At 42.8% G+C, this 144,179-nt stretch overlaps 1 protein-coding gene across 1 annotated transcript; it reads right to left on the reverse strand.

Moving 5' to 3' along the window:
- Positions 1 to 1,965: 1,965 nt before the first annotated feature.
- LOC129836275 (collagen alpha-1(XIII) chain-like) lies at positions 1,966 to 109,666 on the reverse strand. The gene is made up of 42 exons (XM_055902213.1): positions 108,867 to 109,666; positions 104,328 to 104,397; positions 60,877 to 60,921; positions 58,537 to 58,544; positions 52,805 to 52,831; positions 49,070 to 49,105; positions 46,188 to 46,214; positions 41,791 to 41,841; positions 37,382 to 37,417; positions 36,555 to 36,581; positions 36,240 to 36,266; positions 34,450 to 34,476; positions 34,285 to 34,311; positions 34,095 to 34,121; positions 31,930 to 31,995; positions 30,074 to 30,166; positions 29,879 to 29,920; positions 29,783 to 29,800; positions 29,102 to 29,128; positions 28,572 to 28,607; positions 27,149 to 27,175; positions 20,678 to 20,713; positions 20,534 to 20,587; positions 19,624 to 19,710; positions 19,495 to 19,521; positions 19,277 to 19,312; positions 19,123 to 19,179; positions 19,001 to 19,024; positions 18,673 to 18,771; positions 18,386 to 18,520; positions 17,422 to 17,493; positions 17,190 to 17,234; positions 16,981 to 17,031; positions 16,819 to 16,845; positions 16,574 to 16,660; positions 15,606 to 15,641; positions 14,472 to 14,525; positions 14,285 to 14,338; positions 13,780 to 13,815; positions 11,182 to 11,268; positions 3,747 to 3,785; positions 1,966 to 3,512 (listed from the first exon to the last, which is right to left on the reverse strand). The coding sequence occupies exons 1-42, from the start codon at positions 109,161 to 109,163 to the stop codon at positions 3,510 to 3,512; spliced, it is 2,187 nt and encodes a 728-aa protein (XP_055758188.1). The 5' UTR covers positions 109,164 to 109,666; the 3' UTR covers positions 1,966 to 3,509.
- Between the last annotated feature and the right edge of the window lie 34,513 nt (positions 109,667 to 144,179).

The following is a 144,179-nucleotide window of genomic DNA, read 5'->3' on the forward strand; positions in this document are numbered from 1 at the left end:
CAATCCTAAATAAAAGACCTTCAAAAACGGGGTTTTCTTTCATCAGTATGAAAGCAGAATTTTTCATGACACAACATGTTTAGACGAGCTGTTTAATGTCAGAATTTGACATAAATATTTGCCCACAATAAAAAATCTGCCTTCTTTATGGTTAATATCATACTTCAAGGGTGACAAAGCCCACCGATTCATACAGACAGGATAAAAGTGTTGAAATGATTCCTGCTGAAATTAGCTGCCCAATTTGATTCATGATGACTTGCATTTAGTGTGGCATTCCTCATGAATCTTATTTTAGGGTAAAGAGGTTATGGTACTCTGGCTCTTACAAACTGATATGAATCAGGTTATTCCAGATTATAAACTGGGTGGTTTGAAAGCTGATTGGCTGAAAGCTGTGGTATATCAGACCGTTTACCATGGGTATGACGAAACATGTATTTTTACTGCTCTAATTACATTGGTAACCATTTTATAATAGCAATAAGGCACCTTGGGGGTTTGTGGTATATGGCCAATATACCATGGCTAAGGGCTGTGTCCAGGCACTCCGTGTTGCGTCGTGCATGAGATCAGTCATAAGCCATAGTATATTGGTTATATACCACACCTCATCGGGCCTTATTGCTTAAATACACATTAAAAGCTGTCAGTATGACTGCAGACATGTATTATCTAAGACAGTCTAAAACGATAGAGTATCTATGTTGAGTAAAAACATTTTGGGATAAAATGAGAGGCTCCCATGTCACATCAATATAATATATATACAAGAACATGGAGTGAGCGCTTTTAAAAAGTGTGTGAACCCTCTCCTACTGTACAATACTTACTCTTACAGCATTGATATATGGTGAGTTTTACATCTCGGTACAAGAATGTGAATAAATGTAATATACGTCTATTAGACATGTATAAATGTATACCAACAAAATGCTGGTAATAAAGTTCTTCCTTGGGCACAGGTCAGGCCACATAGCTACATAAACAGTAAGTTATGTGCCTGCAACACCCAGGATATTAGAGAAGGCAGTGAGTTTGATATCAGGAATCATCAAAAGCATTTCCCTTTGTTTTTTGGTTTGTCTTGGAAACACATGAACACGGCGAGATTACATCTGTCTGTTCTGCGAGCTGCTCTGAATTCTTGAATCACAGTTGTTGGTGTCAAATAAAACACAGGAAATTGTACACTATAAAAGTGAACGTCTCACTTTCACATAGTGAATAAAGATATATATCTCAAAGAAAAGCATATATCTCAAAGAAATGCGTCTCTATCGCTTTGTGGCTTTGATGGCTTGCCCAACCCGAGGAGCCTTCAGCAAAGAACTGCAAAGGAAACTGAAATCCTTTTGTTGAAATGTTGAAATCCTTATTGAAGTCAGTCTGCTCACTGCTGCGACTGGAGCCCCCCAATGTTACTGTCTCTGTGTTCAGCCGGCTGGAAAATCTGTGAGTAAAATGACAACCCCAGGTGGGGTCAAAACTCAACGATATCTCCAAATGCCTTCAAGTTTCCATTCTGCAGCTTTGAGCAAAACATTGTTGAGAAGATCTCTTGAACCTCTACTACTTGGCCAGTTGGAAAGGATTTTGACCCTTTCAAAGAAAAAGAGGTTTGTGTCAAGGGATAACTCTTTCCATACTAGCAATCTATAGTATATGCTTTTTACCATTCCTGTGTAATTTATTGTATATGCCAGTTCAAAGAACTCACCTCAAACAGCACAATTCATGCTTTTTGGCACACACACACATTCAGGTCACTACAAACCATAGCAGAGCAATGGAAATAACAGACTTCAATGCACACTTAACACAATTCATGTGAAATTAAACATTAGCATGATACAACACTCATAAAATGCATCCCCAGATCCCAAACTCTGCATGGTCTTCAATGCAAAGTGATGCCATAAAAAAGGTATATGTTATTTTTAAAGCACACAACTGTACTGTATGTACTATTAAAAAAAATAGGTTTATTTCTGATTGTCATTTTGAACATATAAGGTCAACAAACATTTAAATGTCAATTTGAACAGATTCTCAATGATTTCTCATGAACTTTGGGTTGAACCTATAACAAGAAGAGTAAGGCAGGGGAACATGGCACACGTTAGCATGAGGTATAAGAACCTGATGAAGACTTTATTAAAGGTGGTGATCTCTTAATCTAGCTATACATTTCCAGGCAGATCAGAACACAAACAGAGCTTTTTTTTTTTTACAATGAGCAGTGGCAATGGACCAACTCTACTCCAGTCCCCTTCATCCATCTCTTCAATACTGATTCATAAACACAGTTAGCAAGGGCGACGTAGGTCACTCCCTCTTAAAGTACAGCTGCAAATAACTAGTCTGGTATTTCTTAACAAGATCTTCATTGTCCATTAATAGCTTTCTTCAAATAAATAAATGGATGCGTTACACTGGGCGTAGAGGCAATGTGGCTGTTGCAGCAGGATGCCTTAAGGGTCAGCAGCAATATTTCAGTCATCCAAGAGAAAGCTTGTTACATGGGTTTGTATCAACTTGATAAAGTTCTAACAAAAAAGGCAAACAACTACAGTTAAATAGAGCCTGATAGTCAAAAAGCAGGATGAGGTGGCCCCTTAGAGTTGGTTAAAAAAATATATATTTACAGATGACTAGGAGAAACTGAGGCCAGGTTATACGTGAAGCTATACTGTAGCTTAGAATGGTTGGTCATTCTGGCTGTGAAACTACTCAGCCAGTGAAAGAGCAGCAAATGCTAAGTATTTGTTCTCTGTTTCAAAATTGCTGTTTTGCCTAGGGGGAAACAACTAAAGCTTCAAATGGTCAGGCCATCTCAGTTGAAACCCCTTCATGAGATAAAATGTTTCCCTTTTAGAGACAACGACAAAATGTGCTTGTGTGGCATGCTGGATATTCAGGATACGTTATGGGTTTATGATATCAGAACCCTAAACGGTTAAAAGAGGATGTGTTGAGAACCATGGGCATCTGTGCACTCGTGATTCAAATGGCTATACTGTACAGTGCAGATTAAATACAGTGCTCTCTGTCACCATGACGTGACTTGTGTACATATTTAGACAGGAACATTTGCGGGGCTGTAGGTTTTCATCATTTTGATCTCTACAAAGAGGGTTCAACTAAGATATTTTAAAAAGCCAACACTTCATCTTTCCAGCCCCACAACTCAGTGCAGCATGGTCACAACAAAACAAAACAACAGGATACAATAAGTTAATAGGCAATATCTGTTCACATTATGCACAAATATCATGCATATGTAGCCACATTATAATTTCTTCCTTATCCAAACATGTTGACATAATGCATAGCTATTAAATCCAATACATAAACATTATAACAAATAATACAAATAAACACTCTGTACAAAGAACCTGGCATATTTTTATGATTTTCTTTTTTTTCTCATCAGTATAAGAGAGCACATAAAAAGTACAAAAATAAATATTCTATGTACAATCACACATGCCACCCCGAAGTTATCGTTACTGCAAAGAGAAGGCAAAAAAAACACACACATTAGTTCATGCAATGTTCATTGAGGATACAATGAACATGAATACAACTAAGCACTTTTCTACAGTATTAATGAAGTAATGACAGATGATGTTGTTGATTATACTGGCACGGGGATAATTAAAAAGGCAGAGCTACCAAGCACTTAATCAGCCCAAGATGCAGATAGTGTACATTCACAGCAGGATATCAACTCTTTCACTTACTTTATTCCAACACCCTGATACTGGTAAGCCATCATCCCCCTAAGGAAAGAAAGAGAGGGAGTGAGTCATAATCACTCTGAGGTAACGCTTTACATGAAAGGGATAGTTCACCCAAATTACAAAATTATATTTTATAGACAAAGTATGACAGCAATCCATGCTTTGGTTTAGTTTCCCTCACAAATCTCCCTTAAGTCATGGGACCGATGTTAACATTTTTCTCACATCATATTCAAAATCTACAAGTGACTTTGTTGAGTTTCACAATCCATTTTAGATACTTTCGGAGGATTTGGATAAGATGCGTGGAAAATGATAATATTGGTCCCATGACTTGAATGAGATTTGTGCCACAAATGCTAAAACGTTAGCATGTGGGAAGTGCCAGGGAAACTAAACCAACGCATGGATTGCTGTCATACCTTCTCCATAGACAGCTTACAGGTTAAGGAAACCAATGTGTCATTTGGTCATTTGTGTGAACTATCCGTTTAAGTTGTTCTGACACAGACTAACTTAATATAAAGTGTTACTCAAACTGCTAAAACTGTAGAATGTGACTTTCTGTACAGTATAACCATGCAAACACGCAAACATGTACACAAAACACAATGCAATTTACTGTTGAATAAATGTGTGTAAAATATTTATGCAATGTACTATGCATATTGTGTTAAAAAGCATCAACAACCAGCCAAACAACTAGTGGTACAGTAGTAGATGTGTATTTGTACAAATATGACTCCATCGTCTGACTTCATTCAAACTTTTAGAAATAGGGTTTAAACACAGCCACCGGGCTGTTATTTTCTTTCATCTGGCATCTTCTATGAATGAATCAAACCTTCAACCTCTTTTTTCAATACATAAACAAAACAGGGTTAAATCATTGAGGAGGCCCTGTTTTTCTCCCCAAGAGAATCTTTCTCAATATAGTTCTGTTGTCCAAAATGGTAAAGGATAAGGTGGAGGGAAAAGGTGCCATGCGAGTGGTAGTGGAGGAGACAGGGATACTAATAAGAAAAGTAAGGCTATTAACTTTCAAGAGTCTTAGGAAAAAAAACTATTTAAAGTCACTTAATGGGTCCTGGGTTATTATGAACAAGAAAATAGATTCTGTCGCACACCACTAATTACTGTAGGTGCAAGAAAAAATACAATTCTCAGCAAATAAATTGTTAGTTAGTTTATTAGTTTAGTTTATATAAACAGTAGTACATTCATAGTGAATAGCTTGATCAACAGCTTCAAGTGTGTGCATGCCTACTCTGTAAATAAAGGCACTGCGCTTCTCAAATCAAATCAAATATTTGTCACATGCTTCTAAACAACAGGTGAGGACTAACGGTGAAATGCTTAATTACGGCGCCCTTCCCAACAATGCAGAGAGAAAGAAAATAGAGAAATAAAGGAAAGTAAAACACGTAATTATATACAGTATACCTGTACCGAGTCGATGTGCAGTGAGTGGTATGAGGTAATTGAGGTAGATATGTACATATAACTACGAATAAAGTGGCAGATAGTAAACAGTATTAGTAGCAGCAAATCATAATCAAATGACATTCAATTTTATTGGTCGTGTACACATATTTTGCAGATGTTATTGGAGGTGCAGTGAAATGCTTATGTTTCTAGCTCCAACAGTGCACTAATACCTAACAATACAAAACAATACACACAAATCCTACACGTTAAAAGAAAGGAATTAAGAAATATCAGAACGAGCAATGTCAGAGTCCGGAATATAAATATGTACAGTATATGATGCTGTGTATAGACAGTATGGACAGTATATGAATATAAAAGGTGTGTACAGCAGTAGTTATAAAGGATGAGCCTTGACTAGAATACAGTATATACATATGAAGTGGATAAAACAGTATGTAAACATTATTAAAGTTACCAGTGTTCAATCACTATGTACATAGGGCAGCAGTCTCTAAGGTGTAGGGTTGAGTACCGGGTGGTAGCCGGCTAGTAACAGTGACTAAGTTTAGGGCAGGGAACTGGGCGGAGGCCGGCTAGTGGTGACTATTTAACAGTCTGATGTCTTGAAGATAGAAACTGTTTTTCAGTCTCTTGGATCCAATTTTGATGCACGTGCACTGTTTCCGCCTTCTAGATGGTAGCGTGGTTAACAGGCCGTGGCTAGGGTGTCTGAGGTTCTTGATTATCTTCTTAGCCTTCCCGTGACACAGGGTGCTGTAGATGTCGTGGAGGGCAGGCAGTGTGCCCCCGGTGATGCGTTGGGCTGACTGCACCACCTTCTGGAGAGCCCTGCGGTTGTGGACAGTGCAATTGCTGTATCAGGCGGTGATACAGCCCAACAGGATGCTCTCACAAACATCTGTAGACGTTTGTGAGGGTCTTAGGTGCCAAGACAAATTACTTCAGCCTCCTGTTGTCGAAGAGACGCTGGTGCGCCTTCTTCCCCACACTGTCTGTGGATGGACCATTTCAGATTGTCAGTGATAGTGCCCGCCGAGGAACTTGAAGCTTTTCACACTGTCCCCGTCAATGTGGAAGGGATGTGCTCTCTCAGTTGTCTCCTGAAGTACACTATAGTGTCGTCTGCAAACTTGATGACTGAATGGGTCTAGGGTGGTGGGTAAGGTTATATGATCCTTAACTATCCTCTCAAAGCATTTCATGATGACAGAAGTGAGTGCTACGGGGCGATAGAAATTTAGTTCAGTTACCTTCGTTTTCTTTGGTACAGGAACAATGGTGAACATCTTGAAGCAAGTGGGGACAACAGACTGGGATAGGTAGAGATTTAGTATGTCCATAAACCCTCCAGCCAGCTGGTCTGAACATACTCTGAGGATACGACTTGGGATGCCGTCTGGGCAGGCAGCCTTGCGAGGGTTAACATGCTTAAATGTCTTGCTATAACGTCGGCCACGGAGAAGACAGCTCACAGTCGGTGGCGGTACTGGGTTTTCCTCGAAGCAACGAAGAAGGTGTTTAGGTTGACCGGGAGCATGGCAATAGTCTCCGCTACGTGGCTGGCTTTGTTTGAGTATGTGAAAAATCTAAAAAGTTAGTGCAAAAAGGGTCAATGCAGATAGCCCGGGTAGCTATTTGGTTAACTATTTAACTGACTATTTAGCAGTCTTATGTCTTGGGGGTAGAAGCTGTTCAGGGTTCTACCAGGGTTGGTTCCAGACTTGGTGCATCGGTACCGCTTGCCGTGCAGTAGGAGAGAAAACAGTCTATGGCGTGGCGGGAGTCTTTGACAATTTTTAGGGCCTTCCTCTAACAACGCCTGGTATAGAGGTCCTGGATGTCAGGGAGCTCAGCCCCAGTGATGTACTGGGCCGTACGCACTACCTTCTGTAGCGCCTTGCGGTCGGATGCCAAGCAGTTGCCATACCAAGCGGTGATGCAGCCAGTCAAGAAGCTCTCAATGGTGCAGCTGTATAACTTTTTGACGATCTGAGGACCCATGCCAACTCTTTTCAGAGTCCTAAGGGGGAAGAAACATTGTCGTGCCCTCTTTACGACTATGTCAGTGTTTTTGGACCATAATAGATCCTTAGTGATGTGGACAACGAGGAACTTGAAGCTCTCAACCCACTCTATTACAGCCCTGTCGATGTGAATGGGGCGTGCTCAGCTCTCCGTTTCCACCACACTCTCTGACGTCGTCCCTATAGGCCAGGGGTGGGCAACTCCAATCCTCGGGGGCCTGATTGGTGTCACACTTTTTCTCCATCCCTAGCAAACACAGCAGATGAATCGAATTGCATTCATAATTGGGTTATTATTGGAGTCAGGTGTGTTAGCTGGGGCTAGGGCAAAACTGTGACACCAATCAGGGCCCTGTGGACTTGCATTGCCCACCCCAGCTATAGGCTGTCTCATCGTCGTTGGTGATCAGGCCTACCACCGTCATCGGCAAACTTAATGATGGTGTTGGAGTAGTGCGCGCCACGCAGTCGTGAGTGAACAGAGAGTACAGGAGGGGACTAAGCACGCACCCCTGAGGGGCCCCCGTGTTAAGGGTCAGCTTGGCGGATGTGTTGTTGCCTACCCTCACCACTTGGGGGTGTCTTGTCAGGAAGTCCAGGATCCGGTTGCAGATGGAGGTGTTCAGTCCCAGGGTCCTTACCGTGGTGATGAGCTTTGAGGGCACTATGGTGTTGAACACTGAGCTGTAGTCAATGAACAGCATTCTCACGTATGTGTTTTTCATTTGTGCAAGTGGGAAAGGGCAGTGTGGAGTGCAATAGAGATTGTGTCATCTGTTGATCTGTTGGGGCAGTACGTGAATTGGAGTGGGTCCAAGGTGTCTGGGTGTTGATGTGAGCCATGACCAGCCTTTCAAATCAGTTCATGGCTATAGATAAGAGTGCTACGGGGCGATAGTCATTTAGACAGGTTAACTTGGCGTTCTTGGGCACAGGGACTATGGTGGTCTACTTGAAACATGAAGGCATTACAGACTGAGTAAGGAAGAAGGGAAAATGTCAGTGAAGACACTTGCCAGCTGGTCCGTCAAGCTCGTATTGTAGGTTGGCATCACTGGGCAGCTCACAGCTAGATTTCCCTTTGTAATCCGTGATAGTTTGCAAGCCTTGTCACATTCGAACGAGCGCCAGAGCCTATGTAGTAGGATTGATCTTAGTCCTGTATTGATGCTATGCCCGTTTGATGGTTCGTCGGAGGGCGTAGTGGGATTTCTTATAAGCGTCCGGGTTAGTGTCCCGCACCTTGAAAGCGGCAGCTCTAACCTTTAGCTCAGAACGGATGTTGCCTGTAATCCATGGCTTCTGGTTGGGATATGTACATATGGTCACTGTGGGGACGATGTTGTCGATGCACTTATTAATGAAGCCGGTGACTGATGTTGTAAACTCCTGAATGCATATGAATGAATCCCAGAACATATTCCAGTCTATGCTAGAGAAACAGTCTTGTAGCTTAGCATCCCCTTCATCTGACCACTTCCGTATTCAGCGTATCATTGGTACTTCCTGTTTGAGTTTTTGCTTGTAAGCACGAAGGAGGATAGAGTTATGATCAGATTTGCCAAATGGGGAGCGAGGGATGGCTTTGTGTGCATCTAAGTGTGTGGAGTAAAGGTGACATAGAGTTTTTTCACCCTATAGTTGCAAAGGTGACTTGCTGGTAGAAATTAGGTACGACAGATTTCAGTTTTCCTGCATTAAAATCACAGCCACTTGGAGCGCCACCTCTGGATGAGCATTTTATTGTTTGCTTAAGGCACCATACAGCTCGTTGAGTGTGGTCTTAGTGCCAGCATCGGTTTCTGGTGGTAAATAGACAGCTATGGAAAATGTAGATTAAAAATATATTGGTGAATAATAAAGTCTAAGGTTTATCATGAGGTATTCTAATTCATGCGAGCAGAATCTCGAGATTTCCTTAATATTAGAGATCGAGCTTCAGCTGTCGTCAACAAAGTAACAGCTGTTCTGTCCTGCCGATGCATAGAAAAACCAGCTAGATGTGTATTATCCATGTCCTTGTTCAGCCAAATTTCAGAAGAACATAGGATATTACAGGACATAGGACAGTGTCTCCTGACCGCTCCTGTCTCAGCCTCCAGTATTTATGCTGCAGTAGTTTGTGTCGGGGGGCTAGGGTCAGTTGGTTATACCTGGAGTACTTCTCCTGTCTTATCCAGTGTCCTGTGTGAATTTAAGTATGCTCTCTCTAATTCTCTCGTTCTCTCTTTCTTTCTCTCTCTCTGAGAACCTGAGCCCTAGGACCATACGTCAGGACTACCGGGCATGATGACTCCTTGCTGTCCCCAGTCCGCCTGGCCTTGCTGCTATTCCAGTTTCAACTGTTCTGCCTGCGGTTACGGAACCCCTACCTGTCCCAGACCTGCTGTTTTCAACTCTTAAATGATCGGCTATGAAAAGCCAACTGAGATTTATTCCTGATTATTATTTGACCATGCTTGTCATTTATGAACATTTTGAAAATCTTGGCTCTCTCTAATTTTCTCCTTCTCTCTTTCTTTCTCTCGGAGGACCTGAGCCCTGGGACCATACGTCGGGACTGCCGGGCGTGGTGGCTCCTTGCTGTCCCCAGTCCGCCTGGCCTTGCTGCTGTTCCGGTTTCAGCTGTTCTGCCTGCGGTTATGGAACCGCCACCTGTCCCAGACCTGTTGTTTTTCAACTCTTAATGATCGGCTATGAAAAGCCAACTGAAAATTATTCATGATTATTATTTGACCATGCTTGTCACTTAAAAACATTTTTGAACATCTTGGCATAGTTCTGTTATAATCTCCACCCGGCACAGCCAGAAGAGGACTGGCCACCCCTCATAGCCTGGTTCCTCTCTAGGTTTCTTCCTAGGTTTTGTCCTTTCTAGGGAGTTTTTCCTAGCCACCGTGCTTCTACACCTGCATTACTAGCTGTTTGGGGTTTTAGGCTGGGTTTCTGTACAGCACTTCGAGATATTAGCTGATGTACGAAGGGCTATATAAAATAAACTTGATTGAAACTTGATTGATTACAGTTCTTCAGGTCTTGTTGATAGGATAGTCTCGAATGGAGCATGTCCAGTTTGTCCAGGGATTGTACCTTCGCCAATAGAACAGAGGTTTATTTACTCGCCGTCGTAGTTTCATTAGGTTGCCCACACGTCGGCCTCTATATCGCCGTATTTTTACATAACAAATATTTTTACATAACAAACGGTACTATTGTGTTAGTTCAATGTAATGCTCAGGTAGTCCTATTATATTAGCTCTTACTTATGCCTAAAGTAAAGTGAATAAGAAAATGTATGGAATTGTTAAGGGGTGGTTAGAAAAGCCAAGGCATGCTGGATAGGGAAGGGAGAGAGGAAGCATACCACAGGACAAGGGGCATCCAGCCCGTCCAGGCCAGGTAGGCCCGGTTCACCCTTTTCTCCTTTAAAGCCTCGGAAACCCTGTTTGTGAAATCAACCTTGTAAACATCTGCACATTGCCCCTCCTTCAGCAGCATATACCCTGCTGGCCGATGAGAGGACCTGCTGCCGCTCCGTTCGCAGACCGAAGGCTGTAGCTACAGACACACCTAAACATGCAGGCGGCCTGGGACTGACAGGAACAGACTCACTGGAGTAAGTGGGCCATGTTTCTGTTAGTCTCACCCTTGAATAGAAAACCCCCTCAGATGGTTCATGGTCGCTGGTCCTGGGGTGATTATTCATTCTTAACCAATTATCATCCAGTCATTCAATGAAAACCAAATCATTATCACGACTGCAGTTTGTATCTCTGGACTAATACTGTAGTAGACGCTTGGACCAAAACCACTTTAGGGTCTATTAGAGTCAGTTAAGAGGCAAAAGGAAGTCAGGATCAGAACACAGAGACTCCTGATTGTCAGTGCAGTTTATGTGGTATTCTGAGGGTCGCTCCTTCTTTTTGCCACCTGGCTTGCACATTGAACGCAGGACATACCAATGGACAGGGGGCATCTAATCCGGGTGCTCCTTGGTCCCCCTTATCCCCTTTAGTTCCCCTGTTGCCTTTCTTGCCTCTCTCTCCCTGCAAACAACAGTGCATTACAAGAGACAGGCTTTAGTTCCTCCTGGCTGGCTCGCCCACACAGTAAGCAAATATGTTTGCTTTTTGTAGTTTGTATTCTTACATAAAAAATTTAGACATTTTACAGATAATTGAAGACCATAAAAGTAAGGATGATGTGCTTTTTGGGGTTTACGAAGAAGAGTACTGAAGTTTAAGAATGTAGTGGTGGGGAAAGTAAGTGGAGGAAGTTAGGGAGTAGGGATACAGGCCAATGCTATTGGTGAGCGGGTTCCTTTAGTGCCTGAGATAACCTTCACAGACTTGTTGCAGGGATAGAAACACTTCATTGATTAATAAAAATATATATATATATTTATTTTACCTTTATTTAACTAGGCAAGTTAGTTAAGAACAAAATCTTATTTTGATTCATCAACTACTACAGGATATTACAAGGGTATCACTAGCCCTACCTAACACAACATAACATTCATGAGCCATACATGCAAAAGTAGGCTGTTGTTTGTGTACACTAAAGGTGGCTGGACTGGCTACTAGCTGGCTACAAGTAAACAAGCCACTTACAGTATCTTCAAAAGCAAATATTTTTCTCTCAAGAAATGGCATTCCTTTACTGCTGAAGTTGCAGTTATATAATGGACGTGAAGGGCTACAGTATTTACACATGGAATTGTTACATTATGCACCTACAGCCTATATTAGGTTGATCTATTGGATCGTGCCTCCATGAGAGGCAATAAATTCAGAGGCTAGTACTTATTGTATCATATTTCCAACCAAAGCGAACCTCGTAAAATATTATAGATATATGTGGATATATGTATAAAACCTGACCACATTATTATTCAAACATCCGCTCACCAAGATCAAGGCCTTTTAAGGGGTTGGATTAGGGGCTAGACGAGTTTATCAAGAAGGAATTGGAATTGGAAGGATAATAAATCCTGGCTAACATATAATGCTCTCACAACATTGCCTCAACGTTGCCTGAAAACCATCAACCTTGGCTAACGTTGTGGCAACGTTGTGAGAACATTACTTGTCAGCCAAATGAAAGGAAATGACAGGCAGGCTTGCAGGGAAGGTAAGTGGTAAGAGGAGGAGGAGTAGGAAGAAGATTAACCCGGGACTACGACATTAGAATGCAGGAGGAGCAGGTTGCCAGGGTGTGTGAGAGGGAGAGAGAGGGCAACACGACCCGGCAAAAAGAGCCACGGGAAACAGAGCAGGGTGGAGGGGAGGAAAAGGGGATAGGAAGACCTGCGGAAACAAAGGAAGACAGGACAAGAGTAAAAACAGCACCACGATCCCACAACCGGCCACAGCACCCCCAACTGGTGTAGCAAAATACCTCATAATTTCAATCTCTTTCCCCTTCTTTACACCCCATTTGAGCAGCAAATACATTTGATCCACAGATAGGAAGTAGCCATAACTGTCAATGTAAGATATTTCCTGCTGACATGAACCCAGTTGGAAGTGCTGAGAGGGTCAATGACATGTTGTGACTTTTAAGGTGGGAGTCAGAATATTAAGTCAGATGTTAATAGGAAGGAAGGAAACATTCTCCAAGGGGAAGGGGGGACATGGGTATATGAACCAAATAATCTCTAATACATTGGTAGATTTTTTGTTGTTGCAGTGGCTATTTTACAAAATGGGAGTGTGGCATTATGTGATTACTTTAAGAACAACATGTTCTGATACGACAGTACAAGGTAAACTTGGGTCGGACAATGTAAAAGAGAACACCCTTTTGACTTGTCTTCAAAGTAAACAGTATGTCATTTTCTAAGGTCTTTGATGTGTTCATTCACATGTTCCAGTCCTCTCATTATCAGGTACAAACATCTTCAATCTCTTTTGATCCCCTGTCTCAATTTATACTACCTCAGTCATATTTGCATATTTTAACAAGATGAATTGAACTCTGAGGTAAAAAGGCCACTGCAAAACAAATACATTCACCTCAGAAAGGCAAAGGACATATGAATATCATTTTTTCTAACATCACTAAAAACACAATTGAAGGTCACTCATCATTGGCTATTTTGGACACATTTGTCAGAAGATGAGGTTATTGATATTTAAATAACATTTTGATTCAGATTCGCCTACTTAAGAGAGCCTTTGAATCCACCATGGTCCTGCTCATATTACCTAATACAGGCCCACCATGCTTTTAAGAATAACAAACTTGACATCCCAATGGGCTTGCAAATGATTGATTGATGATGAATTATTACCAAAAAGACAAATGAAAAATGACAATAGTCTTTTTGATTAGTACTTTTCCATGAAGAATACCTTCGCTCATTTTGGTTGGGAGTATATCTAGTGTTGAGGGAAGTAGGAGCATGGAGGATCAGAAGCCATTTTAAATCCCATAGTTTATCAGAAGTACTAAATGTACTTAATTAGCAGAGAACATGTTATTGTCCTCTGGTTAGAAGCACATTGTACTCCAAGAGAGCATTACAAGCACATAATTATCAGCTGTTATCTTACCCGGTTCCCTTTGAATCCTTGTGGTCCTACTAAACCCTGAGAAGAGGAAATTAAACACAATATGATTTCCTGTGCAAGCATTGAGAGACATTGCCTTGAGTAATAGCTTTGTAAGTGAAGTAAGTAGCCTTGCAGGAGCCTATCTCTCGTGTGAGGAAGCTTGATGTACAAGTACACCCCCCGGACAGAACGCTATCACAGGGCCTTAACCCCAATCTATCTCCTTAGTGACACATCGGATCCCATTTTTACAGTATTTGGTGTGACTCGCCCAGGGATCGGACTCCCAACCCTCCAATCTCAGGGCGGACATGCTAATCACAAAGCCACTGATTTGGTAATAGCTTTGTGCTGTCAATCAATTTGATCTATCTATTCCCTCAGACTTAATTAAGAGATGATTTAAGGTGCTAATGATGCTATTGCTCATTCAATGTTGATTGTAAATGCAATACTGTATTTATTTGATGTTCTTGATACTTAGGTAATTGGACAAACTACTTACAGGGATGCCGTGAGGCCCAATTGGTCCTGGGACTCCTGAATCTCCCTTGTAACCCTGAATTGATCAAAAAAAATAACAATATAAATCATTCATCTCAAATAGATAAACAAGCTCTGTTTTGACAGATAGCCCTTATGTGGTGTGTGTGTGTGTGTGCTACTTTAGTGTGTGTGTTGTAAGTACTCACTCTATCTCCCTTCAGTCCTGCTGGCCCTGCCACACCAACTGGTCCTATCAGGCCCTTTAAGTTTAAGGACAAGACGACAATCAGTGAATGCAGACATTACAATGGGAGGATATCCAAAGGGAAGAGATTATTGCATTTCCGTCAATAGATCAACAAGCTTTCTGGAGCCCTTACGTGCCAAAAGAGGAGTTACCCAATTCTGTTTATGTTAATCATGATTAAATAATAGCCTATTGATTGATTAGGTAGTGGTGTTCTCTAGGTTACCCCACTGTGCACGTTACACCAAGCTTGTTGAGCTAAAGAATGAACAGGAACAAAAAAGGAGAAAAATATGAATGATTAGTAAAAGAGGTCAGCTGTAGCTCTCTCTCCCTGGAGAAGTCAGGATCACGACAGGAGGACCTTGCATCTCAGGCAGATAGTACAGCATGTACAGATAGTACAGCATATTGCATGACAGAGCCATACTGTCCTGTATACATATCAACATGCAGCATGAGCATCCCAGCATGCTCTCCTGGTATGACATCACAACGCCAGTTCAAAGCTTTTCACTGCTTGCATATGATCATAGGAGAATTACAATGGTATGTTTTGAAGAGTTGCAATGGCATGGACTCGGACACTCAGTTTGTCATGACTTTATGCAAGTAGGCTGAATCTTGAGATCTGATTGCGTAACTCAAATGTCCTTATAGATCTCCCATTGACGTTACCCATGCAAATCTCAAGTTAGGATTCAGGCTGTAATGAACAAGTGGGACTAATTCTTGCCATTTACTACTTCAAAGCATATACGCACTGAGAGGAGAAACATCAAAGGGCCCATTTTAGGACCATGACACGTTCCAATGCCAGACAGACATGGGACACGGTCATGTGAACATCGTCCCTATGCCAGAGCAATCCTCAAAAAATGCCTAAAAACAGAACTGTTCTCTCTGCAGACAACCAGACAGACTACAAGACAGGGCAGACAGGACAAGCATGTAGGAAAGGCAAGCAGACAGACAGACAAGACAGCAGCGCAGACAGACATGCAAGTAAGCCATGGGGGGAGCAGAATAGAGGAGGGGAGGTGGGGTAGGGGAGGAATGTGTGTTGGGTGGGTACAGGACTTGCGCCACTCACCACTGGACCAGGCCTGCCGTCTAAACCATGAGCCCCCTGGACAGTGTGTAAACATTTAGAGAGCAGAGATGGAAGGTAGGTGGTGGGAGAAGGGGAGGAGGAGGTGTGGAGGTGGGAGAGGGTAAGGGTAAGGGGTGAGTGAGTGAAGCAGTGATTCGTGACTCAAAAACACATCCAGTTGTTGATGAAGGGTGATTGTGTTGTGATGATGTGAGAAACAGTTACTCCTTTTATAGGTGCAGTTGATTATCACTGTCAAATAATTAAGTCCTGACCTTTAAGATTTAAGTGTCTATGATGATTTGCAAATTTCATGTCTTGTACCAACATTTATTAGCATATACATAATATCCCTCATAATTTCCATATAAAAGGAGTTGCTGTGCCATTGACGATGTGACTAGAACATGTACTGAATATCAACAATGACCTTTGACTCCCAAGAAGTAAACCAGAAGTAAGGAAGAGACCCCCAGTGATTCATATCAAACCTATTCCTTAACATGCCACTAAATATAGAACTAAAAGAGACTACATTTACAGAATTTCAGAGAGATTATCAGAAAACTAAACAAAAGTTGGCATAATGAAGAAAATGATCATTAACTCTTTCCATCTAATAATGATAATTATTGAGTTAACTAAAAAAATATGACAATGGTAATGTTTATTGTAGATTACATGTTTTAGTTTTCATATTAGTGATTTTATTGCCCTTATGTATTGGATTGCAGCATCCATCCATCCATGCACTTTGAAAACATTAATGCAACCATTGAGCAATCAAACCATCATTGGTTAGGCCTAGTTATAAAGTGACATGACAACATCAGAACAGTCATGCTGCCTGGTTCTAAGACACAAAAGCCTGAACAAAGAGTACACCCACTCTACTTTGGTTTCCAGGAGTCAAAATACAACTTATAATGGCAAAATGTTCAAAGGGATGGTCAAATTGGTGTACTTACAGGAAGCCCAAGATGACCCCTGTCCCCTTTATCGCCTTTCGAACCCGATGCTCCCTTCTCTCCCCGTATGCCTATGCCTGGCTCCCCCTAAAAGAGGCACAGAAAATACATTATTCACGTTTACTACATAGGCATTACACCAACTTACTAAAACCACTGATTTGAGAGAGTACTGACAACTACAGTATCAAAGGATTCTGGAGGTACAGTAAGACATTACAGAGGCTACCACAATCAACTCTTACCTTTGGCCCTCCCAGTCCTTCAGTTCCCTGAGGGGTAAAATAAACAATTCCAGTCAGGATATGTCAATCACATCATGTAAATATGACATATTATCAGGAGGTTTAATAGATCTTTCTGAGGGCTTATATTGCCTAATAGCATGCTAACTGTAGTGTACTCACCGCAGGGCCAACTGGTCCTTGTGGCCCTGGAGGACCTGGAGGCCCATATACCTAAAGACAAACATCAGGTAAAGTCATCAATGCATACACTTCCTCATTAGTGGTTTCACTCTAGCATCACGTCCTCTGAATCTGAACCCTCTCAAGTTCACTCAAACACGCACGGGTCATTAAAAACAATGAGATACACAGTGGAGGGGAGCCCTTACCATCTCTGACATTCCTCCCTTATCTCCGGACTCACCCTTCTGACCCTGAAGCATCAAGTCACATGAATACAAGGTTAACATAGGCTACTCGCATGAATAAAACCCTGCTGTACACCCAATCAGCACTGTACAGATGGATAGTATTGCGAACAGTATTTCACTGCTACCCAACGCCAGGTCAGACAATGCATACTGTATATCCAGATGCAGTCTGATGGGCACCATTGCGTACCATTGCGCTTGGTAATCCAATGGGACCAGGAGGCCCAGAAACCCCCTTTTCACCAGTAGGGCCATCTAAACCCTACAGAACAAGGAAAGGGGTGATAGTGATTAAAATGTTGTCAGTGTGTTCAAATCAGGGATTGGTTTTGGTTCATTTCCATATCAGAGTGTCAATTAATACAAAATAGACAATTACATTTTTTAAATCAGATGTTAAAAGTTAACATTAATCTTGAATGTGCCAAAACCGCTGACCAAATATATCACATACAGTTTTTTATTTTTGTCTGGTTACCTCCAGATTCTGGCTGTAAGGGCATGAAACTGCCCGTAATGAGGGACGCAATGCTGCCCATCCTTTCTCAGTGTCTACACACACAGACGATGCTAGACAATCACACAATTTCTCGCAAGCAGTTATTTAACGGTTAATAAACCCACACATAGAGTGTGTTGATATGACTAACACAAATAATCATACAAGAATGGTGAAGGAAAAGTCTCGTAGATGCTGCAGTATTTGGGATGTGTTTTGGCTGTATGGTATGATGAGTGTAGCCCACTCCACTGTCAGAACTGGAGTAGGTATATTACTGAAGCCTAAAGAAGGTTTCTAATTAGATAACACGAGGGTGGAACAAAGAGCTAGCTCCAGTCCCTTTCCTCTGGGAATTATTATTTTTATTTAACTAGGCAAGTCAGTTAAGGACAAATTCTTATTTGGCCTACCCTGGCCACACCCGGACGAGGCAAGGTCAATTGTGCGCCGCCCGATGGGACTCCCAATCACGGCCGGATGTGATACAGCCTGGTTACGAACCAGGGACTGTAGTGACGCCTCTTTCACTGAGATGCGGTGCCTTAGACCGCTGCGCCACTCGGGAGGCCAGATGATAGTGCTACTGTAGTGTTCTGGCTTTGGTGTGGGAGTGTGTGTAGTGGGGTGGATCTGGGGTTCCCCAGTTACTCACAGGTGATCCAGATGGGCCCATGTCCCCCTTATCTCCTTTGGTTCCGGAGAAACCCATCAGGCCCCCCTCCCCTCTGGGACCTTCAGGGCCGGCTGGGCCAACAGGACCTGCCTCTCCAGGCTTCCCCCGAGGACCCTGACACACAAATTAGACATTGTTGCCGTTATTGTCTTTACTTTTATCATTATTGTCATCGCCATGTTGTTTTTGATGCTGTGTTTTATCAACCAGACAGGTTAACAATGCACAATTATACTGAAGAATAGACAATAAGAGGGAGATCTAACCTTCTCTCCGTCAAGACCTGAAGGGCCTGGAAGGCCAACTTCACCCTTTGTTCCTGGTGTTCCGGGGACCCCTTGAGGGCCAGGTAGTCCAGGTGGGCCCTGGATCGATAAAGAAACAGATCAGAATGACTTATTGAAAACATATGCTGTATATCTAGTACTGTATTCATATTAGCAAACGTTGTATTGGAATTACAGTGGCAAAATACAGTCAGCCTTTAAATGGTCTTTCGGACAACATGGCTGTCTTTCTGCTACAACGACCTGCATAAAGAAGGCCTATACATTTCTAATGCATCATTAACAGACTTTAGAGATATCCACTCACCATCAAAGGTACATTCCGAATATCCTAAGGAGAAAAAACCCAATGTTAGAAGTCCTGTAACAATTTATAATACTTCATGAATCAAACAATTTACATAAGGCAGTAAATAATTGGTGATATACATTTTCATTGTTGACGATTTCTGATTTTCCTGGCTCCCCTGCTGCACCTGGAGGACCCTAAAGTTAAGGGAAAAAAATGTATACTTTATTGGTGCAAATCTCCCAAATCTCCTTTTGACATTAATGCATGCGTTAGGACAGAGCCTGCACTTACTCTTGGTCCAGCTGGGCCATCAGATCCTTCTTCCCCCTGGAGGTGATGAAAGGTATGACAGTTAGCCTCTTTCCTTTCAATTATTAACCTCAATACAGTGTTCAACACTAAAAGGTTGGGATCGAACATTACTGTAGCAAATTAGAGGATCATGTTAATTGATCATACATTTCCTGTGCAAAAATGTCAACTGAGGTTATGGAAAGTTCCCATCTCACCTTGAGACCTTGGTCGCCTTTGTCACCCTGGTAAAGAGAACACATCATTTTAAGGGACCCCGTGATATTATTAAACCAAGGTGTCTTTTTCTAACTATTCTACAGCCTCCATTTGGGTAGCTATAGTACCTTGAATCCTGATAGGCCTGGAAGTCCTGGTGTCCCTGGTTCTCCTTTGATACCAGTCCCTGCTGCACTGGGTTCACCCTTGTCACCCTGCCACAGAACAGAACATGGACAGAGTTGTTATGAATGGATTATTTGTGTACCTGTTTGACATTTTACCGCATTGTTAGGAGCTAGCTAGTAACATAAGCGTTTCACTGCACCCGCTATAACATCTGCTAAACTGTGTACACAACCAATCAACTTTGATTTGATTTTGACAGTGTCATAAGTGACTGTGCAGGACAACACATTCTCTAGTGTGTAACACTGACACTGACCCATTGACTGTGCCATTGAGTGCAGCACTGGTTAGTCTCACAGAAGACACAACGGATCTACATGGATCTAAATCACAAAGTGAATGACATGAAAACATCCAACAGCACAGCCCCTTGTCCACAGCTTTAGATCTCAACCCTTCAACACAGGCACAAACTCAAATCTGCAAAAGATCACGGCATTCTCCAACAAGAGAATGTTTTCACACGTTTGGAAACTCTCTGGAAACAGGAATGTGTGGGTCATGTTAGTTAATGACTTCTCTGAAAAGTTCCACTGTCACATGGGACATGTTATGATGACGCCACATCACTGCACTACAAGCAGCTATAGTAAGAAAGCCATAAAAAGGCCCAGATGCTTCAGTCCATAAGTAATGCAAAGATCAAAGTACTTCTACAGAAACCAATTGGGCAGACTAACCGAGGAGAAAGCTAAAGAAGCAACTCAAGACTAATCGCAGCTCTAGTGGGTCACAAAGACAAACAATGAGAAGATAATAGACAATTGACTTGATGGAGCTCTGGTTGTTATGGGAACACTGGTGATTGACAGACACAGAGCACAAACACAATGCCCATTCCAGGCCTACCCTGTAGCCCCTCTTCCCAGGAATACCAGGTGTTCCAGGGGTACCAGCTTGACCCTTTACAGTGGAAGGAAGACAGAGTTTTAGTACCCGGATAAATATCGGCCTTTACAATCTGTGTTAGCCACACCATTTCAAGGAAATTACCTTTCTTCCAGGAGTGCCTGGAAAACCTGTCTCTCCCTACGGTGGCCAAGATGGCACAAAGGTCAAAGGTGGGGGAAATGAGAGAAGACAGAAATAGTGAAAGTTGTTATTCAGTAAAGCTCTTTTAATCAGTAGCCATGCTACATCTTCCAAGCATTTTTCATTCATGTTGTAATAGTTTGATACAGCATAGGGCCTGTTCACATCCATGTGTTTGTCAGTTTTCTTGGAAGAACAGAATTGCCTCAGTACCAAATGCACTGGGATCAATATTTGGAAATGCATGTTGGAGTTTGTGCATTCTATGCACGCATATAGCCGGTCTAGGTTTGGACATGGAACTGTCGCTGATTGTCATTCGTCAAGAGCTTCTAGCCCACCGCAAGCCAATTAACCCTAGAAATTGGTTGTTATAAATAGTAAAGGAACACATGATAGTTATTTAATTCATCTCTGTGTTTGCTCCCGTCTTCAATTGGCCAGCTTAACGAGCGGACGCACGGCGGATGATGTACGGTCACAGCTGTGACCACAGGACCCACATGGATTTATAGCAGGCGCTTATGGAAGGTTGTGGCTGCGTCCAAAATGGCACCCTATTTCCTAAAAAGTGCACTACTTTTGACCTGGGCTATATAGAGAATAGGGTGCCATTTGGGACACAGTCCGTCTCTCTCGCTTGCTTTTACTATCTCTACTTGGCTTGCTGAGACTCAAAAGCCATGTCATAGACAGAGAGTTACGAGGGTGACTTGTAACTCTCGTAATATTTATGCCCCATTTCAAATTACTAATCATCAATGTCAAGATATGGTTCTTAAATCCAGATTCAGAACAACTATTGGACCTGGGAGAATAATTCAGAGACAAAAAAAACATGCACTATTCATCATTGGTTTGACATGTATTTTAGGGAACATTTGGATTAGGAAATGCTTTGTCAGGCAACAATACAATCCAACAGAATACTGAGAAAGAAGGCGGGTAGTTCTTTAAGCATACAGTTTAGTGGCAGGTAACATACAGTTGAAGTCGGGAAGATAACATACACCTTAGCCAAATACATTTAAACTCAGTTTTTCACAATCCCTGACATTTAATCCTAGTAAAAATTCCCTGTTTTAGGTCAGTTAGGATCACCACTTTATTTTAAGAATGTGAAATGTCAGAAAAATTGTAGAGAGAATGATTTATTTCAGCTTTTATTTCTTTCATCACATTCAGAGTGGATCAGAAGTTTACATACACTCAATTAGTATTCGGTAGCATTGCCTTTAAATTGTTTAATATGGGTCAAACGTTTTGGGTTGCCTTCCACAAGCTTCCCACAATAAGTTGAGTGAATTTTGGCCCATTCCTCCTGACAGAGCTGGTGTAACTGAGTCAGGTTTGTAGGCCTCCTTGCTTGCACACGCTTTTTCAGTTCTGCCCACACATTTTCTATAGGATTGAGGTCAGGGCTTTGTGATGGCCACTCCAATACTTTGACTTTGTTGTCCTTAAGCCATTTTGCCACAACTTTGGAAGTATGCTTGGGGTCATTGTACATTTGGAAGACCCATTTGCGACCAAGCTTTAACTTCCTGACTGATGTCTTGAGATGTTGCTTCAATATATTCACATAATTTTCTTGCCTCATGATGCCATCTATTTTGTGAAGTGCACCAGTCCCTCCTGCAGCAAAGCACCCACACAACATGATGCTGCCACCCCCGTGCTTCACGGTTGGGATGGTGTTCTTCAGCTTGCAAGCCTTCCCCATTTTCCTCCAAACATAACGATGGTCATTATGGCCAAACAGCTCCATTTTTGTTTCATCAGACCAAAGGATATTTCTCCAAAAAGTACGATCTTTGTCTCCATGTGCAGTTGCAAACCGTAGTCTGGCTTTTTTATGGCGGTTTTGGAGCAGTGGCTTCTTCCTTGCTGAGCGGCTTTTCAGGTTATGTCAATATAGGACTCGTTTTACTGTGGATATAGACACTTTTGTACTTGTTTCCTCCAGCATCTTCACAAGGTCCTTTGCTATTGTTCTGGGATTGATTTGCACTTTTCGCACCAAAGTATGTTCATCTCTAGGAGACAGAATGCGTCTCCTTCCTGAGCGGTATGCCGGCTGCGTGGTCCCATGGTGTTTATATTTGCATGCTTTTTTTTGTACAGATGAACGTGGTACCTTCAGGCGTTTGGAAATGGCTCCCAAGGATGAACCAGACTTGTGGAGGTCTACAATAATTTTTCGGACGTCTTGGCTGATTTCTTTAGATTTTCCCATGATGTCAAGCAAAGAGGCACTGAATTTGAAGGTAGACCTTGAAATACATCCACAGGTACACTTCCAATTGACTCAAATGATGTCAATTAGCCTATCAGAAGCTTCTAAAGCCATGACATAATTTTCTGTAAACTTCTGACCCCCTGGAATTGTGATACAGTGAATTATAAGTGAAATAATCTGTCTGTAAACTATTTTTGGGGAAATTATTTGTGTCATGCACAAAGTAGATGTCCTAACCGACTTGCCAAAACTATAGTTTGTTAATTAACAAGACATTTGTGGAGTGGTTGAAAAACGAGTTTTAATGACTTCAAACTAAGTGTATGTAAACTTCCGACTTCAACTGTATATAAGGTATTCTCAAAAGTATTCATAGATCAACCAGTCTGGGGAGGAACAGTCTGGAGGGAGGAAGATACTGGAGTGACCCAATTATTTCATCTCAGATACACTGTCTGGTTTAGGACAAGGGTCAAAGGTCAGGGGCTACTTTCACATGGTGGACTACCTTCAACACTTGTTTCCCAGGCATTCCTGGCATACCAAAGTCCTTCTAAGAGATCACATTGATTATCAATAACTACAGTCACAGCAGTCAAACGAGATGCGGGACAACACACAAAAGCAGTACATGTGTTAGGGTTGACGAAACACACTGAAGCTCAAATGAAACATACTAATTGGAAGCACATCAACCAAACAAAACATGCTTATTTGTTTGCCATGTCATGTTTTAAAATAATGAAAACAAATTATCAATGTCCATGACCAAGATCCTTAAGAATAAACCGGATTTCATAAACAAATAAGAACAGAGACACAGGGAGGAGTGATAGAACGTCCCTGGCGGAGACAGCAAAGGCGGCAGTCTGACTCCTAAGGGTCTGACAAAGGGGCAGGTGGCATCGCCCAACTTGGCAACCCCTAAACTCCTCTCCCCCTCCTGACCGACAGACACACAGCAAGTGCATTTCTGCTGGAGCCTCTGACAGGTGCTGTGGTTAGGGCTCACCATGGAGGGAGGGTGAGGGTGGTACGTTGTAGACTGCTGACTGTACTGGAGCCAGAGCCCGGCCCTGCAGCCACAGCCTGCCCAGCTGCCCCATGAATGCTTTCACACCAACCTGTCAGGGGATCGAAACATGGGGATAGAGTGTCCGTCCGTTTCTGGGAAGATGAAAGCGCCGGGCGGGCCTCCTGTCCAGAACCCTGAGCAGGGTGGGATCAGGGCAGGTGAGCGGTGACGGCTCTAATCACATGGAGGGGCCCTCAGGGCCCCCCAGCAAACACAGCACAGAAACAGGAAGCTTTGATCTCCTGCTTCTCCAATCAGCTCACACCATTCGTCCTATCTACTTAGCTATCCCTTCCCGTCACCGTCACTCCCCACCCCCTGGTTCTATTTTCACACCGGTGTGTGTGTATGATACTCTATGGGCGTAATCTGTCGACTGACATGCCTGCTGCTTGATTTATCAATACGCTAATCTCTTCATTGAAACGACGCGGACATGGCCTTTCCAGTTCAGAGGAAATGCCCTGAGGGTAACAGGGGAATGGATTCATTCAAAACAAAATGTAATGATCCCTCTGATACACCAGTAAAGAGGGCGTAAACAGTGTGAGATACTGTAAGATCGCCTTAAAATGGCCACTGCAGCTACAAGCACTGCCAGAGTGGATCTGAGGCAAGTGAAAGGAATAATAGCACTAGGTAGGTGAATAGAGAGGCCTACTTTCTGTCTTCCTCTCAGTTCTAATGTGCTTTCCAGCTGTGTTGGTCTAGGGCTCTCTGATTTCGAGGGAGAGTGAGGGTAGAGGAAGGGAAGAGCCCCATCCAGTCAATCAGACAGACACAGACAGTCTGTGTCTGAAACGCTAGGCTTGGCAAAGCCTACATCCCCTAACACCTCTTCCCCCTCTGTGTTCTTAGCACCACTGTCACCTTATCCTGTCTCTGGGTCTCTGTCGTCTGCTTACCCTGACAGGAGCGGCTCAGAGTGCCCACACAGCTCTGACCTAAGGGAGAAATGAAAAGCCGGCTTTTCTAACAGTCTAACAGGCTCATTAAATCAACCGGCACTCCAGACCGGGGGAGAGACATCCGTCATTACAGGGCTAATGGCGAACCACTGTACAGTAATGGTGAGCTAGCCATTATGAAGGCGGAGCAGAGGAGAGCAGAGGAGGAGGTCTATGGCTGTCCTGTCTACTTCCTCTATGTCTAGCCTGGCGTCTGTAGCCTGGCGTCTGTAGCCTGGCGTCTGTAGCCTGGCGTCTGTAGCCTGGCGTCGGTAGCCTGGCGTCTGTAGCCTGGCGTCTGTAGCCTGGCGTCTGTAGCCTGGCGTCTGTAGCCTGGCGTCTGTAGCCTGGCGTCTGTAGCCTGGCGTCTGTAGCCTGCTGAGTGAGGGCCTTGAGAGATATATAGCTCGGTCAGACTTGTGGTCGGCACCATGTGGACATTAACGATGATGGCCCATGCCACAAACCTTAACCTGTTCTTTTTATTACAATCTGGTTGTACAATACAGTAAGCCTGATCCAACATTGTGAGTACAAATATAGAACAAAGTTCCCCTGGGCAGAGGCAAACCCCATATCCTAAGGTTAATCTAGTGCAGCTTTGAAATGTTTGCCTGCAAAAGCACTTTCTCTTTAGTATAAAACAAATCAAGCCATTCCTCTCACAACCCCACTGTTGCTGTGGATACCGTGTCTCTGCTAAAAGCACCCTTCCTTGAAGTGTTTTTCCCTCTCTTTCCCAATCTCTCCATCTGTGGAGTCTAATGGGGGAAACACACGCCGTCTGCTACTGCTATGTCGGGCATCTCGGGACGAGGAAGCGGGAATGTTCACCATGGAAACGGGTTGGACTTAAAGTACGGCAGGAAGCTGATAGGTAAGAAAACAAGTGGCGGTACTACATCAGTCGGTCACGTCACATAGAGGCCAGTGTCTATGAGAGACTGAGTCAAAGGACTGAGAAGGCCTGGGGGCCACATGTGTTCAAATCCCATAGGGGAATGGCTGGATGAGAGCAGCCCAGTTTTTGTTGTTGAAGCATTGAGGTCTGTAGCAATGGGCAAAACAGACGCATTTCTTCTGGAAGGCTCCTTCCACCCAACATGTGGCGCCTTCTCTGACAAGGCGTTTTTCATTCTAGGATTGTTTGGTCTGTTTCTTTGATTGCACGACATGATGTATAAGATCAATCATCCGATGCACATTTGCCCACATATTGTGATGACTGAAATAAACGTTTGCCTTCTGATTTAAGAAAGCATCAATGGTAAGATAATTTAAAGACGATTTGCAATTTCAACAGCACAAACTCTATTAGGGTAAGTATCTTAAACAAGCAATAACAAACTCAAGTCAGACATCCAGAGTGATCAAATTCTCTTTAAAGTGCTTGCATTCGATATCTTGCCATGCGAGGTGATATTGACGAAAATAACTTCTCAAGATGCCACACTCCACATATGGCTTCCATTATACTGTACCTTTCCTCCTATCTCCCCTATGAGACCTGTCTTCCCTTCATCTCCCTACAGTGTGGATGGTGACATCGTCAGAAGGAAGACATGGGCAAAGCAATCATGCTATTTCAAATAGAGGAAATCAAAAGACAACCAATGGTACCAAGGGAAATAAGTATTCCACTCATCAGCATCTAAGCCTCTGGGATCTGAGGCCTGTCATGGTGGTCCCTTGACTGAAGGGGGAGGTGAATATTCCACCCGACTAACCAGGAGGGAATTACACAGGACAAGGCCGCGCCACTTGAGCTTTTTGAACTGGGATGATATCTCGACCAGACTCAGGAACCAGCCCAGGATTTGTCTATGTCTACAGATAAAGACTCCCGGTTTACATTAGATATTAACAACTTGTCTGCTGCACACCCACACCACATGTTTTCACTGGGAGGTTCCTCTCCTATGAGGCTTTTCGTGAGATAATTCAACCCATTCATGAAAATATATTAACGGACCAAAGCCAGTGGTGTGTGGTCTCCGGGGTGCATTTGTGCTTCAGCAGGTGTCGGCTAAACAATAAGCTGCCAGAACTCCCACATTGTGTTTTTGACAGTCCGAGAAATTCACACTGAGCCTGTGAGACACCATTGCTCATACTACCTATCTAACCAACAACACACAGAGAGAGAGGGTGAGATATAATAAGGCTCTTACCTTCAGCCCTAGGTCTCCCTTCAGTCCCTACGGAAGGAGAGAGAGCGACACAGATAAACACAAAACTGTTACATATTATAAATGATTCCTTTGATTTCTCCTTCTGCCTCTGTAAATGTAGTTGCACTCCTGTAGAATACCACCAGATGGTGCAAAACACTCTGAAAGCAGTGGACTTGTGAACAAACGTTTGTTGCAGCTACAGAAAGGTATTGGACCTACGTAAGAACAGGGTGCAGTGGGGACATGGGAGAGTTTGTATTTCAATGCCTTCACATTTCAGTACCTCAAACACCTCGCAACATCTAAAGTGCAATACTAACTTTCAAAGGGGTGAAATTCTCCTCATAAGAACATGGACATGACCTTAGTCTTGGTCGTCCTCCGGGTAACCTACTGTAGGGTTGACCAACCTCCTCATACACCGGACCGAGCTTTTTGAGGCTCTGTCATGGGAAAACAGTGAGATTGAGGAAAGCTGGAGTTTACAAGGCTATAACATAACCAGGAGCTTGGAGCTGTAGGTTCTTCCAGAGTTCCTCAAAATAGGGGTCAAACACAAGTCCTTAAATGGCAATTGTCATACAGAAATATCTATTTTACAAACTCACCCAGTTTGTATCAAACTTCCAATATCTCACTTGAGGTAGTGTACTAATGACTTTGAGCATGGATCATAGAGGGGCTGTGGTTTGCTGACAGCCAAACAGTTTGACATTGCCCAGATGGCTAAGACGTTTAACCTGCTCTAGAGGCTCGTGTGGATGTGACCCCGTTTTGTTGGTGGATGTGAGAGCCATGCAGGCTGTCTCTCTCTCCCTCAATCCCTCTTTTTTTCTTTCTCCCCCCCCTCTCCCCTCTCTCTCTGTGCAGTCACACTGTGTGCTGGCTGAGCACAGCTCAGTGAAGGGCAGAGGCTGTGAGAGTGAGCCCTCCAGAGGAAGTCCATTAAGCCATGGAAAAGTGGAGAAGGACAGGCACGTGGAGAGTTTAAAAGGCACGGCTCTCTCTGACCCCCACAGTACTTCAAAGCCAAGGGTAGCTACGACAGCAGCCCAGTGGGAGAGAGTGTGCGTGTGTTTGTGTGAGAAGAATGCTCCCTTGACCAATGATGGTATGAGACTGTGTCCATCCCTGGATTTCCTATACAGTATAGTATAATACTAAAGGTAATTGTGAGAGCAGAGGAAGAAAGAGCCCATGTTTAGTGGGGAGAAAGGCTACAGTTGGGCCTGGGTATGTCAAAAGAATTAACTGTGAGTAGTGTAAGCGCTTAATACAAAACCTGGGCTATTTCAGTGATGCAGGAAGTACACTGAGGTACAGGAATGGTAGCATGCTGATTTCTGGTCCTGCTGATAGTGTGGTCAGTGGAACACGTGAAATGAGACTGATCAACAGGTAATAATGTTCATAAAAATACCTTGGGGCCTTCAGGACCAGCAGCGCCAACATCACCCTATGGAAGAAAGACACAGAAGTCAAATGGAGAGACACAGAATGAGAAAGAAGAGGGTGAAAATGAATGAATGAAAAGGTAACCAGATGCAGAACTGCAGACAACAGCAAGACAGATAGGTCACAATGATTTGTACAATTCACCTTTCAGCAACTGGATTTCCTGTGACTTCTGCTAGAGAACACAGCCCATTGGCGATTGGCACATTCATTGTATGAATGTAGCCATTATGACAAGCAGCAAACAGAGTGTTTTTTAATCAAGTCGTGGGATGATTAAAGGAAATATCTTCCTTCTGGTTGTGCCTTAATCCCTGCAGGTGCTTGATAATAAATACAAAAGAATTCCACTACTAAAGGAAAAATAGACAGTCCTTACTTTTCCTCTATCGTGAAATACCTTTAAATCATGCAAGGCACAATTTGTGAGTTTCTAGAGACCACAAATTCCAATTGAACTATGTGTTTAAGCTAAAATTGAGATCCAAAACCTACCTTTATTCCTGGCATGCCTGGCTCACCCTAAAATGACAAAAAGGTTCATATAAAGTCACTGTAACAAACAGCACATGTATAGTAGACACGCCTCCTCTTTCATTACATGGATGGGTCAACAAAAGAGTAGGCACTACTCTTTTGTTGACCCATCCATGTAATGAAAGAGGAGGCGTCAATTTGGGGAGTTCAAAGACTGGTTACAACCAGATGGCCATATCTTGCCACAGTCCAGTTGAGGGAAAGTATTCCTTGTTGTGACAGCCAATCAAAAGATACAGTGCACACTTCTTTCAACCTCTGGCTGTGATATGAACTTGGTTTAGTTTTTTTATGGAGAAATTGGTTGGGCGAGCTGCTTTAAAAAAAGCCCTTCCTGTCTGTTTCCATGCTTCACAATCTAAATTCCCCATTCTTAATAATCCATGGCAATAAACAGGAGAAATGTAGTCCTCTAGTCCAATAGCAACACAGAGAACACGAATACACACCCTGTAGGCTTCCCAACATGAACATCAGATACAGAATGACTGGAAGCTACACGTGACAATCAAGAGATATGGGCCAATCACGGACCATTTGCGTTTCATACGTGCAGCTATAAGTAGTGGTAATACGTGTCCATTTGTATGTAGTTTATGTATAAGGGTGTTGATTATGGAGAATAAAAATGACGTTTACCTTCATCCCTGGTAGGAGCTGGAGAAAATGGGAAAGGATGTCAATACCAAATTTCCATTAGGAAAATACATAGCAAGAGGCATAAACCAAACTCACCCTTGGATCTTTTCCAGGTTTTCCTGGTTCACCGGGTTTACCCTACATCAGATTAAGCAAAAATATACATCACCGATACAATCATTTTCTGGCCAAACACTCATAGCATTTCCACTTCCATGGCCATAGCCTTTGCCTCAATACAGTCACTGGTCCAGTCCTGATGGTGGTGGTCAGCTGGCTGAGGGGACTCACCGGTGGTCCACTTGCACCGTTCAGTCCGGGGGTCCCTGAGGTCCCTGGGGGGCCGGGAGGTCCTGGTGGGCCCTGAGCTCCAGGCTCACCCTGCTGAGAGACCTACAGTTACCATCTGCTACGTGATGCTAGGCCATGCCAACACAACACATCAAAGCACTCCACATACTGGGAGTTTTATGGCGGGAAATATTAGCAAGACTCTAGACTTATAGGGTGTTTCTTTTCATTAAGCGCCATGTTTGGAGAGAATACCACTTTGAAATCAAATTAGGATATATTTGTGTTTTTGTGTGCTTCAAATCGTTTATCCTGTCAAAACCAGTTTGTGTTTTCAACAGTACCAACTCATTGAAATAAAAAAGGCACAAGCTGTCTTTTCTGTAGCATCTTACGATCTCTAAGTGACGTGTTAACTTCAAGGCACCAAAAGCGCCAACTGATCTCTCTTTAGTGTCACTCTGAGGAAACTCAACTGTGAGCCAGGGGAATTAACTAACACAAAATAGAAGACTAAACAAAATCAAGATGAACATATTTACGAGGAACAGATACGAAGAGGAAAGAGGCCTACACCTCAACTAACCATGTCTTGATATTCCAATGTCTAGACATGGTTTTACGATCCCATTGATTATGTCTCAAACATCTACTTTCTTTATTTGACCAATATACTTTTTTAGAAATGTATTTATTGTCTTACACACTAAGACCATATCTCTCAATATCTCCAAGGTCATTTACGTTTTATACAAGGGACTGTCTAGATATGACATTAAAAAAATACGCAAACATATTATTTATTACTGTACATGTCGCTTAACTTTAGAAACTTCATAATACACAATATTGGCCTTGAATTTAAACACTTCCTAATCACTGTGGAGTAGTCTACACCGTGTTTACAAGGAGCACATCTTTGGCTCAAGCTGAGCTTCTGTGACCAGTCCTGACATCAAGGCTCAGATAACCCAGAACACATCCATCAACAATAAATCCATATTTGATCAATTCCATGCAGGACGGATGTGTCTAGCTATGATTTATGACCCAGGTGTACTTCCATTAAATTAACACATTCCGTTATGCTGATTCCAGGGGCTCATTTTAAAAAGCAGAGCCAATTCTGCCTGGGTCTGAGTGGTATTTCCCCTCTACGTCTTTAGTGTTGGATCTACCACAGTGTGTAGCATTGTCTCCAAACAAGGTATTCCATCCTGGCACAGAGAGACTGCACACCGGGGGAAACAAGATGGAGGAGAGATGCCAACAGAGGTCCACCTGTGCCAGGGGCCCTCTTTCTAACAGAACAGGCTGGGCTCTGGGCACAGGAAGGGACACTGAGGTCCTTTCAGAGGATTGGAGACTCACTTCCGCCCAGAAAAATGACTTTTATTTCCTGTTCTTTTCATTTCTTTGATAAGGTTAGGAAGATCATAGAAGCTAGGCTTTTTATGTTTGCCCCCCCCCCCCCAAAAAAAAACCCACAGAAAAGCAGGATTTGTTGGACCAAGTAACTAGCCAAGTTGGGATTTTTTTTACATTTCATTCACCTTAATGGAATTTAAATTGGCCTTGAAGCCTGGGGCATTTACATAATCCACTTCATATACCCTCTATGGTCACGAATATGCTCAAAGTAAATAGTATTGATTTGTTTATTTTTGTGATTCCAACTGTATCTACCAAGTGTATCTCGGACACTATCCTTGTCCTCTTATCACAGAATTCAGGTTTTAGACAACCAGGTGCCATAGAGGGTTAACAGAGGATTACAGGGGGTTTGGCGGAGGTCGACGGCGGTTGGCATCCAGAGAAAGGCAGAAAGGGGCCGGTAGGGACAGAGAGAAATGTACCTTGAGGCGCTTTAGGATTAGAGGGTTTATTTGGGGCATGTTGCGCACGGTGATGGGCAACATCTGCTGAGGTCACAAAGCACAGGTGGCCAGCGGTGTAAGAAAGTCACAGGGCAACAAGTTCCCCGGGAGGCCAGGGAAAGGAAACAGGGCAGAATGAGAAGGGGAGGGGGGTTTGGGAAGGGAAGAAGAAGGAGAGAAATAGAAACAAAACATGAGCGTGAACAGCAAGAAAATGGCAAGGCAGGGAGTGAGGAGCTGGAAGAGAAAGAGAGAAGTAACGAAGTAACAACAGTGCAAATTAGGGGCCAGGAGTTGGTGTCAAAAGGGAGTGTTGATGTGCCTCGATGGTCAGATTGGATACTGATACCACGATATACACTACCTTACTTCAGGTCAAATACTGTACAACTTGGTAATTGATCAGATAAAATGCTGCCAGTTTAAGCAATAAGCAGCCCCATTGGGTGTTTGTATAAGAGCAGCAGTTTAGTTATTTAGACATCAATCTCCCAGATCAACTGTACTCCTGCCCCCTGTCCTGTTGTAGCTGAGTGGAGATCAGGTAGGATTCAGTCTTGCCACAAAGAGTACAGACTTACTGTGGCCAATCCTCCAACACAGGGCTGTACAATACGTCGCTTCTGTTGAGATTCACCAGTATTATCAAGTACAGCTTTAAAGAGGGATACAATACGTGCGGTCCCATACTTTCTCCATTCAAATATAGCAGAACCTGATCTGTACAACTTGACTACTTTTAACAGAGAGTATATATTTCCAACTTGATGGACGGCATATTTCGTTTTTTTTTTTAAAGTTGTCCCCACCTTTTTAATATCAAAATCACCATATTATCTGAAGTTGCCAAAGCAATGTTTCCGTGTCAAAGACGTTTGAAACTAAATTTAACATCGATCAAGAAAAATGATATGCTGAGGTATCAGTGAGGAAATATGTACAATATGTGATTATTGATAGGTAGAGACAGGGACCATTGCAGGAGCTATCCACCATACACACCCACATGCCGTAAGTTGCACCACCTTAAATTTCCCCCCAAAATAGATGTAAAATGGCGGCACGACTGGGACACAGTTTTGGGGTCACCCACAAACGTCAGAGCCTGACTGGAAATTACCGCAGCCCTGGTATTCACCCGAAGATCCTGTACAAAGAGGCCTTACACCCACATGGGCCACACACCCACATATAATAACTGTTGATATCTACGTCTCACTCCTAAAAACACCCCGTCCCCCCCGTCCCCCCCGTCCCCCCCGTCCCCCTGTAGGGCAAGGAGGACCTAAGTGGAACAACCCGCTGGCAGGGACCTCCCATGCAGTGTGTGTGCCGGGGGCCCCCGAGACGTTTATGAAAACAATCCAATGCACGCACAGTATGGCGGGGCACCAGCACAGGTTGAAGGTTTTAAACAACCCCAAATGCTCTGACCTTCTCCCTCTCAACTACACATTCTCTGCTATACTTGTTTATTTAGCCTAAACACATTGCAGAGTATATCAAATAAGCATTCTTTTCCACATGCTTTGAGTTGTTGTCATGAGCTCTTTGATTCTTACAGTATGCTTTACTGGGGAAACGAGAGACTTTACAGAAGGCATTAACATAATGGGAGGTTGAATTACATTGGAAATGGACTTAGCTATCTGAACAATCCCTGAGCACACAGGAGAGTATTTTTCTTGGCACCCCCACACATAGACCTTTATCACGTAGTGTGTGCTCCAGCAGGCTACCAGTAATTGCCTCGTTTTCCCTCAAACAGCCAAGCCCCTGAGAGAAGGCCTGATTTGCATAATGGGGCTGCCTTCCTCTAACAGTATGTGCTGCCCATCAGACTCATTTGTCTTGCCTCTTTTTTTTGTACACACTCTGCCATTACAGTGCAGACCCCACAATTAACTTTGTTTATGTCTGTACCTGTGAAGAGAACAATGTTATTTGCTACAGAGAACACATCACAGAGACTCCAACTCTGCATACAATTCCATTTTAGCACCATCCACTGCGGTGCTACGGTAAGCGATCGCTGAGGGGCAATTCTTCCAGCAACAACATGATTACAGTTTAGTATGGTCATCTAGAGTCACTCTATAAACATTCCATGGTATACATGAATTAATATGAGATGATTCATTTACCCTGTGACTGTAGTCTCCACATACACCCTAGAGAGAGAGATGGATACTGAGTTAGAGAGTCCCCATTCAAATGAAAAACTTTGTCATTTTGTAATAAACACTTTTATGTTGGCTGACATTCATTTATACCACTAACATTATGGGTGAATATAGCTCTCGCAGCTTCAGAAAATGTCACTGAAAAACTCACCTTTTCCCCTTTCTGACCAGATTCACCCTAGTAGGTAAACAGAGGTGAAGAAGGAGAGAGGAATGAGTGAAGAGAACAGATCATTGTGAAGAGAGACAGACACATTAATCAACTAATGTCAAATAACAGAGAAGCTGTCAAAACCTGAAAGGAAAAAAAACTTACTGGAACTCCTTTGGGACCACGTTGACCCTAAAAAGTAATAAACAGTATGTCAATCAACAGATTAAAACCATGTAAAAAATATAATGTTATCAAACTGTCAACATTTTATAAGTGCAACCTTTCATTTCACTGTACAATGCATGTGATAAAAGAGGATAAATGGACACGAGGAGAATTCAACTAGATCCAACAGGCACACCAACCAAAGGGCTGCACCAACCACTTGTCATAGCCTGCTCTGCTCCGTTTGACTACACATCAAGGCCTGGGGAGAGCTGTCTAACATCTGTCAGTGGCGCAGAACTAGTTGATAAATGAACCCAGGGAAAGTGCACAGTTGGACACATCAAGCACACTCCATGACCGTGACCCTGGCGCATAGGAGTTCCATAAAGGCATTGTGGAGACTGGAAGGACATAATTTATGCATTTAACAGACTGGCCTTCGGTACCCTTTAAAATATTGTTTGACAGTTTTTGGGAGTGTGGGAGGAGAGGAAAAGTAGCTAATTAAATTAACATTAATCAACATTGAACATTATCCAACCACTTGGAACCGGACAGGCATGCCATTTGTGTTGGCCTAGGCCGGCTCCCTGCATGTGAGCTTCTGTAGGAAGGCAGCACTCCAAACACGCTCCGAGCGAAAGACAGCCGACGTGAATAACCCCTAATAAAACAAAGCCCCCTCATGATAACTCTCCAAGTCCAACAAAGAGTAATGGATTTCTAACAGAGACACAAAGGCCCCTAAAACCGGCAGCTGGCCTGATAAAAGCCAGACCGCTGGCCTGGAGGACCAGACGTAGAAACAGCTTCCAAGGGCACCACAACCATCGTCCAAGAAGAATATATTCTTTAGGTGAACTGGTTTTTACCTCCATTTAAAAATGAGATTGGAGAGAAAGGTGATCAATAAAAGTGTGATTCAACCTCCAAGAGGAGATGTGTCCAGCGGTCACAGGGCTGGAGGTGAAGGGGTACAGGACGTTCAACAGTCATTGTGTCTCATTCAGAATCCTCACAGAGAGCTCCACAGGATTCATGTGGGCCTATAACGATGTCAGAGTAATGGGATAAATCTTCTGTATCCCCTGACACTTCAGTGGAGAAATGTGTATGTCTCTGAAGCCTAAATAAGTCATTTTTGAGTGATCCTTTTGGAGAGGAGATTTTTATGGTTTGCCTTTTATGCACCAATTGATGGTTTCTGTGGTCTGCCTGTTTTATTTGTGGTTCTTTTATACTGTATATTTAGAGATGCATTTAAGTGTTTCCCAAGAATTTGACTCTCGAAGAATTGGAATCACCATATGCATGAAATGCACAAGTCAAACGATTGTTTGCCTTTGCTCCTTTGTGCTTTATCTCGGTCAGTTTTACCTCCAGTCTGATTGAGAACCCGAGAGTGGATTACAGCTGAAAACCCCATCTAGTTAAATACGGCCAGACATTCTCCCTGTCACTTAAAACAGGCAGCCCACTGCTATCCCATTACTCTCCCCCCAAAATATCAGGCCACAACAGTGTTTTCCCAATGGATTTAGTGGCTACACTTAGGGCACAAGGTAAACAACCTGCTATGAGGTTCACCTGGATAACAAATGGTGCTTAAGCAGAATTTACCGACGTGCACGTTGATGGTGATCACATTCGTAAGGCATTCAAAACGCATAAAGACCGTGTTTGTGTCCTTTGGGAGTACAGGAGTGTATCTCTACACCACAGACTGCAAAAGGCCTACACTGTTTCACATCAACTGCAGAACTGTGTTGTAAAACGATGCTTACCAAGTCTCCTTTCAAGCCATTCTGCCCCTGTGTGAGCATAAAAGAGTGAATGCATGTGGTAAAATAATCAAATCGATTTCTACAGCTCCGTCTCTTTGAATTTCTCGGGGAAACTTTTTTGAGATATAAATAACACTATTACCTCCGTCCTATAATAACAATTATGAAACTAATAGAGATTTTATTTCAATAATGACCCTAATCATTATTAACTTAATTATCCTCGTCATCATCATAAGGTGGTGGATTCTAGGCTCTTAAAGTACTTCAATTACTCAATTATTCAACATTTGTCAGAAATGGGGCGAAACTCACGGGCTTGCCGTCCAACCCAATCGGACCCTAGGATCAAAAAAGAGGGGAAGACATTTCAACGCAGGTTATAAGCAGTTATAACGCACATGGCTACACAGACCATGGCACTGACATGAACCTACTTATGGAAGGGAAGAGAGGTATTTCCAGGTCAAGAAAAAATGGACAATAGAGCATGTTTTGTTTTCAAACTTGACACAAAATTAAAAACAAGCACGTTAAAACGTAGAGAGCTCGGAACTACAAGGTTCTGCATTTTTGTCAAAATAGAGTTATTGACATAGCCTTGGTATGTTCAATATTCTCTACCTATATATTCCTCTAAACACCCCAATTCATGTTGATAAGTTCAAAATAACACAACAGAAAAATTGCTGACACCATTCAAACCAATGAGGCTTCGGAACTTTAAAGCCAATTATATCAGAACCATCTTTTTGCAGATAGAACCGTATAGTCCTAAGCTCTCGACATAAAGAGCAAGCTTTGCTATTGGACATGGTGCTATTCCTGATTAGGAGGCATAAAGGAGACAGTAGACTGGCTGTAGATTTGAATAAAACAAGACCAATAATCAAGGCACTTATGCACTTAACCAGCCAGGGAATCTCGGTTAACCCAAAAGTAAAATCTCAAGTAATTTGGTCAACTTCGTGTTTACGCTGAATCTGCTCACAGGAGATTACCAGCCAGGAAACATCTTACTTCTAACGTTTTGACATTTGGGAGCTTCGACTATATAATAAAGCTCCACTTGCAAAATAGTAACCTAACATTAAAACACAGATTATAAAGCCTTAAAGACTGGGGAAGCTGCAAAGTCTTACCGGGAAGCCTGGGAAGCCTCTTGTTCCTGGCTGTCCCTAAAGTGAATCAGAAATAGATGTTGAGTTAGAGGGATTTGTTTTCTGCTGGAAGATTGAGGTGAAAATCTGGTGAAAGAGGGTCAGCGTGAGAGGGTGCCATTTTTCTCTTCCATAGTAATACATTTGGGCAGAGCTGTAATTGACCTTGACAGGGGGAGTGCTACCGCAGACTACCGGGAGAGCCTCCTGTGGGAGTTGTGGAGGGAAAACCAACTGACTCTCAAAACAAAAGGAATAAGAGGGAGAAACCCAACACTGAAAAGTCTTAGAATAATGAAAGAAACAAAGGATGGCGCTTTCTGATCGAATCAAGACCGACTGCGAAAGAGAAAAAGCCAAACAAACTGAATTAGTAAATGTCAATAATGATTCATGAAAATGCTTGGTTGAAGACATTCTGCACTAGCTGTGGATATACTACCCGGCCTGTGGGACTAGAGGAAGCCATTCAATATCCCAAGAAAAAGAGTGAGTAAAGACAAGCAGTAAAGACAAACTGGGAGAAAATTACAAAGAAGAGGTGAACTTTCCTAATGAAACAGATTATATGTCTGAGACCAGACTAGTTATATGAGGCTATGCATGTTTTTCCTCCAAAAGGGATTGTCTGTTTTGGAAAGACAGTGAAGGACATGGCTTATTACATGCTTTGCACATGAACCTTACAGACAATCTAGAACACTGATAAAAAAAACAATTCACAATATGGGAGAAAAAAAATTGCAATCTTGCTGTTGTTCTGTGCTTGAACTTGCAAAAAGTGTTGAGCTGTATGTATGGTCAACTGACTTCATCATTGGTTTATCAAGAGTAACCTATCACATCTAGTTGTATTTATTCATCCTGGTGCTTTTCATTGACTATAGCTCAGCATTCAACACCACAGTACCCTCCAAGCTCATCAATGAGCTCAGGGCCCCGGTTCTGAACCCCTCCCTGTGCAACTGGGTCCTAGACTATCTGATGGACTGACTCCAGTTGATGAAGGTAGGCAACAACACCTCCGCTACGCTGATCCTCAACACAGGGCCCCACAAGTGTATGTGCTCAGCTCCCTCCTGTACTCTCTGTTCACCCATGACTGCGTGGCTATGCACTTCTCCAACTCAATCATCAAGTTTGCAGACGACACAACAGTGGTGGGCCTGATTACCAACAACGACGAGACAGCCTACAGGGAGGACATGAGAGCCCTTGCAGAGGAAAATAACATCTCGCTCAACAAAACGAAAGAGCTGATTTTGGACTACAGGAAACAGCAGAGAGAGCACGCCCCCATCCACATTGATGGGGCCGCAGGGGAGAGGGTCAAAAGATTCAACTTCACTGAGGACCTGAAATGGTCACTCCACACTGTGGTGAAGAAGGCGCACAAGCAAACTCTCACAAACTTCTACAGCTGCACCATCGAGAGCATTCTGTTGGGTTGTATCACAGCCTGGTACGGCAACTGCATCGGCCACAACCGCAGGGCTCTCCAGAGGGTGATGCAGTTAGCCTAACGCATCACCAAGGGCACACTGCCTGCCCTCTAGGACATCTAAGGCAGCTGGCATCACATGAAGGCCAAGCAAATACAATTTGATTTGAAGATCATCAAGGACCTCAACTACCCGATCCACGGCCTGTTCCCCATGCTACCATGTAGAAGGCGGGGACAGTACAGGTTCATCAAAGCTGGTACCGAGAGACTGAAAAATAGCTTCCATCTCCAGACCATCAGACTGTTAAGTTAAACAGTCATCACTACCCGTCACCCACCCGGTACTCTACTCTGCACCTTAGAGACTGCTGTCCTACGTACATACGAGTCATTGAACACGGCTCACTTTAAAAATATTACATAATGTTTATTGTTCTGAAATCATTTCTGTAGTTAGAAACAGATACAATTAGCAGTCCTACAACATTATTTTGATCTCTGGGACAGCGAAGAATTTTCTCTTCTTTTGGCTCTATGCTTCAAAACTTTGAAATTGAAATCAAGCAATGACTACGAGGTTAAAGTGCGGACTGTCAGCTTTCATTTGCGTGTATTTTGAACCATATCATGTGAACCGTTTAGAAATTATAGCACTTTTTGCACATAGTCCCCCCATTTTAGGTGAGCAAAAGTATTGGGACAAATTCACTTATATGTGTATAAAGTAGTAAAAAGTTAAGTATTTGGTCCCATATTCCTTGCACACAATGACTACATCCAACTTGTGATTCTACACATTTGTTGGATGCTGTTTGTTTTGGTTGTGTTTCAGATTATTTTGTGTCCAATAGAAATGAATGGTAAATAATGTATTGTGTCATTTTGGAGTCACCTTTATTGTAAATAAGACTATAATATGTTTTTAAACACTTCTACATTAATGTGGATGCCACCATGACTAAGGATAGTCCTGAATGAATCGTGAATAATGATGAGTCAGAAAGTTACAGACGCACAAATATCATTCCCACCCAAAAAGTATGTTATTGTAATGCTGAGAGGTTAGCATGTCTTTGGGGTATGACATATGTGCGTCTGTAAGTATCTGATTCGTCATTATTCACAATTAATTCAGGACTATCCGTAATCATGGTGCCATCCACAGTAAACTAAAATGGGGGGACTATGTACAAAAAGCACTGTAATTTCTAAACGGCTCAACCAATATGGATGAAAATACCTTCAAATTAAAGCTGACAGTTTGCATTTTAACCTTATCATCATTGCATCCCAATCAAAAGTGCTGGAGTACAGAGCCAATACAAATATGTCACTGTTCCAATACTTTGTAGCTCACTGTACATTTTGTATTCTTGACATAGCTCATCCTACATATCTACTGCTGTGCATACCTTTTTCTTACTTATTTATTGTCCATACTGTCTATACACACACCACAGATTTATATTCAGGACTCTGATATTTCTTAATTTTTTGTTCCTGCATAATATTTTCTTCTTTTAAAACTTTCTTGGGATTATTTGTGTTTCAGTATTGTACTGTTAGACATTTCCTGCACTATTGGAGCTAGAAATGCAAGCTTTTTGCTGCGCCTTTAACATCTGCTCATCTGTGTACGCGACAAATAAACTTTGATTTTATTTGATTTAGTAAGGATACAGCTACTGAGATTACACATTTGATTTAACTTTGAGGGCGAATTCCACATGTGGACAACATATCTTAACATACGCTACGGTAGAATGCGATCACATTCTGACCATTCTGATTGGTCCCAGAAACCAATGAGTTGGGCCAGAACCAGCCTACTTGACGATGTTGTCAACTTTGATACTCCGATTGGTTACAGACGAACCAATCGCGAATGAGTTTGTTTTGTACAACGCCGCTCATTTTGAAGTCACAAAAACAACTTCTAGGATGGCAGTTTCAGACTGAAGTTTCAGTAGTTTCAGACTTCGCCACCAAATCCACTCCCTCTCCCTTTCCTAAGGCCAAGAGTGAGTCTCTCATATCGACCTCACCTGCTATGGGAAATCACCCTCTAAGTACTCTTGCTTGACTGGTTCTCTGTGTACTCCTTCACTCTCCTGCTGTGCTTCACTTCCTCTGTAGCCTGGTGTTCATTAGAAATGCCTTATTACCGGCCAGGGTAGTGGGCACACAGGTATGTAGCTAATTGTCAATTGGGAAAACAGATGTCTGGTCCTCCTGAGTAGCCAGTTTATTGGCTCTACAACAAGGTACTGTAACCCCGCAGTCCAGAAACCATGTGCGGAACAAGAAAACCTCAAAATAAAACATGTCCAATTCTTCACAGCATAATCAAAAAGGAAATTGCACAACTGAGGTCCAACACAGTAACCCTTTTGTCTGTCTACTAATAAAAAATAAGAGAAATGGAGAAGAAAGGAGTTGAATCAGGATAAAGTCTTATTTTATCTCACGAACATCAATTATTTAATACAATAGGGACCATTGGGTTCTGGTGTCTGGAATACTTTTAAAGATTTAGGAATGTTTTCACTTCTCATGCTGAGGAAACACGAAATGATCCAGAATACAGCCAAATCGAAGCTCTGGCTTCCTCAGAAAATGCCAAAGTACTCTCAAACAACCTGTAATTATCAGTCTTCAATCTCCATTAGCTCTGTGGTGGACAAGCTCAAGAACTTGTTCTGGAAAGTCCTGACAGGCAAACGTAGAATCTCTGGTATTTGTGCTACAGTATGTGGTCATGAGTATGGGGCTCACAATATATATTATTCTAGAACTCTTGATGTTGACAAATTCATGGCATTACAATCATGCCAGGCTTATTCAGAGTGGCAGGTCATGAGTCATTGAAGTGAAGACTTAAAGCAGCAGTGAACAGTACAGGTCATGCACAGTATTATTAGTTGTAGGAAGAAGTGATGACACTTACAGGAGGTCCTCGTGGCCCAATGATGGACAGGCCTGGCTCCCCTGGCGCTCCCTATGGACAGATAGACAGACAGTGAGAAGATGCACCAACAGTGGAACAAAATAATACCTCTCTCAAAGTCTTAGCCAGCTCACCAGATGTTCTCCTTAGAAATTCTGTATAATATGTACAACACTCCACATGAATACAATGGTAAATTAGGAAAATGATTTCAAAAATACCATCTGTAACACATATAGCAAGTCTAGTTCCTACACACACTTCATCTTTCCCACATTTTAAGCAAACAAGCCTAAGAGCAAAAGTGTTCTTATTTCTATACATTTTCAGCAAAGTCAAAAGTTCTCATTTCAGAGCCATACTTTAAACCTTGACAGCAGTGCTCAGTGGGTCAGCAGCACTGCTGTAAAAACATGGGGAAACCCTCTGGGCTCCTTTGGCACAAAGTGGGTGATTTGCACAGTGTCAGCCCCATCCATACAGACCTACGAACCCTTCCAGCAAAATATCAGAACCCATTGGGGCCAGACAGGGCCTGCTCGGGTTTCCAGCACTTTCCCTAATTAGCATTCTCCCCAGAAACCTTATCACTGGGACATCTTTGATAGCCCAACCAGCCGTCATAAACGCAGGTGATTTTAACGTTTCTCAACAAATGCCTACTGGGGAGGGGAGGAATTTGTTTTCACACTCTGGTTAGGTGGGTTTGTCGCCTCGCAGCGCTACTGAAGAGGAAGGATTGATGGTGCCTGTGCCTCACAGTGGCCAAAAGGCAAACCACTAAGAAAAATGGTTTGCTACAGTGCAGAGGTCTACAGTTACTCCCATCGTACAGAGATTCACCAAACTGGACAAATTAACATCTACATACAGTGCATTCGGAAAGGATTTAGACCCCTTGACTTTTTCCACATTTTGTTACGTTACAGCATTATTATTTATTAAATACATTTTGTTCCTCATCAATCTACACACAATACCCCATAATGACAAACTGAAGAGAAAAAAAAGTGAAATGATTGCAAATTTATAACAAATAAAAAACTGAAATACCTTATTTACATAATTATTCAGACCCTTTGCTATGACACTCGAAATTGAGCTCAGGTGCGTCCTGTTTCCATTGATCAGCCTTGAGCTGTTTCTACAACTTGATTGGAGTCCACCTGTGGTAAATTCAATTGATTGGACATTTTTTGGAAAGGCACACACCTGTCTATATAAGATCCAACAGTTGACAGTGCATGTCAGGGCAAAAACCAAGCCATGAGGTCGAAGGAATTCTCCGTAGAGCTCTGAGACAGGATTGTGTCGCGGCACAGATCTGGGGAAGGGTACCAAAAAAGTTCTGCAGCATTAATGGTCCCCATGAACACAGTGACCTCCATCATTCTTAAATGGAAGAAGTTTGGAACCACCAAGACTCTTCCTAGAGCTGGTCGCCCGGCCAAACTGAGCAATCGGGGGAGAAGGGCCTTGGTCAGGGAGGTGAGCTTCCGAGTTCCTCTGTGGAGATGGGGGAACCTTCCAGAACGACAACCATCTCTGCAGCACTCCACCAATCTGCAGCACTCCACCAATCAGGCCTTTATGGTAGAGTGGCCAGACGGATGCCACTCCTCAGTAAAAGACACATGACATCCCACTTGGAGTTTGCCAAAAGGCACTTAAAGGACTCTCAGATCATGAGAAAAAAAAAGATTCTCTGGTCTGATGAAACCAAGATTGAATTCTTTGGCCTGAATGCCAAGTCTGGAGGAAACCTGGCACTATCCCTACGGTGAAGCATGTTGGTGGCAGCATCATGCTGTGGGGATGTTTTTCAGCTGCAGGGACTGGGAGACTAGTCAGGATCGAGGCAAAGATGAATGGAGCAAAGTACAGAGAAATCCTTGCAGTAACGCTCCAAATCCAACCTGACAGAGCTTGAGAAGATCTGCAGAGAAGAATGGGAGAAACTCCCCAAATACAGATGTGCCAAGCTTGTAGTGTCATACCCAAGAACACTCGAGGCTGTAATCTCTGCCAAAGGTGCTTCAAAAAAGTACTGAGTAAAGGGTCTAAATACTTATGTAAATGTGATATTTCAGTTTTGCAAAAAAATCTAAAAAACTGTTTTTGCTTTGTCATTATGGGGTATTGTGTGTAGATTGATGAAGGGGGGAAATGATTTAATCCTTTTTAGAATAAGGCTGTAACGTAACAACACGTAACAACGTTACAGGGGGATACTTTCCGAATGCACTGTATCTTAGCTATGTCAAACTATACCAAACCCATTCCTCATTTATCAGTTTTTATCATTTATGAAGGGGCACCAAAGGTTGCATTCTGCAATGGGCCGTACTAAACTTCACAATAATGCTGTGGGGATGTTTTTCAGCTGTAGGGACTGGGAGACTAGTCAGGATCGAGGCAAAGATGAACGGAGCAAAGTACAGAGAGATCATTGATGAAAACCTGCTCCAGAGCGGTCAGGACCTCAGACTGGGGTGAATGTTCACCTTCCAACAGGACAACGACCCTAAGCACACAGCCAAGACAACGCAGGAGTGGCTTCGGGACAAGTCTCAATGTCCTTGTGTGGCCCAGCCAGAGCCTGGATTTGAACCCAATCAAACATCTCTGGAGAGACCTGAAAAATCGCTGTGCAGCGACGCTCCAAATCCAACCTGACAGAGCTTGAGAGGATTTGCAGAATAATGGGAGAAACTCCCCAAATTCAGGTGTGCCAAGCTTATAGCATCATAACCAAGAAGACTCAAGGCTGTAATCGCTGCCAAAGGTGCTTCAACAAAGTACTGAGTAAAGGGTCTGAATACTTATTTCAGTTTGTTTATTTCTACAAACCTGTTTTTGCTTTGTCATTATGGGGTATAGTGTGTAGATTGATGAGGGGAAAAAACATTGAATCCTTTTTAGAATACGGCTGTAATGTAACAAAATGTATGCCCTTCTAGAGCGGTCAGATTACTGGTGTTGGAAAGGGTCAACCTCAAGAGCCCCAAAATCACGACTAAGACCAGAAACCACCCCAAAAAAGTGCATACATTTACAGCCAAGGCCTATGAAACACCAAGGACAGAGACTGCCTTTGAGATTTCATTTCCTCCAATATGAAATCCTCCCATACCCATAAAGTCAGCCGCAAGTGGCCAAGTGGTTCTCTCTCTGCTTAACCAATTCATCATTGTTTTCCTTTTCTCTGGTATTTCTGCCAGTCACTTGCCTCATACATTACGACCCACCACCAAACCCACAGAACTCATTTGTTTTAAAGTTTTAAGAGAAGAATATAAAAGCTGCCCAGCCGGAGCTGGACTTTGCCAGTTCCCCTTGTGTTGGCTCTGTCTGTTCTGGAGAGGATGTTTTCATATTTAATTAAGCTCTTCAGCCAAGCCTCCCTGTCTAACCCCTGTGTTTCCTCATCCTCTCTCCTGGTACTCAGAGTTAACCACACACAGAGGGAAATGGACCACAATATTACACTCCTAAAACAATTGGTGCAGAGAAATATGAGGAAAGCCATTGGATTGTTTTGGACCCAGATCTGTTGAGACCTCCCAAAGCCAGTGCCGTTGTCTGGTTCTCCGTTTAACGTCTTGGTGGTCACATTAGTCTACCCATAACTCCTGAGGCTCTCCGCCGGCAGGCAGACTGGCTGAGCCATATTGGAGTTGTTTGGCTAGCTTGCTACTCTCTACAGCACGACAGTTAAGAATGCAGCGCATGTTTCTCCTCTAGCCGCACACTCAACTCTGCACATCACAAATCACCTCAAGTTTGATGAAAGTGAATCAAAGCGGTTGCTTTGTGGATAAATCTGATCGCTTTTGCAACTGTGGCCATTTAGTGGACTAGAAACGGCCGCATGGTCAGATTACTATTGGCCATCCGAGGGAGTGAACACATATTGAGATCTTCGAGATGGAAAGAAGATGACATGGTGATGCAATGCACCACCACCAACGCAGATTTGTCATCATTGTATATAATTCCAAGTCGTCGGGTTCTGAAACCTATAGTGGAATCTGCTTATACCATGATCTCCATAAAAGTCATAAACGTTCTAGAGGGAGCCTTAAGTTAGAACTCTGAGACTCTTATGTGACAATTCTTTGCTATTCTATTTCATTGAAAGAAAAAAACACAGGTAATCCAACCAGGGTGGGAAATGGTATTCAGAATGTGACCCTAACGCCCTTTAAAAATACAGACCTAGGGCCCTTGAAATAAATCAACTACAACCTCCATACACTACTGTACATTGAACAAGTGTGTGCTTTTAACCACCACCAGCACCACCACCCACTAAGACTGCTGAAGCCTCTCTCCCTGCCTTCTCTCCTGCAGGCTTTGGAGGGTGGCTGTTCCAACAGATGTCCCTATAGACTTACCTTCTCCCCTGCGTATCCTTTTAACCCCTGGTCAGTCACAGCCGACACAGTCGCATGCAAAGTGTGAAGGAGGAGAGAGACACAGAGAGAGAGGAACCGGGGTTAGACAGGCACAGAGAGACACAGGGCATGCATCAGCCTCAGAAGTGGTCACAGGGAGAGGAAGGGAAGGGAATGGGGGGTGGGGAGAGGAGGCTGGGCTGGGCTGAAGTTTAGGGCCACGGGGAGCTGTCTGGTGTCGAGACGTACATTCTCACAGAAGTAGTAGTGAGTGAAGGGAGGGGAGAGGCAGTGAGCCTGGGAGCGAGGGATAGGCCAGAAAAAAGGACTTCCTTTGAGGAGGCGCTTGAGGACCACAAAGTAGTTTAACTCCTCTACACTGTGTGAAATATTGTGTACTCTGCATGGGCCTCACAGTTGGAGCGACACTGTAGAACGCCCCACGTTGGGGAAGGAGGGAGTGTTTTTAAAGCCAGAATTTCAAGCCCACAAACCGGAGTCGGATTTGTGAAAATTCACTTCCAGTATGATGACTGAGCAAAACAGAGAGAGCCGAGGTGCTGGTATCTATCTATATGTTGCGGTGGTAGAATTGCCTTGAAATATGGCCATATCCAAAATACACACATCTAAATAAATGAGAAAACTAAAAGTGTGCATGCAACATGTCAGCGCAACCTGTTTTCCTCATCTTTAAATAAAGAATGTGTGCATGTAAAGTCTCCAGGCAATTCCAAATCCGGTAAACAAGTAGCATTTGATTTGAACATTTCCCTTAAGGTGTTCTGAAAACTACAAAATACACATGGAATCACAAAAACATGTGAATATATTCAGTATCAAGCCAAAAAAAGAAACAGATTTTAAATATGGGGAAGTTGTGTTTCTAAAATAAAAATAAAATAAAAAATGTCTGATAAACAATTGGCCTAAAACAAAATCATTGTGTTCTAATGAATTTATGAAACAATTGAAAGCTACAAGTGTGAAAGAGGGTGGGAGGGGAGGGGCGAGTAATGGAATAATGGATGATTTTCCGATCGGGGCCTTTTTGATATTTCTAAGACTTTTCAGTGATTTGGCATGTTTGTATGCAACTACTGTAACAATATCAGCTCCATGAACATGATACAAGGTCTGTTAAATGGCTTTAAAAGCAGTCATAGGCATTTATGACATGACGCTTTAAAAGCAGGTCACGTCCACACACACTATAAGTGCAAATATTAGGTGATATGAGCAACTTATAAATGCCATTACTGTATTAAGAGCCTTGTTTGTGAAGTTGAATTGTCAGCATCATGCAAACATGCCAAGTTACAGTACAACTAGTGTACATGCAGTGCATTTGGAAAGTATTCCGACCCCTTCCCTTTTTACATATTTTGATACCTTTAAGCCTTATTCTAAAATGGATTCAACACAAACAAAATCATCCTCAATCTACACACAATACACCATAATGACAAAGCAAAAACAGGTTTCAGACATTTTTGGCATATTTATATATTTTTTAAAAACAGAAATACCTTTTTTACATATATGTTCAAACCCTTTGCTATGAGACCCGAAATTGAGCTCCGAGATAGGATTGTGTCGAGGCACAGATCTGGGGAAGGGTACCAAAAAAGTTCTGCAGCATTAATGGTCCCCAAGAACACAGTGGCCTCCATCATTCTTAAATGGAAGAAGTTTGGAACCACCAACACTATTCCTAGAGCTGGCCACCCGGCCAAACTGAGCAGTAGGGGGAGAAGGGCCTTGGTCAGGGAGGTGAACAACAACTCAATGGTCACTCTGACAGAACTCCAAAGTTCCTCTGAGGAGATGGGAGGACAACCATCTCTGCAGCACTCCACCAATCAGGCCTTTATGGTAGAGTGGCCAGACAGATGCCACTCCTCAGTAAAAGACACATGACATCCCACTTGGAGTTTGCCAAAAGGCACTTAAAGGACTCTCAGATCATGAGAAAAAAAGATTCTCTGGTCTGATGAACCAAGATTGAACTCTTTGGCCTGAATGCAAAGCGTCACGTCTGGAGGAAACCTGGCACTATCCCTACGGTGAAGCATGTCGGTGGCAGCATCATGCTGTGGGGATGTTTTTCAGCTGCAGGGACTGGGAGACTAGTCAGGATAGAGGCAAAGATGAATGGAGCAAAGTACAGAGAGATCCTTGCAGCAACGCTCCAAATCCAACCTGACAGAGCTTGAGAAGATCTGCAGAGAAGAATGGGAGAAACTCCCTAAATACAGATGTGCCAAGCTTGTAGTGTCATACCCAAGAACACTCGAGGCTGTAATCTCTGCCAAAGGTGCTTCAACAAAGTACTGAGTAAAGGGTCTAAATACTTATGTAAATGTGATATTTCAGTTTTGCAAAAAAATCTAAAAAACTGTTTTTGCTTTGTCATTATGGGGTATTGTGTGTAGATTGATGAAGGTGGGAAATTATTTAATCCTTTTTAGAATAAGGCTGTAACGTAACAACGTAACAACACGTAACAACACGTAACAACGTTACAGGGGAATACTTTCCGAACGCACTGTATCTTTAGCTATGTCAAACTATACCAAACCCATTCCTCATTTATCAGTTTTTATCATTTATGAAGGGGCACCAAAGGTTGCATTCTGCAATGGGCCGTACTAAACTTCACAATAATTACATATGCATATATTAAACAATATATGAATTAACAAAGAATGTCAGAAAAATCTTTATCTGGTCATAACCTGAACATTGGTGCCATTTCTCTTCAGTCTTTTCTTTAAAATGTTGAAGACATGCTACTCAAGTGATTACTCAAGCGTCCTCTATTTGGTCAAAGTCCCTTTGTTTCTACACACTACTCGGTTGCACATTCTCATGTCACTCACCAATCTTCCAGGAATTCCCATTGTTCCTTTGTCACCCTAATAAGCAACGCAAAGTCAAGAGGAAAAGGGGTAAACAATTATGAGACGCTCCAGCACTACTACAATCACAGCCAACAGGTTAACTTACAATGAGCTTTCATTCTGTCATGCCCTCAAAATGTAATATTATGCTGTTTCCAGCAAACACAGATTACAGTATGTATTTGTGTTGAAGTTGATGGCAGACGGTCAGGCTCTGTAGGTCAACTCTGATAAAGTCAAGCCTCTGTGGAGCTGTGGAACTATTCCTAAACATGATGGTAGGATGAGCAGTTCTGATGCAGCCATGCCCAGAAGTGTAGGTTCCCTCAAGGCCCATGGCTAGCTACAGTATGCCAGGCCTTGAAAGAAGTCAGTGCAGCAGGGAACAAATGGAGGTCAGAGAACAAGCCTCATCAGGGATTATTTGAAACAAATGTTTTAAAAAGGTAACTACCTAATATACTGTATTAATTTCACTTAATACTTACACATCAGATACTTGTCAGAGATTAGATTTGCCAGCTGACCACAATTAACAGTGACATTCCCTATGTGACAACTAAAGAACTCTAGTTCCTCATGTATAATTAAATAAATTGCTGGAACATATTGCCCCGTTTTCTTATTTCGCCCATAGAGGGTTATAAGACATCTGGGTGGAAGTCATTAATACTGTATCATGTCTAATTTGGGACACATTGGGTTTAACAGCAATTTGTTTTGTTTGCAACACTGTAAACATCACCAGTGGACGTGACAGTCCATAATGACCTTCCTCCCCCAGGTCATGCCCTTGTCCATCTGCCGCGCATAACCTTTGTTCACACTCTTAAATTACCATAAACTCTGGACGCGCTGAAATGATTTATTATGCAAAGGTGTTCATTCCTAAAGCCTCTTAATAGGAGCAACTCGCCCTCTCACTCCCATGACAGGCATCCTGGAGTAGGCTGGCGATGACAGCTTTTTGACGACTCACTCCGATGACGTGTTACGGAAACAAGTTCCAGGTTGGGGCCAGCCCCATAAGTCATCACAACGCAACATGTGCTGGATACCTGAATCTGTGAGGGGTGTTGGGTGGAGAGGCCTGGGTTGAACTTCCACTCTCGCAACACCCCCCCCCCCCCCCCCCCCCCCCCCCCCCCCCGCCCCCCCCCCCCCCCAAATATAGTATGGACCTAATTAATAACCCAACGTGGGTGTTCATCAATATCAAGCTGACTTTCTTTCAGTGTGTCCCACTCCTTAAAAAGGTGATGGCTATTTTGAGGAAATAAAGAGAGTGGTCTAATTACACAAAAACAAACAGCTACAGCTCGCTGTGATTAAAAACAATGATCCCCATACTGGAGCATTGCTATCAGGTCTCTAGAGATATGCTGGTTTAAGGCAGTGCTCTATATGCCCTGTCCAAGGTCCTGATTCAAGACACGGCCGTGCAATATCATAACTGCTCAAAATTCCCCCATATTCAATATAATGCCTTTATAAGGAGCAGAACGAGCAAAAGTGAGACAAACCATTTCCTATGGTCACTTAACGGTGCTTTCCCTTAAACTGTTGATTTCCGAGCATCAGAGGAACAGCCGGCTCTCTAACCTCTATCCCGCACAGGGCCAAGTCTGTTATTGTGCTAGGCAGCATTCCGAGAAATCTCAGACAGAAATCTGAACGCTTCCCACTCTATTACTCAATGTGTGTTCCTTCTATTGTTGAAGTCTTTTGCCCTAAAAAAAGATAAGAGTTGAAACGACCACTTTCTCTCCACACACCACCCCCTGTTCCCTATCTCTCTCTCCCTCTGCAGCGCCTGTCACTCCCAGTTTGGGATATAGAGTTGCTGGGGCTGCGGCAGTCTCAAATTCAGTGGTCCCTGACCACACTGCTGAACCCCCTCCGAACACACACACACCTCCCCCTACACCCACTCACACAGTACAGTCAGAATGCAGGACAGGAGGATTTACACAGGGCCTCAGTGGTGCAGTGTGGAGGCCTCTCAGGTGTATTAAAGGAAAAATCCACCCAAAAACTATCTTTTGGTATTTGTTTCATTAGTCCATTGTTGACATAGTCCCATTTTTTTTTGCTTGTCAGCAATCAAGTTTTCAAGATACAGTATGTAACTTTCAAAATACAGAAATCATCCCCGTATGATGTATGTTGCATCATATGACGCAAAACGCAGCATCAGATGATGCAAAATGCAACATACGGGGGATTTCTGTATTTTGAAAATCATATATCTTGAAAACTTGATTTCTGACAAGCAAAATATTCTGGAACTATACCCACAATGGACTAATGAAAAGATCGTTTTTGTGTGGACTTTTCCTTTAGCAAGAGTAATGAGACTCAGCTGGACTATAGCCTAGGGACCAGCACACTCTCAGTCTCCAGACTGACCGCAGTCATAACGGCTCCCCTCACCACCGCTAGCACGGCTTCTGCTTCAACATGCACACAACTCAGACCCCTGCATTACTTTAGATGAGGCGTGACTGAAGGAGGATGTATAGGGTTTCAAAGTATTATGATAGTAAACAAGCATCTTAATGTGATAATTATGTGAAGCTATTGTGAAATGTGCTAATAGATCACATGAATATACAGCAGGCTCCAAGTAGAAAAAAAAGTGAAGTGTAATTGTGACAGAACTGTATGGAGCTCACGTCCTTTGATTAATCACAAAAGGAAAAAGCGCTTAGAGTTCATACATCACACAAGGTGGTTTTGCGCTTTTGTTCAAAGCTCAAATCTGACATACAACACTATGGAAAAAGGGGAGAAATGACTGATTCGAATGCAGACAAGTTCCCTCTCCAAAACCACATCCTTCCCAAGAAGAGGAGAGAGCACTTCTGATATAATGACCAGTTCTTTGACAGCATCATCAATCAAAAAACCTGGAAGGGATCACATCTGAACTTTGACAAAACCTGTCAGCTAATCTCCCTTGAAAAGCTCGTCCTGTGAGCCGTCTATTCAACTTCAGACTGTTTTATGGGCCTGTTTCACCAGTGAGCCTGAAAGGACTGAGAAGGGTTCACAGGTTGGAGCTGGTAGCTGGGTCAAAGGTCAGATCTAAGATGGCCTCCTGTTGCCATGCTATGATGGAGACCATGTGGATTTGGCTGGTTGGGAGTTAGTCATGTTAGAGCTGGGTAACCAGGAAGCTGACAGCGACACAGTAAGCAAAGAGCTAGGCAAAAGAGGGTCTGAGGTGATACCAAAACTACAGTACTTATGTCTGGGACGCTCTGTGGAGGTCTCTCATTCTTATACAATTGGGTTTCTAATGGGCTGTTCATGAAAAGGGGCATAACCTTTTCAATGCAAATTATATGTCCAATCTAAATGTAGTAAAAGTAAAGACAACTGCAAATCTTATTGAATGCATTGTATGTCTACAAAGGTATTCAAACTCACACAAAGGAGTGTATAAACTGTGCATATAATGCACTCAGTCCCTCTGTTGAGCAGATATCTCCGAGGTATCTTAGCTGAGAAGTTGTCAATCACAGTAAATACAGATGGATTCATTTGAAGTCATCAAACTCCTGGGTTGATTGTCCTCTATGTGTGTTTTCCAATGATCATACATTGAATTTGGATATTATCCTGGGACAAAAACAACTTCTCACTAGAGCGATCAGAGAGATCTCAAAACACACAGACAGAACGAAAGACAGACAGTTAAAAGACAGTTACCGGAAAGCCTGATCGTCCGGGTGGACCCTGAAAAGGGGTGAGAGAAATGGATACAAAATAGAAAGTGAACTTGACATTATTACAGAAAAAGTTCACATCACACTGATCCAGGCCAGAATAAAATGGTCAAAAAAGACAATTGTTTTGGGACAGTTTTCTACAGTATTATGTCATTATTTAACTTTCTCATTGCAGAGTATTTGGATTTGATCTAATACTCTATTTAAAAAATGTGTTTTTCAGTGCTCATTGTATTTTGGCAGGTTCAGTTATAACAAGCAGCCATAAAAGAAAACAAAACACACCATTCCACCACAAAAGAAGAAACAAATCAAACAATACATCATTTCATTTGGTTTGATAGACCTAATTGATTTGAACCTGTTTAACTCTGAGCAGTTGTTTTGTTCAAAGTATCGGGTACGGTGAGTTAAACCCCCCGCCCCCCTCAAAAAGATAGTCAGAAAATAGAAAGTGACATATCATTTGAAAGCGACATCCTTTTCGAACAGTAATTGGTGACATATTTTATGTCAAACCTAGATTTTCAAATCTCTTATTCTCCAAAATGTAACACTTGAGGCTGCTATATCTCAGGCTCTGTAATAGTCACAGTGTGTCTGACACCGTTATCAGAATCCCACATTTCTTAACTTTCTAACAGTACTAAGCATGTGTTCGTAGGACTTTTTTAACTGAATTGTACTTTATGAGGGTAGTATACAATATCATGCATCATTTAAAGAGTTGAACAGGTTAAAGAGCTGATAACATGCTTATTTAAGTTGAGAATGAATCATAAACCATAGCAGTTGAAGTTTAAGGTATTCCTTATCTATAATATACTGTAGATTCTCATCAACATTAAAGAACATACCATAAAATCAATGCATTTCAATCAGCATGTAAATGCATGCCAAGACAGGTCTTGTAAGAAGGCATGCCATGGATTCATCTATGTACGTTCTTTATTCAGCTGGTGGCTAAGTTGAATGGAAGAAAGAAAATTCCCCTTAGGCTTAGCGTCTTGAACAACCAACAAAAGCCATAAGGATGTCCGATACAGCGTTCAATGTTGCCAAAGGAACATTTCCTCCAATATTGTGTGTTTTGTTTTCAGTGAGCTACGGAAACATAAATCAATAGCCCTTATGTCTGTGTTGTTTCAGCAAAGGACACAGCACTAATTACTGGTCGGACGGAACAGGAACCCTTGACATTTCCCAAAGCCACTGGCCATTGTTTGTCCACAGAGGAGTATGTCATCTCTATGGAGGAGTTCTAGGGCTTACAGACTGACATTTTGACTCTATTCTTCCCTGAAAAGCCAACAAGAGTCATGGCTGTGTCTGCTTCCTATACTGAGTGTGTGGGCCACTATTGGCCAACCGTTCCAGACAGGAAGTCATTCATCTTGCATCAACAATCCATCGAAAATCCTAAAGGGAAGATATGCTATCACACGCCCCATCTCCTCTCAGAATGTTATTTAATCTTCTTTAGTTAAGCAACATTTTATAGAACTGGGGAGTGAATCAAGTGGCTGCTGTTAGAAAGCCTAATGATTGGTGCTTCTGTGGAGCACCTTGCATGGTCCTGGAGGTCTGGGGCAGAGCTGAGGTGAGGTGCAGGGCCAGGTACTGAGTGAGAACACACTGCACATGGGTGTCTGTCTGCTTGCCTGCTACAGGGCCTCTAGGGGCCGTCTGCAGGGGTCAGGGGTGCCCTACCTCCGGAAGAAACCCCTCATTGGAATTATGCTGTAACCTGGCACATGTGGCTCCCATTTGGGCCGGGTGCTAGTGGACGAATGAGAGGGCCTCCGCTAGGGGCTTCCGTGGCCCCTGGGGCCTCTCTGTAACCTTAGTAGTGAGGGTTGAGGTGTGGGAGAGAGGTTTGGACTTCATTACTTCCCTCAGACACTGGCAGCAGCAGGATTTACTGTCGATCTGAAGCTGATTGTTATCTAACCATAAGGCTGCCAGAAAAGGCTAAAAAACGGGTCTGAAACAACAGGTCTGTTAGCAATTCAATTTCAACAATATGTTATTCTCAGACAAACGTACACTTTATAGTGGTCAACTGTGTGTGTTGAGCAATGCTGAACCTGAATCTGAGCTTGAGAACGGTGGAGCTTGGAGAGCTTTAAGCTGTTTAGTTTCATTTAAGTCTAACGGTGTTTCCCATCAACGCTGATTGTTTTAGTGTGTTAAACACACACGGCCACAGGGAGGGCAGGAGGCCAAGCCCCTGTGATGTGACCTATGAAAAATTATAGACTATTATGTTTTTAAAAGGGCCAAAGCCCTCGGTTTCGGGGAACAGGAAAGCACCAATTTCATGTCGTTTTACAGTTGCAATCACATGGGTAATTGTGTTAGCATAACATCCCAATTTGAATAGAGGCTAAGATTATTTATACAAATCGTCTGTCCTCAACTCCTCACTCAATTGTCAAAGGCCACAATATGGATGAGCGTGTTAAGAAAAGCTGAGGCGATTAATCAAACAGAGGACATTTCTTAAAATACCCTTTTCATATCTAAGCAGTGGTATAAAACTTAACTTGATAAAAAAAAAATCACAGTGCTATTCCTTATGTAAAAGTTCACTTGCAGGGTAAGTTCCGGGAGACCTGCGCAATTCTGGCTCTCGTGTATAGCTACTATATATACAAAAGTATGTGGACACCCTTTCAAATTAGTGGATTCGGCTTTCAATGTGGCACCGTCATAGGATGCCACCTTTCCAACAAGTCAGTTCATCAAATTTCTGCCCTGCTATAGCAGTCCCGGTCAACTGTAAGTGATGTTATTGTGAAGTGGAAACATCTAGGAGCAACAATGGCTCAGCCGCGAAGTGGTAGGCCACACAAGCTCACATAATGGGAATGATTAGTGCTGAAGCACGTAGTGTGTAAAAATCATCTGTCCTCAGTTGCAACACTCAACTATCGAGTTCCAAACTGCCTCTGTAAGCAACGTAAGCACAAGAACTGTTCGTCGGGAGCTTCATGAAATGGGTTTCCATGGCCGAGAAGCCACACACAAGCCTAAGATCACCATGCACAATGGCAAGCGTCGGGTGGGGTGGTGTAAAGCACGCCGCCATTGGACTCTGGAGCCGTGGAAAGCGTTCACTGGAGTGATGAATCACGCGTCACCATTTGGCAGTCCGACGGATTAACCTGGGTTTTTTCGGACGCCCGAAGAACGCTACCTGCCCGAATGCATAGTGCCAACTGTGCATTTTGGTGGAGGAGGAATAATGGTCTGGGGCTGTTTTTCATGGTTTGGACTAGGCCAGCAGCATACCACCCTGCATCCTGATGCTTGCTTTCCTCTGAAGCTAAGCAGGGTTAGTCCTGGTTGGTCCCTGGATGGGAGATCAGACGCTGCTGGAAGTGGTGTTGGGGGGCCAGACAGGAGGTACTCTTTCCTCTGGTCTAAAAAAAGTATCCCATTGCCCCAGGGCAATGATTGGGGACATTGCCCTGTATACGGTGCCGTCTATCGGATGGGATGTTAAACGGGTGTCCAGACTCTCTGTGTTCTCTAAAAGATCCCATGGCACTTATCATAAGAGTAGGGGTGTTAACCCTGGTGTCCTGGCTAAATTCCCAATATGGCCCTCATACCATCATGTCCACCTAATCATCCCCAGCTTCCAATTGGCTCATTCATCCCCTTTCCTCTCCCCCTTAGATCCAGTGAAGGGAAATTTTAACACTACAGGATTCTAGACAATTCTGTGCTTCCAACTTTGTGGAAACAGTTTGGGGAAGGCCCTTTCCTGTTTCAGCATGACAATGCCCCTGTGCACAAAGTGAGGTCCATACACAAATGGTTTGTTGAGATTGGTGTGGAAGAACTTGACTCGACTGCACAGAGCCCTAACCTCAACCCCATTGAAAACCTTTGGGAGGAATTGGAATTGGAACGCAGACTGCGAGCTAAGCCTAATCCCCCAGCATCAGCGCCCGACCTCACTAATGCTCATGGCTGAATGGAAGCAAGTCCACGCAGCAATGTTCCAACATCTAGTGGAAAGCCTTCCCAGAAGAGTGGAGGCTGTTGTAGCAGCAAAGGGGGGACCAACTCCATAATAATGCCCATGATTTTGGAATGAGATGTTCGACAAGCAGGTGTCCACATACTTTTGGTCATGTAGTGTAAGTGCTTCTTTATGTAATAGTATGAATAGCTAATGCATTTCAAGTGGAAAGGTTTAACACAAAAGTACATAATGGCACTTAACTTCCAAAACGATTCCAACCAGAACTCAAACTTCCACTAAATAATTTGGTATAAGTATAAGTGACAGCAATGCCTACCCAGTGAAATGTGCATCTACTGTATATCCTCATGCTATCAACTTCGTCATTATGTAATAGCTAACCATTAACTTTTCATCAAGTGTGCAACGCAGCCAACCTGATAGGAGTGTCTTCTTCCGGAACCCACAAACCCACTCCTCCCTGGCCTCCCTGGCTGTCTCTGGCTATACCTGGCCCTAGTCTGGATGTCCATCCCTGCCTGGCTGTCTCTGGCTATACCTGGCCCTAGTCTGGATGTCCATCCCTGCCTGGCTGTCTCTGGCTATACCTGGCCCTGGTCTGGATATCCATCCCTGCCTGGCTGTCTCTGGCTATACCTGGCCCTGGTCTGGATGTCCATCCCTGCCTGGCTGTCTCTGGCTATACCTGGCCCTGGTCTGGATGTCCATCCCTGCCTGGCTGTCTCTGGCTATACCTGGCCCTGGTCTGGATGTCCATCCCTGCCTGGCTGTCTCTGGCTATACCTGGCCCTGGTCTGGATGTCCATCCCTGCCTGGCTGTCTCTGGCTATACCTGGCCCTGGTCTGGATGTCCATCCCTGGATGTCCATCAATCACTGCCATGGCCCGAAGCTAGGCCACGACCTTCACCCTCTCTTAGCACCAGGTCGCAGCTGTGCCCAATTTTAACGCCCTGCCCAAGGTGTTCCATACTGCCCTCCCACAGAACCAGAAGGTTAGCTCTGAGATGCTATGCTAAGGCTGACATGGCTAAGGATCCCTGAGTACTGGCAGGATACAGGGGAGACAGGGAAGACGTGCTCTCAGACATCGGAAAGCTTCTTTGAGTTTTTCAAATAGAGGCATGATGGAGGAGTTTGGGAGTGGAAAACACGCCTGGGCTCCTGACTTCATAAGCACCGTTAAAGACTCCTCAGTGGTCCTATGATTCATATTTTCCAAGGAGTGACATAGTTAAAGGCCTAATAACATCCCCAATGCTATTCATAATGTCAAGTCCACTTGATATTTCACTGAGCCGAACCAGTGAAATGCTTAGCAGTCCTGATAATGTAATTACCGTGCACTAAAAGGAAGAGAGACTTCACATGTATATTTGAATAAGGATAACTGATTAACTTACGAACGCAAAGTTTTTCCACCCCACAAACAATGCAAGAAGGAGCAACTATAATGGCCACGTTTAAATAGTTGCCTTGATATGCTCAATGATATGCTTTGAAAATCATCATGTCACCACTCTTTACAAGCTCTCTGCTAACACACCGCACAGCAACACCAAAAGGGTGCATCCATGTAAGATGGGGGGGGGGTGCTATCAAACAGAGATTTCACTGGACGTTCAAGGACTTATCCATGGTACAAACACTCCCAAACACAAAAACAGTCACTTTACCACTCTCTGCATGGTCACACAAGGCATCAGGTCTACTTACAGGGGGTCCTGCAAAAGAGAGGGAGAAAGATTCAATTAGTCATTCAGTATAGAAAAACATTGATCAAATTAAGTTAAGTCAATGTGAATTGGAAAGTGTTTCAAGTGTTCCGAAGTTCAGTTTACAGTGGCTGTCTGCTTTTGGATTTGTTCTGGAGCGGTACAATGCCTCACCCTAAAAACCTTCCTGCCATTGACTGATTTATAGAATAGTAAATATCATGACTCAAACATGCCTATTCAATTATGAGAAGGTGTTTTCGCCAATTCCATCTACAAAACACAAATAACAAAAGGTGGACGTCTCATCCAGCCCCGTGAAGGTAAGGAAGACTTCATTAGACCAGTGAGAAAACGAGCTCTTCCAAACTCTTTGTCTAACCACCTTTAAAAGGCATAGAAGGGAGTACTGTATCCACAAAGAGTCTCAGAGTAGAAGCAGTGTAGAACAATCGTATTCATTATGATCTAATATGCAAAACTGATCCTAGATCAGCACTCCTACTCTGAGATTCTTTCTGGATACGGGACCTGTGCACATATAGGCAGGTCATATTTTCCATGTGTCACATCAAGAAAATTGGTGCATAAATCGAAATATTCATTTTGGGAGCCCGACTCCAAAATCGCTCTCAGCCCTCCCATAAGATGGTCATTCCTAGCCTTGAGACGTTTCCCCTCCCTGGCAGTGTTGGAAATAGTCTGCCTACCAATTCCTGGATTGATGAGAACAGGGATGGAGAAAGGGAAACTGGTGCCAGGAAGATGCCAAATGACACTACACAGCCTGTAGCCTGAGCCCAACGCCAAACTGGCGTCGCTCCTCAAGAGCTTCCTCCACACCCAGTTAAGATTAATGCACTACTCATTGCATTGACTTTTTCCATTGCGGAGAGACATCTCCACAGACTTCCTTTCTCCTTGAATAAAAAGCACTTTCAATGGAGTTTCTCTTCTCACCATGCTTACTCGAAATCCTAGAAACTGGCTCTTTGAAAATACTTCCCTGAATTAACATTTTATTTTACTCCTACATTGTACTCCATGAGCCCCGCCTGATCGGTTACATAAACCTTTAAAACTCTCATCAGAAAAACATGGCAGGTACAGAGGCAATGTTCCACTATAAATCACAGCCTAGGAGCAGGTATATTTCTTACATTGTGGCCACGCCCCCCTCTGACCTTTCAGAAGGCTAATCAGAAAGACCTCAGTCACCAGACAGAATCATTTACTGCAAAATCAAGACAGGGTCACAAAAGATGGCGTCACATCAATCACAGAACAGTGAGGAAAATCACTGATGACAAATCCCTTCCCTTTAACGTCACATCAAATCACCAGCATTATCTTCTCAATGGCATATTTGTCTGGTCCTAGTTAAGGATTGTGTGAGTAAAATAAATGCCTGAACTGGAAGAAAAAAATAGGACAATGAGGGTTTTCCAGACTGTTTGCATTAAAAACACTGTGAAAAATGGGAATGGAAGTAGGCACATGATGGTTTGTCTGTTAAATGGTCTGGAGCCCTACAAGTATTCTGTTCAGTGAGGAGGAGACAGAATCCTGGGGCTCAGGATCCTGAGAACCCTGACATGGAGCCACACTGTAATGAAGGAGGCCAGAGTCTAAAGGTCACTCCTAAACCTGACTTATTATACTGCAAGAAGCTGTCACAGACATAAGACAAACAGCTCTAAAAGAGGTAGCCGCCCTTACCCAAATGACTCTCCAAACGGACAGAGGGAGGGCAGACTGTCTGGCCTCTCCTACAGGCCTGAGATCAGTCTGACATGAGCAATAACATCCAGGAATAACAGATGATCTGGTCAGGGGTGACAAAACTTTCCCTTTGGGGGCTGCATTATTCTTTCCTGTTTTTTGTGAGGCTTTTCTTCTAGTATTTGAGGAGGATTCTTTCTCAAATTCTGCGGACTATTTTGGACGCTACCCTCGGCTATAGTAAACCTAGGTGCAAGGAATTTCAAACCTGAGTGGGTAAAACCCACAGGAGATGTTTGGTTACACCAGAATGGGCGGTGATCGCGTTCCTGGCTGACACGTTTTGCTTTCACTTCATCACAATGCAGAATCAAAACACTAAACTCAATCTGGTGGAACATTCACCAATATCCTCGCCACAATATATTCCTCAGAAAACACATACACACACTTATTATATTGCTTTCTCAAATAAGGTCATTGTCAGCGTAACATGTGAGAGGAGATTGCTGATTTCATTGAATTTAGTGTGTTTATGATGTTTCTTCACCTGTTTTGTGTTACAGGCCTATAGGTGTCTAATGGACAGTGGAGGGCAGGTACAGTACTGTAAACCTACCTGGATCCCCATTGCGACCTCTCTTTCCCCTCGACCCAGGACGCCCTGGTTGAGAAACAACCGGCAGTTAGTCACCGGTTACACTCCATACCCACTAAAGCAATATCCCTTTACCCAGGCTGGGCCTACTCATACCAAGCCAACATCTTCACATATTGCACAGTCATTCTAGATCTGTACTGACTGTGTATATGCAGTTCTGAATGTCCTGGAAAGGGATAGTGGCAGCTTATGAAACTAGAAACTACAGAAACTGTGCTGAACTGTGTGTGGAAGTGCTGGCCAGTCTTCAACATGCAGCCCAAAAAAGGAATAATTAAATTTAAAAAGCCAGAAATTAAGCATTGCGTTGCAAGCTCATGCACAAAGCTAAGAGACAGGATGCTCGCCAAAGCACGCCCATCCAGCAAAGGCGGAGTCACTGATGGGCGGAGCAAACATTTTGGGGTGCTCCGATAATTATTGTGGGGGTGAGCAGCCCCAGACGCAAAAGCCTAAACCATCAGCGCGGGGGGAAGCAAGCATGGGCTCTGATTAAAGCAGCATTCTGGGCTCACCATCACATCCTGTTGGCCAGGTCTGGGACATCTATAGACAACATTGGTACAAAGGCATGGCACTGCAAATATAGACCATGTGATGGTGCCCACACAACTCCAGTAATACAATGCAGGGGTGCTGAGGTCAAAGCTTTACACGCTACGGGCCAAAGGCGACACATGCAACACAGAGAGACAGACACACACATAAAAGAGGAAGCTGTTTCGATGAAATGATATCGAGCAAGCCAAGCACCAAGCTTCTCTTCAGTCGAGCTAAATGCTGTCAAACTACCACTGACACCTGTTGTCCTGCTTATGTAAGGAGCTGGTTGCGGTCGGAAATGGATGTCTAATGTTACATTTTTACATGCAATCTCTTGGGCGTGTCCCCGTCCCTCACCACTTATAATACATAGTTCAGAGGTCAAGCATCTACCCAACACTGAGCAGTGGAGGCTCCTCGGAGGAGGAGGAATGGGAGGCCCATCCTCCTCAGTGAATTTCATAAAAAATAAGAATAGTAAAACATTTAAAAAGTTAGCCTTTTTAGCTAAAACTATACTAAATATATTCAAATGGCACCAAATAATTGATTAAAACACACTTTTTGCAATGAAGGTCTACAGTACTCTGTAGGGTAGCACCATGGTGCAGCCGGAGGACAGCTAGCTTCCGTTCTCCTCTGCATACATTGACTTCAATAAAAAACCTAGGAGGCTTATGGTTCCCACCCCCTTACACAGTAACTAAGACAACTTCCGGAGGACGTCCTCCAACCTATCAGATCTCTTGTGGAATTAACTGAAATGATGTCCATCCAAATCACAGAAGGAATCTAGTACTGAAAGCATAAGCTACAGCTAGCTAGCACCGTAGCAAATACAATGTGGTGAGTAGTTCATTCAAAAAGAGAGAAAGACAATAGTTGAACAGTTTTGAGCAAATTAATTTCTTCCAAAATGAAGGAGAAGCAAGAGAGATAGAGAGATTGTCCTTTTTGTTCACTTTCAGTTTCACTTACTTAGCTAGCAAATGCAGCTAGCTAGTTTAGCCTACTCAAACACCCTGCTCAAACAGAGGGATGCTATGTTAGCTAGCTGGCTATGACTATCAGACACAACACTGGAACACTTCCAAGTCACGGTAAGCTTTTGGTTTTACTAATTTATTGTCACTCCTTACTGACTGTACACTGTAACGTTACTGCATGATTGTTGCGGGTTTACTAACGTGTTAGTTCTATTAACTATGTTGACTATGACGTTACTTTAGTGAATATGGTGACGACGATGTAGGCTGTGTGTAGCGGTTAAGATATGGTTCGGCTTGGAAAGTTTTTTTAGCCTGCTCAAATAAAGTGGATGTATTGTGCATTAAAGTCCACACGCAAAGGGAAAAGGTGAGAGGAGGAGAGTGCACAGATGCGAGAAGGAATACAGCGCGGCTGCTATGAAAGTGAACTGTGTTTACGTGTAATCAGGGGTGTATTCATTCCACCAATTCTGTTAAAAAAAGTTTCTTAAATGGAAGCAAATGGAACGAAAAAGGGATAAACATACCTGAATTTGTCCAATATAAACTCTTGTTTGCTACTGTTGGAATAATGATTACATCCTAGATCAGCTAGATGCAGGCAAAAGTGTGCACGGCGGAATTGAATGTGTCACTGTCTGTCTCGACCTACGTTGTAAACTTTCATGCATAGGCTAGGTTGTAGCAACCTCATGATGGGTATAGGGAAAATTTGAATATCATGTAGTAGCCTTAACCTATCGCTGTTACGTTGAACTGGGTGAATGGAATGTGAATGACAGCCATCCAATATGCTGTAATAGAAAAAAGGACATGCAAATTAAATAATAAATGTCCTCCCTCATCTTAAACAGCACCGACCGCCAGTGACAATGAGCTTTGGTTTGAGTGATAGTTATGTCTGTCTTCAACTCCACGACAGACACAAAGCTTGTTCTCTCTGCACAATGAGAGTTTCAGCGTCACCTCCTCCTACAAAACTAATAACCAAAACACATACTTTTTTTTAGGGGTGGGGGACATTTTCATATCCATCCACAATAACTCAAAACTTCAAAAAGGCTGTCATATCCCTAGCTTGAGGCTAAATTCACATGACCTTTCGTGTCGGTTGAGTACACTAGATCAGAGGCCTATGGACAGGTGGGTTACCATCTTGAGACGATCCGTGTCCTGCGATATATATCCAGGAATAACCCACGGAATTCCGGTGCTGAAAATACCCTCCCAACCCCCTCTTCCTGAGCCAATCTCCTGGATTCCCTGCTTCTCCAATTGCCCTTGTAAACAAGTGGCCGGCACAAATGTGAAATGTCCTGTAAGGGTAGTAGAAAGTTTCCAATACACTAGACCAGACAGGAGAAACCACTGGGTGATATGGAATAGGCTACAGTGTAAGGACACTGTCTGTTTTAGCCTTATGTAAGATATAGCCAATACCAAGGGGTCAGTCTCATTGGACATTTTTAGGGTGAGAACCTTACAGCATTCAAATAAGTCAGCTTTGTGCTGTGGAAAGTCTGGAGCCATGCTATTGAATGGAGCGTGGCAGTGCTAATGCTGAAATAGAACACGCTGCTCTCATCCTGTTGCATCTTAAAGCAGGGTTGGGTACGGTTGTTCGGCACTTTTATTAAAGATCATCCAGGACAGGTTGATGCTGGAAGTGGTGTCGGAGGGACCAGTAGGGGGCACTGCTTTCAATAGCCAAAAGTACAACAGGGTGTGTGCCACAGCCAGGTGATAATTTAACGATGCTATTTTAGGCAGAAAAAGGGTCAAATTTCATTATCAACAGAACTACCACACACCGAAGGGGCTATCATAAATCGCATAATGCTCAAGCCACGAAACATTCACATTTCCTGATTTTTGAGGGGAAACTAATACTTTGCAGTAACAGTCAATTGATTTTGCTCTCTGCAAATTTACTTTTACACTTTTTCAGTTACAATTATGCAAGCAGAGGACAGGATTTACTTAGGGGTTTGTAACTGTTGAAGAATAAAAAGGGACTGAACTTTTGCACCTCTGTCATTGAGAGAAAAACCTCCACCTCTTATTGAAATCTGGAAAAATCATTCTGCAAAATTCATGCTTCTTCACTATGGTTATATATAACCTTGTCATATAAATATAAACTTTCTCGGCTTCCAAATAAAAATATGGATATGCGGCTGGTCCAAAAGGCGAGGGAGATTAGTTGACTTCTTTTAAAGAATGGGATTGGCCTCTCCCTGCACCTCTGCACCTCTGCCTTCCTGCCATCCACAGGGAACCAATAAACGCTAACAACGGCCCTATCAGGTTCCCAGCGCTCCACAAAAATATCACGTTTAGACAAATCAACAGTTCATCACACATCCCTTCCTCTGCTCATTTCAGCTGGTCCTGGGGAGAGAGTCCTTGTGAAAAGACAGCATGTCTAGAACAGTAGACAGCAAGCCAGAGGGAGCCAATGTTAAGCAGAGAGATCCAATACAGACAGAGGTCCCGCCATCCTCTCAGTGTATCCAAAGGTGACAGTTCACAGACCCGTTCACAAGGAGCCCTTGTAGGTTTGTTGTCTTGTTAAACACGGCTCATAGTTTTAAAGGCGCTAGCGATTTTTTTGGCTCATGCTTCGCTGACGTCATGTTATGAGAAAATGTCACAGTGAAAAGAGGGGAGGCCAATGTTCATGAAAAGATGCTCTATACTACTACTGAGAAATTACTTTTAAGCCCCACGAGTGATATTGCTTTGGCCGTCCAACAAAAGCAGAATATTGTGTACACATTTCAATGGAACACAAACATACACATCCAGACACATTTTCTATGTGCCATTTAGTGTATAAGCTTGTTCATGGCGAAGAGGTGGGTGTAGATGCATGGTGGAATGGTTCCATTAGTTACCATGGAACATGGAAGCCATTGGAAAATAACTTTAGATAAAGAGTCAATAAGCTAAGGGGGAGTGGGGGAACCAAATGGTGTACCGCATTTAAATGCCCCACCCCCTCCACTGCCTCCTTCAATGGTTTACATACTGTACTGGCTTCAGAGGCAATGTGCAGAGAGAAGTGACCAGATTGATAGATACATGTATAAGCACTGCAATATCAGACCATGAGAAAATCTTCAAATGCTGTGAAGTAAATTACCATTGTAATAAGAATGACTTTCTGTTGTTGGTTATCAAAGCAGGGTAACACCAATCACAGTAGGCCTGTCTAAAGTACCACTGGCCATCTAAGTGGATGGAAAAACAGTTTCAGTGTCAACTTAAACGACCAGATAGAAAGCATGCAGAAAAGATATTGAACTATAAATATATATATATACATTAAATAATACCATCGTTGAGATAATACCATCGTTAACAATCAATAATACCAATAATACCATCGTTAACAATCAAATAAAAGCTAGACAGTCAGGTAGAATCAAACATAAAAAAGGGCATTCAGGACACTTGACCATTGATTTTGTGTTTGAGCAGAGGAACACAACATTAGCCATGGCAAAATGTATAGAATTTCAATAAATTAGCTTTAAAACTGCAAAATTGACTCTCAGCTCCATGCCAAACTGTGTAGAATTGCTGGAAATGAGCTTTACAGCAAAAAATGTCTCTACACCGCCAAGATCCCTTTCTAGCTAATATACTATGTTTACACATAACTGTCCAATTAAATGTAGAGGTCAAAATAATGAAACTGTCTAACAAATCTATTGATTTTAAAATGTTGATTACTTCTCTTTGCAACTATTATTCACCTGCTGACAAGACGTGACCTCATTTTTTTACTAACATATGATGGGAGTCCCTGGTTGCAAGTTTGAAAACCCTTTGATCAGAGCATGGGTAGCTCTGTTACTTTCTGCACACAAATAAAACAGCATTCCTGGAATGTCTGAAAGAGAGAAAATGGGAGCGCACCTATGCCCAATGGCTTGGTTGAGACTGAAATATTTTCCCAAACAACTGTTGGACCAGAGAACGTCACTAAGCCTGAGATTAAATAATTACACAGTTCCTCTTAAAGCAGATCACCACAAAGACGCCATTGTGTTTGTGCCAGAAAAGCCACCATTAATCTGACTTTACCATTATTCTCCCAAATTGCTCTTGGGAGGGAGAGCAATACATTTAAAAGTTGAACAGCCCTCCAGACTGGGCAGAAAGGCTTCCTCCACTCCATTGAAGTGAGTGGTTTAATGGAGAGGTGCATAAATCTCCCTTTGTTTCTACAACCGCCATATTTTCCTCTATTTAAATCATGGACTTGAAACAGCAACAAATGAATTGTGGCTCCAGTGGAATCTAGTTCCAATTACAGGTTCTGGATAAATTCCAAGAGCAGGATATGTTTCAGGGGTGTCAAACTCATTCCATGGAGGGCCTAGTGTTTGTGGGTTTTTGGTTTATCCTTCCAATTAAGACCTAGACAACCAAGTGAGGGGAGTTCTTTACTAATTAGTGACCTTAATTCATCAATCAAGTACAAGGGAGGAGCGAAAACCCGCAGACACTCGGCCCTCTGTGGAATGAGTTTGACACATGTAATCTATTTGAACACCCTCGGAAAGCTGTTCCCGTCCACTTTTGACTAGTGAGTACTGTATGTACTTGCAGTATATTAATGGTTTTGCATATCTAGTGATGAAAGATACTATAAATGTAGGCTGCTGTACATTAGTATTTTTGGTGCTCCTATGAATGGCAGCCACTAGTGTCCATGCCCTCACCAGCACGACAAGCCATGTAGTCAGCCTGGAACGCACCCAATGGCTTGAAAAAAACGAATGCAGGCACAGCTGACTTCAATAGGCTCATTAAGGGTGTGGCTGGCTACTCAATCAGCCACCACACTTATCAGCTGCTTGGTTCCGTCACTAGAGAGAGTGAGAGGCCTGAGAGCATGGGTAGCTCTGTTTGCTGAACATTTAGATTGTAACCTTCTTGGCAATAAAAGTGCTTTCGTTTTGAATTTACCCTCTATTTGAAACCTAGCCTAGTTCTGGTCAGTGGCACCACACCTCCCCACTGGCTTCCACATTTGGTGGAAAATGCTGGCAGAGGCCTACTGGATGACTTTGAGCTAGGCTGTGTTTCTGGTACATCGCTCATTGGAGGCATGGTGAGTTGTTTTGGGTTTAGATGGCAAAGACAAGAACTGCAAGTATGGTGCCTGTACCTAGTGGTGTGTGAGTGGCTGGAAGAAAATGGTGCAAGGTACCTTCTGGACTTCATGTGAGATGAAAAGGTCACTCAAGGCTGTTGATGTCATGCGCTTCTACCTTAGGAGAAGAATTGGTGGGCTGAAGATGAACAGCAGAGCACTTTTGATCTCCCCCTTTTCACAATAAGTCTACTAGTGTCCCTGACGACCTCCCTGGTCTGTAGGAATGGTGTGGAGAAACCACACACCATTTGAATCTGTGCCCTTGCTGTCGTGATGACTGGTGTGGCAGCTGTGAAATGGATTGACAACAGTGAAAATTATGCCCACATCCCATGGATCCTGAGGCCCATGCGGTCTTACTGAAGATGATTGATGCTGCTACAATAGTTGTGACCACACCAAAACATCGTTAAGGACGTGGCGGAAGTTCTATCAGACTCACTCTGCAGAAGAAGACTTTCCTTCCATGGTGGCCTGCTGGAGCTGACTCGCTGCTGGCCTGTTCAGTGTCAACCAGAAGCGCCTGCCCAATCACTGCCCTCATGCCCTAAAGAAGTCCTGTGCCACTGGGGCTGCCACAGAACAAATCCCCTACCCTACTACTGGGGCGCCACTACAAGCCATGTGGTCAGCCTGGAATGCGCCCATCAGCTTGAAGCCTTGGGATGGGTCATCTGCGAGCCTTCCTCATGAGAAGGAAGTGTGGCGCCGTGAGGGGCACCAGCACCACAAGCCATTTAGTCAGCCTGGTATGCACCCACTGGCATGAGAACACAGGCACAGCTAACTTCAAAAGGCTCATTAAGGGTGTGGCTTGCTACTCGATCAGCCACCACACTTATCAGCTGCTGGTTTCGCATGAGAGTGAGGCCTGAGAGAGCAGGTAGCTCTGTTTGAAAGTTATTTGCTGAACATTTTAAGTTAATTTAGGATGTAACCTTTTTATAGGGTAAATTCAAAACAGAGCTTTTATTGCCTATCATGAGCCTCTGTACTATAAACATTGTTCTGAGTCCAATCCTACAAATCAGGTTTGTGGAGTTAGCGAGGTAACTTTGGTCAACTGAGTTCACGGTACCACGAAAGTAGCTCACTTTTTAGCCAGGCACATTTATATGGCAACGAATCCTTCAGCACTAACCTGCTCTGGAGTAGGCTAATGCATTTATCCTGAAAGAAGTTTCTAAACCACAAGTTGGGGACCAAAGTAATCAGATACCCTCCCTCATGCAAAGAATATCAACATCTCCTTAATTTGAGCAATATGATTTATTAAATATTTAATTAAGAGTCTATGACTTGGGTGGCTGGAGTCTTTGACCATTTTTAAAACCTTCCTCTGACACCGCCTGGTATAGAGGTCCTGGATGGCAGGGAGTTCGGCCCCAGTGATGTAGTGGGCCATACGCACTACCTTCTGTAGCGTCACGCAACCAACCATAGTAGAAACATAATCCATAGATGGCAGTTCCCATTCAAGTCAAGACTGGCAGCCATTGTTAGTATACACATGAGGTTAACAGTCAAATTGCCAGGATAAGAGGTTCCAAACCCTTTTATTGCTTCTACTGTATGTCTGGCCACAACGCAACAAGCTGTTCCACAGAAGGTGCAATAGGAGTGTGATAAGCACACCAAAGACGGCATTAACAATGGCACTTCTAAAAGCCTATTTCACACCATTGCCTTCTGAATTTGCAAGATAATCTTTCTTTCATTCACCACAAACGAAAACGTGGCACTGACTCGCCCATGGATTGATGTTCCAGCATTGTCTCAATTAAGAGGGTGCCATTCAATTAGCCATGTGCGACAATGCAAGCCTGCTAGAGTTGGCAGCAAGAGGACGAGCAATATCCATCACCGTAGTATGGATGAAGCCTGACCTGGAATGTGAAGCTAACTGAAGCTGGCTAGCTTTATAAAAGCCTGAGTAGATCTAGCTTGCTTCGTAGTATACCACTCTAGTCAGTGGCAGTACAACTCCCCACTGGCTGCCACACTATGTAACTAACACTGTACCCAGAGCATTTGAAACATACATTTAAAGCATAAACTATGTCATTAGACAATTAGATTAAACAGCAGTGCTGCAGGATACAAGGTTACAATTCCCTGACTTGCTAATTCACATAATCATTGGAAATACACCATCAGGCTTTTGCAACTGAGCATTGGTTTTAATGAGGGTTCACCCTGTCTCCTCTTTCATTGACTTAATAGCGGGTTTGCATTCAAATTGCACTGAAGTTTCATTCAAGCTGACATGATTTTCTTTTGTACAGACTGAGCTGTTGTTGGACCTTAAGGCCATGAATTAACAGGACATAAAAGTGGCACAGGGGGGAAAAAACTATTTGACTTCATTGCCAGAGGAGGCCTTTGAAAAGACAGAAATGTGAAATGGAGGGCAACCTCACCTTCTTAAAACACCACAGCTACTGGTCTGCAGTTCAGGCTCACACAAATAAAGCTATGATCAAAAGGGAGAGGATTGTACTAACACCTGCATAATCTGGCAGATGCTAAAGAAATGAGGCTATTACTTACTTTAAAACAGGGAGGGACCACGGGAAAAGGGAAAGTCCACCGAGCAAATACGTGCTGTGTTTCAGGAGGTTTTACCAGCGAACTCCTCAACGCCTTCTCAAGGATGCTCCCACTGTAACCCTAGAAGGCCTTAATGTAGCTGTTAAATAACCTTCACAAGTCCACGGGCCTGTCATGAAAACCAATATGTCATGCACTGCGCACTTCCTACGCTGTTTGTTATCGGCCAAAGGAAACAACCCATTGGAGTGATTTGAATGCATGGCTGGGAGAGCACGTGGCAGCTACATTTCATTTTGCTTATGTTTAAAAACATTAGGAGTTATTTGGACATTATCCTGTGGTTTTTAGACCGGGGCCCAAAGTGGGTGAGTTTAGTTTTGTCAGAGGTGGAGAGGTTTAAGGGCAGACCCAGTGCTCTGTTTGCTAGGGTTTATTGGGAGGGATTTGGTATGGTACTGTACAGCTAAATACAATGCTTAGCAAAAAATTACTGCAGCAAACAGCCTATGATAGATGATAGGGAATCTATGTGTTAGGGCTCTCTTTATTTCCTCTCGTCTGATGGAGCAATTGCGATTATTTACTACTTCCCCAAATAAAATGCTTAGGTCTTGATATTACCTCGGGAAAGCTTACGTCAATCTGTCCAAATAGTTTCCCGCCGAAAGGTTACCTCGATGCCAGTACCTACATTTGGATTAGGAACAATAACATCAATTTAAAGTACTTCCTCTCTTACAGCCTTTTAATAATAGGCCTGGCACATGTGCATGGTGGGCCATAGAGCATACGACTGTTAGCTACAGTACGTAGCTAGCGGCAACAAGGCGCCATGCTCTTCCCCTTGTCCGCACAGGCAGGAGGCGTCAATGAGAGGAAACCCCAGCACTTCTTGACCCACGAACACATTATTTACCCAAGAAAAATGGCAACGTGGGTCAGGTTAAAACAACATCTCTACAACGGGGCACAAAACATTTGAGCACTTTGGAATGTTTTATGCTTCCAACAGTACATGCATTATGCAAGCTAACATTCCTCCATTCATCCTTTCAGGGCTAATGTATATGCATATCCACTGCCGGCTTTGCTGAGAGATGGATCTGAGACATGATCTAGGTGTGTGTTATTGTTTTCAAGATCTGATGAATGAATCAACAGTTGACCCCTGTAAATACAGACCTACGAAAACAAACAAGGTAAGGTCCATAAACCATATCAACAGGTCGCCAAGACATATCTATGGAATATTTAGTCATGTCTGCAAATGGGAGTTATGCATACAATTCGAGTGTTTCAAGAGTTATGAATATGTAAGACCTTGCAGTTGATGTTTACTCTTATAATCCTTAGTTTTTTCAAGCTGACATTATGGATTTACTGCTAAGAACCTTTTCTTGGCTGTGACCACCAAGGGTGGCTGCAGTTAGCATATTATATATGACATCAGTGCGCCATATATCTCAGTGTGCTGCTGACATAAATCATAATTTGGTCCAAATCACAGCTTGACTTCTACATGGCAATTAGTCATATTCATAATCTCTCCAGCTCTTAAACAACCAAAACAAGCTTGTTAGGTTCCCCGAGGTTCCACTTCCATAACGACTTCTCTCATCTTTCAGTGCCGAGTTAGACAAATGCATTCACCCAGCTAAGACACACTGGTAATGTGACATAGCACAGACATCAGAACTCTCCTAGGACCACCGGGTTGGAGGCTCAATCCCCACTTCAATTCATAACCAACGACTCTGCTGCCAAGAGCAAAAATGAGGTGCAATGTAGATTTTAGGAGCCAATGCCTCTTCCTACAGGGTTACAAGAGAAAGAAGGGGGGGGGGGGTTGCCGTGCTTGAAGTTATTAAAACAGAAGCTCCGAGAGCAGACATTGGTTGCATTGCTAAAATAAATGGGGAAGAACTCAATGTCTTTACCATGTGTGCCGAAGGGTTGGCATTTGGCCAGCTTTACACTACACACCGAGCAGAGTGTTAAAAGGGGCTTTAAATGAGTATTGGCTGTTGGATAATTAGAAAAACAGAGCCAGCAGTGGTATAAACAAACCAAATCTTACCTGCTTAAAAGGGACCAAAACACAGCCTGAGTTTGATTATAAGAGGAACAACCCCGAATTGTAGGCCTACAAATCTAGAACGGAAAAACAGTGTACGAGCAAAAATATTTGACCATGTCTTAAAAGATTTGTATCTCTATGTGTTTGATATTTGAGCAGTAAAGACTGTCAGAGGTAATAAAGCTAACCGCCAGTGCCTGGGGTAATCTCCATGTACACTAGAATGTATCCAGCCCCGATGCTAGAGTTATTACCAGTTGGACACCAATGTGCACCGAGTCCTTGAAGTGTTCCTGCAGCTCGGAGAACAGTAAAATGAGCTTGGGATTCTATCTAAGCTCCTGCCGGGCCTATTTTGCCTCACAGAAAAATGGCTGCAAAACTTGGCCTTCAGATACTCTGAAATAATACCCTGTCTACAAACTGCCCCGTCTCTCTCCCTCCCTAATGGTCCCTCATGTCCCCTGCCTCACTATCTGAGGACCCTGAAAGTCAGAAAAGAGCTAGAATTAGGAAAGCATCCAGTGTTCCAACCACAGGTATGCAGCCACATCTACAGTATGTTACAATGTCAGGAGCTGAGAAAAGGTCCATTGCACTAAGTCTGCTGTTTGTCATTAGCGTGGACACCGCAATGTCACAAGTTGAGGCTCATGTGTTGGAAATGTGTTGGAAACTGTCATCGGGCTCATTAGTCAAAGCAGTGGATCCTGTGGCCAAACAAATGAATCAAACACACTGAGCTGTGATGGCTGTAAACAATCTACTAACATTTCAAAACAATGCAGCAACACTTAACTTCATCGCTTAAAGGAAATTTCCACCCAAAAACAATGTTTTGCTATTTGTTTCATTAGTCCATTGTTGACATATTCCCAATCAAGTTTTCAAGACATGTAACTTTCAAATACAGAAATCCTCCCCATATGATGCATTTTGCATTATATGATGCAAAACGCAGCAGCATGTGATGCAAAATACATCCTTACGGGGATGATTTCTGTTTTTTGAAAGTGACATACTGTATCTTGAAAACTTGATTGCTGACAAGCAAAACATTTTGTGACTATGTCAACAATGGACTGAAACAAATACCAAAAGATAGTTTTTGGGTGGAGTTTTCCATTAATCTCGTTATGAAGTGATGCTGAGTTTGAGACATACCTGTGAGGGAATGAAAATAAGAACTGCGCAAAGAAAAGTGGTCTAGAGTGGCTTCTGAGAAATAAAGAATTATGTCCTGTCTGTCTACGAAGCTCAGGTCAGTCACTCTGTATTTTCCCATAAAGAATGTTTATTGGTGCTGCTATATAATTTCCACGAATTATGACCAAGCACATTCAGACCAAGATGGAGGACTTCAGACCACAGGATATCACTGCACTTCCCCTGAGAAATATCAAGACTGTGCCCAATCAATTGTCTATTTCTGTCCCCCCAAACAGAATATCAAAATAAACACAGGCCTGATGAAGGATGACATGTCAACTGCAAAGACAAACAAAGTGAAAACCCAAATCACACGAAAGCATCAGGTTTCGTCCTCGAGAAGGTGGAAGCCTAAATGGGAAAAACAGACTTGGCCGCAAACACAAGCGTACGTCTAGCAGAGTGAAGTTATGACTGACAAGACATTCTTACATTCCTTCAACCACAACCCCCCTGAACCCCATCTCCCCCTCCTCACTCCTCCCTCGCCCACTTTCAGCTGGAACAGAGGTTCTGAGATTTGTCTCATAAAACAAAAAGGATCAAACATGAACCATGCCTAATGCTGCTTGTAAAGTGTTACCGCTACTAGCACCGATCCCTGTTGCTTAGTTGAGGACTGTTGCCAGGGACATGATAACATTTTCTTCACCCCTCTGGGTTGCATCTCTAAATAAAATCCTGTAAAACCACACTGGAGTAAAGGACCACAATAAAGATAAGCTGTGTGGCACCAAATAAAACGTAACCTTTTCAGTGAGTAATATGGTTGGTGACCATGTCTACTTGAAGGTGGTGTGTTTGGGGGGGGGGGGGGGGTATTATCAGGTTATTATTGGATTCAATATTTTAGGTTAAAAAAGTTTGAGGACTCCATAATGAAAATGGGACGGTAGCGTGTTCATATTTCTGAGAACGGCAGAATCTTTTTGAGTATCTCTGGGTTTGTTCTATATTTGCGTCACATCGTCATGGGGATGTCAAAGGGGAGGCGCCATTCATTCTAAATCGGTAGAGATTTTTAAAAGCTGAATTTCTCGTCAGTCTCATCTGTCCCTGTCTGGCCGTAACTACAGACAACACTGACCAGAGTCAGTTCCCAGAACCTGCTCTGTCAATACAAACATCCACCTCTCTCTCTCTTTCCAGATGTCTTCCGCTGCTACACAGAAGACAGACCTGCTGTGATCTTCATCTGCCTCTCATATCCACTGAATGCTCAGGCATTAACCTCTGCAAAACTCAACTCCCCCCTATACCCCACACATGCCACCCCAGCTGTGAACCCCTGAAACCCAAACTTGGTCTATTCCATGAGTCCCCCTGAGACTGGATCTCTCCCATAGACCAAACAAGCCCTAAACCTGCCTACTGGTCTCTCTCAAAAACACTGCTGGCGCTGGTCTCAGAATGGCAGGTAGGACTGCTATGGGCCTTTGGGCCTGCCCTGCCAACAGCAGTTGTTCTCCATGGATACGGGTGACATGGACAAAGAGGTGGATAGGTTTGAATCAGATTTTGCATTCCAGGAGAGTCAATCAAGGTGCATAGATTCCAGCTCACCCTCCCTTTGGGAGACAGGACCGAGATCTGTTTCCACCTGGGAACCTATTCCATTGTAGGATGCATGCAAAGTGGGAAAAAAGGCCAGAGAATGAGAAAGGGACTGAAATGTCTCTGTTTAAACACACACACACACACACACACACACACACACACACACACACACACACACACACACACACACACACACACAAACAACAAAGTTCACGACTCCACAAAGCATAAATGATTTGTGTATTGATTCAATCAAAAGCGTGTTGTGATGTTCTAAAGTGGATCTACGAAATGGATGTCCAAACACTGTCTAACTAATAGGTTTGAATAGCTGCGTAAAGCACATACACGACAGTCTGAAGAGACCCGTCACGTTACACACAGCATAATAAACCTCTGTGGCGTAGTGACCCCCTCCATGTACACACGCACACTCAAAAAACATTATACAACATCAATAAACAGGGAACAGGCCTTGTTTGTCTCCATATCCCAGTTAACTGGAGCATGTGGACTCTCTCACAGTCCACAGCAGAAATTAGGCATGTCTCATTTCAGAGAACTCCCATAAGGAACACTTGCTCCGGGGCATTCCAAAACACGGGGAAGTCAGCTCTTCAGAGAAAACATGTCCAGCCTCCATCTTACACTCTACTCTAGGGGCTCAACAGGCTCCACTCACAGGCCAAAGGTGAAAACTTCAGGTAGGTACAGCCTCAGGCATTCTGAAAAGAGGAAGAAAAGCTCAGGGGATTCTGAATTGATCGGTCAGAAAATGAATTGCGCTGAGAACATCTAGATGCTAGATGTTGAGTTTTTTTTACAATATTACCTATTGTATATTATGAGGACAATGAGGATGATTTAATTCTCTGCTTAACATCAAAATGCATGGGTGTTTAATTACGCTCAAGAACAGCCTTCCCACTTTCGAGACATGTTATAGAAGTATTACATCATCCACATGTGCATCAAGCCTGTCCAATCAGTCTCCAACTACTTCTCCCTACTTCACCAGATCCAATTATGACGATTGTCTGGCGTATCCATGGTTACCATTCATCTGGCCACAGTCATCATCCATGACTGTGTAAAATAAGGCCTTTTAATGTAAAACCTCCCAATGTGAAAGGAGTGGGGGTATATGACATTGGGGTGATCTCTGGTCATGCACCAGGAATTATAGACTTCAAAACATGAAATATGGACCCCAGGCCAGAAATGGACTCTAATAAAACAATACCGAATTGCACCGGATTCCTTAGGGTGATAATTCATATCTGGACATTTCCGGACAAAGGAAGCTCCAGGATATAGAAGTGGGCCTTTCTCTGATATTGCTGGTGCTAGTGACCACATTGGCCCCCCAAACCATCTGCTGTTTGATTATTATCCCCAGAACGAAACGGGTTCCCCTGCGCAACGCCTGCCATTCTTCAGCCCTGCATCTCAGATTAGCCAAGCAGAACCCCTGACCAAACTCCCCCATCACTACTGCAGTGCCCACCTCCACTACAAACTACAACCACATAGATATGGTGCTGCAAGCTAGGGAGTCATGGAATCCATTTTGGTTCGCTGGAGTGAGACCAGTCTACCATGGCTACCCAGCGGTGTCCAACACAGCTCTCTGTTAGCCCTCATAATCTGGGATATCCATGTCACCACGCACCAGTAATCACAGGAGGCTCAAGCGTGACGGCAAATACTGATAAAGAGGCCTATCTTTAAGCTTCCAATTCACTGAGGTTGTACCCAAGCCTACTGAAATAACTAGCCTTTTGAAGTTCTCTCTTATACAGTCAATATTATGGTGGTAGTGTAGGCCTGTTTCACAAAAGGAAACAAACTTTGGTAACTAGGTCAGAACTGACACACATCACACGCTGGGCCAGGGAGATTCAACCTGTTGCCGAACACAGGTGTTTGCTTCTCCTGAGTCCATTCCATATCGGAGACATGGACACCCATGACCCACAGCAAAACATTTCCGACAGGCTGCATATTACCCAGGCTTCCTAGGATAAATGCTGCGTCCAGTGTTCTCTGATGAAATATCCCACATGGCTCATTCCTGAGGGCCGCATTTGGTCTTCAAGGCCACACTGAAAATTGGCTATATTTTCTTGCCGTCAAAACGAGCTAGAATAGTCTATCCAGGACTAGCCGAGGCTGCAGATCCAACTTTTCTGGACCCCTCATCCCGACAGCTAAAGGTCCCGAAGCTTCTGCGCATGTGCGGGATTCTCTACTTTACACACGTCTCTGCTCTACTCGTAGAGATGTTGTTGTTTTGAAGTAGTCTACAGTTTTGTTTCGAAGTAGCCTACAGTGTTGTTTTGAATATGTACAGCGAGCAAATTTTAAAGTAGACGGTGTTAACAAATTGTAGCATAGCCTGCCTGTGTGTAGTTTCAATTGAAGCACATACAGTTGAAGTCGGAAGTTTACTTACACCCTAGCCAATACATCCCCCTTTTTCCTCCAAGCATAACAATGGTCATTATGGCCAAACAGTTCTATTTTTGTTTCATCAGACCAGAGGACATTTCTCCAAAAAGTACGATCTTTGTCCGCATGTGCAGTTGCAAATTGTAGTCTGGCTTTTTATGGCGGTTTTGGAGCAGTGGCTTCTTCCTTGCTGAGCGGCCTTTCAGGTTACGTCGATATATGACTTGTTTTACTGTGGATATAGGTATTTTGTACCCGTTTCCTCCAGCATCGTCACAAGGTCCTTTGCTGTTGTTCTGGGATTGATTTGCACATTTCACACCAAAGTACGTTCATCTCTAGGACACAGAACGCGTCTCCTTCCTGAGCGGTATGACAGCTGTGTGGTCCCATGGTGTTTATACATGTGTACTATTGTTTGTACAGCTGAACATGGTACCTTCAGGCATTTGGAAATTGTTCCTAAGGAGGAACCAGACTTGTAGAAGTCTACAATTTTTTTCTGAGGTCTTGGCTGATTTCTTTTGATTTTCCCATGATGTCAAGCAGATACACTGAGTTTGAAGGTGGGCCTTGAAATACATCCACAGGTACACCTCCAATTGACTCAAATTATGTCAAAGCCTAAAGCCTATCAGAAGCTTCTAAAGCCATGACATAATTTTCTGGAATTTTCCAAGCTGTTCAAAGGCACAGTCAACTTAATGTATGTAAACTTCTGACACACTGGAATTGTGATACAGTGAATTATAAGTGAAATAATCTTAGATATATATAAATAAAATTAGATTTGATTTGATTTGTGTCATGCACAAAGTAGATGTCCTAACCGACTTGCCAAAACTATAGTTTGTTAACCAGAAATTTGTGGAGTGCTTGATAAACTAATTTTAATGACTCCAACCTGAGTGTATGTAAACTTCCGACTTCAACTGTATTTTGCATAGTGGCGCACACTGTTGAGTTTTGGCCACATGATTAAACAATTTGACCATTTGCACAATCACCCTAAAATCGAATAAGAAAATAGGTGGTATTTTTTGTCTTACAGTAACGTTATACTATGCTATTATATTCGGTTCTGTTATGTAGAATACTATCATTATGTGACCTTGCAGACATTGATTCAGCTTTGTTCAAACTTTATTAAACAAACACAATTTGCCAGAGTAGCCTGTTCTTTACAAGTAGAGCAGAGAATGTGCGTAAAGTAGAGAATCCCACACATGCACAGAAGCTTCGGGACCTTTAGCTGTCGGGAAGAGGGGTCCAGAAAAGTCAGATCCACAGCCTTTCCTTTCTATAATTTATGGATAGTTCACAATTTCTAACACAAAACTTAACACAGTATGTCTGTATTTGGCATGTCTCTACCATCTAAGCATCTTCGGTAATTGAATGACCCATACATTGTTGGCTGTATTCTAGATGGCCACTGTTACCATGGGGGAGCGAAACGCATCTCCCCTCTTCGACCAACCCCCAGTGGATTAGGCTCTAACATAAATTCCCTGTCGAGCTGATATTGATGACGGGTAAACAGGGGGGGATGCAACCCACACAAACAAAACCTCCACACACACACACACACACACACACACACACACACACACACACACACACACACACACACACACACACACACACACACACACACACACACACACACACACACACACACACACAGCGGGGGATCTAATCCTGGATTACTATGAAGGGCCTTGACAGGCTGAGAACACTACTTGCCCCCCTACCCCGCAGCCCCCGTCCCCACCATCACCACCTCGACCTGGCTGTGAAAGCCTGTCTGCCCCCCTGGCCTGGCTCTGAGCTGGGGGATGTAGTGAACTACAGTAAATTATGATATCAGGTTTGGTGGGTCTGTGCCTGGGAGAGCAGAGGGGGTGCTTTATCCGGAGGGTGTTTTACATTTCACTGTGAGGCCCAGCTCTTGGCACCAAAACATGGAGGGGGAAACCACCGACCATATCAACTAGCTAGCCATCACGCTGGCACTTCCGTGTCAGAAAAATTCCCACAAAGAGAGAGGAGGCCCAAGGTGGACCTTAAACAAGCAAAACAGGTCTTTGAAGAATTTTTGTATAGTTTATATTCAGAACAATATCTGCCTTGGTTCATTATGTAACAGCAACACAGACTTCCGCTCTCAAAAATAAATTTAAAATGCTATGACTGAGTATGCTTTGAAGTAACGTTGTTGCTTTTATTCCCCTGGTCACAGATTCCTTTTAGGCAATTAGAAGGTCTCCATCTGAGAAGAAATTCAAACCTCCAGAAACGTCTTTATCACTCTGATTAAAAGGGACTTCTAACAATTAAGCAGTTAACTACCATCTTATTCATTACTGTGAACGTGGTGTGTGGGAGAGTGGCCAGTTTAAAGTACAGTGGAACAGAGCCTCGTGAGGTCAAAAGGGCAGACTCGGGTCACAGCAGTTGTGGGACACTAATGTACACAGCGTATGTGACATGTACACTAACCCTCAGATCTGAAGACACACCATGGCCGAGAACACCAACTCTCCTTTTGTCTCGCAGGCACACACACACACACACACACACACACACACACACACACACACACACACACACACACACACACACACACACACACACACACACTGCTAATACAAACATTTTAAACACACATCTGCCAGACAACAACCCGGGGAGCTGACCACCGATGCTGGCTCGTCACAGGTCTCCAGCACTGTAAATATCCTTGTTTATCTTGGGGACATCAAATGGCTGTTTAATGGATAGATGAGCAAACCAACTGTCTGGACGGGGGCCTTTTTCTCCCAACGACTGGCAAGCCTCTGTTAGGTCGCCCTTCTCACCCCTCTCTCTCCCTCCTCCCCTCCTCCCTGCTTTCGGTGCACAGGCTCTCTCATTTCACAGCTGGGGAAGTCATTGTGACGGATTGGTGTCATCATCTCCCCTCTCTCACAGCCCCAGGGGACACAGCAGCAGAGATGACCTCTGACCCCTTGATAAGGGCCGCCAGGTACCAGAGATACAGAGCCAGATAACCTCTATTCACAACAACTGACAATGCCCTCTGATATCGGAGGGAATATGTCATTATAACTGCTAGGAACTAGGGCCCTATTTCCACTATGAGAGATGAAAGATAGGAGCAGTGGCGAAAGACATTTCTACTTTCAATTCACATGACATCCTTACCTTACCTTTCGTTGTGGCTGGCAAGGCAACATTTTTGGTCCGCAGGTCAAATTGACCATAAGTATAGCCAGTAAGCACAAACTATTTAACAATCCAAGCAACTTTTCTTCTAAAACATGTAAAAAATATTGAATATTGCAACCAAACCATATTACACTCTTGAATAATGCAACAATTCACAAGCATGTGCAGACAATTCAAGTGTTTATTTTCTCATCTGTACATATTAAATTAGCTCACAATACACAGCTAACTCCAGCTAGCTAGCTAGCTAGATAACTAACATTTAACAACATGTGTAACGGATGTGAAATGGCTAGCTAGTTAGCGGGTGCGCGCTAGTAGCATTTCAATCAGTTACGTCACTTGCTCTGAGACTTAAGTAGTGTTGCCCCTTGCTTTGCAAGGGCCTCGGCCTTTGTGGAGCGATGGGTAACGACCGTGCTTCGTGGGCGACCGTTGTTGATGTGTGCAGAGGGTCCCTGGTTCGCGCCCGGGTCGGGGCGAGGGGACGGTTTAAAGTTATACTGTTACATTGATGCTGTTGACCCGGATCACTGGTTGCTGCGGAAAAGGAGGAGGTTGAAAGGGGGGTGAGTGTAACGGATGGGAAATGGCTAGCTAGTTAGCGGGTGCGCGCTAGTAGCATTTCAATCAGTTACGTCACTTGCTCTGAGACTTAAGTAGTGTTGCCCCTTGCTTTGCAAGGGCCGCGGCTTTTGTGGAGCGATGGGTAACGACCGTGCTTCGTGGGCGACCGTTGTCGATGTGTGCAGAGGGTCCCTGGTTCGCGCCCGTGTCGGGGCGAGGGGACGGTTTAAAGTTATACTGTTACACATGCTTCATGATCAAGTAACGTTCGCATATCAACAATGAACCTTTACCCCTCCAATATGAATATAAAAGTACACTAGATGGTAAGTTTACAAGTAAAGTTGGTGGGGCTAGCTAAAGCTCTTTAAACGTTTGTGGTAGTGAAAGAAGTGTTAAAATGTCATTTTTAATTCTCATCGAAAGTCAGTGGATTTTTGTCAGAAGTTGTGGTAGTACTGGTCAGTAGTTGTGGTCAAAAGTTGTTTGTATATGGTTAGTAGTTAAATGTATGATTAGAAGTTCTGTGGTCAGAAGTTGTGTTGTTGTGGTATGTAATTGTGTGGTTGAGGTCAGGAGTTGTGTGGTTGTGGACACTAGATGTGGTCAGATTTTGTTTGATTGTGGTCAGAAGTTATGTGGTCGAGGTATGTCATTGTGTGGTTGTGGTCACTAGATGAGGTCAGAAGTTGTGTTTAGTAGTTATGTGGTTCAGTAGTTATGTGATTCAGTAGTTGTGTGGTTGTGGTAGAAAGTTGTATGGATATGGTAAGCAGTTAGATGTGTGGTCAAAAGTTTTGTGGTCAGAAGTTATGTGGTTGGGGTATGTAATTGTGTGGTTGAGGTCAGAAGTTGTGCGGTTGAGGTCAGAAGTTATGTGGTTGCTGTCAGAAATTGTGCAGTTGTGGTATGCAATTGTGTGGTGGTTGTCACTAGATATGGTAAGCAGTTGTGTAATTGCTGTCAGAAGTTGTAAAGTTGTGGTATGTAAAACGGCAGCTGTTTGGGAAAGTTTGAAAAACACGTGGCAATGCAGTTACAAAAACAGCTGTACCCTAAGTTCCATATGGAATATTTTGACTCCCGTCAACAGCTATGAATAGCAGAGAAGTAGACGAATATCCCATACGCTTTAACTTTTTGTCTAACTTGTTGCGGTATTGGTGAAAACGAAAGTTGTTTGCCAAAATGTTACAGAAAATGACGTTGATGCGGTTACTTAAACTGCTGTAACTTTTAATGCGAATATAATTATTTGTCCAAACTCCAGATTTGAGTAGCAGAGAAGTAGACGAAGCTGGTAAGCTTACCCACAAATTAACATTATCATACAGTATCATTCATATTATAATGTAGGCTACACAGCTAGCTATCTAGCTAGCTAAACAAAATAATTTCTGAATTCTCATATAAATGTACTGGCTGTAGCTGAATGCTGATGTTTAGCTGAACTATAGCTAGATACAGTAAGAGATCTAAAAGCTCAGACACACCAGTAGGATTGTCAAACATTTGCCTGCCGACAGAACTTATCACCTCTGAACAGAATGCCGGCAGTGAATCTCTTTTCTGTTCACACAGCAAAGACCTTGGAAGTCATTAGCCAATCAGCTTTAAAATACTCCTAACCAGAAGGTGGCAGTGAATGTTTTGTTTGGCAACACATCTGTTTATATTGCTTATGGTCTAGTTTCAAAGCTCTCTGCACTAAAGTTGCTATTTGTAGAAAGCCGTTGTTGATACTACCCAGATTGCCACAGCTAGATAACTAGCTAGCAAGAAAAAACACCATTGGTCAACTGCAAAACATACAGAATGCTGCAGCACGGGTACTGACCAAGACCAGACAAAGAGCACACATTACAACAGTTTTAAGGTATCTGCACTGGCTGCCTGTGAGATTTAGAATTAATTTAAAGATTATTCTATTGGTTTTTAAATCAATCCACAATTGTATCCCAAAGCCTAGGACCAAGAGGCATGGAGAGGCAGCCTTTAGTTATTATGCCCCCAGCCACTGGAATAGCCTGCCAGAGAACCTGAGGGGGGCCGAAACTGTGGACATACAGTACTAGTCAAAAGTTTGGACACACCTACACATTGAAGGGTTTTTCTTTATTTTTACTATTTTCTACATTGTGAAATAATAGTGAAGACATCAAAACTATGAGATAACTGGTAGGGAATCATGAAGTAAACAAAAAAGTGTAAAACAAATCAACTACTTCTACTTCATGAAGCGGGTTGAGAGAATGCCAAGAGTGTGCAAAGCTGTCATCAAAGGGTGGCTACTTTGAAGAATCTCAAATATAAAACATATTTGGATTTGTTTAACACTTTTGTTTACTACATGATTCCACATTTTATTTCATAGTTTTGATGTCTTCACTATTATTCTACAATGTAGAAAATAGTAAAAATAAAGAAAAACCCTTGAATGAGTAGGTCTGTCCAAACTTTTGACTGTACATAAAAGAGATCGTAAAACACACCTATTCAGCTTTGCTTTTCCTTAGGATGCGTTTTAGTAGTTTCATTTTTATTGTTATTCTTTCATTTTTTATCCTCTTATGTTTGTTGTGTAGTAAATATTTCAGTTTTTTTGAAGATGACAAAAAAACAATTGAATTTATGCTTCATAATCCCATACTGCCAATGTAGCTGTTTCATGGAAATGAGCTAATACATTGTGATTTAATCATAATGTCAATACTAGCTACAGTGGTTAACTAATTTGGAGGAAGCATTTAGTGTTGTGTGCATTGCGTCTGTGCACTTAGCTAGCTACCATCCCATCCCACAATGCATATGAATTGTGACTGGCTCATCCGTGGATGTACTGTATGCAGAAAACACCCTATTTTTTCCTTATTTTAGACATATTGGGACTCATCTCATCTAAAAAGTTCACTCAAGTTTGCCAAAAAGCACCTGGAAGCACCTTGATGATCATCAAGACTCTTGGAAGAATGTTCTATGGACAGATGATTCAAAAGTATAAGCTCCATTCCATTTCTTTTTTATCCTTAACTATTAAAAGCAAACCCACTATGCTTGAAAATATGGAGAGTGGTACTCAGTAATGTGTTGTGTTGGATTTGCCCCAAACATAACACTTTGTATTCAGAATGAAAAGTGAATTGCTTTGCCACATTTTTTAAAGTGTTACTTTAGTGCCTTATTGCAAACAGGATGCATGTTTTGGAATATTTGTATTCTGTACAAGCTTCCTTCTTTTCACTCTGTCAATTATGTTAGTATTGCAACTACAATGTTGTTGATCCATTCTCAGTTCTCCTATCACAGCCATTAAACTCTGGAACTGTTTTAAAGTCACCATTGGCCAATTCTTCCTCTCCGGCAACTGATTTAGGAAGGACGGCTGTATCTTTGTAGTGACTGGGTATATTGATACAACATCCAAAGTGTTTGTAATAACTTCACCATGCTCAAAGGGATATTAAATGTCTGCTTTTTACATTTTACCCATCTATCAATAGAGGCACTGTGGTGGAATCTGTTTTTGAAATTCACCGCTCGACTGAGGAACCTTACAGACAATTGTGTGTGTGTGGGATACAGAGATGAGGTAGTCATGGTAGACACTATTATTGCACACAGAGTGAGTCCATGCAACTTATTATTTGACACATTTCTACTCCTGAACTTATTTACAGTGTATTCGGAAAGTATTCAGACCCATTGACTTTTTCCACATTACAGCCTTATTCTAAAATGGACTTTAAAAAATGTCCCCTCATCAATCTACAGACAATATCCCATAATGACAAAGCAGGTAAAAATGGAAATATTACATTTACATAATAATTCAGACCCTTTACTCAGTACTTTGTTGAAGCACCTTTGGCAGCGATTACAGCCTCGAGTCTTCTTGGGTATGATGCTACAAGCTTGGCACATCTGTATTTGGGGAGTTTCTCTCGTTCTTCTCTGCAGATCTTCTCAAGCTTTGTCAGGTTGGGTGGGGAGCATCGCTGCACAGCTATTTTCAGGCCTCTCCAGAGATGTTCGATCTGGTTCAATTCTGGGCTCTGGCTGGGCCACTCAGGGACATTCAGAGACTTGTCCCGGAAGCCACTCCTGCGTTGTCTTGGCTGTGTGCTTTGGGTCGTTGTCCTGTTGGAAGGTGAGCCTTCGTCCCAGTCTGAGGTCCTGAATGCTTTTCATCAAGGATCTCTCTGTACGTTGCTCTGTTCATCTTTGCCTCAATCCTGACTACTCTCCCATTCCCTGCCGCTGAAAAACATCCACACAGCATGATGCTGCCACCACCATGCTTCACCGTAGAGGTAGTGCCAGGTTTCCTCCAGATATGACGCTTGGAATTCAGGCCAAAGAGTTCCATCTTGGTTTCATCAGACCATAGAATCTTGTTTCTCATCATCCGAGAGTCTTTAGGTGCCTTTTGGTAAACTCAAAGCGGGCTGTCATGTGCCTTTTACTGAGGGGTGGCTTCCGTCTAGCAGCTCTACCATAAAGGCCCGATTGGTGGAGTGCTGCAGAGATGGTTGTCCTTCTGAAAGGTTCTCCCATCTCCACAGAGGAACTCTGGACCTCTGTCAGATGGACCATTGTGTTCTTGGTCACCTCCCTGACCAAGGCACTCCTCCCCCGATTGCTCAGTTTGACAGGGCGGCCAGCTCTAGGAAGGGTCTTTGTGGTTCCAAACTTCTTCCATTTAAGAATGATGGAGGCCTCTGTGTTCTTGGTGACCTCCAATGCTGCAAAAAATGTTGAACCCTTCCCCAAATATGTGCCTCGACACAATACTGTCTCGAAGCTCTTCGGACAATTCCTTCGACCTCAGGGCTTGGTGTTTGCTCAGACATGCACTGTCAACTGTGGGACCTTATATAGACAGGTGTATGCCTTTCCAAATCATGTCCAATCAGTTAAATGTACCACAGGTGGACTCCAATCAAGTTGTAGAAACATCTCAAGGATGATCAATGGAAACAAGACGCACCTGAGCTCAATTTCGAGTCTCATAGCAAATGGTCTGAATAGTAATGTAAATAAGGTATTTCTTATTTACATTAAAATCTAAAACCTGTTTTCACTTTGTCATTATGTTGTATTGTGTGTAGATTGATGAGGGAAAAAAATTATGTAATCAATTTTAGAATAAAGCTGTAACGTAACAAAATGTGGATAAGTCAAGTTGTCTGAATACTTTCCGAATGCACTGTAGACTTGCCATAACAAAGAGGTTGAATACTTATTGACTCAAGACAGCTTTTAATTTGTAATACATTTTCTTTATTTTTTGAAAAACATAATTCCACTTTGACATTATGGGGTATTGTGTTTAGCCCAGTGGCAAAAAAAAATCTAAATTGAATCAATTTTAAATGCGGGCTGTGACACAACAAAATGTGGAAAAATTCAAGGGGTGTGAATACATACTAAAGGTACAGGATGTGTAGCTGAGGGTATTATTGAGAAAAGTCTAGTAAGTGTGAAGACCCTCTAGGAAGTCAATTTGTGTCTTTGTCGTTGATGTCTCGTTCCACCTTCCCATACCCATTTATCTAAGCAGGGGAGGTTTCAAACACAATAAAAAAACATAGCTAGCAAGATGTCAAAATGTACATATTGCAGTTATAAAATACTACTGCCATGCTAAAAAGCAGGCCAACGTCTATCCAATTACTTTGAATTGGAAAATTGACAAATTATATGTGATCAGTCAACATAACTATTGAGTTACTTTTTCTGGAATCGCCAAGTCAATTGTGACCTCCCGATCTCACAAATTGTTTCATGTAATTTCCCAACAAGGAGCATGGAGCCTTTAACAGTCGAACCAGGTCCTTTAACAGTCGAACCAGGCATTTTCTCCGTCTTTTGATGTGGGTTTGATGGCAGGTATCTGGGAAGCCTTAGCTCTGTTGATAGGCCTGCAGGCCTGACAGAACAACTCTTTCCCTGGTTAGGGCTTCTAGGCCCTATAATTGATAAGAGCCCATTATGTGTTCTGCTGTGTGTAAGAGGGACTGGGGAAATGATTAACCTCGCTTTACGTTTCTGACCTCTACCCTCATCTCCTGCGCTACGCTTTCCCAGACCTCCGCCACATAGCCTGTCCTGTCCTGTTTCCAAATAGTTCCCTTTTGAGTTTGTTAGCAGATCAGGTGTGTAGTGCTGGGGAGAGAGCGGCGCTACCTCCCTTTATTCAATTTGAAAAAACACAGAAAATGTATTCTTATCAATTTTAAATTAATTTTATTTAATTACCACAAAAATTCCATGAAAAAAGATAGAATGACAAAAAAAAGATAGAATGACAAACCAATCCAATATATAGGCTACAGCAGCCTAGAGATAGGTCAATTGTGGTTTTGTCCCTGTCTTCTCTCTGGCGATGGCGAGAATGATGAAGAACTGTAGGCTGTGTGTGCACTGCGGAGGCCTGTTAGAGCCCTTCTAGCTTGGTATGTGAGGGTGGGAAATTGGAAATGTGAATTGGGCCAAGTTGGAGGTAATAATGCCTTTAGGTTATAGTTTATTGCAATGCATTAATACACCACACCAAAAGCTTGATTTTATGGCTGTTTTAAAACAAATTTCCTGCCATTCTACATATTAATAATTTTTGTTCTCTACTTGTCAAGTGATTTGATCACTTAATCCACGTAAATAAATTACATGAATTGATAGTTCACCTATCTTTTTAATTGTATTCTGTAATAGGGTATATTGTAAACATGAGTTCAAGCTAATCAAATCAAAGTTTATTTAGCGCTCCAATAAATAAACACTCATCAAGATCTGTTGGCTATGACTAATAGTCCTACTCATCCCTTATTATTATTAGAAATAGAATATTTCTCACAATCGGGTTCCTTTAGTAAAGTTAGCAGCCAGGGCACCTGTGATACAAGGCAGTATTCGACATCCATCCACATCTGAGCAATGCCTGAGGACGTCGGGAGATGACGTGGAAACTGGCCACTAGGGGCAACAGTAATCGCTGTTACCTTCAAGTAGGTTTCGGTTATGCTACTGTGTTGCTAGGGTATCTGCCTCTGATTCCAAAGGTTGCAAGTTCGAATCCAGCGATAGAAAGTTGTTTGAGAGTATTGTTTTAAGCCTATCCCAAACCTTACCCCTTACCTTAACCATTCAGATTTAATGCCTAACCTTAAGATTCTGCAGTTAATGCTTAAACCTTACAAACGTCTACATTTGACATTTGAGAAACATGGATAAACGTCTATTTCTCATAACAGAACAGGATATAATAGCATAGCATAGTAGGCCTATAAAGTTTTTACACCAAAAACACCTCCTCATTTCTAATGCGATTATAGGATGGTTAGCTGAAGCTGAATAGTCAAAATATTCTCATGCACTAAAACTCAACAGAGCCACTAAACATGATTTAAACAAAGAAAGGCTAATAGGTTTGTGAACACCATATGCTCTAATTTGCTCACAAAATAGTAATTTAAGTAGATGGAAATGAATAGGTTATTCCCATGAAACTGATGGAGATCAATCAGATGATGACACGCAGATGCAGTTTCACTGGTAAAACGTGAAGAATTATCATTCACGATGGACAGTGATGGTGGCCTATTTTAAAAGTAGGTATACCTAACTTGGTGTTTGAGGGTGTTAAAAATAGAACATGTTCTTGAGACAATATGTGTGGGCATAGGCAGATGTTGCAATTGGAGGATGCATTTTATGCATATTCTATAACAGGGCACTCCAACCCTGTTCCTGGATAGCTACCAGCCTAGCCTGTAAGTTGGAGTGAAACCCTACAGGACGGTAGCGCTCCAGGAACAGGGTTGGAGTGCCCTGTAAAGATAGGCTATTCAATGGGCTACATCTGTCGGAACAAACTTTGATTGAGGAAATGATGACGTCGTCGACATATTTTTTTGCGCTCCCACACCAAAAAAAAAAAGCACTACACCACTATAAGACAAACGGATGGATGGACGGACAGATAGCCAGACCCCGCTAGGGATGGCCTTAACAGGTCCTCTGATAATGCAGTCACAATGATAGTCTATCCTCAAAATCTGAGGCCTGGATACACTTTTTGTCTCCAATTGTGCCTGAGCAGAATTCTGAGGTAACTGGTATCAATGGAATCCCAGCAATGCAATAGCGTTTCTCAGTTAACCCTATTAGTCAACCAGGGTCCCCGCTATGTGCTTGTGGTGGATCAACAGCCAGGACGAGATCCAGTGTCCCTGTTAAACGCATAAAGCTCTTCCACATTTTTCTCCTTACCTCAGAGATTTGAGGCTCTAACGTATTTGCAAGACAAAACGGGAGAAGTAGCTCATACGTGGGAGCAGGAGCATTCTTTGACCTAAGAGGAATCCAAAGCACTCTGGACTTACTTCCAAGTCAAAACAGCAACAAAGCTTCCATTGAAGGTGGAGAGATGATTGTTTCCTTAAGGAACTAAAATAATAGCTGAATGAGAAACGGATGGATTAAGACGGATTGAGATGAACTCCTTTTTTGTAAACGAACCTTCTGATATTTACCTTTGAAGATAATTGAGTGTTGTGAATAAAACCAATGAACGTACAATCATTTATTTGAATTGAAGTTGCCACACAAACTTGACCTCTCTACTGAGAGTACTCCAATAAGTGCACTTCAGTTGGATCCAGCATGACACCTCATAGGTGTAACTCAGAATGAAACCAAAAAATCTTTGTATTATGATTGCAGGAGAAATGTAAAACATGTTCTATTCCTTCCACTGATTCAGCGATAAGGAACCCAGAAAAGGCTAGAATGTCAAGAGCAAGGGTGACAGACCTGCAGAGTTTTCCTTCAATCTCCTTGACTCCAAAGAGGAAACGCTAACATTGTGCCTCTCGGAAGTCCATGGATAGGCCAACTGATAGCTACCGTTCACCCAAAGCATTTTTCTGAATTTAGATAAATGTGAACATTTTACACAAAACAGCTCGAACACAGTAACAAGTTGTACCGACTTCACACACAATTCAGATCACCAGCAAAACAAAGCTACTTGACTGAATTCTGCAGGTATATTTTTGTACTTGTAGTTACTAACATCCATAAGGTACAAATACAAAAGCATCATGATTTGCAGACAACAGATCCACTGTTGTCCAGATCAGATTTGAGTTTATTTTATCGACATATTATTCTCTTCAGACCAAATGTTCTTATGAGGGGGATGAGACACCAACAGTAGATTAATGATGACAGTTGTGTGAGTGAGTGAGTGAGTGAGTGAGTGAGTGAGTGAGTGAGTGAGTGAGTGAGTGAGTGAGTGAGTGAGTGAGTGAGTGAACGAACCACTATCTGATATCTGTCTGATTCAAACATTTTGTAATATACTCTGCATACTGTAGACACGTAGATAGACATGATTCGAGGGAGAGAGAGTAATCCTCCCTGTAGCAGGCCCCTACTCCACCACTACCACATATCTACAGTACTAAATCCATGTGTGTGTGTGTGTGTGTGTGTGTGTGTGTGTGTGTGTGTGTGTGTGTGTGTGTGTGTGTGTGTGTGTGTGTGTGTGTGTGTGTGTGTGTGTGTGTGTGTGTGTGTGTGTGTGTGTGTGTGTGTGTCTATGCCAATGTTTGTGTTGTCATTGATTTGACCTTACTTTGAAACGCCTGAAATTTCAGAAACGTAAATAGCTCTCTCTGATGTGACCACCATTATCTATACTTTTAGCCATTTATATATTTCGAAAACCATTCGCCTGTATGCTTAAATGCAGCATATGCAGCACCAGGCACTGGAATAAGTCAGTCAAAAGAAACATAATCCTAAAATTAGAGGGATCACGCTGATTCGGATCCCTTTAATATGCAGTCGTACATTCAAATCCTATTTTCAACACAGGGTATCAGGGTGTCACGTCACATTCATTGAAGAGTTACATTTCCACAGAGCTCCACCTTTAACATAAGAGCAAGCTCCTCCCAAAAGCCTTATTCTTCGGGATATGAAAATAAAGAACTCCCAGTGCTGCTAGCTTTCTGAGGGCCTCCTGTTCCATGGGCTGAAAAGTGGAGAGAGTACACAAAGTCTGTTCGTATTGACTGCATGGTGCAACTTAGCAACCATTAAATCTCTTGTTTGTTGAGGGGAAAGCATTACAGACAACAGTGTACTTTTGGCCCAGATCTAGCATCATATCCTGTACACTATATGCAGTACTCCAGAAGTTGTGTTTCAACATTCCACAGGTTTTCCATAACTCAAAGCACAGCACTTTTGGTTTGAGGTGAATGGGTAATGAACGATAGGTTTACACATGTCAACAGAACCTAATACGGTAACAACCACTGAAATAAATTCACTGACACAGCCTTCTCATCCTGTATATTATCCTATCATCATTACCAAGACGTGTCAGACAAGAGAGTGTAAAACAGAAAGTCGTATGTGAAACTTCTCCAGGCCTCAGGAGAAGGGCAACATCCATCATAGTCAAAATGGTAAATAAACCACCCTCTCCCCCCTATTGGATGTTGATGTTTCAGCTGAAGGGATACTGGCAAACAGAGGTATTGGAGGATAGTTCTAGAGAGACTTTTTCCACCAGAATATAATATTATTCAAGATTCTAGTCCCTCGCCCAATCCGAGTGTGATGGGAAGCAGATGTCCCACTTCTTCAGCCCCATTAGACAAGAGGAAGACTCATCCACGCTCCTAATAGCCCTTATTAACAATCAACACTCAAGCGCTTTCATTTGGCCAATCTGCTGTCCCAGTTAAAGATGTCAATTCACGCGATCCATCTGCAGGAGGTGGCAGGAAGCCATTCTGAGGGACGCCAGTGTACGGTGTCCCCTCTTGCCCAAACTTTCAACTCCCTAATTATGCTTGAACTCCTAAAGGTAATACATGACCTTTAGCAAATGAGCTACTGCAATTCCAACTACTGTTGCCCTCCGTAGCTGACGAGAGAAATAGGGAAATACAGTTTTCCCTAAATTTCAATGAAATATGTTGCTGTTGGCAGGCGTCCCAGCTCTGTTACCATAAGAGCGTGCTCCCTGTGGTCCTCTGGCTGTGGTCTGCTCTGATACCCACAGGATGTCTGGAGCGAGCGAAGGGGCCACTGTGAACGGTGCCAACATACAGAGGGGGGCCCCTTAGGCCCTGGGGCCACACACTCACATTACACATGGTATCACGTTTTGGCCCATTATTGAATAAAGTATCTTCATAAAATGAGGGAGGTATAATCAACCTATCTGCACAGCCACAAGGGGAATATTTTGTTGTTATTGTTGAAAGATATATGTCACGTTGAAGTAGCGAACTGTTGAGGTGGTTAGCTGATATTTTCCATTCATGACACAGCAAATTCTCAGAAGCATTAAAACTGTCAAATGCAACAGGCAGCAAGAACTCTGTAAATCTAGATAAATGTGGATAATCTCCATCGTACAGGGAGAGTAAAATTACTTGACAAATACGTCTCACTATGACTGAAAACACAGGGTTGTTTAAACAACCAATAACTTTTCATTGAGACTTACCACACCTAAAGGGTCCGGCCGTGACGCCAATTAGGACATGATTAGCTTTCCAAGACAGCAGCCTTTCTGTGTTCTAAGCAGTTCTCAGGCGCTATTATATTTCATGCATAACTCAAAATTCTGAAGTTATGAAATTCTCTGCATATACAGATGATAGAACAGATATGGTCCCATAAAAACCCTTTCCGAGCAGAGCCTGACTTTAGAAGTACTGTATTGTCATATCGAATGTGGCTTCCATTTTATAGATTTTCTGTTGCTAGAATAGTTACAGTGAAACAAGTTTGACACACAGGGACTCAAAATTGGTGGCAAATGTCTGAGGTTTGTGGTTGTGACCAATGTGTCAGCAGAAACTCAGATACACATATATACACACACACACTGTAGTTTGAGTGACTCGTTCAGTGAGCCAAAAAGATCTTATAAGTTCAGCTCAGACCAGTGCCAGCTATTTTGCGATATTGGCATTCAAACATGGCTGAGATGTCTGCTTCAAAATCAATGGAAGTAATCTTGGAGCGTTTCTATCGGATATCTGTGCTTTGTTCAGACTGGAGTCCCATTGTATTGTATTGGGAGTTCTTCCTAACTTCTGTGCCATCTGGAAAGCTACTGAGCCCGCTCCACATTTCAAATGAAATTGAAACATAGATGTTTGTGTTGGTTGGTCGCCATCCAAAGAAAATAATCAAATTCTTTGCTCAGTTTTACATTTTTAGATCTTCACATGCATAAGTGCATGAATGTTCACAGGCCAAACTTCTGTAATGTTCTCCGGAACACCGGAAAATAGCCCTGGTATTCCAGTATTCCTCTGAGAATGCAGGACAGGAGTTTGAAAGTTGTATGGTCAAGGATAATTGAAACGGTGAGAGGGGCGATTTATTTAGGTATACTGCTGGGTCTTTTGCATATCTAATGGCACCTCCATTTCTTTGTTTATTTGTCAAAGTCAATGCAAACTATGCACGCTGCAGAGTTGGCTATCAAGCTCAGTTACATTTACAGTCTACAGCCCTTGGCTTGTTCCAACAAACATGTTCCAACAAAACAAAACATACAGAGATACATTCATGTAAACAATTCCTTAATTAATCATCTAGGGTCAGATCGTAGCAGAATGGCATTGTACTGTATTGGGTTTTCTACCCACTATTAAACTTCTCCATGCTAAGACGGTGCATTTCTGTTTTCCTATCCAACTAGAATTGTCCTGGGGGCTCAGTGTATTACATCTCATTTCCCCTCTATGTATTCCCTGTCATGCTTTTATTTGTAGCAGCACAATTGGTGCTTCTTGGTGGCCAACACGAGCTGAATGACCATGCATTTCTTAAAGCCTATTCACACAACATACAGACCAAAAGCCAATGTGAAATTGGATACATACAGTGTAGGCCTATCTGTACATAGCACCAGCCCTAATTCAGAGTCTGATTCACTGGTGTTTATATCAGCAAAACAATCTTCAAATATTGCAGAGAGCATACTCTATTTGCTCAATCGTTCCTCAAATTCAATACGGAAATAACTGGTAGGAAGGCAAATAGCCATAAAGGCGTTTCCACCTGATTGGAGCATTAGGTTGGCTGTGATGTTTCTACAAACAAGATGCTAACAAGTTTAGGATGTGAGTGTTCTGTTGGAGATGGAGTAGTGGGAGGGGGATCGAGTGGCAGCAAGCTCTTTGGTCAGGACCAGACTTATGTAGAAACCAGATGGTCAGCTAGCTCTACTGTGCTCTGACTTCTCTCTGTCCACCTTTATCCCTCATCTAGTCTCTGTCTGTAGCAGGCGACAGCCTTCTCCAAGTTTGGCCACACACTGGCAGCTGCGCTGAAAACTAATCACAGGCGAAGAAAGTGGATCCGCCAACCCTTCTTCCTGTCAGCAGGGATATCAAGGTGAACTTGGGGACTCCTTAAATAACCAGCCCCACGACCTCTTCACCCCCACCCCAGCGCAAAGATTAGAGGAAACCTCTTGTTTATAAGGGCAAACAGGGGTCTTGTTGAACTACATTATCATCTGCAGGGAGAGTATTTAAAAAAAAAAGAGGCTCTGGATTCATTGGCTTTACTGCACCGTGTTAATTTAGGTGCCATGTGTGTGCTCACTCCCAGCGTCTCGCTCTTTCACCCTCGCTCTCTTTCTTTCTGCTGCTCTCTTTCTCACTTGCTCACTCTCGCTCTAAAACTCACTTGTTATGGCCATCACATGGTTGGAGAGTTACTTATCCAATAGAACTCAAAGTATTCTTAAATGGAACAGTGCAGTATCCCTCAGGGAAGTTGTCTTGGGCAGCTACTCTTGATAGTCTTTCATGGTTGAGGGTTGAGAAGAAATGTAATACTTCTCCTCTAGTCTTTTTAAGAAACATTTCTGTGTTGAAAATGCCTAACCATTTGTATAATCTATTTGCATACACTTCAAACAGACATACATACCCCACCAGATGCGCCACTATGGGTTTCTTCACTGTACCAAAACCAAAAACAGATTTAATGAGTCGCGCAGTTATGTATAGAGCCATGTCATTGTGGAATGCACTGCCACCAGAGGTTACACAGGCAAAAAGCAAGTAAAAAAAACAACATAAAAAACATATTGTATCTCTCTGCTTCTCTCTCTCACACACACACACACTCTCTGCTGCTCTCTCTCTCCCGTTCTGCTGAACACTCTCTGCTGATCTCTCTCTCACACACACACACACTCTCTGCTGCTCTCTCTCTCAAACACACACACTCTCTGCTGCTCTCACTCTCGAGCTGCAATGGTCTGTCAGCGAGCGTGCTATAGGCATGCGCTGAGGGCCCAGCGTGCCAGTTAGTCAATGAGCGCCACTACCCTGCAGAGAAACTGGCACTGGAGCAACACTGACAAGTGTTTGTACCTTGGGCAATAAAAAAGTCACAATGTTTGTACATAGCGTTATCTCCCCAAGTGGTCCTTCACCTCCTCTAAACAAGTCCAATTTAGATTCATGGACAAGCATGCTAATGTCGACTCAATAGGAATGAACTGTCTTTTCAGAACGCTGACTCATTTTGATACACAAGATTAACATCTGCATTTAAAACTGTACTTTAAACATCTGAAAAAGAATGACTAAAATAACAACAATATAAATACAAATAAACTCTCTCTTAATATCGTAAACAAAATAATACAAGGAAATAAAGAATATGCATTATGCTAATGTATCATATGGGGGTAGTGTTGGAGAGAGTTCTGTGTGTGTCATGCAGTGCTGTGCGTTTGTCTTCATGCCCAGCCTCAGGCCAGATAGTGGCTGTGTGAGGGACAGTGGGTGACAGCGCCGTCCTGCCTGGCTGGCTCCCTCATTGCCCTGGATTCTGTGGGTGGCGTGGGTGGTGAGGGGGTAGAGCAGGGGTCAGCTATGCCAACCATGCCAGGCTGCCGCCCTGTGGCAAGGGGTTCTGATTACACCCTCTTCTGTCTCTTCCCCTTGGACCCCGGCCAGGTAAACTGTCAAAGCCCGCTTCCTCCCTCTCGGGATGCAGACTTTAAAGGCCTTTATCCTCTGCCGCCTTCCTGCTATCCCCCATTCCCCCTTTTTCACCGGATTAATCCTCCCAGATGGATGGGACAAGAGCTCGCGCCCTGCTCTTTTCCAAAGCAATGTGGAGATGATAGATCCACTCTGGCCTGCCTGTCCCAGGATGTTGTCCAACCAGTGGCAGTGACATGCTCTTCCAAAGATAGAATCCCACCTTTACCCGTACATACACCCTCCCATCTCTCCTAGCTCAATGTTGCTCACTGTTGTGATTTCAAGCCACAAACCAGCTAAATCCAGGGAGTTAGCTTCTTTGATGAAGCGGAAATGCAAATGACAAGAGGGGGAGGGGTGGGCTCGCTCTCTCTCTTTTCTCTTTTTGCGGACGTTAGATCCAAGAAAGTGCCAACAATGTGTTGATTCAAGTCAGCTCTGGAGTCAACTCTTGGAACAAGGGCCTGGATCAATCTCCCTGTCACAGACATTTTCCTACACTTTGACAGATTATTAGTTACTTGTATTCATTCGGTACAAAATATGAATATATATATATATACACAATATAGTTATAATTATTGAAATATTGATATACATGTATACTGTATATATACACATGAATGTTATTAATTTGCTACAAATGTGCACAAAGTCACCATATCGCCATGTGCGACTCCTCTGACGGCATAGACATCAATGTAAACATCGTTGACGACAGAGCCGATAAATACTCACACACATTTTTACACCCATAAATCAGAGGGCTAACATACACACGCTGTATCATCCACGCATGAAACAACACAAATGCTTCACTCCCTTTGTCTCTCTGTTTATCTGACTGTGACATGAAACTTCCTGCTGTCCCTGTTACCAATATCATCTCACATTATCATTATGCTTATGAGCATTTCTCCTTGAATTACCTAGACATTTACATACATTAGAGAATGTGTTATTTTCATATTCATAAAATCATATTTATGCAACTGGGGACTTTACTGTGATAATCAATTCACCACAGTTATGTGAAATAGTTCAGCTAACACATTTCCAAAATCTAGAATAAACACCACAAACATCCAAGCCATTAAAAATAACAATTTGTGAATGTCCAGCCAACCAAAACAACAGTCTCAGAGCCGAAGGCTTTGTGAAATACGTTAATCCATGCTGCTAAGAATACGACCATCGCTCTATTTGGCGTTGGTCAACATGTGACCATTAACATGAGGTAATGGGAAGGTGACACATGGAGGGTCTTACTGACCCCCTCACCATATTTCGCTATGGCAGCATGTGATGCTTATTAGACACTCAGGGATGTACAGTACACATCTCCGCATACCCAGACGATTCATGGGCACAATTCAGCCATCGGCCATGTCTGCCTTTTTATATCCAGGAACTTGGTATTAGACAACATTAGAGAGTCGTCAGTGTTATAACGGCAATGAGGAGTTGAGTCACAAATTGTTATAAAAATATATCATAATCATGATACTCAGCGTAAATGAAAAGTGAAATGTTTAAAGCATGCTAACTACCCAGCTCCGTTTAGCATGTCCCACGAGAATATCTTTTTTTACAACTTCTCACAAACATGTCAAGCCGTAATTAATGCCTAGTGTCCTTCGAGTGAAGTACTCACTCTGACCACAGTTCAAAAGATTCCACTCAACAGCACACCGTACATACTGCATTTACCACCTTTGCACCAAAGGGACAACTATGCAGAGTTTACAATGATAAGTTCCTTTCAGTCAAGTGAAGCTGTAGTTCAACAGTAGTTCCTTTCAGTCAAGTGAAGCTGTACAACAGTAGTTCCTTTCAGTCAAGTGAAGCTGTAGTTCAACAGTAGTTCCTTTCAGTCAAGTGAAGCTGACAACAAGGTCACAATCAATCAAATACTCCATCTGTTGACGTTTGAGGGACAATTGGAGAGCTCTTCAGGACGAAAGTGTTCCTCTTCAGTCAACACAGCAACCACTACTTAAATAAAAAAAAGAATTGGAGCCATGCGGACACTGTGTGCTGCCCTGATTGGCAGGGCCAGGATGGACACTGTGTGCTGCCCTTATTGGCAGGGCCAGGATGGGCACTGTATGCTGCCCTGATTGGCAGGGCCAGGATGGACACTGTGTGCTGCCCTGATTGGCAGGGCCAGGATGGACACTGGGAGCACTGTATAGCCATATTTTCACTGTCTTCAGAAAGTATTGACACCCCTTGACTTGTTCCACATTTTGTTGTGCTACAGCCTGAATTTAAAATGGATTAAATTTAGATTTTTTTGTCACTGACCTACACACAATACCCCATATTGTCAAAGTAGACTCATGTTTTCAGACATTTTTACAAGTTGATTTAAAAAAAAGCTGAAATATCTGTATTCAACCCCTTTATTATGGTAAGCCTTAATAAGTTCAGGAGTAAAAATGTGCTTAACAAGTCACATAATTTTTTTTTTTATTTTACCGTTATTTTACCAGGTAAGTTGACTGAGAACACGTTCTCATTTGCAGCAACGACCTGGGGAATAGTTACAGGGGAGAGGAGGGGGATGAATGAGCCAATTGTAAACTGGGGATTATTAGGTGACCATGATGGTTTGAGGGCCAGATTGGGAATTTAGCCAGGACACCGGGGTTAACACCCCTACTCTTACGATAAGTGCCATGGGATCTTTAATGACCTCAGAGAGTCAGGACACCCGTTTAACGTCCCATCCGAAAGACGGCACCCTACACAGGGCAGTGTCCCCAATCACTGCCCTGGGGCATTGGGATATTTTTTAGACCAGAGGAAAGAGTGCCTCCTACTGGCCCTCCAACACTACTTAACACACTATAATAAGTTGCATGGACTCACTCTGTGTGCAATAAGTGTATAACATGATTTTTGAACAACTACCTCATCTCTGTACCCCAGACATACAATTATCTGTAAGGTCCATCAGTTGAGCAGTGAATTACAAACACAGATTCAACCACAAAGACCAGGGAGGTTTTCTAGTGCCTTGCAAAGGACTCCTATTGGTAGCAGGCATTGAATATCCCTTTGAGCATGGTGAAGTCATGAATGGTGTATAAATATACCTAGACTACAAAGATACAGGCGTCCTTCATAACTCAGTTGCCGGAGAGGAAGGAAACAACTCAAAGATTTCACCATAAAGCCAATGGACTTTAAAACAGTTACAGAGTTTAATGGCCGTGATAGGAGAAAACTGAGGATGGATAAACAACATTGTAGTTACTTACAATACTAACCTAATTGGCAGAGTGAAAAGAAGGAAGCCTGTACAGAATAAAAAATATCCTAAAACATGCATCCTGTTGCAACAAGGAATAAAAGTAATACTGCAAAAAATGTGGCAAAGCAATTAACTTTTTTGTCCTGAATACAAAGTGCTATGTTTGGAGGAAAATCCAATACAACACATTACTGAGTGCCACTCTCTATATTTCCAAGCACAGTGGTGGCTGCTTCATGTTGACAGAGCTTGAAGAACTTTGAAAAGAATAATGGGAAAATGTTGCACAATCCAGGTGTGGAAAGCTCTTAGAGACTTACCCAGAAATACTCACAGCTATAATCACAGCCAAAGGGAATTCTACAAACAATTGACTCCGGGGTGCGAATACTTAATGTGAATTAGATATTTCAGTATTTAATTTTCCATAAATGTTTTTTTTTTTATTCAGGCTGTAGCACAACAAAATGTGGAATAAGTCAAGGGGTATGAATACATTCAGAAGGCACTGTACATACACATATCCCACAATGCATTGCTTCAGAATCCTGGTGGCAGGCTGCAAAGGGACAACAGCCACACTGTCCTGATGAACCGAACCTGGGCGTCTGTTATTGTTAAAGGGCGACTGCACTTCCTGATTTGGCCTTGTTTTTCATCAATGACCATTACGAATTGCTAGCAGCCATTCCTGAAGGCAAACAAGAGTGGTCTTGGGGGTGTGGTTTGATGTGGGTGTTTCTTGGGTGTGTCTTTGCCATTCAAGTTGAGGACTTCTCCCCTCCTGACTGACTCACCATCTCGAGATAGCCAGCTAATTCAGTTCCATGTGTAGGCTAAAGCCTGCGCTGACGTTGTGTTTAGCCAAGCTGACAGCAGCTAGCTAGCATAGCTTGGGGATAGCTGCAGCTGGCTATCCTATCTCGCGTATATTTCTCTGTCAATTGAGTTATGGCACGATAGCGAGAGTCGGTGTCTGGAATGTGTTTCATAAGACACGCGCTCTACAACGCATTACTACTAAAGTAGCTAGCAACTTGGTTTCAACGTTTCATCACTTCATGTAAATACTTGTTAGTGTGGAAACGATATCAACTACAGCGAGTTGAATGCCTGCGGTCCTCAGTCAGCTCAGCTGTCCTACAACACAATATGCTGGCTAGTTTTGTCTGGTCTCGTCTCTCCTTATGTCCACTGTTAGATCTTTCCCGGAAGACAAATCCCATAACTAATATCCCTATAGGTGTAGGCTACATGTGGACATTACACAAACATCGTCCAGCTTGACTGTAGATACATCAACAACAAAAATGTATGGATGTGTTCGTGTTACAAAGACAAAACATTTTCTGATGTAAATATCATATTGATGTGCTTATAAAGACTGATTGCCTACACTTAACCTAACAAATCAAAATATGTTGTGTGTAGATTACAACTTCAGTTGTCTAACCAGAACTAGAATGGCATTTCCATTTTTATGGTCTATTTGCCCAAATCTAAGGATTTGTCTGTTTAACACCCTGACACGCACAGCTCTCTGGGTGAGGTTCTGTCTTCAATTCTCCAGTAGGTGATGAAGTCCCTTCCATCTACGTAATGTATTACAGGTTATGGACATCTGCACTCAGGTGGCAGGAGGGGTGGAGCGGTTGACACATTCATCCTGGATAGGAAAGAATTTGCCTCATGGTTCCAGCAGACCTGCAATGACATTCAGTCTCATGGGATGGGTGGCCAAAATAACTAACTGAAAGCCAAACCCCCAATATGACTGTATTGAGGCATATGTCATGGTGCTTATATGGCTATATGCTACATTTTTAAATGTAACCTTTATTTAACTAGGAAAGTCAGTTAATAACAAAAATGTATTTACAATGACGGCCTAGGAACAGCGGGTTAACTGCAGACCGACAGATTTTTACCTTGTCAGCTCGGAGATTCGATCTAGCAACCTTTCGGTTACTGGCCCAATGCTCTTACCACTAGGCTACCTGCCCCCCCAAAGATTAGTTCCCTGACCGGGAATCGAACCCAGGCCATGGCCATGAGAGTGCAGAATCCTAACCACTAGACATGCCACTGCCTACTTCATTTGTTCATTTATTAAACAAGACAGCTCATGATCCAGTGCCTTTATCCCAGTCAACACACCTATATTTGAGCTTTAATTATCCTTATTTTGTTATAATTTTTGGGAGGGGCAGCCAAATCTCTGCAGGCCCACCCACCAACAAATGTCTGGCTATGCTACTGTTTGGAACTGTTGTCTTCATACACTGACAGCTTAGGTCAGCAAACCAAAAGTACATTTTCACATTAAGTATATTCAGGAATGGTTAGCCTAATGTACTTAGAAAACATACATTTTGAGAAAATGTTGAAAAACTTCCAAAATAAAAATGGAAACAAGGCCTCAGATGTACATTTAACAGCAGTTTTTGAAATGAATGACCAGAAACTGCCAAACAGTCTGCCCAGGCCATAAAACACAAGCCATCTGGGATGGCTCCAGTTAAAAGGCTCTCACAACTGAAAAGAAAGGGTTGCTCTCAGAAGCTCTGACAGCACGTCCACCTTAACTGGTTTTCACGGAACCTCCGAAGACACTTACCGGTCAGTTAAGACCCTGACATCCTATTGACAAGACCAATTAGCACTAATGTGTGTACGCTCTCACCTCCGCTGGTTCTCACAGGCCTGTTCCGCATAGGCCCACTCATTCACAAACACACACATACACACACACACTCTTTACTACTTAATGACTGACACCTGGGGGCTTGAGCAGAGAAACAGCAGGTGGGCTTAGTGACAGAAGAACCTTTACCAATACAAGTGTTACATCTGCTCCTGCCACACCCTCTACTGCTCCTCCTGTGTCTCCTTGACCTGCCGCCACTCCCCCAGTACTCTCTTCCTCTCTCTGTGTGGGCGGTGAGAGGTGTGCTGGAGTCAGAGCAGATCCCCACCAGCTGCAACCTGTTCCATAATCAAGACCTCTACAAATACTCAGCTCTGCCACTTCCACGCTGCCAGATCGTAATCTCTGCTCAGTCAGTCTACGGTTCTAGCCGTTTGTTACTATTTAGATCCTGTTGTGCCTGTTTTCCTTGCCTGACGCTGTTTTCCTCTCCGCTACAGTTCCGCCCGCTCTGACTCTGGTCCCTGTCTCCAGTTCCAAGTCTCGTCATCCTGCTACTCTGTCCTGGATTCCCCACTCTACTACTCCCTTGGATTCCCATCCGGACCTGCTTACCCTGTCCCAACCCCTCTTGTTCCAGCCTCAGCCTCCGCACCTGGTTCCCTGCAACCCACCCAAGCTTCCCCTGACCTGCACTCCATCTTCCCCCTGTGTTTCAATAAATACCTTGGTTACTTCATCCCAGTTTCCTCGTCTGAGTGTGCTCTTGGGTTCCCCTGTTCCACTCCGCGTAACAACAAGTTTTCCTTGTCAGTCACAATGCTTCATGTTTGCTAACAGCCCCAATTAAGATGTTCCAGAATGTTTGGTACTAATGGAATATATGCCGTAGGTGCACAACTCTCTGTGGCATAGGATTTCCAATGGAAGAAATGTGAATGCTTTTTCTTGACAGTCATTGCTGTTCCGTTCAGTCCACCCATACCATAACTACAGGGTTAGTTGTGTAGCGGATGTGGCTAGTTATCAGTGGGCTGCCGTGCCCTGTCGTGCGGCCTAGGAATGCCCTCGTCACACCAGCTTGCATCATGACCCAATGTGACACAAAATGCCTACGCCGCCAACCACTGCCAACTGTGCCCAAAATACACATACACCTGTCGTCATAATGAAGCTAGCCTGAGGGCACGTGCAAAAGGATGGCAAGATTTGGCATGTACAGTATCAAGTGTACACATAGTATATACCAGTAAAACCTGTTGAATCCCTGCATCTGTTGCCCCTCCTAAAACTCAGACAATGAATCCTGCATTGTGCGGTAGTGCCATAGCTGCTGCATCTATAAAATCTTCCCTTACTTGCTTTGATCTTGTTTGTCTTTTCACCCTCCAACCTTGCTGTGACGTTTTTAGTGTTTGCATGGTTTGCTTCGTATCTCTAATGGCTGTCAGCTACACACGTTCAACAACAGAAGCATGCACAAACATGCACACAAGGTATCAGTATCCAACATCAATCAGCAGTGAATCATAAAAGTGTCCTTACATGCACAGAGTGCTATTAGGCAACTGAGATAATCTCATTTAAACTCCTCTCATCTGCCGCTTATGGCATGAGTGTTGCACACTGTTCCCATTGACAACCTAAGTGCAGTGAATGACCACAATCAATTATATCACACTAATAAAGAAAACATTGAACACCATTATACACAAAAAAAGTATGCTTTTAGAGATGTTTAAAGATCCTTGTATGGTAGCCTGAACCCAGATCTGTTTGTGATTTTGCCTACTCCATTGTCATTGTCTACAATTCCATAAGAAGTTGGCAAGAGAGCAGAAGCAGACTGGCACCAGGCCACATAGATCTCACTATCCCCACTCAACCCTCCACCCTACAGCAGCGGTTTGCCAAATGTAAACGCCCCTCCCACGCTTACATATTCAGGGTAGTGAGCCATTTAAGCAGGATTTGATCAGCACAGATTAGTCGCGGTGGATAAAACCCTTGATTACGCCTGAGCACAGCTGTAGAGGTGTGCTCGAATCCGTCAAGTGTGAGGGATCAGAGATGAGAGTTGGCGGGACAGAGGCTTAGGCTTACCTGGTGGACAAACGCAGCCATGGGGTGCTTCTCTGGCCTCTCGTGTTTTGGGAAGTCGAGCCGCCAATTTCTGCACGTGGGGGGAAAAAACGGAAGAGAATGTTAGCCTGTGGATGGTGATGAATCAGAGTTCAAAAGCACATCGACCTAATTATCAAACGACAAAGACCCCTCTCATCTTTAATCAAGGTATCAAAGTTGGACAATTGACCTCATTAGATAAACAAACACCGTTTGCTTTTCAACACTAAACTAACACAGAACTTCCAGTACTGTCCCACTGCATAGTAGTCAGGGCCATTCATAGTACTTACTATCAGAGGCATGCCACGTGTGCTGTTTAGAGGCCTCAAACAGGTGCTGGAGTTGACATGGTATAGTTATGACTGTTCTGTCATTCTAAGCATCGGGTACAGTAAATGTACTGTGTATGTTACCTCAATGTTCCTATCCGGCCTCTAACCAAGATACTGCACTAGAGACTCTGGAGTGGAGTAAACTGGTCATGGAAAAGAGAATCCATTCTTGGTATCAACTTAAAATTTATGAATGTGTTACAGCTCTTCCGTACATATCACTGACTCAGGTCAGCATGGGAATACGCTGTTACGGTCATGTCAAGCCAGCCAGACATGCTCCTAAAATGTGGCTGGCTGGCTCCAGATAGCATAGGGTTGGAAGTAAAGCGCTCCCGTCATTCAAAACTCTCATGCGAAATCAATCTCAAACTGGCTTTTGACATATTTCTCTAAACCGACTTTAAATGAATCATGAATGGGTCCAGGAATGTATTTAGTTGATACTGGCAAGTCTTTCTCTCAGACTCAGCTGGTGATCTCTTTAAAAAAAGACCAGCCATAATGAGAGATACATGTTCTCCAGGCATTTTCTCTACTGATCTCTGAAATGCCAAGTAAAACTTTAAATAAACAAAATACCAACATTTCTAAAGAATTCTCCCACCTGGATAATGGAAAGAAAAAAAAAGACAATACGTAGTGCTGATGGTCCTGAATCTCATCTGTCACGTGACACTAAAAGCTTCCGAAACCACATCAAGGATCACAGTTGACAACCACAGCCACTTTAAATCTCAATGAATAGAGAAGTCTGCTGGGAGAAGCAAAATATGTAATTACAGGGCTTCAAATTACCAATATTAACCAAATTTACAGGCATATCTTTATTTAGATTAAAGAATGAATAGGGTGGTCTCTTTACTAGCTGACTGACTTGAGAGTGATAACAGGCATCATGATGTGGATAGACGGATGGTGAGGTGTTATGGTGCAGACATGGCAGCTGAGGCTCTGGCTCCTTTTTGGGTTAAGGGGAGAGAGAAAGGGAGGGTAAAGAGGAAGGTACATTCTCCGCCTCTCTGCCTCCCCACTTTAATGGTAACCCGATGCCAGAGTTTTTGATCTGGTTTTAATATTCTATTTTAAAAAGGATGACAAAACATTTTACAATCCCAAAGTCAGATTAATATTAAGACCCTCTGACTTTGCTGCCCAGGGGCCCTGCTATGGAGGCACTATAATGAGCGCTGTCCCCCTGTCCTGTGGCTACATCTCTGTTACTGGACTGAGGGACTTTGGGGCGTATTCTCCATAGCTCTGCTGGGAAACCGATACCCCACTTGACTCTCAATGATTTCTCTAACAGACGTGCCATTAACACGTTGGTATCATCAGTCACATGGTCTTAAATCATTTAACACCAGGACATAAAGTACATTATTGATCATTTTGTGCTAATCAACAATCGTTGCGTTGTTTCCATGTGTCATAAAGAGATTAATCTCCACACTCGTTTGCCCTCTATAAATTCTGCCCCCTACGGACACAACGGACACGCCAAAGATCCACAGGTGTAGATTGTTAAATGAGCTGTAAAGGAACTTCTTTGCTTGCTGAAGGACCCTAACTCTACCATACACACTTAGAAAAAAGGGTTCCAAAAGGGTTATGCAGCTGTCCCCATAGGAGAACCCGTTTTGGTTCCAGGTAGAACTCTTTAGGGTTCCATGTCGAACCCTCTGTGGAAAGGGTTCTCCTATGGCGACAGCTGAATAACCCTTTTTGGTTCTAGATAGCACCTTTTCCCCCCCTAAGAGTACACATCTACAATACACAACATTTTCCTTGGAGCCTGTGGTTGTTTGGAAATGGCTTGGTATCCAAAATATTGATATACAAGAAGAGAATTGTAAAGTGATTCCATAATGCAGAAAGGTAGAGAGTTCCTTCTTATCCACTTCTACAGAAGTCTCAGCCCCGATCCTTCACTTAGACCCGAACCCTCTTACTGCTAAATCACCGTGAGAGGTTGAGCTCCGGTCTTGGCCTCAGCCCTACAGGATATGGCTTTGACTCTATCATGCAACTTTACTCTGAGAAAGCACAGAGGCATCCCCTAGAGTGTGTTGTTTTTATTACCTTGTCTTATTAGTACATGGAGCATTTATCCCCACTACTCTGCTGGCGCATTCTGCTCTATCGAACTGCAGCAGTAGATTGCATGCAGAGAGATGGCAGGTGGTTGTCTGCTCAGTGCTCAGCAATGGTCGGGCTGCCCAGAGCACCTCAACACCACATCTAGTTTACACACTGTGGGGTGACAGACCAGCAGGGACCAGAGCGAGGAAACCCAGGCAAGGGGAGACGTATTTCTCACTTTTCTACACCTCGGAATCTGGACTGAAACTCACACGAGCTTGAAGAGGGAGAAATGTGCGCTAGGCCTCTGTCAAGCCTACGGAGAACACTTTCTGGTCAATTTTAATGTTGAACAGGCCAGTTTTAGGGTGACATAATGATGTGTTCAGGGGGTGTCAGAGAATTTTTGGAATGAGTGTCTCTCAAGACTCTTGATTTGTGTTTCAATCAGTGGAATAAATGTTATATTTCTACAGGAGTGGCTAAAACTGCATAGAAAAGAAGCTCACAAGTCATTTTTACCATACAGCTGTGCTTTGTCAGAGCAATACAGAGATACAGAGCAGGAAATATGTATATTATTTGAGCTACAAAAATTAGAGTACAAAAACATGAACCACATACATTATCCAATAATGTATGCAATATTACCTCAAATCTGAATGTGAATAGTGAGTAATAATTTAGGCCTGTGCAGCTACATTTTCCAGAGAGGATTTCAACTTGTACTAAATTAATAAAAAACAGTTGGAGGCTCTGGAATGTGTTGTGTGAAACAGGCAAAAGCTGTCAGCTAAAAGCGTTCACATCTGCTGTTTCGTCACATTAATAATGTGAATTTACATAAACAGATCTAAACAGAAAGACTGGAGGAAGATTATGGCTATGGGCCCCACCAGCTCATTGCTACATAGCAGATATTCACTAACTACAATAATGATAAGCAATGTATCAAACCTACAAGATCATTGGGTATTTGTGACATGCACAATGTCAAGTCGGCAAATTCCAAAAGCTGATATTCACTTTCACTGTAGGCTATCTTGTCTAATGCACCGTGAGAGGATTCTCTCTTATTCATCTTGGATTTCAAGGATACAATCTGTGTTGTTAATTTTCTATAGGAACACATACATTTGTATCCTAAAAATAGTGTGGTGACCATGATTGCAGTGGGGAAAAAAGAGTCTTCTTATGCACCCCTTTGAGGTGCACTGCTGTCTCTACAATAAGTGCCTTTACAATGATGTCCCGAGTAAAAGTGGAGGGGAACATAACAAACAAAGGTAGGCTAAAGTAAACAAGGGAAGGGAAAACAGGGGCACTGCGGGACTTCAATCACAAGATACGGGGTTGTTGGTATAGCTGTGGAAGTGGTCAATTAAAGGCCAGCGCCAGGGCGCGTTGAAAAGCAGCTTTTAAAACAACAGACGGGATCCCAGGGTCATTCACAGTCCTGTTATCTAAACCATGGTGATGTCCCAAAGACGTACGCAAATTCTCCTCCCATTCGGTTTCAATTTAGGGATAAACTAGACTTTGAACTAAAGCCAGCGCGCTATGGATGTGACGCGCTTTTCCATGCATGTGTTATTCCATCGGAGTCTAGAGGTAGCCAATGAGAGTGCATGTGATTAAATGCAATATTAAATATATGTATCCGAAAATGAATATCTTTCTTGCTAAAAAGTATTATAAACAAACTTATTTGAACTTTGGACATTATATTCTCGTGCATGTTAACATAAGCAGCTGGTCTAATACCAATCGGAACTGCCGCTGCTTCAACCACTTATGGAATGAGTGAGAGACATCGATATGCGGGGTAGGCTACGCATCCTATCCATGCCCTTTAAAATAGGATATGTAAACAAAATACACAATATGATTTTTAGAAAGTAGGCTCATCAATATTTTCAGTAGCATGACTAACGGAATGGATAAATAGTCATTTAAAATATGTTTCCCCACAGGTGTGTAAAAACATTTTCATAACCTATAGCCTAATAATTTGAACAATGCTACAGTAAGTAAGCCTACAAAAGTACAAAATGTGGATAAATACATGTTTAATGTGGAATAATCTGGCCATAACCCTTACCTCTTCCAGAATCTGATCTATTCGGCCAAAGATAACTGGTTCCACCTGCTCGAGTGAGATCCACGCGGAGAGCTGCGTATCTCTCTGTTTTTCCAAGTTTAGGATCCTGGACTGAAGCTCCGAGGTTCTCAGGTAAACGAGAATGCAAAATCCAAGAGACAATACAGAGAATACGATGCCGACAGTTATACCAGACAAATCTTTCCAATTCCTCCAAAAGCGTTTTTTGCAAGGGTGCTCACTGCAAGTCCTGCCTACACTTCTACCAGCAACTCCCCACTTTTGATCTTCTTCCATGTTTGTTGTGTTTATTAGATTTTTATCCACAACGAAATTCCAACATTCATCGGGAGAAAGGTGGAAAGCGAATTGTAAGGGATATATATCCTTACGACCTAACTTTTGACAGGGGAGTTGCCTTGGGCAAGTTGCAGCTGTCCTCTTCTCCAACCACCTTACTATATTCAGATGAGTGTCTATATCAAAGTATTATGAGGCATTCTGTAGATTTGGATCAATCAATAAGTCATGTCCGATTTGAAAAGAGCTTTATTCATTTGCCTTGTGGTTCAGCGTTGCCATTTGACGAGATCTTCAAAGCGGTCCTGCAGTGTCCCAGACGACAGTCTATCTAGCCTTCTATCTCTGCAAGATCACCAGAGCGCTCTCTGCACAGCTGAAACCCGACCCACTCACTCGCCTCTGCTCTAAAGTAGTTATCGTGGGCCTTTTGCGCCACTGTAGAGTTAGTTGCCTACATGCTCCTCCTATTAGTTGATTTAGGCTAAATGTCGGGGCGGGATTCACGTCGGTGTTGCTGCCCCAGTTGATCCAGCACTGGCGGAGGATATTTTTAGGTCTGCACAGTCTAGATGCGAAGGGAACACGCTAACCCCTTGCTCACCGAAGTGCAAGTTATAGACTCTTCCTCATGAGTAGTCCGTTTCTGTCTAATGTCGAAGAGTAGGAAATCAAGCACTCAAGTTCACTTAAATAGGCCTATATGGTTAATCGAATTGCCTACTGATTTTGTTGGCCAATGCCGAGCCTATGTTTGATTAAAATGAAGAGGAATTCCAACACCATCAACACCAACCTGCAACCCCTTCACTGTTCAAAGGTATTCTCCTTCTCAGGTGTGTTCCAACTGTCATGTTTCTTCACACATTAAAGTAACTATTGTAACAATAAGGCCCTACCTGTGTCTACCTGAGCCACTTCCTTATACACTACATATACAAAACTATGTGGACACCCCTTGAAATTATGTTGCTGACAGGTGTATTAAATCGCGCACACAGCCATGCAATCTCCATAGACAAACATTGGCAGTAGATTGGCCTTACTGAAGAGCTCAGTGACTTTCAACGTGGCACCGTCATAGGATGCCACCTTTCCAACAAGTCAGTTTGTCAAATTTCTGCCCTGCTAGAGCTGCCCCGGTCAACTGTAGGTGCTGTTATTGTGAAGCGGAAACGTCTAGGAGCAACAACGGCTGAGCCGCGAACTGCAATGCCAACTGTCGGCTTGAGTGGTGTAAAGCTCGCTGCCATTGAACTCTGGAGCAGTGGAAACGCATTCTCTGGAGTGATGAATGCATAGTGCCATCTGTGCAGTTTGGTGGAGGAGGAATAATGGTCCGGGGCTGTTTTTCATGGTTCGGGCTAGGCCCCTTAGTTCCAGTGAAGGGAAATCTTAACGCTACAGCATACAATGACATTCTAGACAATTCTGTGCTTCCAACTTTATAGCAACAGTTTGGGGAAGGCCCTTTCCTGTTTCAGCATGACAATGCCCCCATGCACAAAGCAAGGTCCATACAGAAATGGTTTGTCAAGATCGGTGTGGAAGAACTTGACTGGCCTGCACAGAGCCCTGACCTCAACCCCATTGAACACCTTTGGGAATGAATTGGAACGCTGAATGCGAGCCAGGCCTAATCGTTCAACATCAGTGCCCGACCTCACTAATGCTCTTGTGGCTGAATGGAAGCAAGTCCCTACAGCAATGTTCCAAAATCTAGTGGAAAGCCTTCCCAGAAGAGTGGAGGATGTTATAGCAGCAAAGGGGGGACCAACTCCATATTAATGCCCGTCATTTTGGAATGAGATCTTCGAATAGCAGGTGTCCACAAACCTTTGGTCACGTAGTGTATCTGTTTTGGAATTAATCTTGAAGCTGCTGGGTCCTAATACCCCACTACTACACTAGTCTGGGTGTATAGAGTAATTGATATAGCGTTTGATTAAGTTATCAAGTTCATTCTAGTTGCTTTCCAGGACTTTCACTTTTTCTTTCATGCCTGCTCTGGTCAAAGAAATCAAACGTTGGCACTCCCACTTCAAATTACTTCAAATTATGTAACGCAATGTTGAAGCCCACTTTAATCAGCCTTTCCCTTTCATTGGAGACAAGGGAACAAGCTCTCTTAGGACTTTCTGTGTCAAGGGTCAGGGCATTATTCTCAGCCACACTGGAAAGGGACTTTGAGTTGTGTTGTCCAGTCTTTCGCCAGCATCAACCCCAATTGACTTGATTCCAACGGCATCATGGGCACTGGCCGAGAGTGAGCATTTTCTCACATGCGCTAGTTTTCTTTAGGTTGATTCTTTCTTACATAGTAGGTATGAATACCTCATGTATCTGGTTGCCCTGTCAGGAGAGGGTATAGCCCGGTCAGGGAAAGACAAACATCCCTCCCTCTTTGATTAGTTTGCAGTCATTGTTTCACCCACAGTCAAATAACAGTGTTTAGTTCAGTCTCCGGGCTCTTTGAAGTACAGCACTCCCACCCAATTAAAATCACTATGCAGCCAGAGGCACAATAAAGCTGCTGAGCTGGGTTCTGTTTGTACCACATTGTTTGATCAGGTAGTGTATGGCATGTGCTATTGTTGTGTGTGTGTGTGTGTGTTGGGGAAGTCCATACTCACAACTGTTTATCACAATGGTGCTACATTTAAGGTTACATGCATTGATACAACATGATACGACAGTAGCTACTGTAGCCACAAGAGGAAATAAAATGGGGACCTGACCCTATGCACCCATTTTCAATATTTTCAGTATCTATAACAGGACACAGAGAGTAGCAGTGCTCCCTGCTAGCCTAAGGACAAAAGGACACTTGTCCCCTGGACACAGAGTTCATGTGAGAGCTGGCACAGGGGACAGTATTTCGCACAGCCTAGGAGCAGAAATTAACGGGAGAGAGAGCATGGAAGTGCATGTGGGCGTATGTGCGTGTCTGTGGTAAGGGCATTTGTGGGGTGTGTTAGCACTTTCTGATGCCTGCCAGGCATTGTAGTCAGTCGTACATAGCCATGCCACTCGAACCATGCATAGGCTGATAGGTGAGGTCCTTAGTGAGGTCCTTAGGATTACTCTAGAAATGTTGGTCCCATCCTTGTTCCATATTTGAAAATGTGTTTTGACTAAGTTATGGCATTCTAATAAACGCAACATGTTTAAGGTAATTTGTTGTCAAAATATTTGCCAGATTAGCATAACCAGAATGTTTAGTAGGTAATCAGTCTCTCATAAGTACATCTATAAATTAGTATCCACTCTTTTGTGAGACAGGTAAACATTTATAAAGATAGCCGCTTAAATTTTGCAGTCTCTAATTATATCCTTTTCACAGGATATTGATTAATCCTTCTAATTGCAGGGCACGATAGTTTTAATAACGGGAGCATTTGTTTGCTGTTGAGCTGTAGAACCTGTCTGTAGCAACTACCACTGTGGGTTTGAGTGCAGATGACTCGTCGGCCACCAGAATCAAGATGTCCGACCTCAACCGGTGGCTGTCTAATTGCGTTTGCAAAACCACACGGGTGGTTTCGCTTATGGTCACATTTCCACGGCACCACAGAAAGCGTTTTCAACTTATTTGTAGTCCGTCCAAGAGATGTCCACTCTGTCAACCACATCTTCTGGTTCTTCAGTTCTATACCAGGGTTTATGACTTATAGTGACTTGGGTCCATCCAGAGCATGTAATGAACTGCTATAAACCCTTGTAATTACAACATTGACATGGCCAGCTGGCTTTGTGATTCAGGGAGCTAAAAACCTACTTAGAAATGAACCTCATAAAAAATACACATTTATTGCAATGGTAAGATTAGATCCAATTAAATTAGTAAATTGCGACCAGAACACCCTACCAGCATCCCAGCTGTGATACAAATTGTATCAATTAGTGTTTTAGAATGATGACAAAGTGAATGTAAACACTGGGTTGTAAAATAAATAAAAGTGAGTGATGTATGCTTCCTACAGTATTAAATATTAGGCTGGAGCAGCGCTTCCTAAACTTGGTCCTCGGGACCCCAAGGGGTGCAGGCTTTTCTTTTCTTCCTAACACAGCTGATTCAAATGATCAGAGCTTGATGATTAGTTGATTATTTGAATCATCTGTGTAGTGCTAGGGTAAAAAACAAAACGTACAGCCCTTGGGGTGCCGAGGACCGAGTCTGGGAAACCCTGGGTTAGAGTAAAACGGTGAATTGGATATTAATTTCTCTCTGCCTCTCATGTTCAGAAAAAAACATTCAGTAAAATTAGAACGGTGTTACCGCTTCAAGAGAGCACCCTGCAATGTGGGCACCATGTAAACTGCCAGTAAGCATGTCTTCACATCTGGTCGATACCAAAAGCATCATTACGATGCATTATTATATGAATTTCATAGTTTTAACTTGTGTCACTTTGTTATGAATGTCCGGATGCCTGACAGGTGTTGACATCTCCTTGATGGAAAACTGAAAATCATTAATCTGGTGCGTCTTCTGAACACAGTTGCAAATTTTAAATATTATGGTCAACTGCTTAGTAAAAAAATAAATAATAATCCAATCACATTTTATTTGTCACATGCGTCGCAAGCAAAAGGTGTAGACTAACAGTGAAATGCTTAGTTACGGGTCCTTCCCAACAATGCAGAGAAAGAAAATATAGAAAAATAATAACAGGAGGAATAAATAAAAACACAAGGAATAAATACACAATGAGCAACGATAGCTTGGCTATATAAATGGCTAAAGGCCCAAGCCTGTGCAGTGAGGAATCTATATGGGTTCACGCATGCTCTCTACAATTAACGTAAGGCCCACTGAAGCTGCATGTCACTCATAACCAATTGAGGACTGCAATTAGCCTTGTTCACCATCAGATAAATACTTGCTTGTATTTGCCATAAAAGCACGTTTCTGAAGGGATGTTATCTGTCATTCCTTAGAGGCATGGGGAGGCACCAGCCCTCTTCAGAAAGACAGTAATGTATATTTAGAGAGGTAAGGTTGACCTCTCTCTTGTAGGGTAAACATTTTAAAAAGCTGCTGCATCCACATAAAATCAGAAAAAAACGTATAAACTTATGAGCAGGAATTTAGACTTTTTTTTACATCAGATTTCTTCCTCTCTCTCTCTCACACACACACACACACACACACACACACACACACACACACACACACACACACACACACACACACACACACACACACCCCCCCCCCCCCCGTAGGAACATCGTGGGAACCCATTTAACCCCAGTAGCAGGATGCAGCTCCTTTAAATTGCATAAAGCGTTATTTATGTCATCCCAGTCGCATGATACCGTGCGGACAGGTCTTACAATAGTTCATGCTTAATTACTCTGCATGGGCTCTGCAGATCTGACATAAGGGAAGGTGGAAGTGAATCATGTGTCCTCCAGACGCCATTTGTCTGTTCTCAGTTGTTTACACCTCCATTACTCTATTTCCAGAGCAAAGAGGGTAGAATGGGGCAATATGTCTTCATTGGTTCACTGGTTATTTTCTCCCCCGGACTGGTCATTCTCCGTTAACGGCCAGTGTTTGAACGGGAGAGAGATTTAAGCTCCTGTAAATAGATGTGTCTGCAAATCCAAGTCCTGTGTGGCAACAGGCAACATCAAAGCCTTGCTAAATCATAGAGAAATCAGAGCCTTGATTACAGTACGTCATATTGTGCCGAACTCTAGGCATTAGTAAAAAAAGAAAATTAAATAAAACTATTTTGTGAATGGGGTCCTCTGCTGTGGAGGCACTGAGGCATTGCTTTGTTTAGTTATCAACTTCCTCTCCTTCCACATCAGTGGGGTATTGTGTAGTTACATAATGCTTGTGTTAGTTTGGTTGTTGAAAATGTATGTTGCATAACCTTTGACAAGACTAATTGGGTTAGATTGACTACAGGCCCACTTTTTGGCATGTGAGTACACTGAGGAAAATCTCTGGACTTTATAAGTCACTGTTAATGAAATGTGTCCCATGGTGTGTATTACTCTATAAGTAGAAACCGTGGCTCTGTACATGATCCACGACCTGAACAAGCTAATGGCCTGTATAGCAGTCTAGCACGTTTAAAGATTCGTAGCGGAACAGTTTGGCTGTGTAACAACATAGAACCAGGCCAGGATGAAGGAGGGGACATCACTCTCACTCTGTTGAGAGTTGTTTTGTTTTTTAAATGAGGCAATCACCCTAAATGGATGGGCAAGGCCTTTCCTGTGATGTGGGGACAATTGCTGTGATCCATCTTGAACCATCGCTGTGACCCTCTCGTGTGATGCTGAGGTGAACTCTCTGGGTTCAGGAGGATGTTCACAGTCCCTAAGGCTAATTATTACAAATCACCTGCAGGTGTGTTTGGAGAAGGACCTTGTCCTGTTAGCTAGTGAGGACCTGTCCATAGCAGCATTCAACTCCATTAAGAACCAGAGAGAGAACACATCACTTCCCCATGTCTGCGATTGGACCACCATGCATGCCCAAATACAAATAACAGAACAAAATGTGTGCATACTCTTGATGCAAGGATTCTGAGGAAAATTATTTCTAATCAAATCAAAGCTTGCCTGAACACATTACACCTTCCAGAGACCTGAAAAGTAGTTTCATATTTTCTTTCTTTCTGGTTTACCACATTATCAACATCTGTGGCTTTTTTAATATGAACATTACAACCTTTCTGCTCTCCCATGCATTATTTTATGGTGGTACAGTCACAGGGCTGCACTCGTTCAAAGACCTGCTCCATCTTACATGGACTCTAATGAGCTAGAGCTGGCCTCCGTCTCCCCATGCCATTGACCCAGTCTCTCTTTCTCTCGTCTCTGTCCTTTACGGTGAAGGGAGGCAAAACACAGAGCTGCCTCATTTTAAACAACACGATGTGAGGTAGATTACTGCGCCTGGTCCTTTGTGGTAGTAGCCCACGCCTCGAGCCTTCTGGCGGTGTGTGTGGTTTTCTCACACTTCTATAATTAGCCAAGCACTCCACCCTCAATGTTATTTTATTTTTGGATATTAAAGTATGGCTGACATCCATGTCAAATAAATTATAGGCCCTCAGTGCACTTATGGTCAGGTAATTTCGCTTTGGGGAGAGTGAGCGCTTGCCCCTTCAGCTCGACATCCGCTAAAGAATGAGGAAAGGCACCTGCCAGGCCATGGGCATCTCAGCCAGACCATAAACTCGAAACCCAGGCACATGTCTGCGCTGAATCGACACAGCTCACCCCCAGGACTTGGTATGGATTTTCATCACCTATATGTACTGTATTTACATTGCCAATGGCCAAGGGCTTGAATTGCAGTACTAATGGAATGGGACTTGCAGGGTTTTAGATAGCCGCTTGTAGCTTTCCCACGTGTGTGTTAAGACATTAAAGCTCAGGGTTTGAGATATTAGTGAACAGCAAGTGATTAACATCAACTGCAACATTCAACAAACATGTTACATCTGATTTATTCCTTATGTTATTCAATTGCCACATGCCCCATTGTTTGATTGATATTGATGAATTAAAACTCTAACACATCCTATAAGACCACTTGTTTGTGTCTGAAAAGGCATTGCAGTGAGCAGAGGGATGAGTCAATAAACATCTGGACATGTCTCTCTGCAGCTTTCTCACTGAAGAGTCCCACAAGCATGAAGAAATGCACAGGGTGCTTATTACCGTCTTTGGGGTCATCCTCCACCCCGCGCCCAATCCACCCTCCTTGTCCCTCATTCACTTTGAGCCTATTGGTGAAGTTTAATAACGTGTAAGGAAGTAGAAATTAGAACCAGCTACGCTGAGGTTTTCGAGGGCATGGAGTCGTTCAGCACAGATGTGGAGCGACAGTCACTTTAATGAAGAAAGAAAAACTATCAGGAGGAAAATCATTTGGTCTTGATCTATGAGCTTCATTTGTGCCGAGTGCTGAAATTGAACTCTCTGTGTATCATTTATTTTCTGTCAAAGTGTGTCATTGAATTGCACAGCTTATTTGCTTAGTTGCATTTGATATATTACCGATGTCCACAGCTAGTTTTCTTGTCTAAACATTTCTGTGTCCCACCACATAGTTGGACCCATGGCTCTCACCTTAGCTTCAGCTGGGTCCCATTGCTGAGCGTTAAAAGTTAATTTGCCAATTAGTTCACCACAAAAGCACTTTTAAATGCTGTGATTTCAAGTTTTTAAAAAATACATATATTTTACAAATGAAATCTTCTCACTCTATTGAGGGTATAGTTTCTCTTTTTGGGTTTTAAGGGTTTCATCTTCTATAATTTATGTCAATATGAGTGACATAGTTTTCCTTCTAATCTTTTTTAATTAAGTATGTTAAAAATCAGCTTTTCTGTGTTGGAGTGTTGGAATGTACCCTAACAACAGAATGGTGTGGGCATATACTGGTCATAAAAAAATATTAATGCGAGTAGACTGTTGATTGGCCAGCTCATCCTTCTCAGGAGGATGACATCATCCTCTAAGAGGAAATAGTTAGCATTTTTTAAATTGAGTTTAAATGGAGATACAAATTTGAGGTGTTTTTTTTTTAAAGTGTTTTTTCTTCAATTTATGCTTTTGCCACAAATATGAGTATAGGATGATTCAATACCATTATTTGGGTAACTTCTAAAAGTTATTTTCACTGGACAGTTACTTTAAGGGTAAAAAATTGAAAAATATTTGGAAAGTATTCAGACCCCTTGACTTTCCACATCTTGTTACGTTACAGCTTTATTCTAAAATTAATTCAAATGTTTTTTCCCTCATCAATCTACACCCAATAACCCATAATGACAGAGCAAAAACAGGTTTTTAGACATTTTTGCTAATTTATTAATAATAAATAACTGAAATATCACATTTACATGCAATACCGGTCAAAAGTTTGGACACATCTACTCATTACAGGTTTTTACTTTATTTTTACTATTTTCTACATTGTAGAATAATAGTGAAGACATCACAACTATGAAATAACACATATGGAATCATATATTAACCAAAAAAGTGTTAAACAAATCAAAAAATATTTTATATTTGAGATTCTTCAAAGTAGCCACCCTTTGTCTTGATGACAGCTATGCACACTCTTGGCATTCTCTCAACCTCCTTCATGAGGTAGTCACCTGGAATGCATTCCAGTTAACAGGTGTGCCCTTGTTAAAAGTTAACTTTCCTTCTTAATGCGTTTGTGCCAATCAGTTGTGTTGTGACAAGATAGGGGTGCTATTAATAAGATAGCCCTATTTAGTAAAATACCAAGTCCATATTATAGCAATAACAGTTCAAATAAGGAAAGAGAAATGACAGTCCATCATCACTTTAAGACATGAAGGTCAGTCAATCTGGAAAATTTCAAGACATTTGAAAGTTTCTTCAAGTGCAGTCGCAAACACTTTCAAGCTCTATGATGAAACTGGTTCTCATGAGGACCGCCACAGGAAAGGAAGACCCAGAGTTACCTCTGCTGCAGAGGATAAGTTTATTCGAGTTACCAGCCTCAGAAATTGCAGCCCAAGTAAATGGTTCACAGAGTTCAAGTAACAGACACATCTCAAAATCAACTGTTCAGAGGAGACTGCGTGAATCAAGCCTTCATGGTCAAATTGCTGCAAATAAACCACTACTAAAAGACACCAATAATAAGAAGAGACTTGCTTGGGCCAAGAAACACGAGCAATGGACATTAGACCGGTGGAAATCTGTCCTTTGGTCTGTTGAGTGGAAATTGTTGGTTCCAACCGTGGTGTCTTTGTGAGACGCAGAGTAGGTGCACGGATGATCTCCGCATGTGTGGTTCCCACCGTGAAGCATAGAGGAGGAGGTGTGAGGGTGTGGAGGTGCTTTGCTGGTGACACTGTCTGTGATTTATTGAGAATTCAAGGCACACTTAACCAGCATGGCTACTAAAGCATTCTGCAGCATTACGCCATACCATCTGGTTTGCGCTTAGTGGGACTATCATTTTTTTTTCAACAGGACAATGACCCAACACACCTCCAGGCTGTGTAAGGGCTATTTGACCAAGAACGAGAGTGATGGAGTGCTGCATCAGATGACCTGGCCAGGCTGTGTAATGGCTATTTGACCAAGAAGGAGAGTGATGGAGTGCTGCATCAGATGACCTGGCCTCCACAATCACCCGAACTCAACCAATTGACATGGTTTGGGATGAGTCGGACCGCAGCAGCCAACAAGTGCTCAGAATATGTGGGAACTCCTTCAACACTGTTGAAAAAGCATTCCAGGGGAAGCTGGTTGAGAGAATGTCGAGAGTGTGCAAAGCTGTCATCAAGGCAAAGGGTTTCTAAAGAATTTTAAAATCTGAAATATATTTTGATATGTTTAACACTTTTTTGGTTACTACATGATTCTATATGTGTTATTTCATAAGTTTTGATGTTTTCATTATAAAAATAAAGAAAAACCCTTGAATGAGTAGGTGTGTCCAAACTTTTGACTGATATTGTAAGTGTTCTGACCCTTTACTCAGTCCTTTGTTGAAGCACCTTTGGCAGCGATTACAGCCTTGAGTGTTCTTGGGTATGATGCTACCGTACAAGCTTGGCACACCTGTATTTGGGGAGTTTCTCCCATTCTTCTCCGAAGATCCTCTCAAGCTCTGTCAGGGTGGATGGGTAGCGTCGGTGCATAGTTATTTTCAGGTCTCCCCAGAGATATTCAATCGGGTTCAAGTCCGTGATTTGAATGGGCCACTCAGGGACTTGTCCCGAAGCCACTCCTGCGTTGTCTTGGCTGTGTGCTTTGGGTCGTTGTTCTGTTGGAAGGTGAACCTTCACCCCAGTTTGAGGTCCTGAGCGCTCTGGAACAGGTTTTCATCAAAGATCTCTCTTTACTTTGCTCGGTTCATCTTTCCCTCGATCCTGACTAGTATCCCAATCCCTGCCGCTGAAAAACATCCCTACAGCATGATGCTGCCATCACCATACTTCATCGTAGGGATGGTGCCAGGTTTCTTCCAGACGTGACGCTTGGCATTCAGGCCAAAGAGTTCAATCTTGGTTTCATCAGACCAGAGAATCTTGGTTCTCATGGTCTGAGAGTCCTTCAAGAGTCCTTCAAGTTTTGGCAAACTCCAAGTGGGCTGTCATGTGCCTTTTACTGGAATGGCTTCCGTCTGGCCATCATGAAGGCCTGATTGGTGGAGTGCTGCAGAGATGGTTGTCCTTCTGGAAGGTTCTCCCATCTCCACAGAGGACCACTGGAGCTCTGTCAGAGTTACCATTGGGTTCTTGGTCACCTCTCTGACCAAGGCCCTTCTCCCCCGATTGCACAGTTTGGCTAGGTGGCCAGCTTTGGTGGTTCCAAACTTCTTCAATTTAAGAATTATGGAGGCCACTGTGTTGTTGGGGACCTTCAATGCTGCAGAAATGTTTTGGTACCCTTCCCCAGGATCTGTTCCTCAACATAATCCTGTCTCTGAGCTCTTCGGACAATTACCTCTGGCTTGGTTTTTGCTCAAACATGCACTGTCAACTGTGGGACCTGGTATAGACAGATGTGTGCCTTTCCAAATAATTTCTAATCAATTTAATTTACCAGAGGTGGACTCCAGTCAAGTTGTAGGAAAATCTCAAGGATGATCAATGGAAACAAGACGCACCTGAGCTCAATTTCGAGCCTCATAGCAAAGGGTCTGAATACTTTTGTAAATAAGGTATTTCTGTTTTCACTTTGTCGTTATGGTGTATTGTGTGTAGATTTATGAGGATTCATTTTTATTTAGTCCATTTTAGAATAAGGCTGTAACGTAACAAAATGTGTAAAAGGGTAAGGGGTCTGAATACTTTTCGAATGCACTGTACATAGGTGTATAGACTTCATCTAGCCTCATCTCCTGTTGGACGTCTATATGTTCCCTCGTGTTATTACTGTAGGATTGTACATTGTAATCTGTATGACCAGTTGCCTATAGATAGCTTTTTCGGTCAGTCCCAAAGTGGCCAACCAAGCTTTAATCTAACCCAGCCAATCAAGATTTATGAAACAAACCCCGAGGGAAAATGAAATGAAAACATACCCTACCACTTATCATATATCATTACCATCATTAATGAGAACTTAGATGACATATCTAAAGAACAGAGCCGAATGATTCAATTACACTAAGTGAGATCATTGGACAAGGTTTATTTTGAGAACCGCAGTCTGATGAGAAGTGCTGTTTCAGCACCAGATCCTGGTTTCATGGTTTGGGCCTACTTTTGTTTGGTCATGCCCTTTGGCTACAGACTGCACTGTGTGCCCAGACCCCAGTTGACTAATTTAGATCTTGGTTTGGCCCGCTTGGATTGTGATTCGTAACCAATAGCACTGTGGATGGTCAAGATGTGCCTTGCTAAATGAAAGCCATCTGTAAGAGTTGATGTTTACTGGTAAGAGTTTTTGGTTGCACTTATTAACATTGTACCCTTATGCCTTATAGTTACTCCATAAACTTTGATAACCAGAATGTAACTACACAGTTGGTAACTGGAAAATAAAGGAACGTTTCCATTTTCTGTTCAAATTACTTACTCACACATTGACCCTTTAGTGACATGTAGTTACACCATATGTTAAATGCCAAGTGTGCAAATTGATGGAAAGTTTGATATTGTTGTGCTTTCTTCTGCTGTGTTCTTCATTGTTTAATTTAGTCTGTGAATGAGTCTCATAAGACAATGAAATATTTGTCTATGAGCAGGCCATCTCTCCGTCAACACATGGTAATGGCCAGGTGAAAAACATATCAGCCTAAAGGAGCTGAAGAACTATAGAGTAAAATAAACAGAGCAGTCTGAGAATCTCTGCTTCCAGTTAATCAGCCTGTTGGCTGCTATCTCTCACTGTTCACAGCAGAGTGTGTGTGTGTGGGGGGGGGGGGGGGGGTTTAACTAGGGACATTTTGTTAGTCCCCACAAGGTCAAATGCTATTTCTAGGGGTTTATGAATTAAGGTTAGAATTAGGGTTAGGGTTAGAATTAGGGTTAGGGTTAGGGGTTAGGGAAAATAGGATTTTGAGTGGGACTGAATTGTATGTCCCCACAATGTTAGTTATACGAGACACTGTGTTTCTGTGTGTGTGTGTGTGTGTGTGTGTGTGTGTGTGTGTGTGTGTGTGTGTGTGTGTGTGTGTGTGTGTGTGTGTGTGTGTGTGTGTGTGTGTGTTCTGTTTTCTATCAGTCTGATGCAGCTCTAATTGACTCGGTTCAGTCGAAGCAGGCAGAACAGGTGGGAGGAATGGATGCACCCGGCACTTCCGACACTAAACTCTATCATCTATGACACCTGCAGCCCCCTCCCTGTCCCCTCCCCTTCCTGTCCCCTCCCCTCCCTGCCCCCACCCTTCCCTGCCCCCTCCCGCCACCTACCCTCCCTGCCCCCACCACTCTTTCCACCTCCCCTCCCTGCCCCCTCCCCCTGCGATGTGCCTTTGGCCAGGCGAGGCCAATAAAACAGAGGAGGAAGCTGAGCGTAGGAGCCGAGTTTCTTCATTGACCTGGCCTTCGGCTCAAATGGCTAGCACGGTCACGCAGACCTGCTACAATAGGTTTGACTGTAAGCCGGTCTACTGTCTCCTGCCTCGGGTCCAGCCAGCCAGAAATCCTTGCATGTTAGCCTGCACGTCACAACAGTGAGCTGGAGGCAGTTCAGACAGTCTGGGAATACGAGAGCAGAGGAACACTATGCCTCCTTGAGGTGCAGCCAAAAGACATAAACCAGAGAGCCCCGGGGCATTGGTCGTGTAGCACCTGCCCCTAAACCAGCCAGTGGGCTCTTTAACAGATTGACCTCCTAGAGGTGCCACTGCCTCATCACAAGAAAAAAAAACAAGCCGGCTGAAACTCCTAATCTCCTGTGTCTCACCAAGCATGCAGCTCGGTAGTTCACAGAAAGAATATGGATACTCCCGAACAGTCTGCTTTTTTTTGTGTGTTTTTCTCTCACTGTCTGCATGGAGGCTTAGCCCTAGTGCAAGCTGTGAAAGTACTTTTGGGTATGATGCAATGCATCTCCTCCAGGTTTTTCCAAGTTTTTGTTTCATTTCTGGTTCCAAACACCTTGAAGATCTATCAATGAATATTTTGAATGGATCTCTAATCATTTAAGTGCAGGTCATTGAGTTCCTATGAAGATGCAGCTTGCCAAAGGGATTGGAGTCTAATTGCATGTTCACAATTACAAGTTGGAAAATTTGCAGAAATGAAGTGGCAACTACTGTATGTTAATTCTTGCCAGGTCAGTGTGACGTAGGTGCCTTTGCTCCATTAAAGCAAACATTACAACACAATAAGTAACTGCTAAGGCTGGAAAGAACACTCCTAGATGTGCTGTAGACAACATTGGGGGAAAAGTACTGGCCAGAGCGTTTTCCAGCGTAGTAATAGCAGCTATTTGGCAGGACAGTATGACAATAACAAAGAGGCCTTTGGGTGGGATTTGTTTTCATCAAAGCTCCTATACATCCGAGTTAGGACCAGACATCCAGTAGAGTTTAGGGTCCTCTGAGAGAGGATGAGACAGTAACCTTAGTGGAACAAATGCCTTCCCAACATTTATGAATAGAGGAAAACAATGTTTATGAGATTACATAAGTGATACGTGTACACAGTAGGTTGTGGACAGAATTTTATTTGGAAATATACGGTAGGTATCTTAACCTAGGTTTCCTGAAAGTTTCCATGACTTTCCTTCGAGCTATTACCCTGTTCATGTTGTTGACGTCTGCCTTCATATCCTCCGTGTGCTGTGAGAGAAAGACAGTCTCATTAATATTGGATGCATTAGCGTACTTGCAAGATTCAGAGTAACCCTGTTACTTCAAACCTGAAAAGATACTGTCTCTGACAAAGTTACAAGATCCTTCCCTAGAGCAACCCCAAGACAACGTCTGCTAGCGTGAGGATCTGGGCTAAGTTGTGGAACATGGAAATCGATGTTCCACCCCAGCCATCACTCAGGAGCTGGAATGACTGAGCAGGAAGCGGGCCTGTCAGGGCTCCGTGGCGTGATGGCTACCTCCCTCGGGTCCACAAGTGCAGCGACCTCAAGGAAAAAATGAGGAACCGCTTTGATGCCCCTCTGGACAGTTTCCACCCCATCACTCTCTCTCACTTCTCTCTCTCTCTCTATCCAACTCCTGACACGGGTCTTATGAAAGGCCTGTCCAGTCAGTCCACACTAAAGTGACCCTCAAGGCAGCTGAAGGTACAATAGAGGTGCAATATGGAGCAGGAGGAGACAGATTGATTTCAGGGTCGTGGTAGTTAGGTGACCTTGGCATTGTTCAAGAGTGACTAACTTGATAGGCCTCTGCAAGATTTTTTGAAAAGCATGATTAAGTTGAGACAATATCTCCCTTAAAGATGGACAATGCAGAAATAAATCTATAACTCACATTTCTATGTGAATTTGGTCGGTCGCCCAAAAAGTGACATATTGCAGCTTTAAGACTATACTAAGGCACTATGATCGTTAGCTCAGTAGTAATGGGAATTGTGCATCGCATATTGTTATTTCTGTCGACACGAGATAATACAAGGCACCACGCTATGTTATGTGAAATGGTTGGGATGGTGCTGATGATCTAACATGCAATAATGATAATACAACTATAGCAAGCTCAAAAACATTCGAAAACAAACACAGTGGTATATACCTTTTGGCTCCTATGAACATCAGATTTTGTCCTCTCCTTGGTGCATGCTTAGACAAATTGAGTAGGAGAAGGTTCCTGAAAGACTAGTGGAGCATACATACCTCTCTGAGTTTTTACTAATGCTGAGATCTTAAGCGTTGTTGTTCACTAGTTTGCTCCAATTGGGGGAGGGGTGGTAGGTTGGAGGGTAATAAAGGAAATATATATATTTTTAAAGACATGTACGTATGTGTATTTATATGTACGTATGTATGTATGTGTATTGATGTATATGTGTATGTATATATATATGTATATATACACTACCGTTCAAAAGTATGGGGTCACTTAGAAATGTCCTTGTTTTTGAAAGAAAAGCACATTTTTTGTCCATTAAAATAACATCGAATTGATCAGTTGAAAGCTGTTGTTCTGATAAAGAAGCAATAAAACTGGCCTTTTTTATACTAGTTGAATATCTGGTGCATCAGCATTTGTGGGTTCGATTACAGACTCAAAATGGCCAGAAACAAAGCCCTTTCTCCTGAAACTTGTCAGTCTATTCTTGTTCTAAGAAATGAAGGCTACTCCATGTGAGAAATTGCCAAGAAACTGCATATCTCGTACAATTCTGTGTAGTACTCCCTTCACAGAACAGCGCAAACTGTCTCTAAGCAGAATAGAAAGAGGAGTGGCTTCTTTAATCAGCACAAAAGTTTTCAGCTGTGCTAACATAATTGCAAAAGTGTTTTCTAATGATCAATTAACCTTTTAAAATGATAATCTTGGATTAGCTAACACAACGTGCCATTGGGACACAGGAGTGATGGTTGCTGATAATTGGCCTCTGTACGCCTATGTAGATATTCCATAAAAAATCTGCCGTTTCCAGCTACAATAGTCATTTACAACATTAACAATGTCCACACTGTATTTCTGATCAATTTGATGTTATTTTAATGGACAAAAATAAGCTTTTCTTTCAAAAACAAGGACATTTCTAAGTGACCCCAAACTTTTGAATGGTAGTGTGTATATATTTGCAAAAAAATATATGGGGGATTGGAAGTGATGCAGCCAATTACATTGATGGAAGCTACAATATATCTGCAATAATAAAGCTGATCTATCCCCTAAGAAAAAAATATGTATATAAAAAAATATATAAAAATATATAAAAATGCTGAGAGTCTATGACTGTTTTGGGACATCTTAGGTGAAAGGAGATTTCCTTCTGCTGTTAAAATAAGAACTTTCATGGCAATTTTCTTCACCATTTGTATCAGTGCAAAGTACTGACGGCTTTGAAATCCCTGCACCCTCTCTGCCTTTGTGTCCGTTGAAAGCCTGTTATGACTACTATCTGTCAGCTGCTTGTTGGGGGTCGAGTAATACCTTCAATGTGATGAAATAGGGAGAAGCAAATTGGGATAAACAAGAGCTAGTGACTAAATTTTGTATTTTTTCAGGTTATTAAACAACTAATTGATCACATCGGTTCAATTACTTGAATTCCATTAAGTTATTTTTCTTTTTTTAGCTTAACGTGTCTCTCTAGAGAAATCAAATCATTCATGAGAAATCAAGTCAAGATTTACACTACATGACCAAAAGTATGTGGACACCAGCTCGTCGAACATCTCATTCCAAAATCATGGGCGTTAATATTGAGTTGATCCACCTTTGCTGTTATAACAGCCTCCACTCTTCTGGGAAGGCTTTCCACTAGATGTTGGAACATTGCTGCGGTGACTTGATTTCCATTCAGCCACAAGAGCATTAGTGAGGTCGGGCATTGATGCTGGCCGATTAGGCCTGGCTCGCAGTCGGCATTCCAATTAATCCCAAAGGTGTTCAATGGGGTTAAGGTCAGGGCTCTGTGCAGGCCAGTCAAGGTCGTCCACACCAATTTTGACAAACCATTTCTGTATGGACCTCGCTTTGTGCACAGGGGGATTGTCATGCTGAAATTGGAAAGGGCCTTCCCCAAACTGTTGCCACAAAGGTGGAGGCACAGAATCGTCTAGAATGTCATTGTATGCTGTAGCTTTAAGATTTCCCTTCACTGGAACTAAGGGGCCTAGCCCAAACCATGAAAAACAGCCCCAGACCATTATTCCTCCTCCACCAAACTTTACTCGACCCTCGACCTTCGCCTCTCCCGAGTCTGTACGGGAGTTGCAGCGATGAGACAAGACTGTAACTACTACCAATTGGATACCACAAAATTGGGGAGAAATAAGGGATAAAATAAAAAATTGACATAGTTGTAGTAGTTGGTATTAAGCAGTCTTGAAAGTATGCCTTATCTACGTTGAACTAGCCTAGCTAAATAGGAACTAGTAAATACATTTTGTCAGACAGCTCTGCTGCATACTTAGGCAGCTTCTAGCTAGCTACTAGCCTAGCTAAATAGGATGACTCAAACATAGCTGTCTGGCTGTTACGACCTAGACCCAGAGATGAGATGATGACTTTAATGAAGGAAAAATAATAAATTAATCAAATAAAAACTAAGTTATATACGCAACTGAAATATTTATTTTTTTCTTAGTAATTTCCTCTTTTTCTGTTGATGTCTGCCCAATGTGGACCTGACAGAAACAATGGGATGTTTTAAATGTTTTGGCAATTTAATGTTCACTATTTATGGCTTTGGAATTTCTATTAAAAAGCTCAAAAATCATTTTAATGTCATTATTTCATAACACAAAAATAATCTAAACCCGAAATCCTTGATTATTTTTTAATAATCTAACCAAAACCGAACCGACCTCAAAAAGCACTAATCGCTCAGCGTTATAAGAGCATAAAAAGGAAGGTTCCAGTGACAACCCGACAACTATTTCAGTCAGTCATACTTAACCAATGTCCCAGATACATTCTTCTCTTCGTTACCTCGATTACCAGATATCATCTCAGGATAGTGGGTAAACATATCCCTTCCTGGACCCAGTAACGCCTGTAACTACATATATAGATGCCAGTCCATACTTTGTCTATTAGAAGCAAACAGACCTAATTGCTTGCCTGCAGCAGAGTGACTCGGCTGTCAGCTGAGAAAACATGAGAGCACCTCTGGTAATCGCTGCAATTCAAGGGCTAATCAGACGCCCAGAGAAACAAATTAGACTGGCAGGGATCACTGAAATACCAGCCCCAAGCTCCCCTCTGTCTTAGTGGAGGCATCCACTCCATCACTTCATACACACGTTACATCCCAAACTCTATCACTTCTCTGTCCTTCCAAAAGCAGGAATATTGATCTGTATGTACATGTGCCTTCCAAAAACCCAAGACCTGGTAGTTTGGTCTTTTTCTAACCACAGGGAGTTTTCCAAGTGCCATTTTGTATTTCCTACACAAGATCACAACAACTAAGTAAAGGAAGGATGCAGGTTTCAGAAAGATCTTTTTCATGTTGCACAGCAGGGATATCGTCAGGCTCCGAGAGTCACAGTATTTCGCGTAAATCAGAACTTTAACCCCAGGAAGCATTTGATCTTGCCCACCTTATATTTAGTGTTGGGAAAAATAAGATAGTGGTGCTGTACATTTTCAGTGAAACCCACCGGCATGTGTGTTTGATGGTCCAAGCAGTTGTTATGCCCCAACAGTCCCCACACAAGTGCTCTTGGAGACACTGTGCCCTTTCTGTTCCTCTCTGTCTGACATAAAACACAGGGTGGCTAACTTTGCAGTAAAGTCTGCCCCTGTAATCTGCATGATAATTCCTAAACCCTGTCTGTCATCTCATCGCTATGGTGACTGCAGAAATTCCAGCTTCCTACCACTGGTTACCACTGGTCGCAAGCAAATCCTACTCCTCCGGCCCGGGGACATGCACCAGTAATACTTTGAGATTACTGTCTCTTTGACACATGGCATACATGTCACATTTTTCTTATTGCTTGCTTGATGCCTATTCTAATACCATGGATTAATAGTTCAACACTGCAAATCTGAATGCACACAATGCTTTTAATGTTGTAAGACTGTATCATCATAAGCATTATAAAAAATTGCATGTAATTAACAGCTAATAACACCAGTATTACAGTTAAGAGACATCAGCCTTGACATCAACATACTGTTCTCCCTCTCTGTCTCTGTCTCTGTCTCTGTCTCTGTCTCTGTCTCTGTCTCTGTCTCTGTCTCTTTCTCTCTCTCTCTCTCTTTCTCTCTCTCTCTCTCTCTCTCTCTCTCTCTCGCTCTCTCTCTCTCTCTCTTTCTCCCTCTCTGTCTCTCTCTCTCTCTTTCTCCCTCTCTGTCTCTCTCTCTCTCTTTCTCTCTCTCTCTCTCTCTCTCTCTCTCTCTCTCTCTCTCTCTCTCTCTCTCTCTCTCTCTCTGTCTCTCTCTCTCTCTCTCTGTCTCTCTCTCTCTCTCTCTCTCTTTCTCTCTAACTCTCATCCTGGCTGGTACAGACACAGTAGAACATTTTGTGTTGGTCTTTATTTGGGCCGGGAAGTACAGATTACTCGGTCTGTACAACTATCTGTAATATCGGTATCCCCTTCCTCAGTTCCCCATTGGATAACCCTGTGGTTTCCTTGAACCTTATTCTTTGAGTTATCCACGTATCCCATGTTTTGAATCCAAGAGTATTGACTCTGAGAACGACATGTTTCCAGTGAGATAACAGCATTAAGAAACAACAGGACAATGGAGAAAAAAACGGAGGGTAAACAAAGTCTTTTCTGACATAGCTTTCATATGGAGGCTTCAGGAAGAGATGACTGACACATCTCGGATGATGGAGGCTCTGGTGTTCGCTCCTTAAGGACCCGTCGTGTCACTGAGCCACAGCACAGCTCCTCTGTATGGACAGGGGGTGGAGGGGACCACCTCTGTGTGAATGGAGGGTGAAGGGGTTTCATCCTCCCTGGGTCAACACGAGGGTTAAGTGTTTTCAAGGCAATAAATCGAGAATGTACACTTTCATCCAGCATGGGGCTCTGTTGTTATTGGTCTTCCATCACTCCCCTGAGTGGATAGTGGAGGGGGTGGGTGGGTATGGTAGCTTTTGCCTAGTGATCCCCTAAACAATGGCAGATTACGAGTCAGTGTTGGCCAGAATTGCTGGATGGCCACGCTTCCTAGCTTATTGGCTACTCCAAACAATGTGTGTCAAACTGTGTGTTGTGAGAACTGCAAGCAGGTATGGTTGGAAATGAACAGGTTGTGGAGTTGTACATTATTTTTAGGCCGCCATTGTAAATAAGAATTTGTTTTTGAACTGACTTGCCTAGTTAAAGAAAGGATAAATAAAAATGAATATTGATACAGGTGAATGTAGAAAAGGATGTCCTGAACTACAGCGTAAAGCCCTGGTCTCGATATTGTATTACAGTGCCAATAATATACTGCAGCGTAATATGAAGCCATCATTGAAAAATGTTTATCTGCGGATGTAAATACAGTATAGCCTGTCTCCAAAATATCTGTATAGATTGCAGGTTGGCATGTAACACGACATGTAATACATGCTTCAATTAATGAGCCTCCTTAGCTTGACACCTTCATGCAAGTCTTGTACAGTATAACATTAGCCAACTGTAAAATACTGGCCATCAGTAGCCCTTCAGGACCATGCTAACAGGAGCTCCGAATAACATTAGCACTGGTCTTGGCCCGTACAATCCTTCTGTACTAATGGATCACATCGGCTGAAGTTTCTAGTTATTGCTGATGGCTGGAGAGCCTGTTCCTACAGACGTTCACAACTGCTCTGAGGGGAGCGGACTGTTCCTTTCCGTTAGATGAATGTCAATGAGGAGTAATTGCAGCCATGTCACAGTTGACTAGAATCTGACTGGACTAAACCCCTCTCATTACACCAGTGGCTTGCTCTGTTGACTCAGGTGTGGGATATCCCATTAATGACCATTGCAGAAGTTAGTGGGTGGTAACTTTGTCCAGAGCACTTGATTAATTTTCTATTTTTGAATGACAGCCTAAGTGCATCTTACACTGATTTAGTACATTTTTAAGTCAAGTTACTGGAGCCAAAAGTAAGAGCCAAGTTAATAAATGAATCAATTGTGGATGTTTCATCAGTTGCAGTTGACTGATTTTGAATACTTCTATTTATTGCATGGTCATTATGCTAATTGAATAGGTTTTGATATGTCCTTATTATTGGTCCTCCCTTTTCACGACCAGGGTATGTTCTGAAGCCCTGAGAAATTGGACATGTCTTCTGGTGGAGGGGAGTCATTCCTTTCACGCATACGCCTCCGGGCAAAGCACCGACAGGTCATTTCCAAATGAGTTCAACGCAAACAGTTCCATTGTGTTGTTTTAAATGCAAGCAAATCTTAAGAGGCACACAATTTGGTGTGTCCTGTTGATGACCCAGCAAATGATATTTCCAGCAACGGCTGTCTGTCTGTCTCCCAGAAAATACCATGGGAATGTTGTACTTAAGAGCCAAGACGGTTGAAAAAAATGTGAAACTCAATATCATGCCAACAGATCTGGGGTACGTTACAGTAAAAGGGGCTATTTTATAAAGTGACTATGCATTGCTTGAAACATTATAGATAACGCAGCGGAGTTTATGAACAAAAAATATTGAATACTTTCCAGTCTCCCTTTTCACTAAGAACCAAAGGCCCATTCACCACAACTTCAAGGGATTCTAAGCGACTTGTGTAAACATTTAGGGTGATTCATCCATTTTCAATGGAGACTAATAGCAGATAACAGTTCACAGGCACAGAAAGTAGCAACGATGAGGCACTTCTAATATCAGAGGGGTAAGTGTGTAGAATTGAGGCCAGGTTAACATTCTGCTGTCGCAGCATTGTCCATAATTGCTAAAGGTCTGACAGCTACAAGTTTCATACCATGTTTTCATTAAAGAGATGAAAGGGTTGTCCTAAATGAACATCTATCAATTTCATCAGCTTAAGCTCAAAGTATGTTTTTGTTCTCCTCAAAGAGTTGTACCCTCAGAAAAGTAGCTAAATGTAAGGAGAATTAGGGTGATTTCTCTCCTTCAGTTTAATGTATAGCCTACAATCTAGACACACACAACACACATACATGCACACACATGCACACATACAGGTTGAGGAGCCGGGCACTCTTTGAACCATTGGAGATAAGTGTTTTATAAATCAGTTAGGAAGTAGCCTCCAATTGCGTCCTTGGAAAGAAAATGCAAGTAATCATGTTATTGTCCTGAAATAGAAAAGTGCTTACCGCCTTTTGTGCTTAAAAGAAGGGTTTGACGTTGGTTCATTGCAACAATATCAATTTTGGAGTGAGCATAAGGACAAAAGGCCAAGGAGACCTCGCAAAAACTGGGCATGACGCACAATAAGACAATATAATTCTCGGTATTACAAAAGCAGTGTACAAACAACGGGTTTCCGTAGCACTTGTGTTGATAATGGGGATATCCTGCTGCTATAGATGCGTCAAACTCTTTGAAAGAAGGGCCATATCACCTTCTATTTAAGTCCACTGTTAGGCACGGTCTGTATCTAGCACCAGGTTGTAAAACCACATCTAACTGCCCAGATCAAACCGAAGAGTCAACATCTCTACCGTACATCCAACCATTTTCATCTGCTTTACGTCATTTCCATCCAGAAAACATTGACCATTGACCTTTTCTATCTCTTAGCCTTTCCTAATGATACAGTTAAATGCTGCCTTCAAATAGTCCTCGGAATCTCGTATTTGCCTGTTGGTGAAGTTGTAAATAAGACATTATTACGTTCAAGTGCTTTTGAAGTCGGATAATAATTCTTAAACTATTGAGATTTTAGCTAGCCAGGTGAGCTAGCTAATGTTGCTAATATTAAAGTAAGCTAGCTAGCTAGCAAACGTTGTCAAACTAGCAATATTATCCACATTATCAAAATTAAGTTTTCCATTTGAAAACAGCCTATTTGGCATCGGTAGTAGTCATATACATCAATTATAGACCCCAAAGTCTACAAATTATAATTTGGCATAATAACAGTATTTTCTAAAATGGGAAAGTGAATTATTATCAGTCCTTTTTGAGAGTGGTTATTTTTCTCAAGCCTCATCCCTCAGATGATTACCAAAACAAGTGCAGGGGTGAAGCTCTGTTATTTTTTTAAATTCCGTATTGGCCTTTAATGAGGAGGAGAAAAACCAAGTTGAAATCAGCCAGTACAGCCCCTCTTTGACAATTTGTAATTCTGACTTTAAGCAGATTTGAAGTGGTTATTTCCGAGTAGGAAACTTGTATTTCCAGATTTCCGAGAGCCCTTGAAGGCAGCAATATATTTAGATGCATCGATATTATGCACTTATAACCACATTATATATCCATAAAATACCACTTTGACTTCTCATCGATATGCCACAAAAACCTTAACTGGATTTAAAAGGGTATGGGCGTTGCACAGTCACTCTCTGATGTGTAGCAGCAGGATTTACTGTCTCCTCTTAAGGAGTGGCTGTAGGGTGGCTGTAGGGTGGCTGTAGGGTGGCAAATGGTCTCTTTTGAAATTGTAGCCTTATTTTCAAAACATGCTCTCTTGACTTCTGGCAAAGTTGCACGGCGTCTTCCTAAAGGGCCGATTGACCAGTTGTAGTACAACAGATGGATACTCCATCCTTTTACTACTTTTGCCCCATTACCAGAACAACTGAAAGTTGTTAGTGTAATTGAAGCTGCCTGCTTTTTGTCTCAGTTTCACTCTCAGATCTACAGATTTTTTTTGTCCGGGCCTTTAGTTTTTCTGAAATTTTATTTTCTGGAGAAAAAATGACCTTTTCAGCCATTTCATCATAGCAGGAGCTTGCATACTATATGCATATGTTCGTAATCTTATAATTTAATGATTGGATGAACTCGCTTGTTATATGAAGTTGCTAATAAAGCAAACTATATACCTGCTGTCCTGCCTGAATGACTGGTTTGAAGAGCATGGCTACCACAGCATTCTGCAGCAATACGCCATCCCATCTGGTTTGCGCTTAGTGGGACTATCATTTATTTTTCAACAGGACATTGACCCAACATACCTCCAGGCTGTGTAAGGGCTATTTGTCCAAGAAGGAGAGTGATGGAGTGCTGCATCAGATGACTTGGCCTCACCCAACCTCAACCCAATTGAGATGGTTTGGAATGAGTTGGACCGCAGAGTGAAGGAAAAGCAGCCAACAAGTGCTCAGCATATGTGGGAACTCCTTCAAGAGGGTTGGAGAAGCATTCCAGGTGACGCTGTTTGAGAGAATGCCGAGAGTGTGCAAAGCTGTCATCAAGGCAAAGGGTGGCTACTTGGAAGAATCTCAAATATAAAACACATTTTGATTTCTTTCACACTTTTTTGGTTACTATAAGATTCCATATGTGTTATTTCATGTGTGTTGATGTCTTCACTATTGTTCTACAATGTAGAAAATAGTTTAAAAAATAAAGAAAAACCCTTTTGACTGGTAATCTGGATCCTTAACTCATTCACCTGTGTGTTTAGAGCTGCAGTCTATACAATCTGTTTTGTTTTTGTTTATGTTTCCTTAACCGTGTGTTGTTAACTCTGGAGAATTGCTGGTTGTGAATGTACTGTATGCACATACTTTACAGACAGGCAATACTTTCTCTACAAAAATGGAAGGAAATTTCATTCAACACTACAATCATGAGATGAAATGGTCACTTATCATTCAACAACATCTAGCTTTTCAAGAAGAAGGCCAAACATTCCAGTTTCTACAATATTTTTAAGAGCTCTGAGGACTGGGATGTGCCTGCAGTTTCCAAGAGAGAGTCAAAGTCTGAAAGACAAAATGGATTGGACTAAGATAGATGATAGTTACAGATAAGATGTTCCAATAATACTCTCTAGTGTTGCTTTCTTTATTTTTAAAGCAGATGTCCTAGAGTGACGGCTTCTCTGCACTTCGGCGTTCCAGGCTTCAAGTGGACGAAGTCCAGTGAAAAACAACCTGAGGCCATTGAGAAATGGCAACTCATATTATTAATTTATGTTGTCTGATAAACAGCAACTTGGGAATGCATTTCAGTTTATTATAAAACTCCGACTTGAATATCGAAATAAAGTAATGAAAAATATTGAAGCATGACGATTCTGATTAAATAAACCCGGAAACTTTAGCATTTCCAGACTGAAGATCCCAAAGTCGAACCATCGAGGGTATGCTTATACCCTTTTTGGAAACGATCCAAAATAAGCCATCTGTAACAGGCTCTTCAAATATTATTCCATATCCTCTGCAATACAGGGCTTTGTAATTATTATGCCTGTTAACCTTGCAGTGGTTCCCCTACAAGGTGCAGTAAAACTTACTTGATGAAGCGTTTAATGGTCTAGGCTGTCAGTGTCCATCACCAGTGTAACGTGGCCTTGCCCTATGTAGTGTCCTGATCTTCACGGCGGACGACTGGATCAGTGGAGGAGTCTCCCTGTGGAGGTGAGCAGAACGGAAACATTTGCATCACTGCGTGTTGACAGCTAAAGTTCACTCTTTAGACTGAGCAGAGTCTTCCTCATTAGTCCTAGTACTAGAAACAGCATTGCAGACATTGTACTTTTAAAGTGTGTCACTGAGAAGGTTTGGTGGGGTTAGGGATTTGTTAACAAATTAACATAATTCATGCTGTTATTACCATTGTATAAATGTGTAATAACATGATAATACACTGTACAGAAATATGTGGATACCCCTTCAAATTTGTTGATTCGGCTATTTCAGCCACACCGTTGCGGGCAGGTGTATAAAATCGAGCACACAGCCATGCAATCTCCAAAGACAAACATTGGCAGTAGAATGGCCTTACTAAAGAGCTCAGTGCCTTTCAATGGGGCACCGTCATAGGATGCCACCTTTCCAACAAGTCAGTTCATCAAATTTCTTCCCCGCTAGAGCTGACCCGGTCAACTGTAAATGCTGTTATTGTTAAGTGGAAACGTCAAGGAGAAACAAAGGATCAGCCGCAAAGTGGTAGGCCACACAAGCTCACAGAACGGGACCGCCGAGTCCTGAAGCGAGAGTAACGCGTAAAAAACGTCTCTCCTCTGTTGCAACACTCACTACCGAATTCCAAACTGCCTCTGGAAGCAATGTCAGCACAATAACTGTTCGTTGGGAGCTTCATGAAATGAGTTTCCATGGCCAAGCAGCCGCACACAAGCCTAAGATCACCATGCGCAATGCCAAGCATCAGCTGGTGTAAAGCTCGCCGCCATTGGACTCTGGAGCAGTGGAAACGAGTTCTCTGGAGTGATGAATCACGCTTCACCATCTGGCACCATCTGACGAATCTGGGTTTGGCGGATGCCAGGAGAACACCTGCCCGAATGCATAGTGCCAACTGTAAAGTTTGGTGGAGGAGGAATAATGGTTTGGGGATGTTTTTCATGGTTCGGCCTAGGCCCTTAGTTCCAGTGAAGAGAAATCATAACGCCACAGCATACAATGACATTCAAGACGATTACGTGCTTCCAACTTTGTGACAACAGTTTGGGGAAGGCCCTTTCCTGTTTCAGCATGACAATGCACAAAGTAACGTCCATACAGAAATGGCTTGTCGAGATTAGTGTGGACAACCTTGACTGGCCTGCACAGAGCCATGACCTCAACCCCATCGAACACCTTTGGGATGAATTGGAACGCCAAATGCAGGCCATGCCTAATTGCCTAACATCAGTGCCCAACCTCACTAATGCTCTTGTGGCTGAATGGAAGCAAGTCCCTACAGCAATGTTCCAACATCTAGTGGAAAGCCTTCCCAGAAGAGTGGAGGACGTTATAGCAGCAAAGGGGGGACCAACTCCATATTAATGCTCGTCATTTTGGAATGATATGGTCGACGAGCAGGTGTCCACATACTTTTAGTCATGTAGTGTATTTTACCTTCATCCATAAGTGCATATGTGATACTTTTAGCCACAATGAAATTCATGGATGGTGAATATTCAATGGGAAATACCAGAGCCCTTGGCTTTGCCTTTCACGGCTTGGAAACATTTAACTCCCCATACCTGTCTATACAGCCTGTGCAGTTTAATGGGGCGGTTAAATATAGTGTCTCCATCTCTCCAGTTTAAAGAAGACAGGAAAACTTCATTGCACGAAACACGCTGACCTTCACCCCTGAGAAAGGGGTAAGTGGAAATAGCTGCTGTGTTGACCTGCAGACCTCTCGTCTTCTTCAGACTTCCCAGGCCTGCCTAACAAATTGCTTCCTGGTCATGGTTTCACATAATCATACAGACAGTGGGTGGAAGCTGCATGGGGGTCATTCATGTGGAAAATCAGATATGCGTTCATCATTTCATGGTCTTTGACCGAGATACAGTCACTTTGGGGTGATGATGTTCAAGGTTTTTAGAGTCAGACGCTCAAATCTGGTATCGACTACAAATAGAGCTTATCGGACATAAAGTACCAGTAGGTCCATTGATTGTACCTGGAATGTGTTTCAACTGGAAAGTACAAGAGGTCATTGCAGTATGTGAGAATGTGTTCTCATTCAGTTTTTCAGGTGTTGTATCAAAAAACATTTGATTCCAACAAATCACACATATTGACTGCTAACTGAATCTAAGGCCATGTCTGGTCATTTGATGCTCAGTGAGCGCACTTCTGCTCACGAAACCGTGAAATTAACATTTGGACTAAATACCAGTGAAGAGGCCCATTGCTGATTACAAAATGTACGTAGTGCATCTCCTAGTTCTTGCATCTCAGAGAGAGAAGGGAGGAGAGGTGCGGAGTCTAATTGTCTGTCCAGCTGGAGGACATATGTGGTGAGACAAAGCATCTTCATGACTTATGGAAACTCACAGCCCCCCCATCACACACAGAGCTCTGCTGATGCCTAACGAGCATCATTTAAATTAAGATCGCATCAGACTGTAGGCTGATCTAACATAAACAGATTTAATAGCCATAGAGCGTAAATGATAGGCCAAATTACTAAGTGCATGTTGACATTATGGTCATGGCGTGCTCAAGACCGGTAGCGTAGGCTACTTGAAAGCTTAGACAGCAGCTGTGCCTTGACAGACAGCCAGCATCCTGGATTTCAATAAGGTGATCCTCTCTGAATCTAGGAGGGGAAGCACTGTAACTCATCAAAGAGGTAGTACTCAAGTGTTCTCCTCTATTCACGCTGTCCCTGGATACTATACCTAAGATAATATGATCCAGTTGATCTTCAAATGTGTCTGTGCTCTGAGTCCAGGTTGCAGTGTTTTGATCAACTGAACAATAAGCACAGAAAGATGCTTGCTGACACAAATTATAAGTATCTACTTAACCAAGGAACCAGGAAATCAAAATGGCATAGGCTTAGACATTCCAGGCATACACTGATTGTACCAAACATTAGGAAGACCTTCCTAATATTGTTGCAACAACCCCACAGAATAGCCTCAATTCGCCGAGGCATGGACTCTACAAGGTGTCGAAAACGTTCCACAGGGATGATGGCCCACGTTGAAAAACCCAGCTGCGTTGCCGTTCTTGACACAAACCGGTGCGCCTGGCACCTACGGGTACCATTACCCGTTCAAAGGCACTAAATCTTTAGTCTTGCCCATTCACCCTCTGAAAAGCGCATATACGCAATCCATCTCTCAATTTTACTGCAGCTCTTTAATTATTTGTATTTAAATGTTTTACTTAGCACTTATTTTTCTTAAAACTGCGTCAATGTTGGTTAAGGGCTTGTGAGGAATAATTTCACTAAGGTCTACACCTATTGTATTCGGAGCACGTGACAAATAACATTTGATTTTATTTGATTTGGAATTGCATCAAGGCTTAAAAATCTTTCTTCAACCTGTCTCCTCCCCTTCATCTACACTGATTGAAGTGGATTTAACAAGTGACATCAATAAGGGATCATAGCTTTCACCTGGATTCACTTTATATCAAAATGACTAAATATTGGTAGCCAAACTGGAGGAAGCCGTTACTTCACTATACTCACATATCTGTGGTAAAATGTTGGGCCAAATGGCGAGTGTGCGGCTTAACTACGGCTGAGATAATTTGCCTGAAATTGTATTTAATAGTGTTACCTTTGCTACCAATCCAAAATTAAATCTAGAATCGGCTTCCTATATCGCAACAAAGCATCCTTCACTCATGCTGCCAAACATACCCTAGTAAAACTGACCATCCTACCGATCCTCAACTTCGGCGATGTCATCTATAAAATAGCCTCCAACACTACTCAACAAATTGGATGCAGTCTATCACAGTGCCATCCGTTTTGTCGCCAAAGCCCCATACACTACCCACCACTGCGACCTGTACGCTCTCGTTGGTTGGCTCTGGCTTCATACTCGTCGCCAAACCCACTGGCTACAGGTTATCTACAAGTCTCTGCTTGGTAAAGCCCCGCCTTATCTCAGCTCACTGGTCACCATAGCAGCACCCACTCGTAGCACGCGCTCCAGCAGGTATATCTCACTGGTCACCCCCAAAGCCAATTCCTCTTTCGGTTGCCTTTCCTTCCAGTTCTCTGCTGCCAATGACTGGAACGAACTGCAAAAATCACTGAAGCTGGAGACTCATATCTCCCTCACTAGCTTTAAGCACCAGCTGTCAGAGCAGCTCACAGATCACTGCACCTGTACATAGCCCATCTGTAAACAGCCCATCTACCTCATCCCCATTTTGTATTTATTTATCTTGCTCCTTTGTACCCCAGTATCTCTACTTGCACATTCATCTTCTGCACATCTACCATTCCAGTGTTTAATTGCTATATTGTAATTACTTCGCCACCATGGCCTATTTATTGCCTTAACTCCCTTATCTTACCTCATTTGCACTCACTGTATATAGACTTTTTTGTTTTCTTTTTTTCTACTGTATTATTGACTGTATGTTTTGTTTATTCCATGTGTAACTCTGTGTTGTTGTATGTGTCCAATTGCTATGCTTTATCTTGACCAGGTCGCAGTTGCAATTGAGAACTTGTTCTCAACTAGCCTACCTGGTTAAATAAAGGTGAAATAAAAATACAATTTAAATAAAATACGTCATCAAATGAACTGACATTATGATGATTTTGTGACCGTTGGTTTACCTTTCAACTTCCCTCTATGGTTCTGCTTTGACTCTGACTCTGAATGGCACAGTAGAGGCCCGAGATGTAGAGGAGCAGGTGACTCAGATAACTCCCATGACACAGGAAGTGGAGTCGTCTTGCCAGGAACTGCTCTCTAGGAGCCCCGGCTTCCCCCTCTCCCACTTTAGCAGACGGACCCCTTCCTGTCCCCACCACCAGCAGCACCAGAGCAGCATTAGAAGAGCCCGTAGGCTTGGCCCTGGCCTCATCATCTGGCAGTTATCAAGGCAAATTAGAAGAACACATGCTCTGAGCTCCCAGGCTCTCTGTGCAGCCCCTGTTCTCACAACAGCAGAACAAAGGCTGGCCGGAGCAGGAAGCTCGAGTAGCACTTAAAGGGGGCAGTGGGACTCCTGCCCTCAGGGGTACGCCTTTACCCTGGGGAGAGGGACAAGGAGAAGGCCTTCATTCAACAACCACCTCCACCTCCACCCACACTCGCTCACCTTTGTCTTATGTGACCCGGTTTGAGAGCATGAGAAAGGCAGTGCTATCGACAAGAATTAGTGGAACAGATAATAGGTGCAATGTGAGCAACGCAAAATAAGGAAGAATGCTCTAGAACTTCAGGTTCAGGAACAACATATGTCCGTAATGAGCCATGAGCCATTACACAGAGAAAAAGACTCCACTGAAAGTGAAACAAACAACATGAACTGAGCCTTGATCACGGCCGGACCTCATAGATAAACATTATTACAACATTGACGTTACATTTGAAGCTGGAGGGCTTTGACATTTAGGCAGGGTGTAAACACTTTTAACTCCCCAATGACACATTTTTATCATGTTTACCTCAACAGAGCAAGGAAACGCCAGTAGACTCCTTGTACAAAGTGACTACCGCTTATGTCAACATCCAACATCCAATGAATCAATCATGAAAACATATTTCCAAGACAAATAACAAATGGCATAATAAAAAGAGTGATGATTTAGCTGTTCGTAATGGCAGCTTGAGTCTATACCACTGTCTTTGACTGAAGGATATTACACCTAGACTGCCCACTCAATCCCGCTCTGCTATTCATCACCCTCCCAGATCACCAGAGTTTATTCATAACCAATTGGTGTTTGACAGCTTTATGCGCTGGGATCGGGCACGCAGATCCACTTACGGATACGGCAATCCACACTGGCTGCTCACCTCACATCTCCCATCTCCTATCCCTTCTTATACCAGGTCCTTTGTACTGGAACTTGGAGACACAGCGACAGAGGGACAGAAATTGGACAAGCAGGAAAATATTAGGATGAGAGCGATATATATATATATATATATATTGAGAGAGAGAGAGATGCACTGCATGGAAAGGAAGAGACAGTTCCCTTACTTCTCCTATCAAGTGTCCAGATAACTTTTCCAGTCGCAGTGTCCTGCCCCCGTCTCCCCTCCCTCTCTCTCTCTCCCTTTTTTTCAATCACCAACTTCTCTCCTGATTCCCAAACCTGCAAAGTCCATCAGGACCAGAGGGGAGGGAACATCCCGCATTCTTCAGCCTGAAGCTCCTGCTGCTGAAAAATAATCTACCTTAACAAAGGAGAGAGCTGCTCAGGAAAGGGAGAACCTAATCTTTAAACCTGGGCTGTTGTCTTTAAAAAGGTCTGGTGAGGGATACTGTCTCCCTCTGCTGTGGTTTCATAAGAAAGGACTTCCTGCCTATATTACAAGCTAACGTTGAATGAGTGTCCCTCTTCATCCACCTGCCAATTAACAGGAAGTAATACCCTATCCTTCTTTTGGTGATGTATTTAAAACGTGGTCCCTAATATGAGGAATAGTCTCCCCAGTTCCTCTTTGACCTCAACCAACAGCTCTGTTCTTCACATTATTGCCAAGCTTGCATGTCACAAACCTACTCAGTATTTTGCAAGATAGAGTTGACCCCTGCACACTGATTGGGTAAGGGTTCCTCAGTAAGAATTACACACACAGAGAGAGAGACTGACGCGTTTTACAGCTGTCTGCTGCTAGACGGCTCTGTTGATGCTGCAGTCCGTTTCATCTGCTAGATAGTCATACGTTCCTGTCTCCAGAATGTATTTATTTATTTAATCCTTACTTCACCAGATAAATTCACTGGGAACTTTTTTTACAGCAATGACCTGGGAAAAGGGTGGCAAGGGAGAGGGATGGAATGAGACTGAAATAATGTTGAGATATAGAGACACAATGTTAGAAACAAAACTCTAATATCCTCAGACCATACTCAAATAGCTTATGGGGGTGGTTACTCAGCACCAGAATACTGTGTTTCCTTGAACTGCTGTTCAGATGTCATTTAAGTAGAAACATCAATCATGCCAGTTGTTCCTGTGAGTCCGGCGTCAGTCTCTGACCCTACAGAGTCACTGGTCTTAGCCACTCCTTGACATTTCCTCTGGTGCACAAGTGGGGTTACACAAAGCCCAGGCCAAGGCAACACTCTCTCTCCCATTTTAGGATGCCATGGTCAATATGGTTAATGTGCAGCTAATGGCGTCTGAACAGATGCAGGTATGATCAAATTCTCATGTACTTCCTGTCCTGCGCTGAACAGCTGAGAAAGGCATTGTAAACACTCTGGCTCTAATCAAGAGTCTTTGTTTAACATTACATTTCACCAATGTAAACTGATGTCTCGCCACATGAACTGCAAAAGACACTTTTCCGGACAAGCATTTCATGCTTACATAAGTAGTCGTGCTAGTCTAACCTCTGTTTGAAACGTGCACCTTTTTCTAAATGCAATCCTAGTTAAAATATTCCTTGTGTGTGCAATATCGCTGGCTGCATGCTGCCTAATTATCTGTCTTGCCACGAGCGCTTATTCATGGGGAACATTGTGTCTGATGAAGAACAGTCTGTTTGAAGGGGCTGAGGCACCCCATCACCTATCCTGAGGTAAACACCAGACTGCTGCTAGCACTATGTTGCTATGGTTGGTGTCAGCTGTGCATCACATTGGTGCACTGCTGAGGAACTCCATGAGCAAATGCTATTGTAACTCACAACAAGGCCTTTTGGAGGACTTGGAAGCTTTCCATCACTTGCTTGAGAGATCACAGCTTAAAAGGCAAATGTCCAAGCATAAAAAAATGACACTTTTAAGGGAAAATGAAAACAGCTTGCGCGTGTGGTGGATGTCAACAGAGTTATAGTTAAGCTCGGGGGAAGAAATGTGTTCTCACGCTGTTGTACAAACTGGTCAGTCCTTTTCCAGTCAACACTTTGACCTTACACATTAGGCATCTTTATTTTTTGCACTAGATGATTCAACAAAGTAACAGATACCCAAAACGATTAAGTCTCAAACTTCTACATTACATAAGTGTTTTTTTCCTACTTTGTTGCATTACAACCTGTAATTTAAATTGATTTTTATTTGGATTTTATGTGATGGACATACACAAAATAGTCCAAATTGGTGAAGTGAAATGAAAAAAGTAACTTGTTTTAAAAAATTATTTAAAATAAAAACGGAAAAGGGATGCGTGCATATGTATTCACCCCTTTTGCTACGAAGCCCCTAAATAAGATCTGATGTAAACAATTACCTTCAGAAGTCACATAATTAGTTAAATAAAGTCCACCTGTGTGCAATCTAAATGTCACATGATCTCAGTATATATATGTTCTGAAAGGCCCCAGAGTCTGCAACACCACTAAGCAAAGGGCACCACCAAGCAAGTGGCACTATGAAGAGCAAGGTGGTCCCCAAATAGGTCAGGGACAAAGTTGTGGAGAAGTACAGATCAGGGTTGGGTTAGAAAAAATATCCAAAACTTTAAACATCCCACTGAGCACCATTAAATCCATTATTTAAAAAAAATGGAAAGAATATGGCACCACAACAAACCTGCCAAGAGAGGGCCACCCACCAAAACTCACGGACCAGGTAAGGAGGGCATTAATAAGAGAGGCAACAAAGAGACCAAAGATAACCCTGAAGGAGCTGCAAAGCTCCACAGCGGAGATTGGATTATCTGTCCATAGGACCACTTTAAGCCGTGCACGCCACAGAGCAGGGCTTTACGGAAAAGTGGTCAGAAAAAAAGCCATTGCTTAAAGAAAAAAATAAGCAAATACTTTTGGTGTTCGCCAAAAGAAGAAGGTACTCTGGTCAGATGAGACTAAAATGGAGCTTTTTGGCCATCTAGGAAAATGCTATGTCTGGCACAAACCCATCACCCCGAGAACATCATCCCTGTTTTTCATCGGCAGGGACTGGGAAACTGGTCAGAATTGAAGGAATGATGGTGCTAAATACAGAGAAATTCTTGA

The sequence above is a fragment of the Salvelinus fontinalis genome, chromosome 37, assembly GCF_029448725.1.
Source record: "Salvelinus fontinalis isolate EN_2023a chromosome 37, ASM2944872v1, whole genome shotgun sequence".
Classification (NCBI taxonomy): domain Eukaryota; kingdom Metazoa; phylum Chordata; class Actinopteri; order Salmoniformes; family Salmonidae; genus Salvelinus; species Salvelinus fontinalis.

What these genes read in the sequence shown, in the direction of transcription:
- LOC129836275 (XM_055902213.1), bottom strand. Translation starts at nt 109,163, where the DNA reads ATGGAAGAAGATCAAAAGTGGGGAGTTGCTGGTAGAAGTGTAGGCAGG. An exon ending in CTGGTCAGAAAGGGGAAAAG is followed by an intron (nt 34,122 to 34,284) that starts GTGAGTTTTTCA and finishes CTCTCTCTCTAG; the next exon opens with GGTGTATGTGGAGACTACAG. An exon ending in CAGGCACTCCTGGAAGAAAG is followed by an intron (nt 20,588 to 20,677) that starts GTAATTTCCTTG and finishes TCCACTGTAAAG; the next exon opens with GGTCAAGCTGGTACCCCTGG.